Source organism: Cornus florida, unplaced genomic scaffold (assembly GCF_030987335.1).
Source record: "Cornus florida cultivar Cherokee Brave unplaced genomic scaffold, ASM3098733v1 CherokeeBrave_3.0.0_Hap2_Chr06, whole genome shotgun sequence".
NCBI lineage: Eukaryota > Viridiplantae > Streptophyta > Magnoliopsida > Cornales > Cornaceae > Cornus > Cornus florida.
Window position 1 is genome coordinate 86,099,220 of NW_026775576.1, and position 144,179 is coordinate 86,243,398.

The window sequence follows — 144,179 nt, forward strand, 5'->3', positions numbered from 1 at the left end:
AACTCAAGAGTTATGACTGGTGCAATAGAAATAAAATGAGATAAATTAATACTACCTCAAGGTAAATTTTGTTAATATTAACTAAAAAAATTTAAAATTTTTATTGATATGAAGCCAATATTAATTATTATTGTTCTTGATAGGGAAATATTATTTTGTTGACGTGGGATACCCAATTACACATTGAAGGTTGGACTTATCACGCCTTATAGAGGTATGCCCTACCATTTAAAATAATGGTCCTCACGCCGACCGGAAAATCCTCGAGAGTTATTCAACCTTCGACATGCATCACTACAGAATGTTATTGAGAGAACTTTTGGTGTGTTGAAAAAATAATTTCTTATCGTATGAAGCAGTACTGAACCAATATATGATGTTAAAACTCAAGTTGATATTATTTTAGTATGTTGCATCACACACAACTATTTAATGGGCATGGATCTTAATGAACGACTTATTAATGAAGTAGACCGGGAGCTATTAAATGAAACTCAAAATGAAGATGGTGGTCTAATTGAGAGAAGTGAAGATCATAGTTTGGAGAAATACTTGAGAAATTCAATAGTTTCCCGTATGTGGCATGACTATTTAGCTAATCAAGTGTGATATTTCATATGTTTATTTGCTTGAAATAACTTAGCGTCTTTTATGTTAGAGTGCTTGTTTGATTTGGAGATGTAGAATGCTAATAACTTGTTATAAACTCTTACCTTGCATGCATTTTTTGTTTATCTTCAATTGAATCTTTATCTTTTTTGTCTCTTGTTTGTATTATACTTTGTTATTATGTAGACATAAGAATGAGTAAAGAATCAAGTATAAGTGGTGGGTCGAAGAATGATAGATTGGATTAGATTAATGCACAAATGGATGATATATTCGTGGCTACATTACACAATCAATATCTCAATGGGCATATGCTTGATGGGACATTCACGACAAAAGCTTATCGTGAAATTGTTGAAGAATTGAAAGAAATACTAGGCATTGATATCAACAAAGATAGAGTGAAGAATCGATTGAAAACAACCAAGAGTCGTTTTAACAAGTGTTTTGACTTGTTCAAAACTGGTTTGAGTGGGTTTGCTTGGAGTCAAGAAACAAAAACGCGGAGCACTAAACCTGAAGTTTGGGCTGATTTAATTGCAATTGGTTTTCTAATTGAGATTATTATTATTATTATTATTTTACTCTTAAGAAATACATTATTTATTTTATTTTATTTTTTTCATTTTGAAATAATGATAATGCTTTTTTATTTTATTTTTTAATGTTTCGGCAACAGGCAAAACCAGCAGCTGAGAAATGGAAGACTATTCTGATTTCCAATTATGATAAGTTGCTGGATTTATTTGCCAAGGATAGGGCAAAGGGGTTTAATGCCCTATCTGCTAAGAAGAGAAATGGAAAATGGACAGCAAATGATAGGGAGATGAATAATGAATTGACATCAAGTGTCAGTGAGAGGAGCAATGAATGGGTGCCAACTCGTAATGAGGATCCTGTGGATAACATTTATGGTATTGATCACTTATGTCACGGAATGAAGCAAGTTTGGATAATACGGGTTTTTTGGATACTGAGTTTGAAAATATGAATATGATTTATCCTGCAACACCTTCAAGTGTATCTTCCCATTACACTTCTTATTCAAAAGGAAAAAGAAAAAGGAATTATTCGACTATTGATCAAAATAATGAAATGATTGAAATGGTGAGAGGTGTTGTTGTAGCTCTTAAAGAGGGAAATGGTCTTCATAAAACATTCAATAATCTTTACGAGAAGTGAAATCAATAGAGAAAATATGAAGAAGAAATCTTTAAGGAGTTGGTAGCAATCGGAATAGAAGAGCATGCAATTGTTAAGGCTTTCATTTTTTTTTTATTAAGCACGACCATCCTGATAGAATGACATAATTTTTTGATTGTCCATTCAATCATCGCAAACAATTATTGGAGGAATTGATATCCGATGATTATGGGCGTTGACTATAACCGTTGAAAACTTTAACTTGGCAATATTCTTGGATAATTGGTCGAACTTTTTTATTATTTCTAAGTTTGGTTATGTTATATTTCTCTTTCGCTGTAAAGCTTTTGGGATATTAACTTTGAGACCATATGTTTGTTTTATTTTAATGAGACATTACAATGTGTTATCTTTTATGGAATGCTTGTTATCTTATGTATTTAATTTTTTAATTTTAATTTTATTTATTTTAATTTTTTATTTTTTTATGGTTGATTGGAAATATCACATACAAGTCATGTTCTTAGTGAGGTAACATAGTAATTCCTGGCTTTCATATTATTATTATTATTTTCCCAGCTTTCATACAGGGGCAACCTTTTGACAATATATTATATGTTTTATTTTATGATATTGTCAAAAGGCTGCCCCTTATGGAAGGAATTCCTGGCCGAACCCACTTCGTTTAGCCACTAACTTACAAAGCAATTTTATGTAAGTCTTAGCTATGGAACCAGTTGAAAGTAGTGTACCTAGGGTTTGAAAATTATAGCAGGCTTATGTGATAATCCAATGGCATCATTTTTCTGGTCTTATCACTCATGGGAAGTAGGAGTGCACACTGTTCGGTTTGGATCGGATTGGGAGTTTTTTGGGACCAAACCATTTAAAATAGTTCCACTATTTTTGAAACCAGACCAAATTATAATGTCCATGGAACCAAATCAAACAAAATCGCGACAAATCGGTTTGGTTCGGTTCGGTTTGTCGGTTTAAGTTGATTTCCTTTTTATTTTATTTTTTTAAACAAAATCTCTTATTTTTCCCTATATATAATATATCAGGGAACCGATAGTGACCGGATGACAATCACATATGCATTGTCAATAATATTAGGCACATGTGGAAGAAACAAACAGTGACTAGATGACCACAAGGAAAAAAATTCAGCATTCCCTGTTTACCATTTACGAGATATTGGGAAAAGAAAAAAAAAAATTTAACTCAAAATTTCAAAAAACAAGAGAGATTAAGTATACAGAATAACTAATGTTTGAAGTCCCCAGCTATCATAATTATTTATTGCCATGGCTAAAAGTATATAGACTTAGTTCACTAATCACTATAAAGTTGAAAAGAATATATATAATATAAGTTATATAATGGTTTGGTCCGAGCTGGTCTGGTCCAGCAAGACTCCAAATCAGGACCGAAATGGATTGAAAAATTACGGTTTCATAATTTTGGGCTCAGGACAGGACCAAACCGTTATACAACTAGCCCAAACCATCCAATTCAGTCCGGTCCAATCCGATTTTTCGGTTTACCAGATTTTTTGAACACCCCTAATGGGAAGGGGTCTAAGTTTAAGTTTTTGTTTTTTTTGAGGGCCTATCACAGGGTTGTTCCCTTTCTAATCTAAAGTGAAGGAACTCTTCTTTTTGCCTGCCATTTTTACTTTTCTATTCCTAGGCATTTCACCTACATCTATTTCCCACCCTTGGTGCCTTCGAAGACATTCCTGTGTGGGGCGGCAAATATGGATCCTACTGCTAATCGACGACTGGTTCTATAAATGTCATCTGTAATTATAAGGAGTAGTAACATGACTAATGTCTCATGAACGGGCGGAGCTTGCCCAAAGGATTGATTATCTTAAAATAATAGATTCGAACTCTAGTTTAGGGCTGGAATTGGATTGGAAACATCCTACGAGGTATGGTTTTGTCCTTTTCTCTCATTCGTTATCTTTCTTTAAGCAAAGAAGACCCTTCTTGCATCTCTTTACACTTGGCCAAATGATCAACTCGATTTAGGTTCTTAGAGAAGTCAGCAAGAAGGTGGCAAGGTGCTTTGGGGCCTAAGTTTTTATTTTTTATTTTTTTTTATTTTAGAGGCCTAAATGTTGAGGCCCTTTAAATGTTGAGGCCCTAGGCGACTGCCTTGGGCCATAGCAGGGCCGGCCCTGCGTTGGTGATTTTTAACTTTAAAAATTGGAAAGATCAAAGTCTAGAAAGTTCAAGGGTAAAGTACAGTCACACCCCCTTGAAGTTTGGCAAAAGGACAGACATATGAAAATTACTCATTTTTTGGACAATGACACCCCCTCTTCTGAAATTCCATTCAAACAAGGCCTTAAGTCATATGAAAAGACAAAATTACCCCTCAATATTAATTTCAATTATATTACAAAATATAAAACATTGCAAAATGACCCAATAGCCCCTTATTAATTTTTTTTGTCTTATCTTCTTCCTATCACACGGTTCACACCATTTATGCATTTCTCTCTTTATCTGCTAATATATATATATATATATATATATATATATATATATATATATATACACACACACACACACACACAGGCATATGGCAACACTACCGCCAAGACCGGTGGGAACGCAGGGGTCGTCGACCGTCGCTGTCGCCACACCTCAGCCTCCCCCACTGCCACTACACCTACCCACACTGCTCTCCTGGAGTGGTGCCACTGCATCCCCCAACGACAAATACGATGAGTCGAGCTGGTCATCCAATCCTTTAAAGCACGGTTTGTATTCGTATAAAGGGGCTATGAATGGGTTGTAAATGAGACAGAAAGGGGGTGAGTACATATATATATATATATATCAATCTTTACAAAATGTGGGTTGGATTCGAATGATGCAGGCTTTCTGGGTCGACGGAATCGAAAGATGAAGGCCGCGGATCCATTCACCATCGCCGCCTGTATATACATATGTTGGCCTAAGGATTTTATCTAAAGGTCAATCTTATGTGTTGATGATTACAAATCATTAATGATGTTTAAGTACTAATATTTTCATTGAGTGATGTATAGTTGATCAATATTCAATCATCAATGATGAGTTAGAAGATCCATTCCAAGCATTCCAAACACTCAAGCAATGGATTCAATAAAGTCTCAAAGTTGCAAGAAATCAAAGAAAAACTCAGACTTCAAAGATCACACAAAGCATTTCAAAAAAAAAAAAAAAAAAAGCAACTCAAATGAAGGAATAAGGCAAGGATACCTCAAAGCCTAAACGATCATGTCAAAGCTTGAAGAAATGGGTAGATATGATGGTAAGTGTTTAGGATTAAATGTCAAAGTATTTATGAATCCATTTGAAGTTTATCTCTATAGGACCATGCATATTATACATCATTTATATGCTCATACATCATTAGCAATAGACTATGAACTTCAATTCATATATATTTAACATATGAAGTCTTTGCTAAGAATGAGTTAGTTCAAGCTTGCATAAGCTTTGAAAGAACTCACAACTTAAGCTATAAATGCTAAGACTATGCACATTAATCATAATATTCTCTAAAAAGAAAAGGAAAATGCATTGAACTTAATATTTCATCTTTAAAGCATTTGTTACTATAAATTGGTAAATGACTCTAGGATACAATGTACTTGAAATTTATCATCTTCATATGTCCTTAGACTCTTAGAAACAGGTCTTTAACTAAATTGAACATTTCATCAAAGTCCTAGGTGTTAGAAAGATAGATATATCAAAAGAAGCATCAGCCCACAAAAATTTCAGACCAGCCTGTACTAAAACTGCTATAACTATATTCGTAGTTGGAGTTTTTAAGTAAGGCCAGGTGCATTAGAAAGTTGACTTCGAGCCTTTGAGTTTAGACTCAAATTTCACCTAAAAATGATTTGAATTGAATGAGAGATGACCATCACAAGATGCATGTTTCTGGTTTGCGAAATTTATGACTAGGTTGCACTAAAACAGCTATAACCATTTCTATGGTTGGAATTTTTGAGTAAGGCTGGTGGCATTAGAAAGCTGACTTCAAGGCAATAAATTTATATTCAAATTTCACCTCATTTGGAGTTAAATGGACTAAGGAATGTCCATTTAAAGTCATGTTTTTTTTCTGTCAAAACCAAAATTAGGAACAACCTCCATGAAGAAAGAGCCGCCTGTATAAGAAATAGAGCCAGCTCTCTCAAGGCAAATGGAGCAGGCTCCATGAAAGATAGAGAAGGCTCTATAAAAGACAGAGAATGCTCCATAAAAGATAGAGAAGGCTCTATGAAAGACAGAGAATGCTACATGAAAGATAGAGAAGGCTCTATGAAAGACAGAGAAGGCTCCATAAAAGATAGAGAAGGCTCTATGAAAGACAGAGAAGGCTCCATGAAAGACAGAGCATGCTCTCAACATTCCAGGAGGATTTTTTAACGAAAAATCAATTATTCCAACCAAAGAGTAGGCTCCCAAAATAGGGAGCAGGCTCTCAGAGACAGGGAGTCGGCTCAATGCAATGGAGAGCCGACTCTCAAGGCTAGGGAGTCGCCTCTTCTTGTTTTACAAGAGCCGGCTCCTTCTAGGGTTTTAAACTGTAACAGAAACTTTTTCATTTATTGATCCCCAACCACTTCTAACAGCTATATTGAGCTACGAACTTCTATATATATACAGAGGGTTTGTCTACTGAAAAAGACACCATTTTAAGAGACATTGCATTACAAAGAGAGCTTTTGTTTTCATCTTCTCTTATTTTCTCTTATTTCATTCTTATTATATTTTGAGAGATTTAATTAAGCACTCAAAAGGATTTTGCTCTTGCTTTAATCTCCATAGAGTTTTTGCTCTATTATACACTTGAGAGATTATAAGAGCTTACATTATTCACTTGTATAATCTCCTCTCATTCATTTCATTCTTAGAGTTTGAGCTTCATTTATATTCATCAATACTCTAGTTGTGAGCTAAAAATTGTACTACTATCTTTGAGAGATTCATTGTACACTTCATTTCTATTACAAGTTGTTGTAAAGGGTTGGTGTGTGATACCCCTCGGATCCGAGACACGGGTTGATCAGGCTCAGGCCCAAACCCGAGAGAAATATCAAACAATTAATACGTAATGAACACAGATGACAAAATGAATTTAAGAAATAAAGTTTAAACTGAAAGAAACTAAAATAAAATCCTCAAATAATAAAGATTAAAATCCAACTCCAAAACCTCCAAGGGTACAACTCGGAAATTCATCTCTAGTGGACCCCTAATAATAATCCAAATAGTAATAAAAATAACTGATAAGACATCCAGAAGTAAGCTATGAAGAGAAGTCCTACATCGTCGGTAGAGTGAATAGAAACCTCTGCTCAGCACGAACACGTCTAAGTCTGGAACTGTCGTATACCTGAAAAATAGAAATGGGTCAGGCCCACGCGCAAGTTCTATACTACTACAACCCAAACAGAGGCCCGATACGCATGTACATCCTAACCAATCCAACAATAACTAAATAGTCCACAGATATATATATATATATATATAGGGTAATTTACACGGACCTCCCTATGGTTTACCATAATTACAGGCGGCACCTTTCCTGTTCCGAAAATTACTCGGACCTCCCCTACTTTTTAAAATATCCTACACGGATTTCCCTTCCATTACGGTCAACGCCAGTCAACGACTGAAAACGATGACGTCAGCTACTATTTTTTTTAAATGTCGCAAATACCCTTGGGTATATTATATATATATATATATATATATATATATATATATATGATATTATATATATGATATTTTGATGTACACATACACACACACACACACACACATATAAGACCCATTTTGTAACCGTTGTGCTATAGAACGGGTCTCTTAGGGCTGAAGAGAAGAAGAAGAAGACGAAGCTGCTGCCGTTGTGAGAAGTTGCTGCTCTACAAAGGTTGTGTTGTGCAAATCAAGTGTTGGGAGCTTTGGAGAGGAAGAAGAAGAAGAAGATTGTTTTGGAATTTGAAGAAAAACGATGAAGAATAAGATTGTTCTTCTGTCTGCAACTTAGAGCTCCATTTGGGTAAGTTATGTTCATCTAGAAATTAAAGGCTGAATTCTTAGCTTCGATTTGTTATCTTCGAAACAAATATCTGAATTTTCAATTTGGTTATTCAAAAATCCGAAAATTTAATTTTTTTGGGTTATGATTTGTTTTTCAAAAATTTGGAGAATAGCGAAGGTCTTGTGGGTTACGAGTTGTTCTTCAAATATCTGGATTTTCGTTTCTTTTTGGAAACATGTCTACTATTTCAAAGGGAAAAGCTTCAAGCTTGGGTGATTTAAGGTACAGGGATCTGTATTGCAAATGTAAATCAAACACAAAATGTGTAATTAAGGTAACATGTTCTAATGATTATAACAATAAAGGAAAGTTGTATTATGTTTATACAACTAGAAGTTGTGGTGTTTGGGAATGGTGCAATCCAACAACTTGCATTACAGAGGATGTGATGGACTCTGCTACAACATGTAACGAAGAAGATGTATTTCCTGAGATTATGACAAATGTTGCTGAGATAAGTTATGAGATTGGTAAGTTAAGGTCTGAAATTTGTGAGATAAGGTCTGAAATTGGTGTACTAAGGTCTGAGATTGGTGAGACAATGTGTGAAATTGGTAAGATAAGGTCTCAATTTGCAATGTTTGAAAAACCCCTTGGATTCACGAAGCTGCTTATCAATGCAAGTTTATTTCTTGCATTTTTCTCAGTTGTATTCATTTTTTTGTCAGTTGTATATTGAATGTGGTATGCCTTCAGTAATTATGTTTTGTAATGAATGATGTTCAGTTCTTAATGGAGTTCTTAATGAATGATGGAGTTCTTTTGTAATGAATGAAGCTGCTATATGTTTTGCATTGACAAACTGCATTGACAAAAAATTCAGACCTATATGACAAACAACCTATAAATATGAACAATTTATACAAACAACCAATTGTCCACAAAACATACCATATAAACAACTGAGTTACCCATAAACATACCATATCATTTACCAATAATATTCAGAGTTGTCCAAAAGCTATACCAAAAGTCAATTGTCCAAAAGCTATACCATATATCTGTCTATTCTTTTTGCACAACTGAGTTACCCACAAAGTAGTTAAACAATAAAAGTTTCATAAATTGTCCACAAAAAAAATATAGTTAACTGTATTATGGCTGCATCTTCAACTGCTTCTTCTCTATCTTCAAGTGTCCCTTCCAGATTGGTTGCTTCTTCCAGTACCTCTTCGAACTGCAAATTTGACTGTATTGGGTCTTCTTGGTTGATTTGATGTTGCAAAGCCTTGTCCAGGTTGGTTGGTGCTTGCAATGCCTTTTCCTGCTTGATTTGACCTTGAGCTTGCATACCCTCTTCCAGCTTGGTTGGTGTTTTTTGATTGATTTGAGATTGTACACCCTCTTCCAACTTGGTTGGTGCTTGCAGTGGCTTTTCTACCTACATTCCTCATTAAGCTTTGACACCCAAATTGAGTAGCTGATGTAGGCCTCATCATATGTGATTACAATTAAAATAAACTTAGTCCATTTAAGAAAAATAGAAAAAAAGTTAAACCTCTTTTTTTCAAAAAAAAAAAAAAAAAAAGTTATACCTCTTCTGTTAAACTGGTAAAACTTGAACTTCCACTTCCAACTTGACTGTTTCTTGGTGTACTTGTATGTCCCTGTAAGTTCTTATATAGTGTCAAATAATGTCACAAGTTAAAGGGCATTAACTCTTTAATTAATATTAAAAAATTTATAAGTGATTTACCTAGTTGGGTTGACCTACTTTGCATGTTCTCTTGTTGTGCCCAATTTCTTCACACTGTGAGCATTGTAGGGATTTGCTCTTTTTAGCATCACTAGTTGCAGCTGCAAGCTCATCTGCATCTCTAGTCCTGACTTTTTTTGGTCTGCCAGGCTTTTTCCTTGGAACTGGAGGGTCCACATGGTTACAATGCACAGGAGTCCACATTATCTGATTAGGTACTGGGTGAATCATACTAGAATGAGTTCTCATGTATGTTTCATTATAAAAACATGGATCACATACTGTTCAATATATGTTCTTTTGTGTGTTATGGCTGCAGTTGCATGTTTGCATGGGAGGCCAGAAATCTGCCATCTTCTACAATCACATGACCTTGATCTAAGCTTCACAATATGCTTTCCTTCCTCATTTATGACTTCATACTCATCTTGCCCTGCTGGGGTAACATTACATGATCTAGACTCATCAATCAACTTATTCAATTTTTTCCTAATGTTTGGGGTCACCAATCCTACCCAAGTACTTGCCTTTTCAGCCCTCATTAGGAGTCTGCTCATCAATTTGTTCCTAATACCATCAAGTAGCCCTAGAATATGTTTAGACCTAACCTTCCCAACCCAATTGTTGAATGACTCACTAAAATTATTAGTGACATGGTCACTCTTCACCTGGTCAGAAAATGCATGCATTGACCACTTGCACACATTTATTCTTAAGACCCAATTATAAGCCTCTATTGACACCTCCCTCATTTGCCTTATTGCCTCATTAAATGTGTAATCATTATAGGCTCTAGCTACCTTCCAGAAAAAAGATTGCAAAAGCAATCCTGGATACTTCTTTTTGAAGTTGTTATATAGATGTCTGCAACATAGCCTATGGGTTACATGTGGAAAAACAATCCTCATTATTTATTCAAGACCCTAAGCACAAGTAAAGCATAAATTAGATATATAAATTTCATGTAATTTATTAGATATAGAAATTACATGTAATAAATGAAGTTTTTACCTTTTGCTGATCTGACGTGAAGCATATATGTCTATCTTGACCAAGTTCAACAAATGTTTGCAACTCTTGAAGGAAGAATTTCCAGCTTTCTTTTCCTTCATTCTCCACCACAGCCACAACCAGTGGAAAAAGGTCATTATTCCCATCAAGGGCTATAGCAGACAAAAGCACACCACCATAAGGGGTCTTTAGGTGACAACCATCCAATCCAATGAACCCCCTGCAACCATTCTTGAATCCATATAACATAGCTTCTAAAGACATAAAAATTCTTTTAAATGTCATACTAGGCAAGTCCCTCTTAAGCTTCATGATACTACCAGGATTAGATTTGAAAATTTCATTAGCATACTTAGGAAGCAAAGTGTATGCTTCCCCATGGTTTCCCTCTAACTCATCCATAACTTTCCTTTTAGCTCTGTATAGTTGCATGGGTTTTGCATCAACTTTGAATTGGCTCATCACTGTTGCATGCAATGCATCAAGTGGAACCCCTGGATTGTCTTTTATACTCTGCCCAAGCTTTTTAGCAATCCATGTGGATGTTGCATCCCTCACAGTGCCACTCCTCACACAATTGTGTGGACCTCTAATTGTCTTGACTTAATAAGTTACTCTATCTACTAAACGGGAAGCATGTACCCTCCATGGACACCCCTCAACTGCACATCTTACAGTGGCTTTTTGCTTCTCATTTTTTACTCTTTTTATATTACATCCCTCTTGGACACAAAAATCAACCAAAATATCCCTAAAATGGTTCACATTGACAAATTGATGACCTTTTTCTAACTTAATCTTTCCATCCACACCTCTCTTAAATGGAATTCCTTTTAAACAGCTTGTATAGCACCTACCCCTTGTTGTTTCAGTTTTCTGTTGTTCAACATTTATCTCACACTCTTCTTCTTCCATATACATGTCATTATCAGATTCAGTACCAGGTTCATCTCCTGATTCATAGTCTGACGTACCATCCTCACTATGGTTCTTTTCTTCTCCACATTCTTATTCATATCATCATTGTGAACTGGATTCTTACCCTTCCCACTATTTTCCCATTCCTCATCTTCAGAACTAAACCGAAATACATCATTATCATTTTCCAAATCATACTCATCCTCAGGCTGTCCTCCATTGTTCTCATTTACATTGGTCTCATTGTCTCTGACATTAGTGTTATTATTGTCATTGACATTACTGTCATTGTTGTCATTCACATTACTGTCATCATTGTCATTCACATTATTGTCATCATTGTCATTCACATTACTGTCATCAAATGTCCTATCATCAAACTCAAACTCCCTATCATCAAACTCCATGCTCTCAATTGAGGCAAATTTAGGACTTACATCAGTTACAACCTTCTCAATATACAAGTCTATCAATCTCTTACCAGCATTTACTTTAAACATCTCTAGCATATCTTTATCACTATCCACATTCATTCTAGCAGAAGACCCAATAACAACACAAGACAAAAACAGAGACAAAGGGACAGTAGTTGGAATATGAGATAAAGCTACTGCTGTTACATCTTTAACAAAATCAATGATGCTATAAAAATCCGGATCCACACCAGTTATAAAAAGTTAGGTTCCACTTATAGTGAACAACAATATCATGAATTGATTCCATCGCTGTAACAATTAAAATTATAACAAAAAAATAAATTATAAACACAAATTAACTAAATTTAACACAATCAATACAATGGAACAACTACTCCCAAATTACACATAATTTCAATTATAAAAGCCCTATTTGCCTATATAAAGTTAACAATAAATAGAAAATAAAACCCTAAACAAATATATATAGAGTAATCAAAAACATATACCCTGAACTAAATACATAATTATTCAAAAATACACACACCCAAAAAACAGAGTATAAATTTTAACATAACCTAAACTAAATAGAGAGTAATAAAAAACAGAAACCCTCAATATCGATTACAAAATTCTTTTCACATACCTCAGACCACTTCAGATTCACATATGCGCAAACCCTAACTCGTTCTTTGCAAATACGAACTTGGATTTGTTGCCAAATATGGAAAGCGAACTCCTATGTTGATGTGATCTTTGGTTAATCCTTCACATGTAACAACCCTTACCCTTTGTTCTTTCGTTCTCTCTCTCTCTTTCAGAGTGTTCACAATACACGGAACCACTTTGGTAAGGCAGATGAAAAGACCTGCGTTGGGAAACAGACACAATTAATGCAAGTTTTCCCTCCAAATGAATCAATAGTCGTGTAACTAAGAAGCTAATGTCATGAGAGGGTAGTTTCGTCATTTTAGATGGTAAGGAGAGGGTATTTCAGTAATTTCGACAGCTCTGTTAGTCGACTTAACGGTCCGTCACAGATAAGGGAGGTCCGTATAGGATATTTTAAAAAGTAGGGGAGGTCCGAGTAATTTTCGAAACAGGAAGGGTGCCGCCTATAATTATGGCAAACCATAGGGGAGGTCTTTGTAAATTACCCATATATATATAATCACGCTAAATGACTCTCACTGGCCTACAGGGCGGTTTCAACCTAAGTAGAGGCAACATGCTAAAACACACACGAAGTGGGCATGTGTACCTAACCTAAACAGGGTACACCTCCAACCATCGTAGCCAGCTATGCATCCCATTGCATATATGTTCCCTAACCAACGACTCTGAGACTTAGGCTCATATCGTGGCACCATAAAAATATATTTAAAATCCGTTCCAAACCAAAAGTGTCACTCAACTATATAGTGATCTGACACAAAATATATGTACGACTTAACTTTTGTAGTTAATCCATCCCTAAATCCATAATAGGTAGGACTTAATGTTTCTGAGCTAATCCCTCTAGTATAACACTATCCCATATCGATGCATACAAACCATCCATCAAGTGTTGATAATACAAATGATGAGATAAAAATCAATATCAACCAATCCATAACAAGTATAACACAATCCATCCAATTGTTAATAATACAGATGATATTATAAATATTAAAATCCACACATCCATAATAAGTACAACAAGAATGTATAAATAGCATGCTTGTCATATATGAACAATACATGATTCTCTAACAGTTTAAGAACACAAATAATAAGTGTCATCCATCATTTAATCCCCTATCAACATACTAATACCAATAACAGAATTAACATGCTCGTTTAAATCATTCCATATCATCCGGTAAGTTGATAGTACATAATAACTTGTAAACATCAACTAATTCCCTGTTAAGCATAACTGACATTATATTTTAAACTGAGATGCTTAATCCTATACCATTGTCATGTGATTTAAACATAAAATTCATAATTCAATTGCTAATTTAAAAATAAGCAATTTGAATTATTCGCCTCACAGTAAACCTAAAACTTTCCTAAGAGTTTCAGACTGTGTCCCTATTTCAGCTTCTTATGGTATTTTATGAATTTTCCATTCCTTCTGAAAATTTATCAATGGTTTATTCATTACAAAACACCCCTAGAATCATTCCTAAAACATTCTGGAACTTCAAAATTCCAAATACAGTAGCCTAAGTTCGCAATAAATCACATAAAAAAAATAAAAAACTGGAATTCCTTGGAGGAGCCGGCTCCACACAAAGTGGAGCCGCCTCCACCTATGGTGGAGCTGCCTCCACTGATTCCTAGAGCCGGCTCTACTCAAGGTGGAGCCTGCTCTGCGTTTTGGTGCACCTGTTCCTCCTCTCTGCGTCGTCTCCTTCCACTCCGGCAGTATTAGACTGCTTTGTTCCACTAAACCAACCTCTCTACCGGTTAAAACTAAGTCCCAAGATGTTTTAAAGTTATTTAAATTCATTACTTGTCGAACAAAAACAATTAGAACAAAAACAAACAAAAACAGTTCAAAACGAAAGGGAAACATATATAAGAACAATTATTGTTATGAAACAATTTATTTGTGCAACCAAATTAATTTAATTTTAATTCTTCCTGGAACTGAATTAGGGATGCAAAGAACACAGGCCAAAGAGATTGAGTTAGATATAAAACTTGCCTGTGAGATTCGGTTCAAAAATCTCAACGTCCTTCCTCTGAGTGTTTCCAGAAATCCTTCAGTTTTGTCCAAGACTTCTCTATACGTTTCTTGCTTCCAGTATGCCGTGAATAGGGTTTTAAAACCCTAGGCAGATGCTCATTACATATATTTATAGGGTTTAACAAAACCCTAATCCATGTCTAATTCGGCCCATAAACAAACCTAGGATATACAATGTCGGCTGCCTATGAAAACTATAAACCCCGTGAAAATATACTCACGTTGCAAACTAACTAAAACCAATTAAATGTAATTTAACTAATCCAATTCAATTTAATTTTAACTTAAAGCAATTAAATCCATAAGTAAGACAATTAAATAAAACAAATCAATTAAATAAATTAACTCAATTAAATGCAAGTAACTTAAACAAGTAATCATACGCAACAATTAAATCCATAACTAATCCAATTAAATATAATTTAACTTAAAACAATTAAAATAAGTAAATCAAACCAAAGAAATAAATAAAAGCAATTTTTAAACAATAATTTAAATACCATGACTATCCTTTTAAAATTAGGGGTATTACATGATGTGACCCAAAAGGAAGCCTAGGAGAAGGGTGTTCTTCTAGCAAGAAAGAGAAGTAAGGTCTTGCTTTAATTGAAGGTTTGCTCTCCACCATTAAGGAGAAGCTCTGAGGAATTTGGGAAGTTTCAAGAGGGATCTTGAGTCGAGGAATAGGAGTTTCCGAACCTCGCAAAAATTGCCGTATTATTGTTTGCAATTTCTCTTCCCTTATCTTTTTTACCATTGTGGTAAATTGATTACTTTCATATCTTGATTTCATATGTTGATTATTGCATAATTGGTTATATTGTTGATTAGAAATTGTATTTCTATAATTTGCGAAAATTGGTCATTGACTTTATTCACTCCCCTCTAGAGTCGATTATTGGGTAACAACATATATATGTGTGTGTATGTGTGTGTATATATATATATATGCATTTGTATATACATATAATGCTTAGATATTTGGCTATGGATAGCATTCAGATTGGAATACTTCTGTATATATATTTATATTTACGTTATTATTTTGATTCATACCTCTCACAACAATTAAAAGTCACATATATGTACACAATTGGGTGATTAGTTGTTTTCAAATTTATATCCACACTTGATTTTTGATTTTCGATCCTAATCAATATATTAGATTCGACCACCAGAATTTGTTTAAATTTTTTTTTTTCTCTTTTTTAAAAGTTACATGTCAACTTAAGTGATATAGGGATGAGTTTTATCCAAGTTTGTTATTTGAAAATTGGAATATGAATTTTATTAATTCAAATATTTTGAAGATTGAACACATTTATATATCACGTAAATATATATGTATGTACATATATATATATATATATATATATATATATATATCATATTCTGTTGGTGTTGGGGTAGAGGAAGAAAGAACATAGAGGAGAGTAGGTGAGAACAGTGACTTCAATCCGATGATGTTCCATGGCAGCATGCATCGTCATCACCACGATGACGACAATGTTCAAGCACCACCACATGAGAATGATGATGAGGCGGAGGCAGCGACGGCGGCAGCTAAGGTTCTTTACATAGGGCGTCTGGCGGGGATTATGTAGTGTGCGTACATATATATATGTATACCTACATACAGAGAGAAAGGGTTTAGGTTTGAGTTTGATCCAAGGGTATTTAAGGCAATTAAAATATCAATTTTATATCAATGGGTAATAAAGTTAATTTACCATTGTCAGGGTCTCTTTGTCCATTTTTCAAACTTGAAGGGGTGTCATTGTCAAAAAAATGAATAACTTTCACCCGTGTATTCTTTTACCAAATTTCAGGGGGTGTGACTGTACTTTACCTAAAGTTCAAATATATATATGTATATATTTTTAACCTAATTTGCCAAAAATAAAAACAAATTGTACCAAAGCTCTCATGGACTTGAACGCAGCGGATAAAACATAAATCCCTTCAAAACCTCCTAAGTACGACGAATCGATGCTTAGGTTCGCACAGCTGTTGCCTCTTCCCGCCATTTTTCCCAAAAGCCTAGAGAGAGAAAGAAGAAAGAGAGGGAGAGGGAGAGGGAGAGGGAGAGGGAGAGAGAGAGAGAGGGGAAAGAGTCAGTATCTTTTCTTCTACATACCAATTTGGTCACCGATAACACTTCCTCTCTCTGATCGGTCTCTGCTTGTCTGTTCTAGAAAAACCCTAGAACACCGTACGCGATGGCAGATTCTAGGGTTTTCACCGGCTCAGCCGGTGTCCCGAACCGACTTCAAGCCGGCATCATCTCCAAGATCCGGTTAGAGAACTTCATGTGCCATAGTAACTTGCAGATGGAGTTCGGCGACTGGGTCAATTTCATCACAGGACAGAATGGAAGTAAGTCTCCCCTTCTCTCTCTACACACATATACACGTGTGTGTGTAAAATCGTTGTTTTGATTTGAAGCTCTTTGATTTTGATGTTTATAGGTGGCAAAAGTGCTATACTCACTGCACTGTGTATCGCATTTGGTTGTCGAGCTAAAGGCACGCAAAGGGCTTCGACATTGAAAGATTTTATAAAGACTGGTTGCAGGTTCGTGGGAGTTGGTTTTTATTTTTTTGATTTGGCTTTTTATGTTTAAAATATTTAAGATTTTTTTCCCGGAATTTATCTTTTTCATATAATTGTTACAATTGTGATCAGAATCAGTTCATGCCGATCACTGTGCATTGGTTGGACTGTTAGTAAAAATTTTATCTCGTTACTCCCTCATGTAACAAACGTGGTAGAGAACATGAGAAAAAAATTGATATATATATATGTGTGTGTGTGTGTGTGTGTATATATTTGTATGTATGTATGTATGTACTCTTGTACTTTTTGAGTCAGAATATATGTATATATATATATATATATATATGTATGTATGTATGTATGTATGTATATGTATGTGTATATATATATATATATATATGTATGTATGTATGTATGTACTCTAGTACTTTTTGAGTCAGAATAGACATATTGGCTTCAATGGGCATCTTGTAACTTTCATCAAATCCCATCAAATTGAATGGGCATCTTGTGGACTTTTATACCATTTTCCCTCCCTTAATGAGTGCAATTTCTTTTGTAAAGAAGGAATGGAAAAAATGGTGATTTCCATCTGTTGTGATTCAGTAGTATTGTTCCCATCATATTATAATAATGGGGCCATTGCATTATACTGTTTCACTTTATACCCTGTTTTGATTTTCAACCTTCTTTCTGTCAATAACTTTCTCTTACTTCCAGCTACTACTCCTCCAAGGTTGGGCGAGTGGGTGTTTCATTTATTTGCTTGAGTTTTTAACATCTATTGTACATAGCGTGATTAATTTAGATGTCACGATTTATCTGATTTTAATTTCATTTTACATGTTTATTTGCAGTTCTGCTGCTGTATACGTGGAAATAAAAAATCAAGGAGAAGACGCGTTTAAGCCGGATATATATGGCGATGTCATAGTTATAGAACGCAGGATTTCTGAATCAACGAGTTCCACTGCTTTAAAGAATCACCAAGGTTTTTACGTGTAGTCCTTCTGTTCCATCTAAATTATTGGTTGTCAAAGCATTTATCTTGTAAAGGGGGAAATTTGTGATATTTGTTCAGAGTTTGGTTTTTTGGCTTTTTAAATAGTCCATGTTTTCATTCTTTTGCTATATTATTACATGGCTTGTAAGTTGTATCTGTTATTGGATGGAAAGGATGATTTTGGTTGGCGCTGAAGTTTGACGTTTCATTATGATTTGAATTAAGATGCTTGCTTACAAGTTTAGAGGAATCATACAGTCAACATTATTAGATGTGCTTTCATTGTCCTATTTGTAAAAATATCATTTTCTCTAGGAACGTGTTGAGTTACAAGTCTAGATGAAACATAAAATCCTAGACAAGCATCTACTTTTCTACATTGCCATTGTGATTATATTCTTGTCCTATATGAAAAATATTATTGCATGCTTAGTTTGTGGTGCCATTAGAACAATATTAATCTTTCTCAAAGGAGAAAAAGTAGAAAGGAGAAAAGGTTGGACCGTTGGAGACTTTGAGAGTTGGCCACTTTTTGATGCACTTTTGTTGCAAACTTTTTGTATTGGGGAGTGTTTCAGATGTATTAGCCAAGTTTCCGAAATATTGAAATTTATTTTTGAATTATAGACACTTCCATGAAGCGTTAAAGATGCATGTCAAGGAATGTCTGTGAAGTGTGGTGTTCAACATGTGTCTAGAAAGGTAGGAGAAAGTAAGAGACGGCGACCAAAAATAGCATGGGATGAGGTTTTTATAAATGATTTTAGAAAGTTGAATATCGTAGGTGAATTTTCATGTAATAGAAAAGCTTTGAGGGAGAGAATTCATGTGGCCGACCCCATTCATATGGGAGTAAGGCACGGATGATGATGATCTATTGGTTTTGAGCCTATGACGGTTTCAACACAAAGCAAGGAGTAATCGAGATTATTCAGATTGGATGACTAGATCAGAGATCAAAGTACCTGGGAGAGCAGATCCTGAGGAGTGGATCTATTGATAGAGTGGACTAAAGTCTTCGAGTCGAGTGGAGGATTTGGCAATCGGTCTGTGTCAAGATGTAACTAGGGATTTTTAGGATTTGGAAGACTGTTAACCTAGGTGTATAATCTTTTCTCATATAGTGGATTTGATCTGATTGGACTTGGTCATGTGGTTTTTTCCCTTGGGGTTTTCACTTAAAAAATCTTTGTGCTCATTGTGCTTTTACTTTTACTGCTTTTATTAAACACATTGTTTATTTATGTTGTTGATTGCATGGTGGATTGAATGGATTGCTAAGCAGATTGTTCTTCTAATTTTTGAATAGTTGTTAATTCAGTTAGGCCCTGTTTGGTATTTGCTTTGCTTCATGTGTTTTTCTTGCAGGCCTGCTACAGTAGTAATTTTTTAGCTCAAAACATGTTTGGTTCGGCCTGCTTTGTTATTAACAATGTCAAAACATTTCTAGTTTTTGGACTAAAAGTTGAAACACCATTTTTGTGTTTTATCATGTTTTGGGTACTATTGGCCCAAATAATTACTGTAGCGGAGGAAGTAAAATGACCCAACTTAAACCAGACTTGCAACATGTATATAAACCACGCTTAAAACATTTCGGTCATTTTATAGGGTTTCTAGAGAGCTTGAGCGGAGGCGATTTTGTGGCGACTCAGAACTAATTTGGGCAAAGGCCAGAGGGTGATCAGATTTGGCGCCGGTAGAGTCCCCTCCCTTAATCCTCATCTTCCCAATAAAATTTATCATTTTCCCAGTTCCCAAACAAACCCAGAACTAATTTTCCTTCTTTTTTTTTTTGGTCTGATTTTACCCTTTCGTTTTTGACGGCCCAATCACAGTACTTCTGATATCTCCGTCAAATTCTTGCCAGAAACCCTTGGATTCCGGCAATCAAACATCCCTGCCCTTGAACCCGGTTTTCAATGGCCCTTGATGAGCCTTTCTGTTCTATGCTTCTAGAAGTCATCTTTCAGAAATTTTGGTCTTCTAGGCATTTTTCTCAAATGAGGCTTTACAGTTCTTCGATTAGTTTTGAATATATGTGCTTAACCTAAAAAAAAGAAAGAAAAAAGAGCACGAATATATTTGATTTGTGATGACATCTAGTTCCCCGAAAAAATCTTATAGGTATATAAGAGAATATAAATTTTGTTTTCTATGAGGAGTTTTTGTACTGTATGTGGAAATTCTTTTTGGAAATTTTTAAGAGTGGATCAGGTGGGTAATGGACGTTGTTGGAAATTAGCAACTTCCATTGATTGGTACTCATAAATTTTCCAATTAAATCTATTGAGTTTATCTGTTATGAAGTTTTTTTATTTTATTTTTTTATTTTTTTGAATGATTATCTGACATCTGTTATGAAGTGTGTTCAATATGATGACTATTTATGTAGAAATAAATTTATAAATATACTTAAAATTTATAAAAACAAATTAAAAACAATGATAACCAAAAATGTAATTTGTTTTTTGGCAACTGGACCAAACATGTTTTGTTTTTTCATTTATCTGTTTTCGACATTTTCACAACAAAGCATCGTTTCCAAACGTGCTTCCGATTTTTTTCCAAAACACTCCTACAGCAAAAACACCGTTTCTGTTTTAACCAAAAACAAAACACCTAAAACAAAGCGCATGCCAAACGGGACCTTAAAATTCAAAAAATAGTTAACTAGCTTTCAGGATCTATCCTCCCTCTGGGTCTAGATCACGGGCCTTGTGCAACTTAATATCAAAGCCTAGGGTTCCAGTGCTTCAACCCTCAACCTATAATGTAAATCTACAATAGTTGAGAATTCTCTTATTTCTCCTACATTTGTTCCACGCTATGATCACCATTTTATCATACATGTCCTCTCTGATGCCGTCTTAAAGAAACTTGATGGATGTGATTTGCTGGGGTAGAGATAGGATTGGTGCCTTGGAGAGTTTAGCAGCTGAAAAATCATGTTTAATTTAGTTATTTGTTGGCACTGTGATCCCACAGTTCCAAGATTATAAGGGATTTATAAGGCAGTTATTACTATTCAAATTGTTCCATTCATATAGGTTTTCTTAATCAACTCTGCCTTCATTGTAAAGAATTCAGTATATCAGTTGTTCCTCATTGAAGATAATTCTGATAAAATTGGTGCTAGTAATTTTTCCCTGTCAGTGTCTTTGTAGGAAAATATTCAGTTTTGTACCTTTTCAACGTGTTGTTCACTTTATACTCTGCAGCCAGGTTAAAGTTCGCAACTGTTTCTCTTGTCAACTTTGCCTAAATAAAAGAAAAGAACTTTGCCTGTAGACCCAATAGTTGAATCAAACTTCAAGTTTGGACGTGGGGGATTATGATAGCGTTGATGCAGCAATGCTTTGTAGTTGCTCTCTAGAAATTCTTGCCTTTTATGTGCAATGGAATACACATTATTTGGCTGCAAAATATGATCATTTTTGATCTATGAGATCCTTTATCGTTCCTTGTTTTGAACTTTGTAATGCTTCATGATTTACATTTCGCATTACTTCATAATTGATGTCAGAAGTTTGTGGTATTTACTAGAGCTTTTCTTTATCCGAGTTATTTGACAGGAAGACGAATATCTAGTAGAAAGGAGGATCTCCGCGAGCTTGTAGAACATTTCAATGTAAGTGTTATACCTGATACTCCCAGACTGTATGCCATCTTTTACATTGTGTCCTTTTGTTTTTATACAAAGATGCATCGATTGCTGGCCTATAGCAAGTTATGTCTTGTTGGTGTTCATGTCATGTTTTTGGCAGTCAGACATGATGCTTGCTGGGATTCTGTTTGAATGTTTGTAAAACAATAATTATTGTTGTTATAATTATTATTTTTGTGGATGAGTGGTGTGGTTGGGTGTTCCCTGCTCTTGAAAGGTGTTAGTTAAAGGGCACTGCTGCTGCTGAATCAAGTGAAAAAGGCATTTCTCAAGTTTTGTCTTGCAAGCCTGGATATTGGGGTACAATGCAGGTGCCAGGTATAACTGGACCTTGGCAGTTGACACCAGCATTGGCTGATGCCTAAATATGCATTATTGGATGTCATCACATAAATAATAGCTTAGAGGGTGAAGCACAATAGTATTGCTTTTAAGTGGCATGGTAATATTTGTTTAGCCTTCGCATTGCCTATATGCATTGAAAGGGATGGGGCGGAGAAATACTTTTTGAGATTGTGTGATTTAAACATGCAATCAATTTATATGAAAAAAAATTATAACTTGACCATGAATCTTGCGATACATTCTCTTGGGGAATGCTTGGTAATTGGTAGCCATAAACTATGCCTTATGTTATGGTCATTCTGCTCCATAAGGGCTGTTACGTTACCTTTAGCGGCCAGCTCTGTGACCATTGCACGCCAATCAAATTTATCTGCAGGTTTAATGAGTTGTAAACTTGTAATGGACCATCAAAGGCTGTTATAATGCTAATAGGCTTGTGATTTTAGAATATAGGTTCAAAACATTTTGGTGCTTTCTTATTCAAGAAAGAAATGTGAAGCAATATGTCCAAATTGGCATCTTATCCACACAAGAAAGTCAGATTCTTGGACCTTCAGACAAGGTACTACAGGTAGTACTAAAGAGTAATTTGACCTGAATTGAAGGTACTTCATGTATAATAGGATAAACCAAAAAACTGAAGTGGGCTAGGTGGTGAAAATAGACATGACGGCATATGATATAATGGCCAACCAAAGTAATTGGGATTTAGGGTTTGGCTGAATTAAGTTGGATTGGGTTAAAAAGCTCTGTTTATCAAGATTCACATAATCAACCCAGAAGAAATTTGAAATGGCAATGGAACACAAAACTTGTCCGGGAAAGTTTGTATTGCTTTATGCATGTTAAGCAAATGTTACTTATCAAAAAAAAAAAAAAAAAAAATGCATGTTAAGCAAATGTTTTTCGCTCTCTATAAAAGGTCTGAGTAGAGGATAGGAAAGATCTGCTACAATTTTTCGTCCTTTATGGCCTTTCAAGAGTCATTTTGAGTAATATTTTAAAGAAGTCATTTAAAATTTAAAATTTCCTATTTTTTATGCACCTTCATTGAATCTTCAGATTGTGGGACCCAACAGAAGTATGGTTATAAATATCAGGAAATTGAAGCTTCGGATGTAGGTGTAGCTGTGTTATGACCGAGCTGCTATAGTTGATGGTCTTGACTGACATTTAAGAGGGCACCCATATTGCTATATATGCCTGTAGGACTGGTATTTGACGAAGCTTTACTTAACTGTGTTTTAGACTCAGCTGCCATTAATATTACGGGTGGCTTGATTGAATATAGAAATAGTTTATGTTTATTCCATAAAAGCTGGATTATGGTTGACTTGGGTTTTGATGTGATTTATAGTCAAATTAATCTAAACATTCAGACAGAATCTCAATCCAATTTGGCTGAAAGCTTGTGCTTTAACGAATGAGATGTTGTGGTAGTTGTTACAAGCGGTAACTTTTTCCACATCGGATCTGGATGGGAAAATGAATGGGTGGGAATGCGGCACTACCCAATAGCTTAAGCTTTTGGGTAAATGGGCAAGCGCCCACTCGTTACAGTAGTCCTCTAGCTTGAACCTCTCCGCATTCAATCCCTGGCCACCCCCATTTGAAATGTCTCTCTCATCTATTTCGGTTGCTACTTATATAGATTGGGTCAACCCGACCTGACTAATATATATTAATATGTATAATGTACATAATACATACATAGTTCGTAATTTTTCTCTATGCATGTATTATGTATAATAAGCATATGGTATGTATTCTATGTGACTAATTGATGCAAACTATAGCAGAATTCTGGAACCAAGAAGAAAAAAAAGAAAAGCAAACCCAATGAAAAGAAAAAGGAATAGTTGAGTGTTCCTGAAGTGCTTTAGTAATTTGAAAATTTGAAAATTCATGACAAAAAAGTTTACACTTTTATGAGACATGAGTCCCTAGTGAAAACAATACAGTGAAAATTATTTTAACCAAGTCATGCAAGTAATTTTCAGCATCTATATGGTGATATTTCAATTTAGGTGGTGAATGTATTTTCTCTAATACAGTGGCTGTTGGATTCTACTCATTTTATTTTAATTTGGATGCATTGCGCCCTGCTCCCAAAGTTTGACCCTAAACTGCATGTCAGCAATTGGAGAAATAAGGAGAAACGAGTATAAAGGAAACTCAAGGAAAGGGCTGTAATAATTATTGCTCTAGTTTCCTTTCTTTTTGAGTTCTTTTTCACCTTTTCTCCCTTCTAATAAAAATGAAGAGCAAAGAGGATTTTTAGTTGAAGATTGTAGGCGGTAGAGAAAATATGGTTGTTTGTTTTTCTGTCTTAGAATTCCTCTATATTGTTCCCCTCTTTTTCTACCATATGTGCGTGCATAAATTGTATGGTTATTTCCTTCTGTTTGTTTGTTCTTTCTGAGAATGAAAAGATGTTGATCTGCTTGAACCTATTAGAGATGCCAAGGATGGGCGACCCTTGACCCCCCTTCTAATTATTTTCAATCCTAAGTTTTTTTTTTCCCCCCCCTGTTTAGAAATAGTGGTTTTCTTGTTATTATTAAATTATCACAACGTTCTTAAGGGTTTTTAATTGTTGTGCTTTACATTGTGCAGATTGATGTTGAGAATCCCTGTGTAATTATGAGTCAAGACAAAAGCAGAGAGTTTTTACATTCAGGGAATAGCAAAGATAAATTCAAGGTGAGAAGTTGAAATCAAGAATAATTTTGTCTAGATCATATTTGTCAATACATGTGGATTTCTATCTTCTTTGTCCATTGCAATCAAGTATGTTGATTAAAGGTTAACATGCACGAGCTTAGGGAAAGTTATCTCTAAGTCTAATACTTCCTTGGCTTGTCTGTCTAATGTTTCTCATGTTTCTGCGTGCTTGTTTGGATTGCCATACTAACACCATTTGACTCAGTTCTTTTTCAAGGCAACTCTTCTTTATCAAGTGGATGAGCTATTAAATGGTATTGGTAAACAACTGGACGAGGCAAATGAATTGGTTTCTGAACTGGAATCTTCAATAGCGCCAATATTGAATGAACTTAATGAATTGCAAGGAAAGATAAAAAACATGGAGCATGTAGAAGAAATATCTCTACAGGTGCAGCTGTTAAAAAAAAAACTTGCATGGTCATGGGTATATGATGTTGACAGGCAAATCCAGGAGCAAAATGCAAAGAATACAAAGCTGAAAGATCGAATACCTGCTTGCCAAGCCCGAATAGATCAGCAAGTTGTAAGTAACAGGCTCTTATTCATGTCAAGTCAAATTTATTAAATTCAATGTAAATATAAATTATTTTGCGGATTGAGATATACTACATTTCTCTTGTTTATTGTTTCTCCGTCTACGCATACTCATGGGAGTGCTTTAAGGATTTTATTGAAATATTAGTCATGGGACATTTTTCGTGGAATGGTTTTAACTTGGTGATTGGATAGTCTGCAGAGAGAATATTTAATTTTAAATCACTCAAAGCGCCTACAGGCCTGACTTGCTGTTTATGTTTCTATGCTAATTTGCACCTGCCCATCATTATTATATGATGTAACATGAGTGGTAACAGATGGAAAATTTGGACTCAGAACTGTGAATTTGCCTGGTTTAATTAGTTTTTGGACAATAGCTCCAGTTCTATTTTAGGTTTTTCGAGTCTAATCAGTTTGAACCTTTGGTAATTGCATTTCGAACTATATACATTTTTAATGATTTTCCTTTCTTAGCAGTCAATTTGGCATAAATGGTTCGTTGTGGCATTAGATGGGCTGGGTTTGGTTGATGTTTTGTACTTGATAATAAATAGATGAGCGTTTTGTTGCTTGGCACGGTAAAAGTTTGGGGTACCAATCATGGGATGGTGACTTTGAATGTTAGCAATACCTTTTTGTGCAAAAGTAATGTCCAAGTCAGTTCTATGTGCAGATAACTCCACTGAGTAATGGCCTTTTTTACTTGATAATAAACAGGTTGAAATTGGGATGGGTCTTGATGGTGATCCAAACTTGTCCTGACATAATCCTGATAATTACCCAGATTTCAATTAATGATTTTACCTGCAAAATGCAGAAATTGGTGTTTAGTATTTGAAGGTTTTCAATACCACTTCTTTCCAGTCGGAACTAGTGAAGTGCTATACAATGAATTGTTTTTTACAGATCTCTCTAGCCTACTTGAATAGATGAAGCCTTCAAACTTCCATATCACTTCTGACTCTGTCTGATATACATTTCTTATTGATGTACTCCTCAGTATATTATCAAGTGTCAGATTTGTTTATCATTTTTAGCTGACTGGTCCAAGTCAAAGCATGTATGATTGATATCAGTAGTGGATTGATGATTTCATTTTAATCTTACATGCATGGAAAATTTGCTGCAATTTCAAATAAATAAAGTTTTGCTGCATTAGACTCCTTATCCAGAGCATGTCCTATTGAATATGGTGACATTAATAGGATAAGCAATTATTATTTTTTAGCCATCTCTACTTCATTTATCTTGGGTATTTCCTTTTTCTTGACAGTGGCCTACTGGGGGACAAACTTGTTGTGGAAATTGTTGTGTTCTTTTTTCTTTCTTTTTCCCTTCTTCTTTATTTATTTTTTAAAGCTTTCTAATGGGTGGGATAAGATATTTGCAGTTTCTGCCCTTTTTGTTTTCAACTTTTTCTGTAATGTTTTGATTGGTAATGTGGGTTAATCACTTTAAAGTTTGTTTTTCAATTGTGTTGTTTTGCGGTGATGTACCTGTTTGTAGGTCCATTTCTTTCTTTCCATTTTGCTTCCGATTACTTGTACTCTAATTAGATGATGCAGCCTATTTTATTACATTATATGACATGTTTTTTATTACTTGAAAGGGTAAAGTGGAGGAGTTGAGGGATCACTTGGCCAAGAAGAAAGCTCAAATTGAGTGTATGATGGAAAGGACAACAGAAGTGAGGAGAATGAAGGATGAATTGCAGCAGAGTCTCTCCTTGGTATGATTGAAATTCCACATATTTTTAAATCGAAAAAAAGCCAGATGAAATTGTACTATTTCAATATATAGTTTTGGCTGAGTCAGTGAGTCCCATTGCTGACTCCTTTTTGTCGTTTCCTTTTACTTCTTGTTCAGTTTTATTTACACTTCACTTCCTATTTCTACTAGTATGCATATGCACATGCAAGAAGGTCAGCCATACCCGAAATTACTAAGACATTGATACCCAGTGATCCACTTTCTGCTATGCACATTTACGCTGTGTTTGGAATGGGGGGATTTCACCGAAATTTTTTGTAGCGTAGACAAATCCGGGGAAAAATGGGAGGATTTGAGGGGATTTGGTAACTGACTGTTACATGTCTTTAACTTACCAAAATTATCCCTTATCTCTCTATCTTTTTACCTTTCTCCTCTCATCCTCATCTTTACATGGCTCTCCTCTCTATTGTCTCTCTATAGTGAACTTATTAGTCTTTCAGTGAATCGCTACACAGTGTACTTTTTGTAGTATACTAGGTTTGGTCTAAATTTGCAAATTGATGGAAATATACCTTATTATACACACATATTTAGGTATAAAAAATATAAACACATATCTAGAGGGGTAAAATGGAGCAAAAATTATTTTCTTTAAATGAATTTCAGTTTATTCCAAACACAAAATGGAATTACATTTTAAGTCGAATCCAATTCCTTTTCCAATTCTAATTTCAAATCCGAAAAGGATTTGATTGCTAACAAAGCATTAAAGCATGGAGCACTTTTGTTTATAAAAACAAAATTCATCTATCCAGAACATTTTACTTACTCTGTGTGTGAGAGAGAGAGAGAGTTTTCTTAAGGCAGTAATTCCTCTATCGAGGTTGTCCTAAACACAAAAATGAAGAGGGTCAAGGGTTTTAATGCTTGTTAACAACCATCTACTCTAAAAGCTTAAGTTGTTAGTGAGGGTGTAACTTTAATATTTAAATCCTTCAACATGCCCCCTCACGTGTGGCGGCCTTCTTTTTGGTCCAACACGTGTTTTAATTTAAATCAGGGTGACGGTGAGGTTTGAACACAGGGCTTACCCTACTTTGATACCATGTTAACAACCATATATTCTAAAAGCTTAAGCTGTTAAAGAGGGTGCAACGTAAATATTTAAATCCTTCAACAATGCTCTTGAGAGATTATAAAGGCCAGCCTTTGTTTTTTGTTTTCTCTGGTTTATATAGGAATTGGAAGCAAGTAAATACCAAAAGAGTGGCAAAAGACCATTGGGTATAAGACAGGCTACACAGTTTAGCAAGGCTGTCCATAATAATACAACAGGATGGCCGGGGCTATAAGCAAAGTTGAGTAAGGGTACTCTTTTAGAGGAGTTACTGCTCTCTCTTAAGTCCCTCTCTCTTGAAATGGAGCACCTCATGAACCCAAGCTGGTGCCTTCGTTGAGGTTTATACGTACAATGGGAGCTCTTTGAGAAAGGCAATAAATGTCAACCCCACGACCCCAACCTAGCGCCATCAATGAGGCTTATCCATAGGAGAGGAGGTCTTTAGGGAAGATAGTGGCTGTCAACCCCATGACACTGGGTTGGGGCCATCGTCGAGGGAAGATCTCTGTAAAGTAGCAAGTACACCAAGTGGTGTAGTTGGAGGGAGAGTATCGGTCTTGCCTACTTATGTGGTCCTCTAATTCATACTACATTGTTTGATTACTATTACTCTTGTACCTACAAATGGCTTACAACAAGTCTAATGCATTTACACCTTTGATTCCACTATAATAAGTTTTTTAATTCCATAAATAGTTTGTGCACTCTAATAAAGCTATTTTATTTTATTTTATTTATCTATGAGTGGAAAAAGACAACTATGATGTCCCATATCGTCTGGGTAGAGGTTGTGGCATTTTATATGTGTTTATTCCTTTTAACTTTGTGGACACATTTTGAAAAGGATGTGCAAAGTGGACAATATCTACACAGTGGGATGGGTCGTGACAGATTGTATTAGAGCCAATCCTTAGCCGAAAATGGGGGAATATGCACAAACCCATGAGGGTTAGGCCAACGAGGACATTGGGTCCCAAGAGGGGGTGATTGCGACGTCCTATATCGCCCTTGGGGAGAGGTTGGTGGCATTTATGTGTGGATGTCTCGTAACTGTGTAGACACGTTTTGAAAACCGTGAGCACAGAGGGTGTGCAAAGCAAAAATATCTACATAGTGGGCGGGTTGTGACAATTTGGTATCAGAGCTAAGGGAAATCATCTGTATAGGGTGTAGAAATAATAAAATTATGGGTCATTGTGGAATTAGAAGAAGTTGATCAAAGCTCATACTAGTGCTTTATATTTGATTTGAGCATAGAAATATGATTTGAGTGGATGATAAAAAAAAAGGATTGTTTGATCTAGTTATAAATGTGGTTATTGGATGGTTGATCTACAAACTATTAGTGTTTATGGAATACTTGGAGATATTTGAAATTATGTGGACTGAAACTTTTGGAGGATTATTAATTATGATGGTTAATCACCCCCGAACTATGGTAATATTTAAGTTCGGGGCGTGACAATCACTTTTATGGTTAACACTTTTGTCATATTCCACTTAACGTCATATATATAAGCCTATCCTTATCAAACCACATCACCATATTCCTGTTCTGGTTCTGCATATTTATCTGTATAGTGACGTTGATCTTACCTCGAAATATGCAATTTGTTGCATCAGGAAGTACACGAGAATGTGTGAAGTTTACTTCACATCTATTGTAAAGCTTTCTGAGAGCTGTTTTTTTTTTTTGATAGATATGAATTGATTCCGTACATTTAATTCCAAAATTATTTTTACTTCACATTTATGTTATTTGCTCTTTGACAGTTCTTTGATTTTTGTTTATAGCAATATATGTATATATCACTATTTTGGAATGCATAAAATGTCACAACTATGAGTTTGCCTATTATTTATGTAAAGTTCATTTTTTAGGCTACAAAAGAAAAGCTTGAGCTAGAAGAAGAACATGGTCGCAAAACCAATCTCATCCAGAAGCTGGTGAAGCGGGTTAAGTTGCTTGAGCAACAAATTCATGACATTCATGAACAACATATTAAAAATACACAGGTTCTAATTTTTACCTAAACAAAAACAATCTCATTTCCTTGTTTGTATTTCTTGGGTATATCTGGCTGTTGTGATATATTTTTGAACTTAAAAATTTAAAATACACCTGTTTAGTTCCATTCACCATTGTTCTCTATCTGTTATAGTTTTTTTATTTCAACTTTTGCTTTATATGTAATATGCCATCTAGTATGGACAATTACATGGGTACGGTTCGCTGACATCAATACAAGCTTTATTATGGGCAATCTACGGAGGTATTAAAATCTTCGATATGTCATATTTTACATGGCTATGGAAACGAGACATGGACTCGACATGATTTTGACATCCTAATGTAGCGTGTTCTTGAAATTCAATGCGGATAAGTCAAATTTATAAATGAATAGTTAATTATGGTATGACACATACCTAAATGGCAATGGAATTATCAATTTCTCCATTGTAATTCTGCTTGTTTGCATCATTCAATTTAAAATAAAACAATTGAATCTCACTTGTATAAATTATTGTGAGTTTTATTAATAATGGTGAAAGCAAATTTCCTGTCAATTTAATATTCTACTATTTTGCAACACAAAATAGTCAAATTTTAGAATTTGATTTTGGCATATGAACTAAGAGATATTTATATGCATTTAGCAAATAAAAATTTGCAAATGTGCAGCAATAAAAATCTATATTCATATATAATTTGAAATATATTAATCCGTAAATATTTAGAATCGAGGACTAGGTGCATTTAATAACAGTGGTTTACCATATGTCATGAACTCCATTCAATTATTTAATAAAATTAGTTAATACGATCCACAGAATCTGATCATGACATGATATATAGCATATCAATTGACTGCCACTAAAAAAATATGATTGAATGACTAGAAAATAAAGATGTTCTTGAACTTGAAGCTTATTCACACACACCAAAAGGAAAAAGAAAAAAAAGGGCTTTATGTTCACCAGACTAAAGGGGCTTGGACTGGTACTCCTACTTAGCCTTAACGAGCTTGGAATTTTTTTGAAGCGATCTCTATTGAAGTCCTCAAACCTTATAGAACTAGGTTAAGCACAAATCCTTCTGAGATCGATTTTCCTTTTTCAAAGAAGTTTCTTGAAAGCTCCAATATATCTACTTTTGTTGATTTCACCAGCAGTTTATGTATAATTAGTTTTGTCTGCCAAGAACTTCCTGCGGACGCCGGGCTTGTTCGCGAAAAGATTCCTAGTCTCTTGACTTGTTTCTCCATTTTTGCTTCAATGCATCTACAGCTTCAACTGTTTTCTTCAACAGTAATGAAATGCAATAGCCTTGATCATGTCATCTTTTTCTGTCATTTTTTGTTGCACTAAGGTTGAAGAAGTCTCCTATATTGGATAGTTCGACACCTTAACTCTAAGAGTATTCTCTATCTCATAAACACAATGATGAAATGCTAGAGCCTTGATCTTGTAGAGATTTTTTTCATTCGTCTTTGCACCAATGTTTGATAAGTCCTCTAAATTAAAAAAATTGGCACTTCAACTATTTGGTGAAAAAACAAAAATCTATTAAGAAAGTTCTAGACCTAATAAAAACCACATGTAACAATCTCATTTTTACCTAAACAAAAACAATCTCATTTCCTTGTTTGCTATTGCTTTTTCTCTTTATTTTTTTCTACCTTATGTTTATACATTTTTTTGGTTAATACCTAATTGTTACTTCAGTGGATAATAATTAATAAACTAATATGCGTTATCATTTAGGAAAAATTCTTGCTAATTTGGTGCCTGGTGATCCTTGCTAATCTTGGGTTATCACCAACGGTTTGTCACCTCCAGTTACAGCTTACAAGTGCTGCAAACAATAAATTAATGCAGCTCCATTCCTGCAGGGATATTCAAGCCCCAATGAGCTTTCTGTTTGGCTAATATTTGATTGGCATATACTGGGTAGACATTAATGCGCAGAATATTGTTGCACAAACGTTGTGTCTGATAATGCTAATAATGTCACTGCAAAGTAGTTATGCCAGAGAGATGTTTTTATATGTTATTATTCTGGAGTCATGACTCGTAGTTCTGTAATGCACAAAAAACTTTGATCAAAGAGCTAAGATGCTAGCTAATATTTGTGCAACCAGTTCTTCATGTTATATCTTATAGATAATAATGCCCAGTTTATTTATGCAATTTCTTTATCTCTATCATTTCTTTAATTTTGTAAGTCAGTGTTAGATGAATCTGAATAATAGTTATTATTGCAAGCCCCCACCAAAATGCAATTTTATGCCTTATTTTTGGCTGTAGGCTGAAGAATGTGAGATGGAGGAGAAAATGAAGGAACTTCAAAATGAGGTCAATGCAGCTAATTTAATACTTGCAAGGTTATCTACTCAATTGTTTCATCTGTTGGGGTGTTTGTGTATGTATGCATATATGTTTTGTGTGTGTGTATGTGTGTGTGTGTTGTGTGTGGTATCATTGCTTTCAAGCTGGATTTCCTTTGATCCCAGTATAGAGGTTATTTTGCAGATTGAAGGAAGAAGAGAATTATTTATCAGAAGGGCTATCCATGAAAATGGTAGAAATCGAAAAGATTGCTTCTGAGGTATGGAATTGTTTACAAATATTTACATGGTAATGAATGTGCTTTTTGATTCCCGATGCTTCTTAGTGCCCATTTGGCGTTGCTATTGGAGGGGACTAAAAGCGCTTTTAGTTAGAATTTGTTACCCAAAAAAGCTCCTTCTAGTCGGAGAGATTTTGGCTCAGTAAAGCTTTTAGTCAAAGCTAAAAATTAGAGCTTTTTGCAAGTATAGGTAAAAAATTTAGAGAGAGAGTCTATTTAAATGAAAAAAGAGTATTTATGAAAAGTGCTTTGCATACCATGTTACCGAAAACTATTTGGTCTTCCAGTGAACATTTTTTTGACAGCTCTACATAAAAAATTTGCTTATTATAACCAACAGCAACGTCAAACTGCCCTTAGAATCGTTTGTGTTCTGGATGTATTCTTTAGAATCGTGGTTTGATTGTATTTTAATGCATCTTTTCACCTACGTATCGCTACATAGTATTGTGTGTGCATGTGTGCGTGTACAACAATATGTTAAATTTTGAAAATCTAAATTTTCAAAAGTTAGATCATGTTAATTTGGCTTGACAGCCTTTAGTGATTTTATTTTTATTTTTTAAACAAGGTCTTAATTAGGTTATTGATGAATTCATGATATTTGTTTACTTAACATGATTTACAGTTTTTTAAAAGATTTGGAATTAAGTGTTATGTTTTTATTTCAGATTGAAGATAATGAGAAAAAGCATAGGGAAATTCGTTCTCACATACGCGACCTTCGACTACATCAAACCAACAAGGTTTGAATAGTTCTTTTAGCTTTGCAGCTTTAAGAAGCATGTGAACATGATAACACTTTTCTTATGTAGGCAAATAAATGCATAGGTCGTGTTGAAATCATGTATGCCTTTTTGTTGAATAATAGAATCCATTTACATTTGCTAAAATTATATTTCTCTCCTTTTACTAAAACCGTATTTGCTTAGTCAGAATATATATTCTTCCACCACAGGTTACAGCTTTTGGGGGAGCTAGAGTGACTACTCTTTTACAGGAAATTGAGAAGAATCATCAAAGATTCAGAAGGCCACCCATTGGTCCCATTGGTGCCCATGTGGTTAGTGGTGGAGAATAATATATGTGTGTTTGTGTATGGCGTTTGTAGTGTTAGATAGATTGTTGATCGTTGCACAATATTTGCTCTCTTTCTTCTTGATTTAGAATTTTTAGAAAAGAGATTGTTAGTAATGACTATTCAATCTGATTGGGTGCTAATTCAGTTGTAGGATTTTGGTTATTGTAGAAAAGAGATTGCAGAAGGCTTAAGCCTTGAACCTAGTTACCTAGATGTGGTGAACTTTTTTAGGTTAAAATGTTATTTAATATAATTTGTTTAACAAACTTACCCTCCTTCTGTCTATCCCCACCATCTAAATTTCCCTATTTCCCTTTCACATGTCCCCATCTCTCTCTCTCTCTCTCTCTCTCTCTGTCACACACACTTTTTTTTTTGATAAGTAAAATTGTATGAAAGCACTCAAAAGGGGAGCGAAGCCCAAGAGAACTACTCAAAGCCAACTCTCTGTCTCACACACACACAAACACACACACACACACACACAAGACGCACGCATGAATACCTCTCCCTATAAATTTTGAAAGAAATGAAATAAAAAAAATCACAATAAATGTTTAAATTAGGATCATACATATGGTGCTGACCATGGCAGTGCTCTTTTACCATCACATTTTCCTAGATTTTCATTAAAAAAACTTATCCTGTGGTAGCTGAAGCCAAATTTTTTTTTTTTTTTTTGGTTGGTGGGTTCGACTCACTGTTGCATTCATTTTGAAGTTATTCAAAAGTGGCCTGTTTTGGACGTGTTTGTGTTGGAAACTATGAGATGTCTTCAATCATTTATACTTTTTAGATTTAGATAGATAGTTTTTAATAATCTTTTTCACGTTGGAGCTTTTTTATTTCAATAACTTCCTATCCACAATGATGAATATACTTTTTCTTTAGCCATTTCTGTTTTGTGTAGTTGTAATTGGTTAAACCGGACTTGATTATTGAATTAATAGTAACAATTACAATTACAATAATATAATAACAACATTATAATGAATCAAACTGGAGCTAGGATTGTGATGCTCTTATCGCTAGGCTTTATGTTAGCGAAAAGTGAACATTTTTGCCATTTAGGCTCAATTATTCATAACAAAGGAGAGATTGAAGATGACGCTAATCATAGAACCAAGGTAGGATGAGTTAAATGGAGGAGTACATCTAGTATATTGTTTGATAGGCGTATCCCGTTATGATTGAAAGGGAAGTTTTATCAAACAACTATTAGACCAGCTATACTTTATGACGTAGAAGAAATAGTGCTCTGATATCAATTGGCGCTGGACAAGTAGTAACTAATAGTATTTAGATACTAACCAATAGTAACCAGAAAGAAAGAAGGGGACGAGAATGAGAAGATTGAGATGCGGCTAGACGAAGGAGGTGAGAATACAAACGAAGGAGATGAGAAAACAGAGTGAAGGAGATAGGTTACAGAGTCTGAGGGATTAACAGCAGCAAGACAAGGAGGGAGAAGAGATACAGGTAGGGAGTTTGCAAACTCACAAATATAATCCAATAATCCAAAGCTGAAATGTACATTTACAAAGAAGCTTTTATATAGGCAAAACATTAAGCAAACCCTAATATATGAAAATACTAAAATAACCCTAAAAATAGAATATGGCAAAAATAATAAGGAACATAATAATGCAGCCCTAAATTACAAAAATTCTTAATTCTATTTCTCTTTTCCTTTTCTCCAAAAGTAACATTGGAGCACGTGCAACTCATGTGTGCGAATCACACCTATTCCCCATCACTTTATGGCACAAAATGTTGGGCAGCTAAGAAACAACATATGCATATAGTGAGTGTGGTGGAAATACAAATATTGAGATGGATGTGCGGTAAGACTAGAAAGGATGGAATTAGAAAGGATCACATTTGGGAGATGGTTGGAGTAGCGCAAATTGGAGATAAAATTAGAGAAAATCAGTTAATATGGTTTGGATATGTGCAAAGGAGACCTTTAAGTGCGCTAGTTAGGAAACGTTACAGTCCACATTGAGGGTAATACTCGGGGAAGAGGAAGACGAAAGTTAACGTGGGTAGAATTAGTAAGGAAAGATATGATAGCATGTGGATTTATGAGGCTATGGAGTTAAATAGAGCATAATGGAACATAGGATTCATTTAGCCGACCCCAAGTGTTGGGAAAAAGGCTTGGTTGTCGTTGTTTTATGTCCAATTTTTATGATATTTCTACAATTGTTTTCTAACATTTCGTAAAATTGGACTATGTATTGCAGACATTAGTTCATGGTGATATGTGGGCTCCTGCTGTTGAAAATGCCATTGGCAAGTTGCTTAATGCTTTCATTGTGACGGATCACAAAGATTCTCTTCTTTTGAGAGGATGTGCTAGGGCAGCAAACTACGGCCACCTTCAGATTATCATATATGAGTTTGCCAGGCCAAAGTAAGGCGGTGTATATTTTCTTATTTTGATTTGCCCTATCTCTATAATGGCATACTGGTTTTACCATCTGCTGGGTGATTTATATCTCTAAATTGTAACATTATCTGTTGTAGGTTGCAAATTCCCAATCACATGCTTCCTCAGACTAAACACCCAACTACTATTTCTGTTATACATTCTGACAATCCTACTGTAATGAATGTCTTGGTGGATGTGGTAATTTTCACTTTGTTCCTTTATATTATCTCTACTTATTTTCCCTTTGTTGTTAATGTTTATTATGTTTTCAATCATTTAGCTTATTACCACTTAACACAGTTCATTGTCATTTGAATATTACATATACTTTTGTCCACTTTATTTGGCTTGCCATCATCTTAATATAGCTTTGGAGCCAATTTGTGGTTGCTGCACAATGGTGCCTTAACTTCTCTAAGAATTCTCATTTTTGCAGGGTAGTGCTGAGAGACAAGTCCTTGTTAGAAATTACGATGTGGGCAAAACAGTTGCTTTTGACCAAAGGATTCCAAATTTGAAGGAGGTTTACACTTTAGAGGGACACAAAATGTAAGATGGAATGAATTTTATTTTTGTTGTCTTTCTACATAGCTCCTGTTTGTTTTGCTCATTCGATATTGCAGCTTTTAATAATGTGGTGTATATTATGGTCTCTTCTTCTGCTTCTGCTTTCTACATAGCTGCTGTTGCCAAGGTTTCATGGTGAAGTAATGGTTACTATACAAGTGGCATATAGTTGTTATAGCTTGTACATCATGTTACAAGGCTGGAACTTGGAAGCCTTATGATATGTATTTTACTGAGAAAATTAGAAGTTTCAGCAATGAAGTAGTGGGGCATAGTGTGATAGTTTATACGTAGTGTCACAAAGTTGGAAGCTGTATGATGTACTTTTACTGGAAAAATGTTAAAAATTGCTTCAAGGTGAGTTAATCAGCAGCGCATGGTGGGGCATAGTTGTATAGCTTGTACGTAGTATTACAAAGTGGGAAGTGGTATGATATGTAATTTCAATGAAAATAAAAAGCTTCAAGGTGAATTAATTAGCAGTGCAGTGGACCCTTGTAGGTATCTTGTTTTATGCCAACCCATGCTCTATGTCCTGAAAACAGTATTGGAAATAAGAAAAAGAGGAGAAAAGAATATAAACTGTAATGTTTAGTCTTTCGGTTGAAGTCCTAGTATTAGAAAATAACTTCATCTTCCATGTATATTTCTACGAAAGTTTTGTTGTAACCAAGTAGGAAAACAACCATGAAATCGACTATCATGGACAACCGTATAGCAATTTAGAGACCAATAACTTGTAAAAATACAAGTATTTGGAGATTCCAATTGAGGATATACTTGTGAAATAGACGAGAAAAGCATTACTCAAAAACTAAGACAGTTGTGTATGTTCAAATGATCAATGGGTCCAACCTAACAAGCACGGATACAAACACAGGACACGGACATGATATGACACGGATATGCTGACATGTCAAATCCAAAAAAAATAGGACTCGGACACAGTGTGGACACGACTATTGTAAATATTAATTTTCATTTATATATATATATATATATATATATATCTATTGAATGGGACAATCATATAACTTTAATTAATCTATAAATTCTATAATAAAGTTACGTAAGTTACAAGATGACTTTATTCGAATGTGAAAAAGAATATGTTATATAATATATGATATTACTTATCAAAAAAAAAAAAAAAATTATATATGATATTACTGTCTGATTGTCATTATAGTTAAGTTTTTGTTTCTTAGAGATTGAACACTTTGATGTATGTTCATAATATTGTTTTTAGGACTGTCACATGTTTGTTTTATACAAGACAAAGAGCGTAGGATGTAGGATGTGTTGGTCGAGTGTCCGGGATGTGTTGGTCGAGTGTCCGGAATGTGTTGACCAAGTGTTCGAGATGTGTCTGCCCGAATTAATAAAATTTATTTTAAAATAATGACACAGCCATGGAGTGTCTGACATGTGTTTGGGAGTGTCCACGAAGTGTCGGTGTCCGACACGGACATGGCACCTCATAGAAGTGTCCATGCTTCTTAGGGTCCAACTATTTATGGGTTTACATGTTATCTCAAATTCAAATATTAAAAAAAGGAAGCATTCGAATAAATCGACAGTCTCATAATAAAAATTATGGCAGGTGCTAGGGGTAATTGAAAGAGACCTGCAAATCAGTACTTCTTATTCCTAGACTCCTACAAGACATAGAAAACAGTATTAAAGGAAACACGAGAAAAGGGGAAAAAACAGAAGAGAAGAGGGAGAAGAAAGATAACATGGAAAAAAGTGTTGGGAGGAAATATTAGAGTTTGTGGAAAGGACAAAAAAGGAATTTGTTGGAGAGGATTTTTGTGATGAAAATTATTGGGAGAAAATAAGAAAAAAGTTTGAAAAACTGGAGAGGGAGATGCTAGCCAGCTTTAGTTTTGTTTGGATTAGAAGAAGAATAGGACGGGGAAGAGGAAAGGAAAAGTAGAGTGCACAATTAACCTGATTGGCCATCCTTGGATTCCGATGTTTGCATGCACACCTTGCCTTTGCTCATTGAAGACGAGAAAAATTGTAGCTGTAGACTTGTAGTCGCAGATCCCCCTCTTTGCAGGAGAATTAAGATTGTTCAGTATAAAGGGTTTTTAAAAAAAAATCTATAAACTGACCTATTTTATAGAATTTTGAATTTATTTTGGGTCTAATCCCTCTTAAAAAGTGTTATTTTTGCTTTGTTTTGTAACTTTTTCAATATCAAATTCTAACTAACATTTGATGCTTGTTATGAAGGATTAAAATTTTGTTTCAGAATGTTATTTTGTTCAGTCCTGAAATGGAAACATTAATGTTTCAGAAATGCAGTAACAATGGTAAAAAAAATGGAAATGCTTGGAAACATGAATAAAGGACATGAATGCTTGTTACTTATGGTCCTGGCCTACAAATTCGTCTATACAAGAGGTCAATTGGATGGAAAAGAGTATTGAACACACATGTGAAGGTCATCAAATAATGTCAATCAAATTCTTTAGCAAGCATAAAAGTATTCTAAAGCTCATTTGCTTATGTAGTATTGAATTACTTCAAATAAGTATGACATTATGACATATCATGTTTGCTGAACAATATACATTAAGTACTTATATTAAACCAACATGTAAAACAAAAACTTAAATAAAACGATTTGCAAGATTGGCTGTTATAGTTGACAACTAAGTTTTACAATAAATTCTTCTCCTACCGCTTCTTTTCCAGTACTTATACTTCTTCTGGTTTGCTATTTCTTGACAAAAAGTTTGAGACTTACTGCATTCTTGGGTTGAATTCTTTAATCTCCTGTCTAGAAATTTGATATTAATTATTAGTCTTTAGGATCACTGTCATCACAGATTAAATATTGGAGTGTTTTGGTGGACACAATTTTGTGTCTATGGGAACCTAAGAATTTCAGTTTTCCACCTAAATTTCATTTGGTTCATTATGAAACAAATGTTTCCACTATGGGAACAAACAGAAATTTTGATCGGTGATTATGTAGGTAATTGTTAGAGAATATCATTGTAGGTGCTATTTAAGCCCTTGATAGAATGTTGGTAGGAGTGATTCATGGGATTGATTTTAGGAATCCTCCATCGTGATATTTTCATATTTATTACATGTTTGTATTCTTTTTCCTATATATAGAGGCAGTCATTGTAAACAAAATCAAGACAGTATAATGAAAGAGATGTAGCCCTTTGGGCTTTGTGTGCCATGGATGTAGGCCGTAGTGGTTGAGCCACATTATATTCTTGTGTTGTTCATGCTTAATTTCTCTCTTCAATTTTGTATTTTTTAGGAGTAATTATTAGTCATTCATTTGGTTGACTTAAAACTTTATGTACACTTGTAGTCTGAGAAAGCTCGTAGTCCTTGGCTCTCTAACATATTTGGATTCTTTGAAGGGAGTTGCACTAAGAAACTTTTGGGACTTATCATGCCAATCCCATTGTAGCACAATGGTAGAAGTGATAGCATGGCATCCAATATGAACCTGTGGCACTAAGGTTTTCTTTTTCCTTATAGCTTTCAAAAAAAATAAAAAATAAAATAAAGAATTATAATTCTAGGAACTAATCACGTCTGACCGCATTGACATAAAATTAAGAGGATTGCTACGTTATTCCAATTTTCTAGATCAAGTGATGAACTGTGCCATAAAAGTAGATAAAAAAGGCCTTATTAGCTGTAATTTATAGGATTCTGAAAGTTCACACAGTCCTAAGAACTAAATTATAACGTGTTTATTCTTACATAGGTATTTGTGTTTATGTGTATATATATATTTTTATAAGTATGCCTCTTTATGTATATACAATCAACATATCTACTTGAGCTACTAAAAGTTGCCCATAAGATGATGCTCAATTTTTTTTACCCCCTCCAATTGGTAACGCGACATTATCTTAACTATACATGCATTACATGTGCTGAATCTGTTATGTCCAACAATCCAGATGCAAATATATATATATATATATATATATTTTCAATACTTGCTCAAATCACCTGAGCATGATATTGATGAATTGTTAGTATAAATCCACAGAATTACCACTTGGATGTGCATGAAGTTCGCTAGTGAATAAGGATCAGAAGGTTCATAGGGTAGAGACGATGTAACTGAGTTGAAACTAAACAGCAGACCCCAGCTTAAAGGAGCGTAATTGAAGTTCAACCTAATTTCCAAGAAGTAGGATTGAATTACTTAGATGCACTGTCTTTCTCCTTTCCTAATTTAAAATCTAGGTTCCAGCATAGCCATATTTTGTTCAGAGTCCATAACTGCAGGTTTTGTGAATGTGTTACAGTTATGTAGCTTGGCATACATGTGCATGCATTCTCTCAGATATTTTGGATTGGCAAATTGTAGTTCCCATGTCTTGTCAATTTTAAAATCTGTTTTTTCTTGTATATAAATATATTTTTAATACAGTTATCAGCTACGAAGTATTTCTTTATTTTTACATAATATCTTCCTAGGTTTTCCCGCGGTTCAGCCGAAACCATTCTCCCTCCAAATAAGAGGGCTAGAACTGGCCGTCTTTGTGGTTCATATGATGAACAAATTAAGAATCTTGAAAGGGATGCGTTAAATGTAAAAGATCAAGCTCAACAAGGCCAGAGGAAGAAAAGGAATGTGGAGGAGGCACTTTGGGGTATGAAGGATGAACTACAAAACACAAAGGTTATCATTTTCCTCCATTTTCTATTTGTTGTTTATTATGAGTAAATGCTTATTTTTCTTTTAGTTCTTTTTTCATTTTTCTAGTGGAATATCATGAATTTCCCTGTTTTCCCCTTTAGTTATTTGTTGTACATGCATCCCCAAAGAAAGCACATGCTTTTGTTGAGGGTTTTCTAGCTAATTTGGTTCAGTTTGCCAACTGTCTGTGCTTCACTTAAAGGATAAGTCATGCTTATTTGAGTTTTAATAGTCATATACACCAATATTATGAGGAAGGGGACAACATATTAGCATTGATTATTGAGAAGAGCATAGGTGGGATGTTCTTGTTATGATCTTTCTATAGGCAACAATGTTAGAAGTGTCAGTAGTTTTGCCTACACTTTTTCTTTTCGGTAAGACAGTTTTGCCTAGACTCGTCTTACTGGACATATTTGTTTTTATTAAGATACGACTTCTGATTGCAGAAATGTCTTATGCACCATTTTAGTATTTTTCATGAAAGTTTCCCAAGTTTTTCCAGCCTATCTCATTTTTTTCAATGAAATTTAATAATCGAGATTCCAACGTATATTTTGAGATGTGTACAGAAATCATTTTAAGTTCAGTTATTAATTTTTTTTTTTTGAATATCATTGACCTTGTATCTTCATCATCAGTTGTTTTTTTTTTCTTTTCATATTATCTAGAGGAGGCGTGTCAATGCAGAGCGGGATTTGATGTCCAAGAACCTAGCGCTACAAGATTTGAAGAATTCAAATGTCATAGAAGCTAATTCAGCACCTGCATCAACTGTTGATGAGCTTCATCGAGAAATTTATGTTTGTTTCTTATAACCATGTCACTCTCAATTCTAATTTGTCTTTGATCATGCATATGGATTCTAATCATTCATCTTTCTTTTGAGATGATTTCCAGAAAATCCAAGATGAAATACAGGAAAGGGAAATGGTGTTAGAAAAGTTCAGAATGAGAATGAGTGAAACGGAAACCAAAGCCAAAGATCTTAAAATTTCATTCGAGAACCTATGTGGTATGCTAATGTTGTTTTTTATGTCGCATATTTGATTCACGCAACTCTCCATTTATACATGCTTCTTTGTCCATATTGAGAAATATAGAGTCGGCAAAAGGGGAAATTGATGCCTTTGAGGAGGCAGAGCGTGAGCTAATGCTGATTGAAGGAGATATAAATTCTGCAGAAGCGGTACCTTCCACTTCTCCTTTACCCTTAACTAAATTTTGTAGTTTATACCTTATTTTCGTTCTCTAGTTAAGAGTGTTTGGTCTCTGTTTTTGTTGTTATTTGGCATATTCAAGTTTATTAACATCTATAAATACAAACTCTTCTCTCAGGAGAAGATTCATTATGAGGGGGTGATGAATAACAGGGTCCTTCATGATATCGAAGTGGCTGAGGCACAATATCGAGAGCTCGAAGACAACCGTAAGGTGTGTTTTAAACCCTATTATAAAAGTTGAAGTCATTGTGTTTAATCATAGGATCATATTAATGTCATGAATTATAATGTGATTGTTTAGACTCTTCCCCGCACCACAGTTCCATGCTCCTTTGAAAAAGGTAGCACTTGCGTCTTACAAACTATATGTGTTCTATATGTTCAAACCAATAATTCTTGGAAGAAGCTATGACAAAGACAAAAAATTTCCCATTGGAACGTGTCATTGTTTCAAACCTTAATTCCTCTTTCTTCTAGTGGATTAGGTTAATTTATTGAGATAAATTTTGACTGGATTTTACTTAATGCCCTCAAGCCTTAATGAAAATCCTAAGACCTAATCATATCTTGGCAGAATAGCATATCCTTGCATCATGCTTTTGTTGTTTCCTGAAATCATAGTTTGAATTCTCTGTTCATTTTGCACACTGGTGCAGTAGGCGTTCTTCATTTTTAATTTGAAATTGATGTGTCCATATTAAATTTTTTGCCCTGCTTTTGTGGATTTTTCTTTTGCATTATGATTCAGGGCTGCAAATGAACCAAGCCTTGCTTGACTCTATTTGGGCTCGGCCCGTTTGTTTGTGAGGCTCGGGCTCGGCTTGTTTAGTAACAAAAGTTGTTTGGGCTCGATTTGAGCTCTTGAATACGTTTTGGCTTGTTCATGAACTTATACGAGTTTACACAAGCCTACATTCAAGAATGTTCATGAGCTTATGTTCATAAACTTATACAAGCCTCTGTTAATGAATATGTTCATGACCCTACATGAATCCTTTACGAGCCTATATTCACGATCATATACCAACCTGCATGAGCTTATGTTCACGAGCCGAGCCTAATATCGTTTAGGATTGGCTCATTTAGTAAACGAGCCTAGAAATTTAGCTGGAGCTCGGTTCATTTACTTAACAAACGAGTCCGAGCTGAGCCTTAAATGAGCCGAGCCCGAGTTGTTCATGAACAACTTGGTTCATTTGCAGCCCAACTTATGAAGTAGTTGTTCATACTTTTGAAGTAAAACCATGTTATATTAAGTTTACCAGTGGCTGATGTGAAGCATGTGACAAACTTGCAGGAGAGCTACAAAAAGGCTTCTATCATTTGTCCTGAGAGTGAGATTGAAGCTTTAGGAGGTTGTGAAGGGAGCACCCCAGAGCAACTTAGTGCCCAGTTAAGTAGACTAAATCAGAGACTTCAACGAGAAAGCCAGAGGTACAGATGTTATATATTTTCCAATTTATTGCTCTAATAACATTTAAGTGCAGTTTCATAGGAAGTTTTCTTTGCAGATATTCAGAATCTATCGATGATCTCAGAATGTTGTATGAGAAAAAAGAGCGTAAGATTTTGAGAAGACGGCAAACGTACAAAGCTTTTCGTGAAAAATTGGATGTAAGTTTTACATTTCTTTTTTCCATGTTTTAATACTTTCAAGGACTAAGATATGCATATTATTTTGAGTGATTCTTTTCTTAAGGTTTGGGCTTTCTTCTTTCTGATTTTTTTTTTTTGTCATGGTTTCACTTTGCAAATATAATGCTAAATTTCTACTGAATTTTGGAAATAAGTTGTTTCTGAAAATGTTTATTATTTTAATTCTAAGTCCCTGAATTCTATTAGGACAACGACTGATAATAAATTTAGGTGATCGATATTTTCCTTTCGTGAGAGTGGGGGGATGCTTATCCAATAATGTGTAAAGACTGTATTCTTTTTGCCTCGTTTTGATCATTGTCAACAGTAAGACGAGTAGATCAAGTGCATGTGTGGGCATCAGATGAAGGAAAGGAGGAAATCTAGGCATCAATGTGAAAAGCTAATAAATTAATATATGCTTGAGCTTTGCTTATTGTTGTATTTGTCTATCTTGTTTTTTCTTTGAGAAGGATGAAATACTTAAACCCTGGCTTCTATGGAGGTTTAGCCCTTGTGATTAGCCCAAAAATAAAATGTACATCAGAAAAAAATTAACCAAAATGTAATCACGGTCAAGTTTGGATCTGTTCTTTAGGCCATCAATATTGCACTCCCTTCTTGAAGTTGTTACTGCTTTGCTCAATGTACAGAGATATCTATGCCTTTTCGAAACAATTTTCTACTATACGCTCCCTAGTTGATGAAAATGGTAAATCTGTTGTTAGGACAGCGGAAATGCATCAACACAAAGATTCAATGAAATCCAATAAAGCAATCATACACAAAAACAATATATAACGTGGTTCGGACAAAACCATAGAGATACTACAATAGTAGAGTACCAACACCATGTACCACTCCACGAGCCAATTTCCTCTCTACCATTGTCACCGGTGTTTTTCCTACTCTAGTAACCCATAAACTACCTCTACCCATCAACTCCCTCATGAGACACACACTCTCTCTCTCAGTCTCATAAGTCTCAACTCAGAACCTATGTACATATTTATAGAGTGCCAGAACCAATTCCTTGGAGCCCAAGACTTGTCTAATAAGAAATTCCTAACAAAATACAACTCAAATAGACACCTATTTAAACTAGGAATTTTAGACAAAATCCCAACAATCTCCACCTTGGCTCATATTCCATCCAGTCAATCATCACTTCCCACGGCATTGATCAAGACAATTCATTGCAGCTTCAGTCTTGCACACAATCTAGATCACTCTTTGGGGACTTCCACCCATGGACCATTCCTATGACCCAACCTAATTTAGGAACTTTCACCCAAGGAGCCAGTTTCTCCTTACTCTTTGGATTGCATGCCGAGATCCTCCTACAAAACTATGATTGTCCACACTGCACGCCGCTCCAAGGCTCCACCTTAACTACTCGAGCTCCATGCCATGTAACCATAACGATTTTATGACCATTGTAATCAAACAAGCCAATTGATTGATTCGACCTGCAACTGAAACCCATTGCAGCACCTGTTGAGACTACTTGTATTTTCTGGATCTCCCTCACCTTCGTCTCTGATACCAATTTGTTGGGATAGTGGAAATGCATGAACACAAATATCTAATGGAAGCCATAAAAACAATCACACACAAACTCAAAAAATAACGTGGTTCAGCCAATACTGGCGTATATCCACAGATGAGAAGAGATTCAACTATGATTTCCTTAGAGATATTACAATAGTAGAGCACAAACACCATGTCTTTTCATCATGTACCACTCCACTAGTCTGTCTCCTCGCTACCACTGCCACTGGTGTTTTTCCTATTATACTAACCCATAAACCAACTTTACCCATCAACTCCCTCGTGAGACTACATCTCTCTCTCAATCTCACAAATCTCAACCCATAATCTAGGTACATATTTATAGAGTGCTAGAACCTATTCCTTGAAGCCCAAGACTTGTTTAATAAGTCATTCTTAACAAAATACAAATATAAAATCTAAATCTAATTAAACTAGGAATTTGAGACAATTCCCAGCATTTGTCAATATCATGTCAATTGGGGCTAAACTCAATAGCACAAATTCATCTATCTTTTACTGGACAAGACATTTGTTCAATGCTTTACTAGTTCATCTTTAAATTTCATCCTTAATTTTGTATTAAAAAATTTAGCCTAACTCATTAATGCTCTATTAAAATATTAGGATGAAATGCCATGGGTGCAATTCTTAAAGTTGAATTCGTGTACTGAATTTCTTTACATGTGCCTAGGGGGACTGGCTGGGAGTAGAGTGAAGTGCTTTGTAGTCCTTGACGAGCCTAGTCTTATTTGGACTTTTGTGCCTACAATGACTTTGAAGTCAAATATTATTTTCTTTACTGTAGAACCTAGGCTAAAAAATTTCTTATTTGCTAGATATATTTGATATATGAGCTTGATTATTTTTTTCTTTTGATTTTGTTTATTTAGGATTCTAGATATATTAAATTCTTAGTTTATGATCGATTTTCATTCAAATTTCTCTATCACGCATGTTGTTTATAATTTTTCCATTATCCTTGTTTATGCTATGTAATACAAACCATCCTTCCTATATTGCCACTTCTGATGCTTGGTTGTTCTTACAGAGATAAATTTCAAATTTAATTTCAGGCATGTCAAAAAGCCCTGAAGTTGCGTTGCGTCAAGTTCCAAAGGAATGCATCTCTTTTGAAGCGCCAGTTGACTTGGCAGTATGAGCTGTTCTCTTGGCATTACCATGTCACCCTAATTAATCTGATGCTGTTTACTTTTCTTTTCTCTTTTCTCTTTCTTTTTACTCTTTTTCCCCTTTTCAATTGCTTCTTAATCAACTAAATTTACAACTAGATTCAATGGTCACTTGAGAAAGAAGGGGATCAGCGGGCACATTAAAGTCAGTTATGAAGAGAAAACCCTCTCAGTAGAAGTAAGTAACTTGCCTCATAATGGAATAATCTTGTGATTTAGGTTACTTGTCCGGTTATAAGTGCAATGAGAAATTTATTACATATGCCTTATTACCTGTATAGATCAGAGTTAGCCGTTTAATCTTTTTCTTGGTACATTTTTTTTCCCCTCTTTTCCAGATTAAGATGCCCCAAGATGCGTCAAATGACACTGTTCGTGACACTAGAGGGCTTTCAGGTTTTCTTTCGCATTGACATACTTTTTTTTTTTTGATAAGTAAGAATTGCATAAAAAGCGCTCAAAAGGGGAGCGCATCCCAAGAGAACAACACAAGGCCAAAAACAGCCTCTACGCCTTCAAAGAGGCCAAAAAATCAACAATTTCCTCTAAAGATCTATAATCTCTACCTGAGACCCAACAAAAAAGAGTGCATTGACATACTTCATATCATAGGCTTTGCAACTTTTCTATGCATCTGAGACTTCATGGTCTGGTCTCTAGATTTTATTGAGTTTTTATGGTTCACCATGCTCAAGTTATGTCATTTGGTAAAAGTTGACAGATTTGTAGCCCTCTCCCCCCTTTTCTGGTGGCAAAAAGAAACAGAAAGAAAGAATGATTATATATTGCCACTGTAAAATTAATAGGAATAACTTATGAATGTTACCAAGGAAAAAGGAAAAAGAAAAGGAAAATATTTGAACTGTATTTGGGGTTATTTTGTATAAGTATTAATAATTGATACTTACAAGATATGATTGGATCATGTATACTTGATGAAAAATTCAGAGAAGATTTAGCTATTCAAATGTGTATTGACCTTACACAAAGTTTGTAATTGTTGTTTAATCAGGCGGGGAACGTTCTTTCTCGACATTATGCTTTGCACTAGCTCTGCATGAAATGACAGAAGCCCCATTTCGAGCGATGGATGAGTTTGATGTGTTTATGGTAGGTTTTTTGGCTGAAAGTTATCGCTTCCCACTGCTAGGTTGATATCCAGATAACATGATGTCTGGACTATCTTTGATGAAATGTGAAGCAAATGGATCACTTTAATAAAGTCTTGCTTTCTTCTTGATATTCAGGATGCAGTTAGCCGGAAAATCAGCTTAGACACTCTTGTGGATTTTGCATTGGCACAAGGATCCCAATGGATATTTATCACCCCTCACGATATCAGGTTTTGATGTCTATAACTAAAGAATGTTTGCTGTTGCGTTAAACATTAGATTTTAAATTCCTGAAACCTTTGTTTTATTTAAAAGTTATGTAACTACACCTTCGATCTATATTATTGGGGCCAAATTGGTCCTGATTTTAATTGTCCTGGCCAACCTTGTTCAGGCGAAATCTAAAATCCTCTATTTGTGAATGTATTCACAAACTGCTACCATATTTTATGCAGTTTTTTGAATTCCTTGTGCAACTAAAACAAGTTCTTGCTTGGTGGGGGTTGAATGTGAGGGTTGTTTTTATGTTACCTGAGGAATTTAAATTAGCTCCTCCCAATTGAATTTCTCCCTAGTTGAAAGAAAAGATAGGCAGTCATCTTTAAAGTGCTCTCAACCCAATAAAAAGAATAATTTTGTAATAGGCACTGTCCCTGGTAAAAAGATGTTATGAAATCACCTTTCCTATTCTTTCCCTAGACCTTGCTACAATGGAAGATATTCACTTGCCAAGGGCTTCAATCTGGATTAGTTAAGCTTGTTCAGGCTAAATTTAAAATACTCCATTTGTACTTAGAGAATACAAAATGCTGACAGTGACAAAGGTTACCGACTTTTGGTGGACGTGGAGTCAATGAGTTCAGGTGAACAGTTTAACGGGTCCAAGGATACCGAAGTGTTTGCCAACTTTGATAGGCATAGCATTGCAAGCCAAATAGAGCAAAGAACTTACAGTTAAACAACTTGATTCGATATCTGATAATTGATACATTTGCAATACTATAATTACTCCAAGAAATCAAAGTAGGTTAGAAGTCTATTAGATTTACCTTAATTCAGTATCCTGCTCAATAGAATGTCTACTGAGTAGCTCCTCAGTAAATAGTTTTTCCAGAGATGGAGGTTCTCTCTATATCATCAGAATGCTTCGGACTTCTCTTGTGTGAGTAAGAAGAATTTATCTTTTCGCGTGTAAATGAAAATTTTGCCAATGCTCCCTTTTGTCTCCAAGTGGCCCAATGGACAACCAAATGTTGGCTCTTGAGCTAATCTGAGTTGGACACATCTGGGTAGTAGGCTGAACAAACTTGAATGAACCTTCTTTCAAGGATAATTGAAGTAATTTATTTCACTGTAAGCGCATTGGTAATTGAGAATTCAAAGTCTGAGTTTGTAGGTGCCCCATCTAAATATGATCAGATTATAAAATCCTACTTGTTCAATGAGTACAAGGAGTGAGACAGAATGTGGAAGATTGGATTTTTGGGCAATTATTGAAGAAAAATACTCCACATGCTCATAAAAAATAGTCTTGAATAATGTTGGGGGTAGGAAAATGGTGGTTTCCATCTTCACATTTAATAATTTCTATGGAAAAGGTATTGGTCGTGGAAGTAGCCCCTCACACATTCTCTAGTAGTGCTAATGGTACTATAAGGAATGACCACCCTTTCTGGACCAATGACTTTAGCAAAGATGATTTGATGACCGAGATAACTAACCACGGAAGTTCCTCTTGCCTTCAACATGCTACCGATGCATATACCTGTTACATCTGTCTTTATTTTTTTTTCCCTAGTTGGTACTCACATACACTTATCTCTTCTGAGATTTGAACCCTTGACTTCCCTTTGGGAAGTTAGAGGCTGATACCGCTAGGCCACTCGCCTGTTGGTACATCTGTCTTTATTAGAAGGGCAATAGTAGCTAGTTGAGTATGAGGCTTTTTCTTGTCGAGTTTATTGTTCTGTAGCATTCCCTTACAATTTGAAAAGGCTGTTTTCTTAGCATAGCCGCTAGTGTTGAGTGTGGTATTAGTTTTGGATGCCCTCGGGCAAACTTATCGTACAACTCTTTACTTCTCGAGTTCTTGGTGGTTTAAATAATCGTACCTACCAAAAATGCTTTTGAGCTCTCATAAAGTTGATAATTCATGTAGGCAATGCATTTCTATGATAGTGGACAACATTTCAAGTCCATGAGCTTTATTTGCATATGTTGGAAATTGTGTCTCAAATTTAATTTCTATTCTAATTATGTTTTTATTTTAGAGTTGTATTCTATTTGATAATTTCTTGTTTGGCAAGTCTTGGCCACTAAGAATTTGTAATCCTTGTCCAACAAGGAATTGGGTTTGGAACACTCTAAATAGATGCATAGGCTTTGGGTTAAGACTTATGAGATTGAGAGAGATGTAGTCTCATGCGAGAGTTGATGGGTAGAGGTAGTTTATGGGTTGGTAGAGTAGGAAAAATACCGGTGGCACTGATAGCGAGGGGATCAACTCATGGAGTGGTACATGGTGAAAAGGCATGTCCATGGTGTTGATATTCTATTTTTTTTTTTTTTTTTGTAAGTACGGTGTTGATATTCTATTATTGTTGTAATATCTCTACAAATCATAGTGGAATCTCTTCTCATCCATGGATGTGGTCGGTTTTGGCCGAACCATGTATATCTTGTGTTTGTGTGTGATTGCTTTGATGGCTTTCATTCGATCTTTGTGTTCGCATGCTTCCGCTGCCCAACAAATTGGTATCAGAACCAAAGGTGAAGGAGATCCAAAAAACACAAGGAGTCTCAATGAGTGCTACAACGAGTTTCTGTTGTGGGTGGAGTCAATCGATTTGGTTACATGGCATGGAGCTCAAGTAATCAAGGTGGAGCCTTGGAGGTTTGACTGATCGAGCAACGTACAGTGGGAACAATCAGAGTTTTGCAGGAGTATCGTCAAGATTGAAGCTGCAAAATAATTGTCCTGATCAATGCCGTGGAAGCGATGATTGGCAGGATGTAATTTGAGCCAAGTTGGAGATTGTTGGAAATTGTGTGTCAAATTTCTATTCTAATTATGTTTCTATTTTAGAGTTGTATTATGTTTGATAAATTCTTGTTTGGCAAGTCTTAGCCTCTAAGAAATTGTAATCCTTATCCAACAAGAAATTGAGTTTGGAACTCTATAAATAGATACACAGGCTTTGGTTGAGACTTATGAGATTGAGTGAGATGTAGTCTCATGAGAGAGTTGATGGGTAGAGGTAGTCTATGGCTTGGTAGAGTAGGAAAAACACTAGGGGCACTGATAGCTAGGGGATCGACTTGTGGAGTGGTATGTGGTGAAAAAGCATGTACACGGTGTTGATACTCTAGTATTGTTGTAATATCTTTACGAATCATAGTGAAATCTCTTCTAATCTATGGACGTAGGCCGGTTTTGGCTGAGCCATGTATATCTTGTGTTTGTGTGTGATTGCTTTGTTGGCATTGATTCGATCTTTGTGTTTGCGCACTTCCGCTGCTCCAACAACATATATGTCACGTTTTATGAGGAAATATATTAAAATCTGGAGTTGGATGCCATGTGGCTGAACCTGCCAAGCATTGATCATCAATACTTGACCGTTCTTAAACCTGATTTACTGATGGCATAAGAAGTGTATTTCTTTATGTAGTATCTTCTGGTTCAAACATTAGATACAGGCAGTTCTTGTGCCCAGATTGCCCAGTATATGGAGCAATGCAAATTTAATTGCTTTGACAAAATAAAAAGAGTGTGAGTACATTAATGACAGCATTGGGTTTAAGGTTATTATCATCTTATCAGAAAATAGGAAACTAAAATGCTTAATTTGACAAAAAATTGAAACTGGTTTTCATATAAATTAACCTTCTTGTCATGTAGTGGAGTTAATGCATTCAGCTTTGGCTGATATGTTGTCTTGGCGTTGCATTCAGTAAAATCCCTTGTCTTAGTATCTTCTGATTATGTATTTTAATGCAATTGTTGGTATTTGAAGTTGCTAATAAAATGATAAGCTTTCTATTTAATTGGATACTGCTTGTGTCTCAAATTCTATTGTAATTAGGTATCTATTTTAGAATTGTTTTATTATGGTAATTTCTTGTAGAGGGAGTTGGGAGTTGATGGGTAGAGGGAGTTTATGTTAATAGAGTAGGAAAACACCGTCGACATTGATAGCGAGTAGATAGGCTCGTGGAGTGTTACATAGCAAAAATGCATGTATAAGGTGTTTTTACTCTATTGTTGTAATATCTCTACGGATCATAGTGGAATCTCTTCTCATCCATGGACGTAGCCCGAGTTTGGGTGAACTATGTATATCTTGTGTTTGTGTGTGATTGCTTTGTTGGCTTTTATTAGATCTTTGTATTTGTGCGCTTCCGCTGCCCCAACAGATACCATGCAATTGTGGAGAGATGATTTAGGAACTCTAAGATTTGGTATGGTATCAGAATGTTTTGAAACATTGGTTTTGGCATCCATGTATCACAGTAGCAGTGAAAGAACTATTTGATGTGCTGCGTGCTATTACCTATATAAAGTTGGATGGATATCTTGTATTTTTTTTTTTTTTTTAATCAGGGTGTTAAACTGTACTTGTGGCACTAAGTTTGTGGATTCCATTTGTCTACATACGTAGGCTTATATATATTCTCTCTTTTTGTTGTCATAGAAAAGGGGGAATCAGACATAAATTATTATCATCTGTTCCATCATTGTCACGTTGCTAAACCATGCAATTGCTGTTTTTTGATTGAAAATGTTGGTTAACCAAATTATGTGTCTTATTTTGTTTATATGTCTCGTCGCTATTGAGTTAGTAGACCAGCTTTTTTTTCCAGCCCCATGTGTAATCAGGATAGGCGCGTGTCTGGTTCATAAGTGTTCTATCCGATCTGTTTGTTTGCTCTGACATAACTATGTTGGTATATCATCAATCTAGTGTTGTTAAAGGCGCCTAGGCTCCAGGCTCATACAGGCGCAACACTTCCGCCTGTTGTGTGCCCAGGTGCGCCTTTGACAACATTTGTGCTTTTATATGGAATATGAATATGCTTCAATAGTAATATAATTTTGCAAATGTGCGCCTTGCTTCACTGAGGCTTGCGCCTAGGCTCCAAATGACTTTTAGCGCCTTAGTTGGGCCTTTGATAACACTGCATCAAACAGCTGCTTGAAAGTATAGAGGGTTGTCTCTCACTTCGCCTACTATTACCTTAAAATGGACGTCACTTTGGCTCACTGAGCCTTCTACGCTACTGTTGAGTTGGAAATGTGAGTTAATTATTAAGGTTAGACTTGGAGCTCTATCCATGAATCCCAAATCATTTATAAAGAGCAACGATCTTTACTGTTCAAACCACTTCACGTGTCTCCTGTAACCCTTAAATCACCTTATAAATGATGGTATGTTTGTAATATAAGATTTACCCATCTTTTTACCATCATCATGGGCATTTCTCAGGAATACACTCTGCTTTAACATGGAATATCTCAGGACAATGCCCACCAAAGTTGAACCCCTTGTAGATGCATTTCTGATCCTTTTCCTAACATATGGAATTCACATGCCATTTGGCATCATACTTTGGTTTTGGTAGTTAAACAATATGTTACAGCATTATACTTCTATACTTGATTTATATAGATGATACATCTAACTTGTGCTTTTTATTCAGCATGGTCAAACAGGGAGAGAGAATAAAGAAGCAGCAAATGGCGGCTCCTCGCTCATGATCATCACTATTTGCAATTTTTTGCTCTTTTGAAGGACAGGGATGATATGCAGCATATTCTTATGCTAGAAATGTGCTTCCGGCTAAAGATCATATCCTTGTCTTTGCCTTTGTTCTAATTATATGCTTCTCTCAAGTATTATATATACTGTAGGAAGTTCATTCTAGATGTTCACTGTACCTGTCGCCCTTTTAAATTAGTTTCGGCATTGCTGCTATATACATTATCTAACTACCCAGTGAATGGACATTATTTAATTCAGGTTCCAAGTCTATACATTTGATGGCACCATTGCCTTAATGTGATTGTGGTGATTGTCACCTGTTATCTTAATATTTGTGCTTACATTTGCTTGTATTAGAATTTTGAAATCATGTCAAGTTTAGCTAAGGTTGGAAAAAATCAGTCTCAAATTAAGTGAAAAACATTCCGTTAACCCATTTCTTGAAAAATTGGATAAAAAATCAGCTGGCCAGCTCAGAAAGTCAATTTAGATATTCATTATGGTAGTAGGTATGGGAAGGGTTTTTTTTTAAAAAAAAAGTTGTATGACTTTCAGACAGAGACCTTGGATATCGTCGGGTAATGAGACTCGTGAATAAAATCTTCAAGTTAGCTCCTACGGTGCAATTAATGAGTAACGTGAAAACTAGGAGTGTAATATTGAATATACAGCAAATATATATTTAGTGAAAAAATCTATCTGTATTAAAGAAGGATTTTGAGCATCACTTACGTCACAACACTTGCAGATGCAAGACAAAAAGGACGTACGCACACCCTATAGATCTCTTTTAGGGTTCAATGTGAGCTATAAACAAATGTTTTGCAGTACTACATTTGACTCGGAGATCTTCGTGATCACGTTCCATATATTGCACATTGCAGTGAGATACTTAAAAAAAGTAGCCCCCATTTCACGTTGTAACATGTTGATTCATTTAAAATGTTTATAGAAAATGACAATGTCACCTGTTAGTGTTCAATGCAGGGGTTGCCCATGAATCAAGTTCGACTTGTAGGATTATTTTTTATTGGTAGGGTATGGAGGTAGGTGCCCTTTGGGTGATGGTCTCTATTCATACAAGAATTCTCAACAAAGAATAGTAGTGGGCACCCATTAATATTTGGGTATCAGTCACTTGTGGGTTGATAGGCTGTCCTACATAGATAATTTCAACGTTTTGAAAATCCCAACAGTGTCATCTTTATCTTGTTCCAATATGCATTTATTTTGATTAATAATTAAAAAAAAAAAAACAATATATAAGCCGATGAGTTGGATCTAAAACTCAAACTGAAGATCTATTTATTTTTAAATGGATTATATTTATTAGTTAAAACAAATCTAAATGTTATAATAACATTACTCGTAATTAAATTCAAGCTACCAAGCCTGAGAAAGGAGTACGGGGAAATTTTGTAGTTGTGTTACTGTATTCCTCTCCTCATCCTTTGTGGGACTTCCGAGTTGGATAATTGTCCTTTTCAAGCCAATTGTGCTTTATTTATGTTTTGATTTCATGGGCTCAAGTGTGAGATAATAAGCCCTAGATCTTATATGGTTGGATGAGAAACTGTCTTTTGAATTTAGATGTCTGCAGAGAATTAAAGATGGTGGATTAGTGCTTCTGTTTTAGGGATGGATTACATTCCAATTAGCATTGTTTTTAGGCCTTGACAAACTGCTATGTTATGAAGGACCATGTTTCTAGGGTTCATGTCCCCACATCCAAATGCATTTTTTGAATTGAAAAAGGGGTATGCCAACGGCTATTTCTAGTTGGGTCCACCTTATAAAGCTGGATCTGATTGGGTATATGTTGAACAATAATGAATACTAATATGCATTGTAGTTATTGAGAAACATTTTGTTTTGGGGTTTCAGTTTCATACAGAATATCCAAGTACCTTTTTGAAGACTCTATAGCAATTTGCAATATATTTGTGTGTGTATTCCTACCAAAAGTATGTTACATAATAATGCGAATCAAGATTTGGTCTAAATAAGTTTTTGTTACTTTTAATTTTTCACGCGTTTATAACAGATTTAATTTGATATAACAACAAATGATCCTAATTTTACTAAAGCATGTTCATCACCTCAAATGTCGCTTACAACGACGGTACTATAATTTTCGGTGACAAGTGATTTATTAATATCTAAGTGTAAGACAAATAATTTATATCACCGAAAAAGATTATCGAAATTATTTGAAAAAAAGAAGAAAAATAATTCAGATTTTGTGAAACAAAAAATCACAAAACTTTAAAGATTGATTTGACAGTGTAATTTAGATATGTTCCAGCAAGCCTTGGAAAAGCCATGTATGTAGTCCACACAAAGATTATCTTGTTATTCTTGAAAACTACTTATCTATCTAAAGCCATTTTTACAAGTGAATTACTATCCAAACTAGACTTCATTCACCAATTTAACCACAAACAAATCAAAGAATCCAAGGGTAGAACGGTAGTTTTATCAATGACAACACGACTTTAAAGCCAATTCAAATTTTTTGATGGAAACAAAATGTGCCACTACAATAAATGATAGAAAATAGCCTCACTATTGTGTAGACCCCACCGCGTAGAAGTCCGTTTTTCAATTTTGGCTTGGGCTAAGAAGTCCGTTAGTGAGGAAGAAAAGTTAGAGAGAGAATCTAGAGAGAGAAACAACTCGGAGAGAAAATCTAGAGAGAGAGAATTCGAATGAGATAGAAACTGAGGAGGGCGAGAGTCCAGAACCAGAAGTAAGAGAGAGAAAGATGAGAGAGAGGAGGAGGAATTAGTTAGGAGAGAGAATCTAGGAGATAGAGTGGTGATGCAGAGAAAAAGCACCAGCAGAAGAGGAACAAGTGGAAGAAGAAGAAGCAGAGTAGAATCGAAAGTCTTTGGCTTGCAAGCTGTGAGAAGACTACTACACAAACGATGTGTTCACTAGAGAAACAAAACCCACCAAACCCTCCATTGAAGAGAGGTCCAAGCTGGTCAAACCTCTGGTTCAAGAACAAGAAAACTCTCAACCAAGTGGTCTTCGCTATGCACCTCCAGTCCCTCACCAACAACCCACCCAAAAACAATCACACTCCTGAACCCGATAAAACCCTAATCTTTGACACCTCAAAGGTCGCCGATCGAACCTCCCTGTTGTCCGACGAGCTTCTTCTCCGAATCCTCTCGAAACTTCCTGATTCGCAAAGAAACTCGAATTCTCTCGTCTCCAAACGGTGGTTGAATCTTCAGGGTCGTCTTGTTAGGTCACTGAAGCTTCTAGACTGGGACTTCCTCATATCGGGTCGATTGTTCTTGCGATTCCCAAATCTCACGCATGTTGATTTGGTTCATGGATGTGTTAATTCCCCTCGAAATTCAGGTATTCTATTGACTCATAAATCAGTGACTTTTCATATCGATTCCAATACTTGGTCTGGAGGGTTTATACCAGAAAGATACATATCATCTGTTGAGAAAATTGATTTGGGTTTAAAAGCTTTAGCTAATGGGTGTCCCAATCTGCGAAAGCTTATGGTTATTAATGCTAGTGAAGTTGGATTGTTGAGTGTGGCTGAGGAGTGTCCCACATTGCAAGAATTGGAGTTGCATAGGTGTAGTGATCAAGTGTTGCGCGGAATTGCGGCGTGCCAGAACCTTCAGATATTGAAATTGATTGGAAATGTTGATGGGTTTTATTGTTCTTTGGTCTCAGACATTGGTTTGACCATATTGGCACAAGGGTGTCAGAGGTTGGTGAAGCTTGAGCTAAGTGGATGTGAAGGGGGCTATGATGGGATCAAAGCAATTGGACAGTGTTGTCAAATGCTCGAAGAGTTGACTCTTTGTGATCATAGGATGGAGGGTGGGTGGCTGTCAGCTCTTCAGTATTGTGAAAATTTAAAAACATTGAGGTTTCAATCATGCAAGACTATTGATTGTGATCCTGAGCCGGATGAGCATTTGGGTTCTTGCCCGACCCTCCAACGATTACAATTCGAGAGGTGCCAATTAAGGGACAAGAGGAGTGTGAAAGCATTGTTTCTTGCATGTCAAGGGGTGAGGGAGACTGTTTTCCAGAACTGTTGGGGATTGAATGATGACATGTTCAGCATTGCAAGTATTTGCAGGTATTGGGCTCTCTTACTCTGTTTCCTTTACTATAATTTTTTAGCAAAAAGGAAAAAAGTTGTTCACATTTACTTTTGTTGTCTGGTATTGCTTCTTGCTGCTTGTCTTTATGTTGCTAAGTAATAATAATGTGGACGAATTTAGTAATTGTTACAACTGTCAGAGGCAGAGTGGCCCTTTTCAGGGTATTGAGGATTATCATGTGCACAAGTTTGTATGCAGGAAGGAATAAAGTAGCAACTAAATGCAGTATGATATGGAATGGAGAAGATGTCGAAATTGCATAGTTCCCATTTTAGTATTTGGCTGCAGACCTGGTAAATTTTATGTTTTAGTTTTTGTTATCATTCCTTGACGGAAATGGAATGTCAATTTGAATATTCGTGGCGAGGGTTGTGGATTCCAACTTCATTGGCTTACCAGACAATGATCGGGAATGCAAAGCAAAAATGGGCATTTGAGTCCATTCCTTCCTACTAAACATTACTTTAGCCTTTTTTTTTCCTTACAATAACAACCACCAAGACTTTTTCCTAACTATTTGGGATTGGACTTTAGCCCTTTTTCTTAATTTTGTAATTTGTATGAAGGAATGTCTTCCTTGATTGAACTGTAATTATTTCCATTACCAGTAATATTTCATTCTTACTAAGACAAACTTCTGCTATACTACTGATTAGATCAGATGTATGGTTTTATTATATGCTTATGACATCTAAATTCCACCCCTGTAATACTTGTTGTAGCTTTGTATGATTGGTATGATGGATAAATGAAATTGAAGCAATTGTGAAGTGATCCAAAGGTCATTATCCAGTTGGTTCTTGCCAATGCAAGTTTAATGGGAGGGGGTTGTTAAATACGGATTTAAACTGTGGCAGCTTTGGCATTAACTTTTGTTCAAATGGCTGATCATAGAAGCCCTAATGCTCTCTCAAATTATAAGGACTGCATAATTTTGGTGCAACTAATTTTGCACTAACGCACGGAGAGAGAGCATTTGAGAATCAGTCTGTTCTAGAAACCATTAGATCTACATTCTCATTCAATGATTTACTGTAGAGCTATAACAATGTCTAATCACATCTTTGCCTCTTCTTGCTGCCTAACTTTCAAGAACTAACCACTTTCTATTTATCTGTTAAGGAAAAAAATGTACATCATTAAGGTCATGCACAGCAAATTCATGAGAATCAGATTATTACATTGAATCAAGAACACTAAGTACTTAATATTTTGCAGTTTATTTTAACTTTGTTTGATAGGAAACTCACTGGCTTTATCTTCTTTTCAGGAGGGTGAAGTTCCTATCTTTAGAAAGCTGCACATCTCTAACAACTCAAGGTCTAGAGTCTGTAATTCTTTCTTGGAATGAGCTTCAAAGCCTCAAAGTTGTATCATGCAACCACATAAAGGACAGTGAAGTCACTCCTGCACTTTCAAGTCTGTTCTCGGAGCTCAAGGAGTTGAAATGGAGGCCTGATACCAAATTTCGTCTTTTGTCAAGTCTCGCGGGAACTGGCATGGGAAAGAGAGGCAGTAAATTTTTCAAGAAGTCATGAGACTTGCATGAGACAGAAGGCAAGCGGTCACCTTTCATGTGGGATGAAGGCAAGGATAATAGTCATAACATGGGACTGGAAGTCCTACCCGATGCTTACAAACCAATCTTCCACCAAATTATATACACCATAACTCCATTCAGTGGATACAAAGGGTCTTGCTATGATTATCACTCAGCTGATGCAAAAATATTTTGCTATACTGTACCAGCATACTGATCATTCTGTCGTCCGTTTCGGACAGTTGGACATGTATGTTGATGGATCATATGAATATCTTCTTTTCTAGCATTTCGGACAGTTGGACATGTATGTTGATGGATCATATGAATATCTTCTTTTCTAGCATGGAAAAGAAGTCTTTGTAATTTTTTGTAAAAATTTAAGGATTTCCCATTGTGGATGTCTCTGGATTACCTGCATTCAATTTGTTGAGAACAAAATTATCATACTAGTGTGTTATTTATTAGCACCGGTATTCCATTTATACTAAAAAGGTACAAAAAAAAAGACTGCAGTTCATTTCTGTAAATGCTGTTGATATTTAGCATACTAAATGCATGGCAAATGATCAGTCATTGCTTAAGACTTCGAAGCTCCACATTGCTACTAGCGAACTTTTATGTTGCATCAAACACTTTTAATATTGATCCGGACTTTGGGTGGAGTTTGATTTGAAGCAAATTTTATTTTAAAATGCACTAAAATTGTTCATGTCTAAGTTATCTATTGATGGGTATAAATTATGAAATAGTGCATTTCACCAAAAAAAAAAAAATTATAATAATAAATAAATAAATAAAATAAAATGTTTAGTAGTATTTAGTTGAAAATTTACATTAAAAAAATGGTAGACAATTACATCATGAATACAAATTCCTATGAAATAAATTTATTTGCCATACTCAATTTAAGAATAATGTTTGGATATGCTCGGCAAATCGTGCATCAAAAAGAGGAGCGCATCCAATATATTTTAATTTAAGGAGACTTGAGCACGAATACACTTATTTCGGATCAGATTTGAGCTATCCACTAACTAAGGAATTGAGGAGGCGCAAATTCTCTGTTGTATGATATCCATGCTGTCTTCTGCAGTAAGTGTTAAGTGGTCTTGGTTTGGCCACATTTTACTTCAATTAATATACACTAAGATTGTGTTTGGCAATTACATCACCGTTTATAAATAACATTTTACCATCATTTATAACTATCTTCACCCTTAAAATAAGGTTTGCATATAATACAGACTAAGTATAATGTCACATACAAACGTAACTCAATTTACCACCATTTATAAGTATCTTCACTCTCAAAATAAAATAAGGTATACACATAATATAAATTAAGTAATGTCACATACAAACGCAACTTAATTCAACATATCATTTATGTTATAATTTGAAATTAAAGTATTTTAAAAACACTTTAACATGTTAATTTAAATAATTTAAACCAAAATTAAAATCACTTTGATTAACTTTAGACAACAAACAAAACACTTGTTGTTTTTAAAAATAATAAAAAAAATCACATCTTTTAGACTCATGTGATGTTACTTATAAATAGTGGTAAAATGTTATTTATAAATGGTAGTGTAATTGAAAAACAGAGTCAAGATCACGTAATACTGATAGCATGGAAATCGTACGGCCGAGGATTTGTGCCCTGAGGAAATAGCTCTATATTACATATGTACCTTCGTCCGAAAATAAGTGAGAGAGAGGACTGACTCGGCTTCACTCGGGTTTTGTGGGACAGACGAGTTACAGGTACTTGTCCACGCCTAGCGATTACGCTGTCTGCAAAAAAGAAAAGCGCATAGAGAGAGATAGAGAGGATAATGAAGAAGGGGAAGGGATTGGTTACAGAAAACCCTAACATAGGTCTTGAAGAATCAGAGGGGGAAGAGAACAACACAGACTTCCCCAAGGCCTCCGTTAGATTTTCAACACGAAATGCTTCCTCCAAATACGATTTCGTCAAGGTCTTTTTTTCAATCATTTCGCACAAAACTAACCCTAATTCGAACTGGATCATTTATTAATTGATTCTATGTATGTACTTGTTTATTTCCGTCGTTCCAGGTAAAGGTATGGTTGGGTGACAATGCCGATCACTACTACGTTCTCTCCAGATTTTTACTCAGCAGAATGTTGACAGTTACTAAGGTCCGAAACGCCTCTCTGATTCAGTCACTTCCTATTTAATTTTCTTATGTTTGATAAATGAAATCAGTTTGGGATTAGGCAATCAAATTACATGTCTGTTCGGGTTACATAATATAAATACGTATGTACAACCACAGGCCTTAGCTTGGGTGAAGAAGAAAGTAAGTAAGAAGAAAAATGAAAGAAGAAATGAAAATTTATTGGATATGCATCAAATTTCAACGCTTTGTCACAGTTCATCTTACAGAATAATAATCCAGAATGTGAACAAGAAGTAAAATTCGAGTTGTTAATCAAGCGGATTGCATAACTCTCCTCAAATTTAGATAATGAAGTTTCTCGTGTAATGGAGACAGTTTAATACGTTCGTATCAAAAAACACTGTTGCCTAGTGATTGGTGTAAGCTGGGTAAAGACTTAACTTGTTGCATTATTTGCACAAAGTGGCTGGCTGGCTGCTACTCAAATTTGCATTCTCAATCAAGCATTATTATTTTTAGTTGATTAATAAAGTCTGTAAATCCCACAATTCATTCTGGCAAAGCTGCCTTGGTTATGTTGTACCCCTTACGTGTTCTAGCTTTCGAGGGTTCCTATTAACATATGTGGATGGTCTTTTTGTCAATTATTCCCATTTTGAAGTCCAATATTTCATATTATTCTTCACTTCGTAATCAGAAGGGACTTTGTAGTTACTTATCATGACTTTGTGATTCCAGATTCCTAATCATGTGGCTATTAAAATTGCTCTTGAACTCAAAAAGCTGCTCATAGACAATAGCCTTCTGGACGTGTATGCATCATATCTCATCCTTTCTTTCTTTAATCCTTTCTTTTTGTCTCTTCCTGCATGCTATGCTATGCATTTTTTATTTTATTTTTCTCAATTAATGTGCATTTCTCTATTATTCTGCAGTTCTCAATCTGATTTGGAAGCTAATTTGTTCAAGGTATGCAATACGTACTGCAATCCTCTCTCTCTCTCTCCACCCATTTTATTGTATTACACACATACACACACACACACACACACACATATATCTTATTCAGTTTTACCAACGGGTTAGTGGCCTAGCGGTATCAACCCCTTACCTCCCAAAGGGAGGTTAGGGGTTCAAGTCTCAGTAGAGATATGTGTGTGTGAGTACCAACTATGAAAAAAAAAATCTTATTCAGTTTTTATTATTCCAATTCTTCTTTCTATCAATTCCAAGAAATAGAAGGTATTTCTATTGGAATTTGGTTGTCTTTTTAATAAATCTAATATTTAGGTTAATGTGTAAATTAAAAGCTAAGCAATCTTACGTTGTATATGACACAAAAATGATAATTCCAATGTCCCAATCAAACAACATTTCTGCTTAGTGTCTAGCTCAGGTGGGATTCCTGCTCTTCCTTGTCATTTTGTCTGATTAGTATAATTTATGAGTTCTAGGAAAAAGTTGTGTTAGCGAAAATTTTACATAATGCAAGTAATTATATATTTTATGGGAAAAAGGCAAAAATTAAGGCATTTATAAATATAACGAAGCAAGGGGGGGTGCTTAGGCAAGTCCTATATTTCTCAAGGTTCATCAAAGCCTTCACCATGGTTGAGCGAAGACTTTCTAGGTACCTAATAATTCAAGTACTTTCTCATTAACATAATTTTGAAAGGTGTAAGTTCTGGTAGGTATATGGATTTTTTGGGGGGTATGAATGGGGGAAGGGATAACCTGTCATTTGTGTAGTCCATAACGTTGGAGTGGAAAAAGAAGAAAAGGATCACGTCAACATTAAAGCTGACAGAACATTGTTTCATTTATTTTACACACTGCCAAATTCTTCTTACATCCAGAAATATGTTATAAAGCTTTCTATCTCTCTTCACTGTTAAGTGTTTTGATATCATACGGGTAATTGCTGGCTAATACTGCCATTGGAACAGGCAGTGATACTTTCTAATAGTGCATCAACTTTAGCTGATCAGTAATAAACTGTTGAAAAAGAGATTCTTAATTGTTAGAATTTTTGTTAGGCATGTTACGAATTCGCGGTTTTAGTTGGGGGTGTCAGGAGTAACTGATGACATTTACAAATAATTGGACCAAATCTGTGATTAATTTTTTATTTATATACTTTTTGCCTGATTAAGAAAATGTTTTGACCCCAAATTTCCGCATATTAATGTTTTTAGAGTAGTTAGCGTGCATTATGCAACTACAGGCATGTTGCACGAGCTTTTTTTTTTTTTGGCCAAAGTAGTGTACAACTACAAAAGCAACTGATACAACTGCTCACAGTAGCAGTTGATTTGGCAAATAGGCAGCCTTTTTTTTCTTTCCAAAATTAATATGATCTGCATGCACATACACACGTCATTTTTTTTAAATGACCACATACCCTGGACTTCAACATTGCGTCTCCTCCTTATGGGGTGGGGATATACCACTAAAGGTAGATGGCTCACGGTTTTTGAATTATAATGACTTTTATGACTATATATGCAGCTCACGGTTTGGTTCCGGATCACTTTTTTTGGCTTGCGGGTTGTGGACCTTAGTTAGTACTCTCTTGTAGCCCGTTGTATAAGGGCATTTAGGGTTTGGAGTGGGACATTGAGAGACATTGAAAATTGCAGAAAAGATAGTGAGAGCAAGAGCTAGTGATGTAGGACATATTTTAGTAGTTTTTTTAATTAGGTTTATTTATTTATTTTTATTTTATATTTTTAGAGAGTTTTTAGTTTTAGATAATTTTCTTATATTTTTAGTTTTCTTATATTAGATTTCCTTGTATTTTTAGTTTACTTAAGCAATTAGTTTCGTTTAGCTATTAGTTTCCTTTACAGTTTTGGGGTTTTATTTATTATAAATATGATGTACTGCGAGAGCAGAAGGAATCAATCAATTTTATCAATAATATATCAAAATTTCCCGTGAATTTTCTTTTTGTTTGTGGATTCAAACTACCTATCTTGTGGATTCAAGATAACTCCCGTTCTTGTGAATGCTTTAATCGCTTCCGCTTACGTTAGTTGGTATCAAAGACTTGATTTACCCTGGACTGATAACGATTGCTCGTTTTGGTAGCAACCACTTTGTCGACGATGATCGCAGAGTAAAGGCCCCTTGGGCAGCCATGCATACTTAAGATTGGGTTGTAACAACTGGTTTTGGGATTGGTGGCAACTAGGTTCGTGGTTCAGTTCGAGTTTGCGCTGATGATGTGTTTCGTAGCCAACCGAATTTGGGTTATGTTCCTGTCTATCCACATCCTGTTGCGGGAGGCGTCAGCGTGTAGAAATTCATTCGGAAAGGTTGGGATGTCTTCTCTTCCCATATCAGATTCAAGGTTCGTGATGGTAGGTGTGTCCGCTTTTGGGAGGATTTATGGTGTGGAGATTAGTTGTTTTCTTGCTCCTTTCCTAGACTTTATAGTATAGCCGAAGATAGACACGCTTGTGTAGCTGACTGTTATTGGCTTGATAGTAGTGGGATTACGCGGGACGTGCGTTTTAGGTGTTCTTTTCAGGATTAGGAGATGGATGAGGTATGTGCCTTTCTGGATATGTTGTATCAGCAGGAGGAAGTTAGCAGAGATAGTGATGACATTTTGTGAGTTCCTTCCTCCCATGGAAGATTTGGTGTTCGGTCCATGTTCCTATGTCTTTCCAACTTCGTTGGTCTTGCTTTCCCATGGAAGACTATATGGCACTTTAAGGCTCCACTTAGAGTAGCATTCTTTGTTTGGACTGCCGTCTGGGGTAAGATCTTGATGTTGGACAACTTGAGAAAGAGCGGCAACATTATCGTTAATTGGTGGTCTATGCAAACGAGACGGTGAGTCTGTGGATCACATTCTTATGCACTGTCCTATGGCGTACGATTATTGGAACCTCATCTTCGGCATATTTGCGTACATTTTGTAGTGCCTCAGTCTTCCAAAGGACTGATTAACGCGTGGAGAGGATGCCCAGTGAGAAGCCACGCTCGCAATTATTGGAGGATTGTTCTACATTGTGTTTGGTGGTGCATATGGAAAGAGAGGAATAGTAGAATTTTCGAAGGAAAGGAATCGCCTTTGGCGACCTTGAAACTTTATATTCTTCACTCTATTTTTTTGTTATGTGAAAGGAAGTACTTGCTCCTCTACTGACGACTTAGTTGATCTTTTGGACTCTATAGGTCCTTAGGTTTAGCTTTCGTTTTTTGTATTAGGAACGCGTTCCCCCTTTTGAACGCTTTTCTAATCGATTATTACTTATAAAAAAAAAAAAAAATAGTCAATGGTACAAAATTTTGTTCATAATCATATATGATGAACCGAAGTGAAACTCGAGGACTAGTTTTCTTGAAGTTGAAGGTACTGATGTAGGACATATTTTAGTAATTTTTTTAATTAGGTTTATTTATTTATTTTTATTTTATATTTTGAAGAGAGTTTTTAGTTTTAGGTAATTTTCTTATATTTTTAGTTTTCTTAGATTTCCTTGTATTTTTAGTTTACTTAAGGAATTAGTTTCTTTTAGCTATTAGTGTCCTTTACAGTTTTAGGGTTTTATTTATTATAAATACGATGTATTGCGAGAGCAGAAGGAATCAATCAGTTTTATCAATAATATATCAAAATTCCCGGTGATTTTTCTTTTTGTTTGTGGATTCAAATTATCTATCTTGTGGATTCAAGATAACCCCCGTTCCTTGTGAACTCTTTTATCGCTTCCGCTACGTCAGCTAGGGCTTGGGGGCTGAAACTTGTAATGATTTTCGCATAGTGAATTCTCTCACCGGATCTTTACCGTGGATGTAGGTTTTGCCAAACCACGTAGATCTTTGTGTTCTTTGTGTGGCGTGTTTATTTTCTATCGTGCTTCGTGATTGTTTCTTGGGTTCTCTCTGTTTATCGTAACACTACCTGTTTGCATTCCTTATCGTATTCCTAATATGTTGTTTGTGAAGAATACTGTATTGCATGTTGCTTTGGTGGTGGGGTAACAATGAGGACTATTTGTGGATGAGATTGTGATAGATAATTTGGATAATTATGCGGATAAGTTATGGGATAGATCTCTGAAAAATGGAAGAAAGTGGAATTTCCACGTCTTCATACACATTTTTATACTGTAGTTCTTGCTATTTTATACGAATGCAATAGAATGATAACCCTGTTAGAGCACTTTCTAGATTTTATAGAGAGCAGATGTAATTGAATGGGACCTTATCATGGGACTCTTATGTGCAGCTTATGGAGCGGCGGGGTTATGGTGAAGAGTATATAAACCGTTATAAGATGATGACAAGGTCAGTAAGTTTTTTTAGTAGTTGTCTCCTATGCCCGTGATGTCCACTTTGTAAACTGACAATGAAAACTAGCTATTTGAAACTGCTTAATGCCTTATTTTTTTTTTTGTATGAAAATCAATGTTCACTTTGTTGACTGGTACCTATACTCTAAGAAGCACGGACACGGATACGGGACACGGATACGACACGACACGGACACAGCGACACGGCAAATCCAAAAAAATTAGGACACGGACACGGCAAATAGTATATATATATATATATCAGCATTAATAATTAAAAAAAAAAACACTGATATGTTTAGGTTGGAATATATATATATATCACTGATATGTTAGTATATATATATATCAGCATCTTTAGGACACGGACACGGCGAATTGTGGCATCTTTAGGTTAGTATATATATATATATCACCATCTTTAGGGTAGTACAAAACAAAAAATAGAACATATCAGCATTAAAAATTTAAAAAAAAAAAAAAAAAAATTAACATATCAGCATTAAAAATAAAAAAAAAAAAAAAAAAATCCAGAAAAGTGTGTCCGAGCCGTGTCTGAGCCGTGTCCGAGCTGTCCGAGCCGTGTCCGAGCTGTCTGAGCCGTGTCTGTGCTGTGTCCAAGCCGTGTCCGAGCCGTGTTCGAAAATAAAAAAAAATAAAAAAATTCCAGACACGTTTTTTGGCGTGTCCGACACGTGTCGGGGCGTGTCCGACTCGTGTCCGTGTCCGACACGTGTCGGACTCGGATTCTTCGCCCATTTTGGAGTGTCCGTGCTTCTTAGCCTATACTTTTCCTTCTCTTGGTTTCGTGTTCTTTTTTATTGTTTGCAGCCTGCTGTTGTGCTCCACCTACTTGTTTTCTTCTTGCTGAAAAATGAAAATTGGTACACGCAACTAAATGATCTTTATTTCTCTTGTTAGCTGCTTATGTACTGCTTATTTTATTTCCATAAACCAATCCTATGATTTACATTTACTGGATTACTAAGGAATGGCAAGTATGAGCTGGTTATGCTCCAAGTGGAAGTTATGTAAGACATGATTATAAGTGACTCTGTGCCCAATCTGTAAGAGGGTTCTGGTTATTCCATATAGGCTTGTCGTGCTGGTGTCATCACACATTAGTGGTAGTCATAACTATGGTTTACAGTGTTTGTGGAGATTGTGACTATCTGCTTTACTATCTCTGTCTTAGCCTTGCTGAGATGGTATTTTTTCCTGGGACTGTGGGACAAGATTTGTATTGCCATACAATAGCATGAAACTGGATTGTGCCAGCTAACTGAAACAAATAAAGAATTTTTGGTTTTTCCAGAAAAGAAAAAGATAAATATTAAATGGACTAGCATTGGTCAAGTATATATGTTTATCGTTGTTTTATAATTTTGTCCAAATGTTGTGTATTTAACAAAAAATAATTAGATTGAAAAAATTATTGAGTTTTAATAATTTAGCATTAATCTTATATATGTTTTGGTACTCCTAGTTTGGAAACGTGGTTGAATTTGTAGTTTTCCTTGGTTAAGTTCTAGTAAGATAGTTTATGATGCGTTTTATACTTTTTATTTATTCTTTGCCACAATTTGTTACCCACCAGGTCTAACCTTAAATTAGTTAATGGATTTGTTGTCTTTCAAACTATTATGCTACAAATCTAACCATGAAGAATCATGCTGGATTTATCAGGAACATTTTTATTTTTCCTAATGCCTGGAAGATGGTTAAACCAACATTAATTCTCATATTCTTTCAAAAAAAGAGGAACATTTACTAATTAAATATAGTAAAAAGAAAAAAAAAATGCTGCATTGTATTATAATGTTGCTTCTCTTCATCACCTTCTTTTTAGATTTCATCATCAAAGAGTACCATTGGTTATTCTTGTATGTGGTACTGCCTCTGTTGGGAAGTCTACCATTGCTACCCAACTTGCGCAAAGGCTAAACTTGCCAAATGTCTTGAAGGTATCTTTCATATTCTCTCCCCCCCCCCCCCCCCCCCCCAACACTCACACACACTCCCACGCACATACACCCAGCCACACTCATGCATGCTTTACGTATGTTCTAAGTTGTGTATTGATGCCTTTACATTGTTTCTTCTGTTACAGACAGATATGGTATACGAATTGTTGCGCACATCAACAGAGTATGTAACACGTTTGGTTCCTTTTGTTCTTGATTATTTGATATGCGGTTCAAACTATAAGAAGGTTATTTTAGACAGATTTTTTAATATATTTTAATAATAATAATTATAATAATTATTATTTATTTTTGGGATAAGTATTTTAGACAGAAAATTAACTGCCCAAATATGAAAAGAACAGGTCCATATTTCTGCAATCCTGCAAGTCTCGAAGTGCTTTTCATGATTTTCTTTTTTGATAGATGATACTTCATATTGGAGCAAACAATAATTAAATTTAAAAAGGTGCAATAGTGTAAGCACAGAGTGCAGAAATTTTCTTCATTGCAGAAAACTCATTTTGCAATTTGCAGAGGATTTGAGCCATATATATCATTGAGGAAATTTACTTTCTTGCCTTTCCTTAGAAAGATGTTAGCCACCACTGCCATTTGCAGTAATGCATAATTGACCAGCTAATTTGCGTTGGCTGAAAAACTATGACCCTAGAAATATACAGTGACAATATAAATGTGGTTTTTTGCAAGTCATTGGCACATTTACCTGACGAAGGGTGACCTACTGACCTGTGTTATACAGTAATCATATGGGGGTAATTGCATTGCATGAATGAGATGTGCATTGTTCAAGCATATCTGTCTGAGAATGTATTTCAAAGCATGATATCTATAAATTAAAAAAAAAAACACTTTCCCATGTTCAATGACTTGCTCATTTTTTGTCTTTTAAGATGATTTCTCATTTTAAGTTTTGATTTGGGTGGGTGACTTTATAGTTTGTCCTTGCATCTTCAGTTGGATTTCATTTTTCTTATGTTACTGGAAAGATTATTCTTTTCTCCAATCTGGTTCACCCTCGTGACAAATTTTACTTGCCTTAAAGTGTGGCTCCTACAGTTAAACTACATATGAGTCCTATATTTTGCACCAGACTGCTTATGCTATTGTTTGTCTCATATTCAGTGCACCATTGACTTCTTCCCCTGTATGGGCACGAGACTTCAGCTCGTCTGAGGAATTAATTACTGAATTTTGTAGAGAATGTAGAATAGTAAGAAAAGGTAATTCATAACTACCAATGGAGAATGAGTATAGTTTTAACTTTTTGGGAGCATTTTTAAGTAACCTAATTTATGTCATTTAACTTGCTTGTCCTTCTAGGTTTGGCTGGTGATTTAAAGAAAGCTATGAAAGATGGAAAACCGATTATTATTGAGGTACAGTTAAGCAGACAAATAGCTGCATTGTAGGTCTTATTTTTCCACATATTTATATTTCCCTTCTTAATTTTCCCTTCTTACTTATTATTTACTTATAACACTTAGTTCTTCTTTTCTGCTCTGTTATTTAATGAAATTGTATAGAATGGCTAATCTTAATATATGTATAGACCACAAATGGTTTTATTTTTAATGTGAGTAGAAATCCATACGCTTGATACATTTGCAGCATTTGGCATACATTGAATCTGATATATAGGAACTTGAATCCATTTGTCATACTGAAGTAAACATGTATACAACTACAAGCACTTTTCACCAAAGACTTAGACAAGTTAGTAAGATATTGTTGAAATATCATCGTGTCTTCTTTATGTGGAATTAAATTATTTAAGATTATCATATTCGTATTCATGTGTACATGTGTGTATAAGAAACAAAGTTCTTACCGTGGACTATGGAGGAGAAGAAAAATCTTGAAGGAGATGTCCCTTCCAAGAATATATAAAGAAGCAAATAGGAGACAATTATGCAAGGTAACAAAATGAATTAAAAATGAAAAGTGAAAGACAATAAAAACACTAAATGCTACAAGTTAGCTAAGGAGTGGAATGCATGGAACAAAAAGAGCATGGAAACTGTATAATTTTTCGGTACATAAAGAGCATGTATGGTACTGATTGTTAGGAACGGAGCCTGAGACTCTGGTAGAGAGTTGCGCAAGGCCCGTGATCTAGACTTAGAGGAGTGCGTGAATATGTCTTGTAGGTTGGATTACTGATCTTTAACAACTTCGTTATTATATAAAGTTTAAATTCAATTCATAGCAGAAAAGTAAGAAGCATTCAATCTATAACATGCAATAAACAGATAAAGCAATAAATCAATAGACACAGATTTTTACGCGGAAAATCCCAAAGTAGAAAAACCACGGGACCTAGTCCAGGCAAAACCAAATTCACTATGAGAAAGAATGTTTAAAACCTAGGTTACAGTTCCCTAAACTCTAGAGATCCCTATATTCCTCCACATAGACTGATGAGGATCTTTTCACCAAAAGTCTCCAGGCTATCCGTCTGCTGGTCAACAGACTTTGCTCCTCACGAATCTGCTTCTCCTTCAGTGATTTAGCCTTAGCCGCTAGTTGTCCCCTTCAATCTCTGATGCTGGATTGAATATTGTGTTGAACTCTCTGATTGTGGTATGCATTGATAAATGTCAATACACAAAAATATTGACGCAACTCTAAAAGGTTTACAATATAACTCTCTGTATGTATTCTAGATGATATGTATTATGCCCAAGCATTATATATATATATATATATATATTGGCAAAATAGAAGTATAGAGAGAATAATTGACACAACTCCAGTAGCCCTCGATCGAAACCTTGATCAACCAAAGTTTTAATTCAATTTGGAAACTGTTTTTTTGCAATGCTCGATTAATTGACACAACTCCAGCAGCCCTTGATCAAAACCTCGATCGATCGAAGTCTACTGCAGTTTAATAATTAAAAAATTCAGAAAGGAAGTTCCCAGAAAATCTTTTATGCACGTTTTCAAAATATTTAGGGAATCAGATAAGATCAAACCAAGTAAACTTAGAGACCCTAATTATAAATTCATCAGACCTAATTTTGGTGAGTGAATAAATGTGTTAAATTACTTTTTACCCTTGTGGAAGAAGATTATGCATATACCTTTGAATGTAGCTCGAATTCCTTCTTCAACCTTGAGTAGGGATAATCAACTAACACTAACTTCTGAAATTTCTAATCTAAACTAGAAATTAAAACAAAAGTTGCCAACATAAGTCCTATTGACCTAATAGGTACACAAAGATCCAAATTTCTCTACTCACTTTATATATTTTATTATTTGTCTACAGAATCAATAACAAATAAGTCTTCAGTATTATCATGAATCTTGGGTGCGTCTGAGTTTAGAGTTATGTCTTATTGATCTGCATTTTTTGTTTGTTTAATGATATGGCAGGGAATACATTTGGATCCTAGCATATACCTAATGGATGATGAGAATAAATTACAAAGTAACAAGCCAGAAAAAAATGGAGAGCCAAATCCTGTGATGTCAGATGATAAAATTGCAACACAAATGGAAAATGCATCTACTGATGTTTGTGGTAATCATAGTGAGAATAGCAACAGCTCTTCTGTGAAGTCAGAGAAAGGGATATCTCCTGACCAGTTGAATAAGGTTTCAGATCATCTGGAAGCCATCAACATTATTCAAAGTGTGTCTGAGAATAAAGGTTAACTTTTACTCTGTAGTCTGCCAACATATCGAATTCTCCATTTAGGCTTTAGGCTCTCTCATAGTATGTTTCTCTCATATGTCAGATTTCTCTTCTTTGACTAGAATTGAGTGAAATGTGCAACTGCGGAGAATTGCAGCCCTTTAACTACTTTTCTGGCCATGCAGATGAATCACTTAAAGATCCAGAGACAAATAGAAATCTTCCTGTCAGGAAAGAGAAGTCTGGTACTGAATCAATTATTGTACCTATAGTTCTAAAGATGGCTGAATTTGATCATAAGGTGCGCTGAATTTCTCTTTCACATGACTGCTTTTTTGTTTTATTGTTGTAATCCATTGAAAAGGTTAAGGTGCTTCCTGATAATGATACTCAATTCAGTGCTTCATTTTGAACAAATTAAGTGATATTCAATTAAGTGAGTTTGATAACACAATTTGGATGCCATTTGAAAGAACAAGTTACACTTAGAACAGGGTAACATTTTAAGTGAGGGAGACTTCAGTAACCAATAAACACTGAACACTTAAAATTCAAACAAATAACAAAGAAGTTCTCATTTTACATTTAACCCTTAGAATTTCAGAACTTAAAATTTAGTTCTTAAGTTTTTGGTACTTGATTTTCAGTTTTATCAATCAACATTTAAGCCTATGTTGCTTCATTTTCATTTTGGCATGTAAAATGAGTTTTTCTTTTTCTATAAGAGAGTTACCATCGGAATACGATATCATGGCAGAAAAGGAGGAGAACTGAATAAGTTGATTTTAGAAAGGAAGAAAATGGGTAACCATCTCTTTTCATTTTGGCGAGTAAAATGAGTATTTCTATTTTTTTTTCAAAGAGTTGATGGTTAGAGACTTGGAGTAGCACAAATTGGAGATAAAATGAGAGAAAATCGGTTAAAATAGTTTGGACATGTGCAAAGAAGACCTTTTGCTGTGCCGGTTAGAAAGGGTGGCATAGTCCCCATTGAGGGTAATAATAGGGGAAGAGGAAGACCAAAGTTAACGTGGGTAGAGTTAGTAAAGAAGGATATGATAGCTCGTGGTTTGACTGAGGCTATAGCATTAGACAGAGCAGAATAGAAACATAGGATTCATGTAGCTGACCCCAAGTAGTTGGGAAAAATGTTTTTTGTTAAGTAAGTGAAATAGTTAATCAGAATGTGTTTTGGCAGAAAATAAGTGGAAAGAAGTTGATTTTAGAAAGGAATAGAATGGATAACCGTCTTTATTTTGGAAATACTATTCCAACTTATGTTATCATTAATTGTTGCATAAGTGATCGGTTAAATCGTGGCATTAGGCACATAGTCAATATAAAATAAACAATAAATATTGTTATGACAGGTGTGCTTAGCAGTGGCCGAGAATATTAGGAATGGGGGAATGAGAGCACTTCACATCTTTTAGAACCTATGCGTTGCATATTAGCTGGTGGTCATGAATGTTTAAAGTGGCTGGATAAATTTTTCTCAATCCCTGTAGAAATAGAGGGAGGGATGGTTAAAATGGATTCGAGTATCATCATGATACCTCTATCTGGGATTTCAGATCTTTTAGAACTTACCCTCTTGGTATTAGCTGGTGGTCTGTGGTCATGAATGTTTTGTAGTGGCTGGATAAATTGTTCTCCATTCCTACCAAGAGAGAGGAATAGTTAGATAGTAGTATTACTGAAATCATCATCATCTTTGCCTTAATCCCCATATGAATGGGGTCGGCCACATGAATTCTCTGTTTCCATTCTTTTCTAGTACCCGTCATTTTAGTATTATCACTGAGATATAATTTTGAAACCAAATCTTAGTATTTTTGTTTTCGTATTTTTTTCTGTTGGTTTCCTCTCTTGATTCTTGAGATCTTGTGATTTTCTTGCTGCAACTAATTGATATTAGCTTCACCTTTTTATCAGATATTGTCCTATTTTCCTAGATTATCTCTTCGCTCTTTTTTATGCTTTCATTTATTTTGTCAATCTTGTCCTCTCATGTGCAGGCATTACTAGAGGAATGGATTTCCACTCATACGTTCAGCGACAAAAATTTAATCCAGGTATTAAAATTTACTTATCATGGTTATCAATAGCTATCAACTTGTGATCGAAATTGTAATTTCTTCTGGTTTTTAATTTCACTAGATTGAATGTGTCATCAATCATGATATTTGCCTTCTGAGTTTTGACATTTATTTGTTTTCCTTTAACGTGTTTACAATGTCTGGATAATGTATTTGAACAGAAAAATAATAATAATAAAAATAATTTTAGTGAAAAAAAATGTTGCGGAAGTTTGGTTCAAGTGTCTTGTGCAGCTCACATCCACAAGACATTTCTGTTCCTAATTTTGAATTTTAAGGTTTCATTTATTTGTAAATTCTTATGCTTGTCAAAACTCAACAAACTCGTGCTGAACTGCCGGGCTCAATCAACCTGCCCAGTTATTGCTGGTATAATTGATTTTTATGATAATTGGTAGAATTGAACCAAACAGATGGCAGATATTGGTCAGATCCTGTTCAATTGGCCCAGTTTTTCTGATTTCAAATCATTGATTAAGTGTAAAGGTCCATGTTCTTGGACATGACTACTTCCCAAAGCCTAGACAGTGAGCAGTTTGATATATCATATGTCCATGTTAGTTTAATACATTTGAGCATGAACATAGTTTTGATTGAACACATAAATTTGTCTGTATTTTAAATATAGAATTCTAGGTTCCATTTGTTCTCATCAGTGGTGGGGCATGCCAATTTCCTAAACTAATCATGTCTTTTATTTATTTATTTTTTTCTTTTCCTTCAAATTATAATGGTTAAACTAACCTTTGTCTTTTAAAAAAAAAAAAAAAAATTCTAAAATGCACATTTCTATTTTCTTTATTCTCTGTCACTGACACACTATCGTTAATTTTTAGAGTGAGTGAACTTAAATGATGTCCATGCACTTAAACAAGATTTTTCTTTCTTGACCTTTCACTTCCAGGATAAAGATAAGCTAATAAGCAACTTAAAAACCATTCAGGATTATCTTTGCTCATTCAAGTCACAGGTATGCTCATCTCTTCATTCACTTTCCCTCCCTTGCGAATTGGTGCAAATATATAATTTAAAGAGCACTGATCCTATCTCATTATTGTTTTCTGGAAGTGCCCATGACCATGAACCTCCACTCTTTGTTGATGCACTGTTAGGTTATATATCGTAAGAATCCTGATCTCTTGCTCAACGAGGAGCAAGAAATTTTATTCACACCTTTTATAGTGACCGTTAGATTATATCTGACGGTCATATTCTAACGGTCATATTGAGGACCACTCATCTCCTTACCAAATATTACAAAACCACTCTCCCTATTATAAATTTCCAAAATTAACACATATTACCAATACCATCATAAAAATAAACGGTAATTATCCAAAAAATATCAACGACAATTTTCAAGCCTTTGTCGTGCAGAGCTTCAAAAAACTTCAACATTCATATGCTCTTCATAAAGGGCTCCATAGTTAGTCATGGTTTGCTTTTTATTATTAGGGAGTATTTTTTTTTATCTCTTTAATACTTGAGGTCAATCAATAAGGCTGCCTCTTTTATAGCATGAATTGGTGTTGTTGAGTCTAATAAGGTCTATTAAGATAAAATATTAAGGAGAATCAAAACATTATTGAAATAAATTAATAGGTTTCCGTTTTAGTTGTTTTCCTTCCCCAAAATTTAAAATTTTGATTGCAAATTGTCATAAAACTGGAAGAGCATATGGATTATTGAAGTTTTATTTTAAAGTTCCATAGGACAAAGGTTTGAAAATAGTTATTTATTTATTTATTTATTTTTGGTAATTACCTTTTATTTTGACGCTGGATGGTATTGGTAATATTAATTTTGGAAATTAAAAATAGGGAGATAGTGGTTTTGTTATATTTGGAAAGGAGACAAGTTGGTTTGGAATGTGACCGTCAGATTTAATCTAACTGTCACTATGAAAGGTGTGGATAAAATCTCTTGCTCCCCGTTGAGCAAGAGATCAGAACTCTATATCATAAATACCATTGTAGTGGGATGTGTTCCCCTTTTGAACGCTTTCTAATGCATTTTTACTTATCAAAAATAAAATCAAATAAAAAAATACCATTGTAGTGAAATGCAGGATATCAATAACAGTTAGATTGCTGGAATTTGGTTAGGATGACAAAAATAATGGTAAGTCTTTTTTCCTATTCCGAAGAACAGGGTTTAACAGTTGTTAACATATCAGCTACGACATTCCCACAGACACTGGATTGGCTACATGGTTATCTTCTTCAGGTATAGTTGTCTTCTAATCAATCTTTGAAATGGTGGATTGTTCTTGCTGTATATGTGCTTCATTATTGCTCCCTCTGGCCCACAATAAGTGTTCAACTTTCCATTTTTAGGCGTCCCAAAATAATTGTCCCAATTGAAAAGTGAATGTACTATTTTTTGTAACATTACCGATTTAACCTTCTTGCATTGAAGATCATCACATCACTGTGGACCCAATGTGGGTAGATTTGGTAATTCATTCACTACTAATACAATTAAAAAACACTAAAAGTCATTATCTTAAGAAGTTAAGTTCCCAAAAAGGGACAATTAAAATGGGACGGAAGGAGTATTTTGTGTCCATTGCAATAATAAATAAAGGCACTGTGGTTGGGAAATGACCATGAGTACAATTGGGCAACTATATTCTGCCTGACGCCTTCTGTAAGTGATATTATTTAACTTTATCCTTGTATAAATGGTGTAATATGCTGTTTCTTGCCAGCTTGTCCTATAGAAAGATTGAAATTTCCCTCCACAATGTTAGTGAACTTAGTGATTTACGGATGACTCTGGTTGTTTTGTGTTCTTGAGTTTTCCCTTTGTGTTTAGACATTGCAGTTTCTTCATCTAAAATCGAGCCTAAATGGCTTTTCATATGAACATTGCTTGTATCAACAGCTTGTCTCTTTGGAAGGTGTCTACACTATATATCCCACAAAATTGAAAAAAAGAGCTCTGTATTTCACTTTTCCATAATCATTATATGGAATGTTCGTGGTCTCAATGACCCGAATAAGAGAAGCGTGGTGAAGGTAGCTTTAAGGAAGTGGGGGGCTCAGGTTGTTTGTTTGCAAGAAACTAAGATGGCATCCATTACTGACGGGGTGGTTAGAAGTTTGTGGGGAGGAAGGTTTGTGGAATGGGAGGCTTTGGATGCTATAGGTTCTTCGGGTGGTATCTTAGTTATGTGGGATAGTAGGTAATTGTCCAGAATGAATGTGTGGAAGGGGAGATTTTCTGTTTCTTGTGAGTTTCAGTTGGAAGAGGATAATTTCAGGTGGCTCTTTTCTGGGGTTTATGGACCGGTCGTTGATATTGACAGGCCCATTTTATGGGAGGAATTAAGCCACGTTCAAGGTCTATGCTTTTTACCTTGGTGTTTGGGCGGGGATTTTAATTTAGTCAGGTTCCCGTCAGAGAGGTCTACTGGGGGAAGAAGGTCACTAGACATGGATCAGTTTTTTGACTTCATTGATGAGCACCTTCTTATTGATTTACCAATGGAAGGTGCAACCTATACTTGGTCTAGTGGTAGAGACCCAGTTACTCTTTCAAGATTGGATAGATTTTTGATCTCTGGGGTGTGGGAAGAAAAATTCCCAGATGTTGTTTAGGCGGCATTAGAAAGGGTTACCTCTGATCATGTTCCTTTAGTGTTGGATTGTGGGGGTTTGTATTCTCGGAAAACGCCATTCCGTTTTGAGAATATGTGGTTGAGAGCGGAGAACTTCCAAGGGACAGTTCGTTCATGGTGGGAGGGAGCGTTTGTTTCAGGTGCTCCCAGCTTCATATTAACTTAGAAACAAAGAGCTCTCAAACTTGCTCTTAAGCAGTGGAATAAGGACGTTTTTGGGAATCTTGAATGGAGGAAGAATAGAATCTTTGCTGATATTTCTGAGATTGATCGGCTAGAGGAGGCGGGTGGGAATATGGAGTCTCTTTGTTCTGGGAGAGTTTCCTGTCAGGCAGCTCTAGCTGAGATTGTTTGTATGGAGGAGATTTCGTGGCGACAAAAATCCCGCGCTCTTTGGTTGAAAGAGGGAGACCGTAATACAAAATTTTTCCACAGACTTGCTAACGCCCACAGAAGGAGTAATCACATAGGACGTATACGGGTGGAAGGTGTGGATTTGTGGAGGGAGGAAGAGGTGCGTAGCGGGATTGTTTCTTTTTATCAGAAACTTTATACAGAACCTTTAGGTTGGCGACCCAAGCTTGATGGTCTTCATTTTGAGGCTATTTCTGAGATGGAGAGAGATGGACTAGAGCTTCCTTTTACTGAAGAAGAAGTCCTAAAGGCATTATCCAGTTGCAATGGGTATAAAGCCCCGGGGCCTGACGGGTTTACTATGCGCTTCTTGTTGGAAAGTTGGGCAGTTGTGAAAAATGAAGTGATGAGCACCTTTCAGGAGTTTCATTCTACAGGTGTATTTGAGAAATCGCTTAATGCATCGTTTATTGCCCTCATCCCTAAGAAAGGAAATGCTTCAGATATTAAGGATTTTCGTCCTATTAGCTTAGTGGGTTGTATTTACAAACTCATAGCTAAGGTGCTTGCTCAAAGAATGCGAGAAGTTATGGATGGGATTATTTCAGATTTCCAGAATGCCTTTGTTGGAGGTAGGCAAATTCTTGATTCCGTTCTTATCGCCGGTGAATGTGTGGATTCAAGGTTGCGTAATGGTGTTCCTGGAGTTCTGTGTAAACTTGATATTGAGAAAGCTTATGATCATGTTAATTGGAATTTCCTTCTCTACTTGCTTCAAAGAAAGGGATTTGGAAGTAGATGGAGGACATGGATTCAGACATGTTTATCGTCTGTTAAGTTCTCAATTCTTGTGAATGGTTCTCCAGCCGGCTTTTTTGGGTGCTCTCGGGGTATAAGACAAGGTGATCCTTTGTCCTCTTTTCTTTTCCTTATTGCTATGGAGGGTTTAAGCAGACTTATGCGCTGGGCAGAGAATCTTGGTCTCATCAAAGGATTTCGGGTGGGAAAAGATATTGCAAATCAGGTGGAGATTTCTCATTTGTTATTTGCAGATGACACTCTGGTTTTTTGTGATGCAGAAGTGTCTCAACTTAGATATTTGAGATGTATTCTGGCTTGCTTTCAGGCAGTTTCCGGGCTAAAGGTTAATGTGGCCAAGAGTGTGCTTGTTCCGGTTGGGAATGTACAGGACATCTCTTCTCTTGCTGCAGTTCTTGGGTGTAGAGTGAGTTCTTTTCCTATTCTTATTTGGGTTTGCCCCTAGGGGTTTCTCCCAGATTAGTGGGGAGTTGGGATTCTGTGATTGATAGGTATGCAAAGAGATTGGCAGGTTGGAAGAAGCAATATTTGTCAAAGGGGGGTAAAGTTACTCTTATCAAGAGCACTTTATCAAGCCTTCCCACTTATTTTCTTTCTATGGTCCAAATCCCATGTTCCGTTGCTGATAGAATTGAACAAATTCAACGGAATTTCCTTTGGGGAGGAAGGGGAGAAGAGTTCAAGTATCACCATGTTCGATGAGAGCAAGTCTGCAAGCCTATAAAACTGGGGGTCTCGGTATTAGACGATTGATTCCTTTTAATCAAGCCCTTTTGGGTAAGTGGTTGTGGCGATACGGGAAGGAAACTCATCACCCTTGGCGTAGATTAGTTTCCTACAGGTATGGGGATGATGTTGGAGGATGGACTACACGTCCGGTTTCTATTGCGGGAGGAGTTGGGGCTTGGAAATCCATTCGGAAAGGATGGGATGCCTTTTTTCCTCATGTTAGATTTAAAGTTCGTGATGGCAGTCGCGTTCGTTTTTGGGAAGATCTTTGGTGTGGACATCAGCCTTTATGTCGTACTTTCGTTAGATTATTCAGTATTGCAGTTGATAGACATGCTGTTATCAGCTTGATAATAGTGGAATTGCGTGGAATGTTCTTTTTCGGCATTCTTTTCAAGATTGGGAGTTAGATGATGTGAGCATTTTCTTGGATCAATTGTATCGGCAGGAAGGAATTGGCAGGGGTTATGACAATTTGATTTGGATTCCCTCTTCTCACGGTCGTTTTGAAGTAAGGTCTTTGTTCTTATGTTTGTCTAATTTTGCACCCTCTGATTTTCCATGGAAGACTATTTGGTGTTCTATGGCTCTTACTAGGGTAGCTTTTTTTGTATGGACTGCCGTTTGGGGTAAGATTCTGACGATCGATAATTTGAGGAAAAGGAGAAATTATTTTGTTAATTGGTGTTGCATATGTAAGCAGAATGGGGAGTCAGTTGATCATCTCCTAATGCATTGTTCTGTAGCGCATGACTGTTGGAATCTTATTCTTGGGCTTTTTGGCATGTATTGGGTAATGCCACGTTCTACTAAAGAGTTGATTCATGCTTGGAGAGGTTGTCGTGTGGGTAGAAGTGTTCGTGATTATTGGAGATCTGCACCGCATTGTATTCGGTGGTGCATTTGGAGGGAGAGAAATAGTAGAATGTTTGACGGAAAGGAGTCGTCTACAGCGACACTGAAACTTTTTATTATTCGTTCTCTCTTCAGTTATGTGAACAGAAGATCCTGTTCCTCTCCTGATGATTTAATTTCTTTTTTGAATTCTTTGGGGCCTTAGTTCCCGGTTTCCTTTATGTCTATGGGACGCGTTCCCCTATTGATTGCCTTTTTTAATTTATTATTACTTATCAAAAAAAAAAAGAAGTAAAATTGTAGCAGAAGTTAGTTAGATTTTTTAAATAAATATTTAACTTACTATGATTTCGAAAAGCCCCATATAGTTTGTGAATTGACTGCAATTGCTTACCGAGAGGAGCTATAAAATTAGTTTGCTGACAGCTGTTTGGCAGTTTTTTTTTTTTTTGGAGGTTGATTGTCATCACTTATGTTTATAGACACTCATACATATATAAGTATGCAAAGTGATATCATTAACAAGAGCCAAAAGGGAGGGCGCACCATATGTTCACCCAGCGTAGACAAAAATAGGGAAAAGCCCTATATACCCTAAGCAAACAAATGAATTGTATTCTTTTCAAAATCCATGAAGAGATATGGAGAGATTCATTCTCCCTGTCACCAGACTAAAAAGAACACCCCAGAAAGTATTTTTCAATCTATTGAGCGATATTTACACTCCTTAAAATGTTTGCCCATTTCATTCCCCCAAAATGGACCACGCCAGACACACAGGGGCAGTAATCCAAGCTTTCTTCTTTATCATGCTGTCTTTACTCTTCAATTTGCATATATTTCTAGAAGTATCCAGGATATGCCAAATAATGGTCCTCATTGAAAGGAAGCAACATGATTTTTGATGAGGTGGATGAGAAAAGGAGTTTAATTGACCTTACTGGAGTATAATAACACTTTTCAGGGGAGGGAGAAAAGTGGGTTGGGTTTCAAAGCTTTTTTTTTTTTTGGTAAGTAGGTTGGGTTTCAAAGCTGTTAGTGCTTAGTTAGTCAATAACATCCAGTGATCTTTCAAATTGGTCAATAAATTGGTTGTAGTTCTTGGGGAGGGAACTTGATTCCTGGGTCTGTATTGAGCTTGGAGAGATCAGATATGATTGCACTAATGCATTTCATTCTCAGTGTGTGTATTGTAGTTTTGGAGGAGAGTGTGATAAGTCATCTGGGGAAGAAAATTACTTTTAACAGATAGTAAATGGTGTTAAAATTTGTAATTTGTAAATGGTTGTGTGATCCACCTTTAGAGAGATTCAACTTTTTCAGTCTTTTTGTCTTTGGGAATGGTTTTCTGTGGTCAATATATTCTATTCTCCCCATTACTATACTTGATATATAGTCCTATGACTAAGAATCTAATTTTAATGCTTGCAAGCATTGAGCTTGTCGTCAAGCAATCTAAAATACCTACTCCACCTATATTTATGTTGTTCCTGTGGTGAGAAAACTCCATTTAGGGCCAGCAAATGGTACTATTCCCAAGTTTATGTTAGTTCAGTAATTTAATTGTTTCCGACCTGTCAGATCGTCGTGAGAGGGATCTATGGGTAATTGGTAAGACAGAATATTGTCAAGTCAGAAAATTGGGCCAGCAAATGGTTCTTTTCTCTGCTCCACAAGGTTGGAGTAGCAAAAAAGACAATGGAACATACAGCTATATGCCCTTTCAATTTGATGTTCGGAGAGGTATAAACATATGCCTACTAGTACGGACCGCCTAATAAGGAGCCATGTCCATGTTGGATAGAGCTCGAACAGCGTAACTTGTCATACACGTCCAAACATTTTTTGGATGTGTTCATAATTTAAAAATAAAATTCTTAATTTTGAATACGAAGTTGATACGTCTTAGACACTTGCCAACTCTTTGTCGACAAACCTTGAGCTTTGACAACAAACCTTGAGCTTTGAGAATGATTTTCTCATGAAAAGAGAAGGTGAGGTTCTCAAGAGAAGTCATATTAAAATTTATATGAAGTTTTGCTAACTTTGGCCGTAATTTAAAACAAAAATAATGTGGTAAACTTTTAGTCAAGGGAATATAAATGCCTACATGGGAGGAGGAGAGGAGTCACTACTATAAGTTGGACATACACATACAAATCTACATATGCACACAAGCGAACACATATATATAATGTCTTTGTCTACACAACATGCATAAAATTATTATGATTAGTCAACAAATTCATGCTAGTAATAGAATATTAGATTTACTTATCATGTACTAATATTTATTATATATAATGTAATTTTGTATATAAAAATCACATTTCTATATTGATCTATTCTCACTGTATTTGTGTCCTTTAGGATTTCCAATGTCCCTTGTTGTGTGGCTCCACGTCCATGCTTTGAAAAAAAATAGCACTTATTAGTAAATCTTTTCCGAATAGTCGTTGCTAGTTAGATCTAGTCATTTGCTCAAGGAAATGTATGTGGGTCTTGAGTTCCAATTTTCACTTTGAGAAAACTTGTAGACCACAAAGTTGCAATGCTGACTTTGATATGATGACTGGGTCCAAGACGCAGTTTTCCTTGTGCAAGTGAGGCCACCTAGATATTTTCCAGTTTCCTTGAAGGGCTATGGGTTTGTGTAGCTTCTTATTAGCCAAGTGGCAAGCACAGTTAAAGGTACCAAACTTGTCTAGCAAAGATGGCAAATACAAGTAGGCACAAGAGGGTTTGAGAAAATGTGGGAGCTCAATTACTTGCAAGATGATACAACTTTTTGTTTGGTGGCTTGCAAATAAGATGCCACCCCTTGTATGGGTGTTGACCTTTAAAATAAATAAAATGGATTTGTACAGTCAACAACATTTTGATGGTTAGAACTTTTCTACGTACAGATATATCCATGCCTGTGTACAGTTCCAAATCTCTCTGAACAGTCTGTGAGTAGTTTTTTGAGTATCTCCCCAGCCACTCCTCTTAATACAATAATCTCAACATTTTTAATCTAGCAGAAGAAAACATTAACCGATCTTGAAGTTGCGTAAGGCTCGACCTAATCATACCTTTTCCTCTTCTTGACAAGAGAATAACCATGGTTTTGCCAAAAACATATCCTGCCAAAATTTTGGAAAACTTTTACATAAAAAAACTGGAATTGCTACTGCAATCGTTTTTGTTATTAATGTCCATTATTAGAAGAAATGCCCATTCATAGAAGAAACTACACTTGAGCTGTCATGAAAGGGGAAAATTTCTGGAAAAATAAAATTATCATTTTTTAACTCAGATGTTACAAGCAACTTACAAACACCATCTGATGTTTCATTGATACTTTACCTAAACATATCCTATCTCATATTCTTGATGTTATTTTCTTTTCTCCTTTTCTCAGCCGGGTTATTCTGTCAGTCCTTTATTTCTTTGCAAATTTTTTTTTTTTCCCGTTTAAATCCGGTAAGCAACTTAGCCTACTATTTTAAACCTCTTCTAATAGTTATTTTATGTATCCAGTGCATTGAGCAAGGTATAACATCTGTTTCGAGCGGAAGTGATAGACAGGCATCTGAAACTTAGTTCACATGCTGGTGTTGGCTTCAGAAGTTAACAGGTTCAAATCAGAATCTTAAATATATTTCATCTTTGTACTGCATGTGCAGAAATTTCTGTACATGTATTTCCTGTTTGTCTATGCTAAACGTCACACGCTGAACTGACGTAAAACACCATTTTGTTTATAAAAGAAGATACACCGAGAAAGATAAATTATACTAACGAGGTCTTATATAAGTGCAAATAGTGTAAAAATAAATGAATTCTTCTACACATTGACAATAGCAATTTAATATTGTTTTTGATTCTTGGAAAAACAAAACCAAATTTAAAAAAAATAAATAAAAAGATAAGGAAAGGGGGAATAGAAGAAACTAAGTAGAAGATGCTGGGAACTGACAGCCATTGTTTGATTCAGCGTTTTAAAGAATAGCCATTTTGTGAAATACAAAGGCTGATTTCTTTCGAGTCATTCTCCAGGACCCAGCTGTAGTGGGACCAGAACTGGGTAATGTTCCTTTTATAATGTTGGGAAGTGTCTTAATGGATTCTAATAGGTATGTTGCTTTCAATTCTCTTTTCCATTCTAATCAAGCTGTTAAGATTCGCGCTGTGTAAAGAATTTTATTTTATTATTAAATTTTTATTAACTAGAACACACTTTTTTTTTTTTTTTCGTTTTTTCCTGAAACAAGAACACGCTTGCACACAGTTTTGGGACTAGAAATCCCTCTACGTTTTCAAAGAGAAGGATGAGGTAAAAGAAAAGTCTAAGTATAACCAACAGGCCAGTGGCCTAGCAGTACCAAGCCCCTACTTCTCAAAGAGAGGTCAGGGGTTCGAGCCTCAATGGAGGCATGTGTGTGTGAGTACCAGTTAGGAAAAAAAAAAAAAAGGCTAAGTATATAACTTAATTTTTCACTCAAATAAAAGTTCATATTGAAATTATACATGATGTGAATATTTACTTTGAGTTGACAGCAGACCATAAGTGGGCCCATCCACTTACTATAATTTATTTTGCATCACAAAATAACAAGAGAAGCAACTTAATCTTTTTCCCATTTCTAGAAATGCAAGCTGTGTGGTTTGACATGGTTCAAAAGGGGTGAATTTTAACTTTCCGCTGCTATTTTACTGGTTTGGTTTTATAACTTTTTCTCTTATGTTATCCTCAGCTCCAAGTAGGCCCCTGTAATTACATAATATTTGGATTGGATGAAGAAATGTACCAGTGGTGTCCTGTGGACAACTGAGCTGCTGGATGCTGGGGTAAGTGCCGGGTATACCTCAGAAGAAGTTCTGCAACAAGGAATTTGGACGGGAGCCTGTTTTTAAGATATAACGACTTCATAGAGAGTATGTAATGTTACTGCTATTGCAAAGGGAGGTTCTACTGTTGCTGCGTGGCTTACTTCCCCTACCCTGTAACAGCTTATCCTGTAATTTTACGGCATTATTAGCTGTCCCATTTGATGGACCAAATAATGGAACTGTGAAATAGGTAGATATGATTGTCTATATATATATATACAGAGTGTCTTTCCTTGTTCTTCCATCCATAACTTCAGACTATGTACTTAAAATGAATCTTTTCCTTTTATACAGAGGTGATATTGCAGTTTAGTGTTAATCTTGCAAAGCGAGTAGAGAACAATGCATTTATATATTTAGAGGGATAATGTTAAAACATTTATTACCATCCTCATCTACCTAATTAGTTGTGATTGAATATTCAAAGTTCAAAACTTGTCGTAGTTAGTTGTCGTCCAATCTCTAGTTAGTTACTTGTCCTTATTTGTTACAAGAAATGCATGAAACACAGACAAATTTAAAAAACAATTTCAATATCCAACCGATTTCAATTCTACAAATTGTATTACCAACTATTAATATTTCAGAATCCTTTTGAATTAATGCTTTATAATGGAGAGATTTAATGCAAGTTTGCTACAGTAGTAGTTTCAGTTTGGGTCATGCTTTGGGAACATAATAAATAACCAAGGACAAACCGTAGTTTAATTAGTAAAACTACTTAAATATCTTATGTCATGGGTAGATGCAAATGAATTTATGCGTATCAAACGAATGTATTAATACTCATTAAATTAAAATGAATCATAATGTCATTACCATTAACCCAATTTTTATTTATTTATTTATTTTATTTATTTATTATTTTTTTTTTTGGGCAAACATCAACCCAGTTTACTATCTTGTTTTTTATGAAAGAAGGCCAGGTTTTTGGATACTTCGGTTCTAGTGCTATCCAAAAACAGCAAAATATTTTTCACAAGATTGCAATGTGTATGACTTTCTTTGATTTTCTTTTCTGGAGACCCTCTTTAATCCCTAAAATAGATATCTATGAGTATCAAAAGGATCAAAGTGGTGTTCATCCAAAGCATTCAAGGTATTGATACTAATTTATTATGTATTCCTTGTTCCAACACAATATTGATATTTATAAGAACATTAGAAAATAGTTCATTTGGAAGAAAAAAAAAATGACACGTATTATAAACATAATCACAAATATAATGAGCCATAACCTATTTACCAAAAAAAAAAAAAATTATTGATCCATAACCTCACCGATCTAAAATCTATATTTAGCCTTCTAAGGACACTTGCGAGATTAGTCCCAAAAAAAAAAAAAAAACACAACCGTAAAGGTACGATCATAAATAGAATCACAAATGATCAATAGACCTCACCGATCTAAAATCCATGCACACCCTTAAACACAAAAGATAAGTGCGACCAGTGAGCATATTCTAGCAACTCTTATCTTGTATTCCCATAACAAGAAACCCATAAAGGATGAGAGCTTTTGAGAGAGTTGAGTGGTTTAGTAACAATCAGCAGTCGCAAGATAGAGATCGACTTTACATAATTGAAGGGGGAAAATTCAGTGAATGAAAAATAGCACCAATACTTCATAAAGGAAAATGATAGATGTCATGAAACCATTTTAATTTTATGATATGGATCTTCGGTGATATGGCTTAATTTTAAAAAGAAAATTCTAGAGGGATGCTTTTGCCCCAGGAGAGCTTAGCAGCCAAGAGGGATGCTTTTGCCCCAGGAGAGCTTAGCAGCCAAAGGAATCAAGTTAGGGCTAGGCCTGTTATCTGGGGACCAGGAAAAATGAGCGAGAAAGCCACGACAAAAAGAAACCAGTGAAGCGAAGTGGATCCTTACACTTTGGACCATTGAAAGGTTTCTCCTCCAGTAACTCGGGCGGCAAGATGTCTAGAGAGAAGTAACAAAGTAGGGAAACAAAGGTACACTTTTTCCCCGTCTCTAGGAACTCTTCCTGAATGCCATCATCTTGGAACTTAGTAGCAAGCTTCGAGGTTGCGGTAAGGGCCCCTCGGAGATCATTGGCTCGTGTTTTGTCCTCTTAAGAAATAGACCAAGTGCTAGGGTCATGACTGCCAAACATATTTAGTCGCATGAGCTGCACGACGTCTTCAAGGGTGGGGGTGAACTCGCCCCACGAGGTAACAAAGGTGTGGGTAGCTTTGCTCCAACAAGAGAATAGGAAGGAATGGCTAACGACGTCCCTTTTAACAGTAAGCTGACGGGTGTTGCATATCGTATTTATAAGTCTCGCGCTCTCCAGAAGTGGGAGGAATGTTCGATCCGCCAAGATTGCATCTGTCCACAAATCCCAACCAACGTCGTGACCGGTCTGACTGATGAAGGTAAGGTTGGAGCAAAGAAAATCTCTGCGCTCAATTTTGAACCTCAAGATCGAGCTAAGAGGAACAGGTGAGCCCTCGACCGAGTATAGCTCCCCCCTTCAAGGAGGAGTAAGGCATCCTGAACTTCGTCGGCATCATGAATTTCCTCCGAATTAGCCTAAAAGGTGTCACTTGGACCAAAGTATGTAGCGACCATCCACTTAGACAAAGGGAGGACAGAGGGATGTCGGTACGAGCAGCATGAGACATAGTTTTGCAAGAAAGGAGAAACCAAGGGAAGCTCGGAGAATTTGAAAGATGGGGAGCTTTGAGTTTCTTGTTTTTCTTCTTTCTCTCACAAATTCTCTCTATCTCAAATCTCTTTTGGGATTTAGTAGAAATGGCATGTGGTGAATATATATGGCAGGAATCAATGAGACCATTGAGGGGTGGACACCCAAAGCGTCGCGGTACGTAACCTGAAGCGTCGCTAGCAATGACGACTAACTACCCATCGTTTAGTGTGAAGGGCAATAAAAGGTTGACACGTCACCCCTGGAAGGAGACGAAGGGGTTTGTTCAATTAAAGCTGTTCAGGGGGGTCGAGTTGCACGAGCACCCCCCTCCCAAGGAAGAGAGCGTGTTTGCTCGAGCCCACCAAGGTGACCTAGAGCAAGGAGGCAAAATGTAGATGACTGCTCTAGGTCAGATGCCACCTGTCATTTTAGTATTATTAATGCAAGGCCACATAGGCCACATTTGCATACTGTAAAGAGCATGTATTGTATGCTAGAGCTTTATCTTTTTGGCCTCACGAGGGAGGCCCTGCTCCAGTCGGATGGGTTTCCTTCTACGCGCCTATAATGTTTAGAGGAGGGGGTCGCTACCCTTCACTCTCCTGCTGTCATGGTAGTACCTCGCTCCAGTTGGATGGGTATCACCATGCACCATCTTTAAAGCCTCCTTATCTGGATCATCTATGATGTTCATCCCGAGCTTCCCCTACATAGGAGCTCGAGAACTTCAAACTTAATTGTTCACCTCGAGCTCCCCCTGCATAGGATCTCGAGTGCTTCAACCTTAACTGGTTATAGCTTAAAGGAAGTGTGGAAACTCGGGACCACAGAAAGAAAGTCCCAAACAATCTCCCTATTTCCTCCTACTTCGCGGGAATCTGAGCATCAGTGGTTAGATGGCTGAGTTCCAAGGATCTGTCTCACCTCGAGGTCTACACAAGGGGGAGGGAATGTTTAATACCCAATAGCTGAGCTCGAGTAATAGAGGCCACATAATACATTAAATATATGTTGATTGACTGATAAGACTCGCATTTAGCACAGACCATCATCGCTACCTCGAAGAACGTAGCGGCGTGCCTCGGGCCGCCGGCTAGATGTCCCATATGTCAGAGGTCAAGTAGAGTGACCATTGGATAAAGAGGGAGCTAGCCCTCGTAACCAAGGGTTATTACTTGGTAGAGTGACCATTTGATAGAGAAGGAGTTACCATCGTAACCAGGAGTCCTTACCTAGTAGAGTGACCATTAGATAAAGAGGGAGCTACCCTCGTAACTAGGGGTCCTTACTTAGGAAAAGTAACCATTGGATATGGAGGGAATATGTTCTCATAACCGAGGGTCCTTACCCAAATGAAAGCAATATAAATAGAGCTAAACTCTCATCATTTAGAAAAAGGTTGGAATACAGATAAACCACCACAACTATTGCCATAAAGAATGGTCTTCTAGGGCTTGAGCTACCATAGGGTGTTAAACAAATTTGTCTTCTCTCTCTCAATCTCCTCTACAAAGAATTCTTTGTGCTAGCTTGGAGCTCCATTCAACCTCTAATCTTAGCATCCTCGACAGATGTGGAATGATCTCCTCATATCATCAAGAACCACTATCAAAACTCTCTTTCATCTCTTTGTTTTAATCCTCTCATCTCTTCATTTCCTATCCTTGGTTTCTCAGACTCGACTAGCCGAATTCGCCGGCGTCAACTGCAATTTCGAGGGGTAATACTTCGCGTTCATGTTTGACGGCACCGTGGCTCAATGTTGTCTGAAGGCATTATGGCTCGACGTCATCTAGAGCTCGAGTTCGTAGTAGACGAATTCGATGGTGTTGTCGACAGAAAGGATGTACTGGGAAGTTATTCGATATGCTTTTGAGCGTGTCACCGTGGCTGTGGACGATGGGTTATCCTTGTCCGAATGTCACTTATTGTTTCGCAATGAGACATTCACCAATTTAGGAAGAAAACTTAAGGTCGGCAGCACGACACCGATGAATTGATTGTCCCGGATCTGCAAATCGAAGAGATTCGTAAACAGGCCTGGGATCAGACCCGTGAACCCATTTTGTTGTAACCATACCTAAGAGAGTTGGGTCATCGTTGACAACACGTCGATCGTACCCGACAATCCCATCAACTGATTGTTTAGCCAGAGAACTTGTTCACACAACCCAGTTGCCGGAATCACGACTGATTCACAACACACTCATAATCCTCATCGCCGAAATCATGAACCAGCAAATCAAGATAGGATTTGAGCGAACTAGTCATTGTCCACTAACACATCTTCGCTGGTGTTATTGTCTCCAAATTTTCAATGGAAACATCGGATTTGCATTTATTTAAAACTAGCCCTCATGATGGATGCTCTACGTCAGATGCCACATGTCATTTTAGTATTATTTATGCAAGGTCACATTTGCATACTGCAAAGAACCTGTACCGTACACCAGAGCTCTATCTTTTTGGCCTCACGAGGGAGGCCTCGCTCCAATCGGATGGACTTCCTTCTATGCGCCTACACTCTTTAGAGGAAGGGGTCGCTACCCTTCACTCTCCTACTGTTATAGAAGTACCCCGTTCCAGTTGGATGGGTATTGCCATGCACTATCTTTGAGGCCTCCTTATCTAGATCATCTATGATGTTCATCATGAGTTTCCCCTACATAGGAGCTCGAGAACTTCAAACTTAATCGTTCACCCCGAGCTCCCCCTGCATAGGATCTCGAGTGCTTCAAACTTAACTGATCATAGCTTAAAGGAAGTGTGGAAACTCAGGACCAAAGAAGGCGAGTCCCAAGCAATTTCCCTATCTCCTCCTACTTCGCGGGAATCTGAGCATCAGTGGTTAGGTAGCTGAGTTCCAAGGATCCGCCTCACCTCGAGGTCTACATAAGGGGAAAGGAATGTTTAAATATATGTTGATTGACTAATAAGACCCGCATTTAGCACAGACCATCATCGCTGCCTCAAAGAAGGAAGCGACATGCGTCGAGTCGCCGGTTAGATGTCCCATATGTCAGAGATCAGGAAGAGTGACCATTGGATAAAGAGGGAGCTAACCCTCATAACCAAGGGTCCTTACCTGGCAGAGTGACCATTTGATAGAGAATGAGCTACCCTTGTAACCAGAGGTTCTTACCTAGGTAGAGTGGCCATTGGATAAAGAGGGAGCTACCTTCATAACCAACGGTCCTTACTTAGAAAAAGTAACCATTGGATAAGGAGGGAATAGGCTCTCATGACCGAGGGTCCTTACCCAAATGAAAGTAGTATAAATAGGGCTAAACTCTCATCATTTAGAAAATGGAGGAATAAAAATACACCACCATAACCATAGCCATAAAGAATGGTCTTTTAGGGATCGAGCTAACATAGGGTGTTAAACAAATTTGCCTTCTCTCTCTCAATCTCCTCTGCAGAGAATCCCTTGTGCTAGCTTAGAGCTCCACTCAACCTCTGATCTCAGCATCTCCGACAGATGTGGAATAATCTCCTCACATCATCATGAACCACTATCAACACTACTTATCTTTTAGACAAATTTGGAGGGGTGTCTATATATATATATATATATATATATATATATATATATAAATTTATTTATTTGAATAGTAACACTTCATTGTGACCAATACCAACATCATGTTTCTCCAAAAACCCAAAAGGGCATGCTTGGTTTGTGTTTGTGAAAATATTTCTCAAGAATTCAGATAACAAAAAACTAGTTTCAGAGAACTATAACAGACAGTTCTCTGAAAACAAGTTTTTTTATAACTGAGTTTTCATAAAACAATTCTTAGAAAACTGAACCAAGCAGAATTTTTTATATAGTTTTCTGTTTTTAGTTTTCTGAGAACTGTTTTCAGAGTTACAAACTAAGTAGGCCCCAAATTTCTCAAAGTTTTCCACCTCACCGATCGACTCAAGGCGTGGGATTGTATGATGGTGACCACATATCTGTACAATTTGAACTTCTTGGAGATCCCTCTCTTTATGTGACCATGATGGATAATGAGAATGGTTTGCGACTTGCGTGTATGTAATATGGCTTCGAAAAACATTTCCCTCAACCCAAACATACAAATTAAGAAAGCGGGGGCAATAATTGATGCTTTTGACATGGTCATGTAAGTGAAAACGACATTCATCCTTGTGTGCTGTTGTGATAACTAAATTTGGTTTTACGTTGCGTTGCAATTTGTTTTCAATTCGACGACCCTATTTAGTATTCTCGTGTAGCCCAATATGTAAAAACGTTTAGGAATTGGCGTGGGAGATAGAGAGACATAGAAAATCGCATAAAATAGATTGAGAGCGAGAGATAGAGTTTGGGGACTGAAACTAGTAATTTCCGGATTTTTGCATTGTAAATTCTTTTATGAAATCTTCACCGTAGATGTAGGCTTCGCCAAATCACGCTAAATCTTTATATTCTTTATGTATGACGTGTTTATTTTTTATTGTGTTATTAATTATTTCTTGAGTTTGCTGCATTTATTGAAACAATCTGATTAATGCTCATGCATTGCCGAAGAAATGCACTTACCAAAAAATAAAAAGAAAAATGACATTCACCATCACTATTACTTCTTTTTATGCGTAGATTATACATGGTAGATTCACATCGAAATGAAGACCGAAGTTTGTGAATTCAAGTTCATTAATTACATGATTAGAAATTAATATAACACTAAATCAATCAAAAGATGGGTAGATTTTTGTTAACAGTCATAGCTTTTATTATTATTATTATTTAAAAAAAGAAAAAGAAAAAGAAGTTAAAAGCAAACACACATAATCATACCACAATATGCTCCTAATGGTGCTAAAACTCTCAAACCTCCCCAATGTCAACTATTTACATTTTATTTTTATTTTATTTTTTGACAAAGAAAGCAATATAAAATTTTGCGATTTTGTTGCGCTTCAATTTTAATAGTAAATTCAATTATAATCTACATATAATGATTAGTTTTTATATAGTTATTCATATCTACATGTGATTATTTATATGCCTTTTTATGTTTTTTTTTTTTTTTTTTTTGCAAAAAATAAATACATACAATTTAAGGTAAAAAAAAAAAGATTACATAATATTTTGATAAGTCCAACATGAGTATAAAGAAATGGACTGTACAGAGTCCCAAATTGGGACAGCCCACCAAAAAAAAAAAATGCAATTTTAGGTAAAAATATAACATAATATTTTCATAAGTCCAGCATGAGTATAAAGAAACGGACTGTAAAGAGTCCCAAATTGGGACAGCCCACAAAAAAAAAAAAAAAAAAAAATGCAATTTTAGGTAAAAATATAACATAATATTTTCATAAGTCCAACATGAGTATAAAGAAATGGACTGGACAGAGCTCCAAATTGCGACAGCCCATTTAAGCCCAAAAATCACATCTGCAAGGTCCAAAAAGAAACAAAAAAAAAAGGACAAATATATATATATATATATATATATATATATATAGTTTTTGGTAACAAGGACAATTAAGTTGGCCAGAAAAGAAGTCCATCAATGGAGAAACAAATGAATCCCAAGGTCAAATGGGCCTGAAAGGACCCAATAATTGGTTTTTGGACCATGGGTAATGTTTAGAGATAAGATTTAAACCCTAAAACACACTACCAACATAAAATCTGCCGACAGTGTTTTTTGACAGGTGAACCACTTCCTATTGGATTGCTCTGCCTTTCTTGTGGCCTCCGTTTAGGGCATCGTAGAAGGCATCATCGATGATGGAGATCAGTAGACCGACAATACAGGACCAATAGATCACCAAGTTAAGCCCCTGTTTGTCGGGGAAAAACTGGTTAACAGAAAGGCCCATTGGTATTTTCCATTCTACATTAAAAAGTTTTAAGGCCGAATGAGTGAGTATAAGTTTGGCCCAACTCACATAATTTCGTTCAGGAAGCCCAAAATTGATACTTCACAAGCCCATTAAATAAGGTTTCATCTCAGCCATTAGATGTTAAAGCATCTCAACCGTTGGTTTTCTAAACATAATACAACCCTAGAAGGATAGAACTAGAAGCCTACAGCGGCGTGTCCGTTCCAGTTCCAGTTCCAGAGCCCTCCGCAACTCCGTGTCTATCTGAAGGTGCAACAGTTACAAGATCTGTATAAATGAATTCGTATGATGATGATAGATGACAATATTAGATATGGAACATAGGTTTTTGTTTGCATTTGCAGGGCTTCATTACATTATTACATCAAAAATTATAACGCAAATGCAAGCACAGTAGACAACACATAATTATATTAATGAATGAAACATTACGTAATATTATATCATTAGTGACAATGATTCTGCTCTTGGTGACCCCTTAATAATTGCAAATGTCAAGTTGCAAAGTGGGGGCAACGTAGAAGAAAAACGCAAAAGCAAGGGGAAATAGTCTTCAGGACCTTTTCCATTTTTTTCCGGTAGAAGATAAAAGTGAGGGCATCGTAGAAGAAAAAGGCAAAAGCAAGGGAAAACAAAAGGAGTCCGAGTCTTCCGGGGAAAATCGAAAACGCTGATGCTGCTGTTGGTAGTTAAATTAGTGTAAAATCAACATTGGGATTAACAGTAATAAAGCAAATGCCCATAATCTTGGTAGTTGAGTCTTGCTTTTATGCAAAATATAAACAGAAAGGCATTATAATTCTCAAGCCATGCGATTTTATTGCTAAGTCGCAACATCAAGAATACACGTAGCATCCATTGAAATACAGATGTTTATTTCAAAGAACGGTTACAAAGCAGACATCAACAATGATTACTGATTACACTGTAGACCCGAACCCACTTCGTCTCCATTCCTACTTGAGGCCCTTCACACAGTAATATAGGAATGGAGAACTCAGTACACCATTCACCACATATACTCTATAATAATAAATAAACCAGAAACGCAAAAGTGATAACTGCAACCATAAATGTGATCACAGCCACCCAAGAAAAGCATGCCAGTTGAATTTCTTTTTTGAGTTTATTGGCATGAAAATACCCATATAAATAAATAAATAAATAATGCTTGACTTGATAGTGGATCCGCACTACATTTAAGACCTATCCATGCACTGTAACATAAAGGGGCAAGTTCAAAGAAACCACATTGCCCCCCACATATGCACGCATATGCTCATGCACAAGCAAGCAAACAATTGTCTCTATGCGTGCGTGCGTGTGTGAGAGAGAGAGAGAGCAACTATCGTTACTTTGGACTATCCGAACACATACTTCGTGAAATGGTTCATGCATGTTTGTTGCCAGGGGCAACAAGATCACGTTGGCAAGGATGAAAATATCCCTTTTCGAGGGTCCCTTTACCATTCTGTACAAATGGGCAACTCATCCTTACCATGGCAAGTCTTTGGAAACAACTCTGATGAGAAGAAAAAGGAAGGCGTTAATTGACCCCTAAACTAACCAGATCTTACACATCCATCATATAGCTTTATCAATTGATGCTTTTCAAAAATTGCAAATTCTAACAAAAAAACGTTGCTCATTATGCTAATGTAAATCCACATTAAGACCTATACAGTGAGCTACAATCTCTGAAAAATTCAGTGGATGTTATCCGGAATACCACCAGATATCATAGATTCCTCTACAGGTCTGGGGCCACCACAGGATCTTGAGACCGAATCAAAAAGTTTTTCAATCTCTGGCGCACACCTTGTGAAGGAACGACCCCAGAAGTTATATTTTGGATTCTGCAAAAAATAAAAGCAAAACATTTTGTAGAAAAAAACCATAAGCCTGGGTAGAACAACAATTTTGAAATTTATAAGGCTTTGGGGTGAGTAAGGTGTTTCAAGTTACCTTTATGAGTTCAATGAAAGTGATTAGAAGTCCCCATGGATGAGGCCTATTAACAATCAGGCGTTCCAACAACACTCTAGTAATTTGCTCTTGGATAATTTCCTGTGCAACAACTTACGAAAACTGTGAGCATATTGCATGTGAAAAATGAAGCAAACAAAAGTGTGTGATTACTGCAGTTCAGTGTCAAGTTTCCAGGAATATTAATGCTAAACAGGCTGTTTTATGCAATTAAAGTTCTCTATGATAAAGAACCTTCAACTATATAATTATGCCCATTCTCACTTTTAAAAACAACCCCAGATGGATCTAAACAGCACTCCCTGTCTACTTACAGCATTAAAAAATAATATTCATTTACGCATGAGAGAGAGAGAGAGAGAGAGAGAGAGAGAGAGCTCACCTGGTTAGCTTCAACAAACAAGTAGAGAAGAACAAAGGAAAAGAAATGTGTGTGGTTGTTAGGGTAACGGAGCTGATTAGCAATTGCATTGAGGAAAAGGTAGCGCCCTTCAGTATCAAGGTCGGCAATCAGTGTCTGGAAGATATCCATAGCAGCACCCATCAAGTATTCCAAGGAAGTATTGTGTGCCATTTGTTGTGCAAGAGGAGACGGAGTTTTGGTCTGTTGTTGAATAGTCTGCAATACAATCCCAAAAAGAGTGAATTTTTTTAGTAAGAGATTACTGGTTTTGTTAGGTAAAAAAAAGGGATTAATTTGCAATCAATTGGAAGGTTTTCCTCTCTTTCTCTCTCTCCCCCCTCTTCTATATGCTTGTGCCATTTTTAGTTGTTACAGCTAAACTGATGCATGATATAAACTATACTCAGGAAGTTTAATTTTTCTCAACTCTGGACAACTAAATATTTGTTTATATTATAAATCGAACTCCATAACCAAAGAGAAGTGATAGGAAGGCATCAATACCATGTTTAGATCTACTTTTCTGCAGACTAGTGTAACCTCATTGATATGTTCTAAGACTATTAACTGCCAAAATCAAACCATTCACAATATGAGTCGCATGATTCGATACAGTATCACCCATTGAATTTGAATAGGTGGAATGAATCGAAAGTGTCTAAGAATCGATGGAATGCATGAAACACATTTCAATTTCATTACCAGGTCAACAACAATCTGATGATCCCGACTGCTGAAATACCATTTTTTATTTGTTTTTGTTTTATATTTTCTAAAACGGATATTATTGAAGGCCTTTTAACCTTTTAGAAGAAAATTCCAACTGATATACATTCAGCAGTTTCATGCTATTTCTTGCATCTCTTACTTTTTATACATAAAGCTCCATGACAACGAATAATAAATAAATAAAAACAAATAGCGAGTTTTTGTTTGATGGACTAAAGTGCTCAATAACCAAACTTGTATGCTTTTTCACGTTACGCTTAGTAAATTAAGTTCTCATAATATTTGGTGTAACGAACAGGCCTACTATTAAAAAAGTAAACTTTGATTGAAGCCCAGATCATCTAATCTCTTGCCTCCCTCCCTCTCAAGTTCATTAGCCAGCACTCATTTGCCGCATTAGGTATACCACTTCATATTCCCTAGTTCCCTAGAATTTGGTAATTGAAGCTAACGGACTATTTTCAATATGTTTTTGTTAACTACAAATATGGTATCTGACACATTCCAGCAATATTGGTGGAATGTTGATTCATGATAGTGAACATGATACTTCAGCAAAGGGAGTGATGTACAATCTACAAGGTAAAAGAACAGTATTACCTGTGTTCCTACATAAAGAACAAGTGAGTTTATCAAGGGTATGTTGTACCGGGTCCCAGCCTGTGCTGCCTCATTTTGTGTTAGCAGCAATTTTTGCTTCATTTCTGACAAGAACACTTTCTGATGCCTTGTCTGCAGAAACATCACGTTCCATATCAAACAACAACAAAAAGAAAGGTTAAACAAACCACCGAAGGGAAACACCAGCAAAATAGAAATAAAAAACACAGAATGCAGAGGAAGAAGCTTAAACAGCACAAGGTGAAACTCCAGAGCACCTTGATATACTCATCTACATCGGACTTCAACTGTTTGGCTTTCAATGCAGCATCAACCTCTGAGAAAATACGCGGTGATTGGTTGATTTCTGCCAGCAAATCAATCTACAAGGGGAATTGAACAATGAAGTACGGATTAATCCTCGTCCTAATGTTGATGACTGGGGAAAAACAAGTATGACAAGCCAGACACCTTTAAGTTAGGAGTAGAAGGATCAGGAAGCCTCATATTGCGTGGAAATGCACTCAGGATGATGTTTCGCATCTGAATGCAGCTGGAGGGTATAACATCACAGAAGCTGAAATGATAATCGCAAAGGAACTCGGGAAAATCGTGAAGCAGCACAAGCAGCACCCTCAGAGTGCCTTTATAGAGGAAATATATCTATACAAAATAAATAAATAAATAAAACATCAGAAAATAACAAATTCCTGCATCAAAATATTGTAAAAATTATCATAAAATATGAAGCAGCAAACCGGTTCTCGCAGTTCAGCATTCCTCAGATAAGGCTCCATGAATTTGAACAGGTCGACCAGCAAGCGTTGAACATGAGGCCAGCCTTTCGGAGGGTTAACAGTGAGCAATTTAGGCATAAAGCTCCTGTGACTCACCAGTTCAAGCCACACAAAGCTGCAAATCATTTGAACAATTTATCACCAACCAAAGGAAAAAAAAACCTATATAATTATTTGTTGGAAAATAAAAAGAAAATCTCTGTTTATAAAAAAATCCCAGACATCCTCAATAGTGAAAGTCAAAAATAGATGTTACTTGTGACAATTTTTTTTCCCAGCATCACCATAAGTTCTTCAGGATCCATACCACCCATGAAAGAATCATGGAATTGGAGGATTTAATAAATATCAAAAGGAACAAGAGACATGCTGGGATATCAATACTACAGGATTCGGCACAATATTGAAATTTCCACATAACTCCAACATATTAATCCAACAGGACACTTCAAGCATTTTCAACTTAATTTATAGAGAGATGGTTCAAAAGGGTATTGAGACAATATTCACCTTAATAAGATTTTCAAACCAACAAAAAAGTTTCCTTCCGATAAGATTTTCTTCATAATTATAGTAACACACAAACTGATGAAAATCATGAAACTATGACACATTTTATAAGTGCATTAAATACAGTATCAAGCTGTTCAGGATTCCAGGAAGCCCATAAATAGGAATCCAGTTCTAACTCTAGTGAAGGTAGCAGATGCTAATTCATCATTCCAATAGTAAGCAGAGGCTTAAAAAATTTCTGAAACCAAATGTACTTCAGCTAGGATTTCAAGTGAATGCAATTTATTTCTCCTGGTCAGGCCAACAGTGCTCAAAAGGCATGTCCAGACAGCTCAATTATGTGGATATCTGATTGGACCCAACAAGTTCAAATACTTGCAGGACTCTTATCCAGGTGATGTCGTTAAAAGTTGTTAATTATCTAATAGCAAGGTCTGCATTTAATCCTTCATATGGGGAATCGTGATTTTCTAGAAAATCCCACCCAAATAATTAAATCAGTGATTTTTTCAAAACTAAGGAACTTCTTGAAGCTCATTTTTTCCAAGTGTGGCACTCCTTAAATATCCATAGCATGCACATAAGATTTCACGTATATACAGACAAAATCCAATCCGGGAATATAACATTGATCTGCCACATATAATGTACTATGAAGACTTGAAAGGGAAAACAACATAAAATAAAGTATGAAAACACAGGTGCCCACACAAGCACACATAGGACAGCTCGCATGCTGACCTGAATGCAGGAACTTTAAGAGGCTGCAATAAATGGAAAACATTGGCAAAAGCAACCAAAACCTGAAAACAACCTCAGTTTAGTTCATGCAGAGAATCAATGAAGATTGATGAAATAAATAAATAGAGAGAGAGAGAGATGCCGATGCCTGATACCTGAAAGTTAGCACCCTCTAAGATGGGATCTGGGTCAAGAAGGTCATAAAGCCAATTGACAAACAACCTGAAATATGGCCTTGGATTAAAAGATGCCCTCTTTTCTTCAGCATCTCTTTGAATGACTCTGACAACTACTGATAATATCTGCCAAATTAAAAAAAAGAGACACCATTTAACCAATGTTTCAAGACAAGCATGAAAGAACCAAGACCAAAATAGCTACCAATACCTTGGGCAAAAGTTGGAGTTTAGTCGGCCCATGCTCCGCCACACAGTACTGACAACCAAAAGAACCGCAAAGTTACAAGATAATAGGAAAATAAATGTACAGAGATAATAAATTCATGACAATTATTTACCAAAAAAATAATACAGAATAATTGCAATCATAATCATGATATCTATAATAAAAACAGAAAAATTTTATTACCTTCAGAATCAAAACAACAAGCTTTGCATACACATCAATAGCAAGAAATGACAGGTTCTGAGATGTTTGATGTGACTGCAATGACAATGACCTAACACCTATACCTTCAGTAGAGACACAATGTGTAACTGAAAGTTCCTGAAACCAATGGCAATGATAATAGTGGTGATGATGACGATGCTGCTAATGATGATGGACAAACATAAATTTTCAACTCCCCAAGAGAACAGCTTCCAACAAGGAAGAGATATTACCGTGAGAAGGCGGAAAAAACGATCTGACATATCATCCCCATTAAGATACCCGCTTTGCTGCAACTGTGAAATAAAGTGAGTACAAGATACATCATTTGTACCAGGAAGTTCGGATATCTGGTACCATTCCGCAAATAGGACAGAAACCTACAACATGGTCAAAGAACTACATAAGCATTAAACGGAAGTAAGTAATATTGAAATAGAATATATACCAGTATCTCCAAATATTTGTTGGATATTCCATCCTATACTTGAGGTGAAAGCTGCAAGATGGAACACCCCAATCTCCTCCTCTCCTTTCAAATCTATTGGGGAATAAAACTTGAAGAAAAAACAAATATATTTTGATCCCAAATCCCATAAAATAGTTATGTAAAAAATGTGGATGTCCCAAGTGTTATAACTAAATTTTCTCATTTTTTAGAGCTCGGATGATCAGGTAAAAAATGCATACCCCTAAGACAGGAAGCAGATAGATGGAGAAATAGATGACAGTCAATCCTATAAGGAGAAACATTATCAGAAACAACGAGTGTAAGCTTCCGCATTAATTAAAGATCCCCAAAACTAACTTCCAACTACATGCACATGCAGGTGGCAATTTTGTTTCAGTTTTACTTTTATTCTCTGTTTCTTATTTCTATTTTGAAGCCAGAAATCATAACAAGTATTCAACAAAATAGTATTCACGAAAACCTGATCACGGAAACTGGTAGGATCTGCTCCCCCCGACTCGGCATTGAGATAGTCGTCCCTGCTTGCAATAGCATGGTCAGAACCCTGATTCACCAGAAAAATAATTCAAGTTTTAAATTTCAAGAATAACAAAGGTAAAATAACTAAAATTTTATATTGCTGAAAAAATCTATTCAAAGCAGCTGCAAGGAAGCAAATATTGCAACTATCTCAAGCAACCTTCTTTTCCCTGGATTGCTTGACCGTATCATCCTTGCCAGCAGCAAATCCAGCAAGAACTGCAGCATTAGCAGCAGGATTTCTTGCAATCTCAATCAACTGCTGTAAAGACTCAGGAGACCCAGGTCTACTTGCAAGCTGAAATTTGGGAAAAAGCATCAATTATGTAACACCAAACATCAGAACAAAACCCATAGATAAACTACGTAATGAACGATTCCATACCTTTGCCAAGGCGTCAACCAAATTGGGAAGTTCTGACACACTTACTCTTAATTCCTGAACCAATAAAGTCTGGAGAAGAGAGATTGCAAACTCGGTAGCAGCTTCTGCACATTATAAGAAACTAGTCAGCCATGTTATATGCTTCAGAGATGAGCAAGAAACCAATGATGCTCGTAGTACATACTATTCCTCCCAGCATCAATAAGCTTTGCCATGTGCATGTTGTATTCCGTAAGGTTCAGCAAGTCCTTGCGAATAAGGCCAAGAATTATATCTGTGTTAAACTTCCTCTCCTCATCTGAATAAATCACCTGAGTTAGGAAATTGCAAACGTTAACTATTGAATGAACGAGCTCATCACAGCAAGATGACAATAAAATGGAAATCTAAAATATTTTAAATGCGAACAAATCCAATCTACCTGCCTTCCACCAATAAGCATGACAAATATCCGCAGGGGAGGGGGGTGGAGAGAAAGGTGTTTAGGACTGCAGATGAACCTAGGCTTGTCTCATTAACTCACTCATGCAAGCTTGTTCAATTAGTAAAAAAATCCTAAGCTCGTTTCATAAAAAAGCCAGATCCGCAGACTTAAACTCAGCTAACCAGGTTCGTGAATGAGCTTAACTTGTAAGGTAATTTAAATTTATACTATAATCTTCAACAGAGTTATGTATATCAACCCTAGAGGTGGCAATAATTGCGTTGGCACGGATTGACCCGCTAACTAATCGTGTCGTGTTTGTGTTTGACCCCACCAACCCGATTTTGACACGATTAACCCGATTAAATATTCTTGTCATGCCGTGTTGACACGGATAAGACCCATTTAGACCCGTTTACACATTAACACATTTAGACCCATTTAACAATTATATGTTAAATTAGAATGCAGTAGTATAAAAAAGATTTATATTAAAACACGTATCGGTAGTTTTGTAAATTCATTAAAAACAAAGGTGCCCTAAACCTAAGAAAAGTTCCTTTCATTCTTGTGAGCCTCAGACAATACAGAACCAAGAGAAGTTCCAAGAGGCGAGCCAAGCAAACTAGTCTCTCAGTTGATCGTCTTCTACAACTTCAAGCTAGCAAACTCACTTACTTGATCAAAGATTGTGATAGAACGTGCAGATCTCTACCTCTACATCACTCTCTCCTTTGTATTTATTTATTGTAACAAAATCTTGTAATTCCATTAAAGCCTTGTAACCAAAGTCCAGCGATTGGAGGTTGCCAGACCTCCATAGCCAAGAGCTGCAAGCTCTCTGTTTGTGAAATCAGCAATCTGATTCTCTCTCTCTCTCTCTCTCTCTCTCTCTCTCATTGATTTCAGATGGGGGTAATTCTTCTTTACTTGAATCTAACACTCTCAAGTCCCTTTTGACTCCTTATACTGGAATCTTGTCTTGTTGTTTATTTATATATGTGGGTATAATTTGTAGACTTTATCAAGCTGTTATTACGTTGTTTTTTGGTTCTTCTGGTTTATTTTGTTATGAGATTGTATGTGTGAAGGACTTGTAATTTCTGTTTTTGTAGATTGCTGGGAACATTTAACTACTTATTGTCGATTTTATTATGTTTATTTTTTTGTATTGTTTCATCTGTAATTTTATTTTTCCAGCCATCACCATTGGAGGATTGTTCCTCTTTCTGGCATTCATATTTTAATTCATAATCTTTAGAAAAATTAAAAGCAGGTCATAAATGGGTGACAGGTCAAAAATGGGTGACCCAAATAAGGAATCTCATGTCATCGTGTCGTTTCGTGTAGTATTAAATTTTGACCCATTTATTAAATGTGTTATTCATGTCATGTCAAGTTACACAGTTCATAATAGTGTCGTGTACGGGACCTTTGGGTCAAGGGTTTTTGACACGAATAATAATCGTGTCGTGTTCGTGTCGACCCATTTAATAGAGTACTCATGTCTCGACACGACACATCGACACAAATTGCCACCCCTAATCAACCCATATCTTATTAGGATTTCAATGAAACCACCTTCTTGAATGATATGAAAGACACATATCTCGTAAGTCTTACCATATGGTTGATAACTTGTAAAGCATTGATTGTGTGCAAGAAATCCGACAGCTAAAGTTAAACAGAACAAAAGGCACATGGAAACATAGAAGCTAGCTGGTGCCCTGCCATTTCTCACTCGTCTCTCCATCTTATCTCTCTGAATGTATCTCTCCTCTCTCATTTACAGATTCAACATCTATATTATTTCTCATCACTGACTCACTTTTTCTTGCAGTTACCATGGATAACAAGACCCACAAGCACCAATTTGGCAGCAACTCCACATCAACAGCCGCTGCCATGGCCATATCACAGGCAGCAACATGGGTTGAGAGATCAGATGTCAGCGAAGATCGAGGATGGTCAGTGATGATTTCTTTCGTGTGTGTTCTTGTCAATATGAATACAACTGTGTAAATATATGGATCTATTCATGTGTGCGTGTGTGTGTGTGTGTATATATCAGTGTATAACTATATATACACACAAACAAGCTTTAAAGAGCCCGAGCTTCCTGACATAAGCCGAGCTTGGAGAAGACTGAATTCAGCATGCCGAGCTCAAATGATCTACAATAAGCTCAATATCTGATACCAGGTAAGGAAGAATGCCAAACCAAAAATGTTTTCACTTTTTATTACAAAGGATTTGATCGTTTTTTAAGTAGAACACAGAATTTTAGGACCTTTTGTCATTTCAAGACATATGAAAAATACATATATTCCGGAGAAGCAATGGCATAGCCCCGATTATTTAGCAATTAGGTAAATTTGAGGCCACTGGAAGGCTCAAGCTACTCTTTGCATATCAACAAAGAGTGAGAGCCAGAGCAGATACTAAGCCAATAAGAGACCAATTTCAATGTCTCTCTCTCACATACACACACACACACATCGTGATTTAAATTGTAGCTCCAATGTAATGGTTACAGGCCTAAGCACATGAGTCACAGGCCACGATCACGAGGGAGTCTACAATCACATCCTAAGCAGCTCCAACATCCACATCACATTCATGCCAGTGGCTGTGGCCTGAACCACAATGTCACAGCTTCTACAGTCCATTATTGCCCATGACAAGTTACAATCAGTTTTGACATTTTTTTTAAAATAAAAATAAATAAATAAGGAAAGGAAAAGAAAGCTCCCTTTTTGAGCACAATTTTACCATTATTTTGCCATTCTCAATTTCCAATTTTCTAAAAATAAATTTTCACATAAAGAAATAAAAAAATTCAAGACCATAGCTCAAATTTTGAATCAAAATTTACGACATCCAAAAGTCTTAGTTTCACTCAATTTTGGCCCAAATTTTCAGCTTGATAAAGGTTAGACTGTTCATTCTAATCAAAATATACTTTCACATTGAAAACCAAGAGTTATGAGCTCTATATTTGCATCTCATTTCATCCCAAAACTTGGACAGACATTCTTACTTATCCTGTGTTTTGGTGCATTCCGGTTCACATGAGGAGGAAGAGGTAGGATTAATGTTGGTTGAATAAGGATGTAGGGAGGTGGCCACAATGCCCCGCTCTCACCTGGATTGGTATCAGTGAAGTAGGAGCAGTGTTGTTAAAGGCGCGCCTAGGCGTGCACCTAGGCTCAAGGCGCAGGTCTAGCGCCTGTTGTCATCCCAGGCTCACTAATGTTTACTAGGCGCGCGCCTCGGTTACGCCTCTTCCTATCCTATTTGTCTAGGTGCGCCTAGGCGTGCCTCGCTGTTTTTTGTTTTTGTTTTTTTTTTTTTTAAATATGATTGTTCTATCTCTTAAGCCAAAAATGGTACTTTTGGCAACTTAATAAACAAATAAGAAAGCCTAAGCATATCAGACAAGGATCTTTTGTTCAAAAGAATAAACAAATAAGAAAGTCCAAGATTGAACATAGAAAGAGTGAGACTGTGAGAGCAATGACGAAGCCCTAGTGGCAGAGACGAATGACAAAGCCATGTCAGTTCTTTCTTCTTTTTCTTCTCTCTCTTCTCCTCTCTTCTCATCTTTGTTTACTTCTTTCTCTCCGTCTAGTTCTCTTCTCTCTGTCTTTTATTTTTTTTGCGCTCTATTTTTTTCCCCTGTTTCTTCTTTAACACTTTCTCTCTTTTCTCATCTACTTCTCTGTCTTCATCTACTTCTTTTGTCTCTCCCTCTTCTTTTTTTTTTTTTGGCTCTATTTTCTTTTCTTTTCTTGTTAACAATTTTAATAGATTTATTTCTTTTTGTACTCTGTTTTGCCTTTCAAGAAAACAAATTTGTGCTATGTTTTATGGTTCTTGAATGCTTATATAGTTGATGGATTTACTTTTTATATTTGATATTAATTTTTAGAATATTGATATGACTTTTGAGATATGAATACTATTATGGTAGTTTAAAATTTCAATTGTGCGCCTCACTTCACTCAGGCGCGCGCCTCGCCATGCGCCTCGCGCCTAGGCTTCAATGGACCTCTAGCGCCTTGGTGCGCCTTGAGCCTTTAATAACACTAAGTAGGAGGAACATTTCTCAGACGTTACTCAAGCTTGCCTTCCGAGATCAGCTTTGGACTAGGCGTTGCTTATGCTGGATTATGAGGCATTTCGGTGAGGGAAATGTTCATTTGTTTTGATAGCATTTGGTAGAAAGAGGTGGCTTTGTTGAATTGATTATAGATTGGTAGATTGGGGGCAGGTACTTGACAGAAAATTAAAGCTTCTGAACAGGGACTTGATCAGGTGGAATAGGAGTGTCAGGCAAGCTAGATTTATAGAACACCATAGCATTCCTGGACGTAAAGGTGCTCAATGGAAAACAGAGCAAATGGAAGATTTAGAAGGGAGGAAAAGAATTAAGCTGGTGCTTCTTCTCCTACTGAGGGCTTTGAGGCTCTGGGAACTATATGGCTGCAACTCGGGCGTGCCCAACCCGAAATAACCCGAGCCCAACCCGAAAATTTTGTGGGCTTGGGCAATGTTTTTCTAGTTTTAGTTTGGGCCTGGGCTATATATTTTGAGCCCGAATTCAATTCGGTTTGAGCTTGGGTTGATATGGATTAAGCGCAAAGCCCAACCCGAGAGCGGAAATATTATATATATTTATAACTAGACTTAAATCACAAATGCGGTAGTCAAGTTGGTAATGTGTTTGGGATTTATGTTTAAGGTTTCATGTTCAACTCATGGGAGCAGCATCAATTGTTCTATTTTTTACACACAAATTCTTCTGAGGCGGGCTCATGGTGCGGGCTTGGGCTCTGCTAGTTATGTATGGGATGGGCTTGGGCTGAAGATTTTCTATATGGGCTGAGCCCGAGATGAGTGACCAACCCGCCTAGCCCGCCTGAGTTGCAGCCCAACTGGGAAGGGGACACAACCACCAAATTCTTTCGCAGCACAGTTACATCAGACAAGGAATTATATCAACATTATAGTGATTGATGGGGAGGAGATAATCAACTATGGAGATATCCTGTGTTACCTAGACTCTCCGGTTCAGGCAAGGGTGTCCGTGTCGACACGACACGACGTTGACACGGACACGGGATACGGGTCGGACACTTTGTTTTTGAATCGGACACGGCTGATTAGCTGGCGATGAAGCTCTCTGGTAGTCTCCGATTTGAAAATAGGATGAAGCTCTCTAGTCTTCAATTTCAAAATAGGGTTAAGAAAGGTTGAAGGAGGAGTTGTGAAAAGAAGAGACATTTTTTTGTTTATCGTGCCTTGACTTTTTATTCTTATAAATATTTAGCTCATAGTTTGCTTGAACAAGCCACGTGAAACAACGTGAAAAGCTTTGGCCAGACCGCTGCTGCAAGTGGTCCCCATTACCTACTTTACCAAAAAGAAAAGGACAAAAAAAGAAAGACAACTGGTGCATTTGGTTCCTCAAATAAAAAGAAAAGATAGCTGGTGCATGGTGGTCAGCCTTTTTGGCTATTAATGAAGCCCAATACCAACTTTACCAAAAAAAAATACGTTGGGCTAGGCTTTTACCAAAATAGGCTGGATCATCATTATAAAAATAAAAACCTCATTATAATATTATATGTGAATTACATCACTGACCACACACAAATACGTTGGCTGGGCTTTTATTTGTGGTGGTTGGTTTTTAGTCAACAGTCAAATTTAGTTGTCCTGCCTTTGTGCCAATGCAATGTTCTCTCTCTGACGTTGGGCCTTGGCTTTCAGCCCAAGCTAAATCCAATTGTAATTACTTCATACTTCCATATTTATATGAAGTGTTCCATATGTATATGAAGTGTCCAAGTACCCGTGTCTAAGTTTTGGACACTTTTATTCCGTGTCCCCGTGTCCTATAATTTGATACATAGATGATCCGACCTCTAGACACGTACCCATGTCCGACACCCGTACCCGAGTCCGGGTAACATAGGAGATATCAAGTGGGGAATTGCACAACTTGTATGAGTTTGTATATGAAGCAAACATTGATGAGACCATGGTTGAATGGTGTGCAGTTTGGCTTTACCACATGAGATGACAAGGAATGGCCATGCTATGAACAGGAAATTGAAGCTCTGAAGAATTGCAATGGGTATAATGTGCCTGAACTGGATGGGTTCATTACCACCTTTCTTACATCACTGTTTTTTGGTGGTTTAGAAGAAGGAAGTGATGGCATTTGTGCATAATTACTTCGTGCATTGGTAGATGGAGAAGAGCTAAACAATTATTATATTCCCTTGGTCCCTAAAAAGGGGTGAAGTTGGCATTTGTGTCTAAACAATTATCTTGGTAGGGAGTTTCCAAGTCATAAGTTACAGAAAATGTATTACACTAGGTAGTCTAGGTGTATATAGTTGTAATGACAATCAATTTCAAAATATATCAATAAAACTCATCAGGGACAAAAGATCAAGTCCAAACAGCATACCCAGCTTGTGAGCTCCTTAACAACTAGCTTGCAAACATCGCGAATTGCAGCTAGGATTGCAAGATGAGCACTAACATGTAAACTGTTTGATGCGTTCTCATATAGACTCCTAAAAACCTGTTACAAAAATGTATAGTAAAATCAGGCAAGAGAAGAGACTACATAATATATTCAAAAATGAACAACAAAACCTTCTGGGCCACAGCCAGTGCTGCCTCATCCCGGCTTATGCATTTTAGGACGATTTCAGGAATTTGAGCAATGACTCCCTGTACATACAGATGTTCATCCAAGTCAAATACCAGTCTTCAAGTTTCACTTGCAACTAAATTTTTATAAAGCCTCTATATGAAAGTTTTTTTTTTTAATTTAAGAGAAAAAAAAAAAAAAAAACAAAAAAAAAAACAAAATCCAAAAAGATGTTAAGTTCTGTATGGAAGTCTTGGCTAGGCAGGCATCTATATTTCACAAATATAATTTAAATCTAAACTAATAGGTATGACAAAAGAAATAATACCTGAATTTCTGTCTCCCCGGTGTCTTTGGTTATCAACATCCCCAACTGACCAAGAGTACCAAATGATTATTTAAACTTTAATACAATAAATCATTTAAAGGAGGCAAAAGAAGGAAGAGAAAATGAAATCCAATAAGTAAGACTACAAAAAGAAGATTAATGCTATGTTTGGGAGCACCGATTTGGAATTGGAGAAAATTTAGTTCAAAGTTTTAACAAAATTTCCTCCAATTCCAAATTCAAGCTGCGTGCTCCCAAATGCAGCATAAATGCTTTAAAACGTTACACACAACTTCAAGTGCTGGTGTTAATCCATATCAAACTGCAAGACAGATTTTATGGAATAGTGTGGATACTTTGGGTCTGCAACTTCAGGACCTGGTGCGGGGGCCTTCTGATAGTGGCCTGATTATTAGTAGGTTTTGTGAGTGGTTTTGTCTTCCCTTTTGTTTTGGTTTCTTTGTGGTGTTTCCCTTTGATGGTTATTTTGGTTTGATGTTCTTGTTAGCAAGCTTCAGGAAATGGGCTTTTAGTAAGCCTTTGCTGGTTTTGTTTGAGAACGTTTTTGGTTCTCCTGCTGTTGTGTTTCTGTTTGTTTGTTAATAAAATTTGGCTTAGGGAAGGAAAAAAAAAAAAAAAAGAAGTTACGCATCAATGTCAAAACTGGGTACAAAAGTATATGCAAGGGTAGAAAAGGAAGCATGTCTTGAAACACAAATAAAGAATAAAGAACAAAGGGCAAGAAACAAGCACAATCCTAGATTTTTCTCATTATCTAAACAAATCGTTTCAATCTGTCTAAAAGGGAACATTAGCCATGTACTGCAATACTTTGATGCATATTATAGATACAAGAAGCAAGATAAATGAGCACTTTGTTTACCTCCAGTGCAATAATTTGGAACTTCTCCAAAGCATCTCCTGTGGTCAACAAGGGTTCGGAGATGTCACTTCCCAGGTGCTCTGTGGTAGAGCTAGCAGGCAATGGCAGGGTTGTAGCTCCCAATTCCTTACAGCAAATAATGTATGTATGTCAGTACAAACAAATCAGCGTAACCAGACACCACCAATTTCAGCACACAGGCATGTCAATGTATGTAAACTCAAATATACTAAAATAGAAAAATAAAACTGTATCTGACTATTACAGTATTAGAGGCCTCTACCGAACGCAGTTCAGGTATAGCTGCTGCTGAAGAAAATGAAACGACATTGTTAATATTGGAACCATGTGGAATAACACTATCAATTGCTCCCATGCGAGTTGATGAACCACTGTAACAAGAATCAGAAATCAATAAGAAATTGAAGGTCTAAAAAACTTAAACAAGAAAACTAAAACAAAATAGTACAAGGATAAAAAGAACCACCTTAAAAGCTGGTCAGAACTAGGGTCCATCTCCTCAGAAATAAAATCTACGGGCTGAGCAACTGCACCTGAGCCTGTAGCCCCAGGCCCAGATGAGTAGAGGCCTGGGTTAAGCTGTACTGTAGTTGAAACAAAAGCATGAGACACACCAGAACCAACAGAACCACTAGATGAAGCCGGCAGACCAGAAGGCACCGCATTTGTGTTCCCAGATTGATTTTGCCAGGGAAATCGAACAAAATCCTAAGCAACAAATACACAATTAGGCAAATGTTCAAAATCATCCTACAATCTTAATCAGAACCAAGAACTTCTTATGTATAAGGTCAGAAATGGTACCTCATAAACTCGTTGTTGAGAGTGGGACAGGTGACCAGGTCTGGGGCGGAGGGCTTCCGGTATTACACCCATATGACCTTGTGTATACATAATTGCATCATAATATGATGGACCAACACCCTCTCTATGCTTCCTTCTTAAAGAGAGTTGTTGAGCTATTTCATTATCAATCGTTTTTAACGCCTGGAATAGCATAAGAATGCACCATGCACATCAAAATAAAATCTCTGTACTAATTAAGTAAAAAATAATTTATCTTCACATGTGGGACCAATCTTGAAAATAAAAAATACCTTTTTTAGCACAACTATTTATATATAAGCAAGACATAAGCATAAGCACATAATTTTCTGGTTAATATCAGCATTCACTATCTATAACATGTAAAAATGTGCAGCACAATGTTTCTAAATTAATTGATTAGACTTTCGGATCATCTGCATTTGCCAGTCTTAATAACCAATGTTCTTTAAACAAAGTCTGAGCTAGAGATGCTATACAATCAATAATATATCAGGCTATCAGCGTCAAGCATTTTCTTTGTACAAAAATCATAATAACTCCTACAGGGTCAACCTATATATGACCATCAATGAAATCTCACATATCCGATTTAAATTTTTCATCAAGTACGTACAACCATTTTCTAGAACCTCCCCAAGTTACGTGCATCAAGAGCAGAAAAACATGGCAGAGTTGAGAACTTACAAAACAAAACAGCGAAATCCTCCAACTACATTATAAATTAATATGTTAAAATATTAAACTTCACATGTCAGAGAGAAAGGCGTGAAGTGCCTCTTGAACAACCCAAAAGAACAAAATAAAATGAGTCAAGAAAATGTAAAAAAGCATTTTTAAAAATTACACAGAGAGAGGGAGAGAGATTCAAACCATGCTATGAATAGCATGTCTAACATAACCAGGTCTTCCACACCTCAGTCTTCCTACATGAGATGATCTGAGGGTGTCATTTAGCATTCTTTGCCACAGTAGCATATCCCCCAAAAGATTAAAAAAATTCACTGATAACAAATGAAAATAATTACTCTTCCCCACAAACCCCTAATCATAACCCCTAAAACAGCAATAACACTACCCCGAGGAGGTTGGCCCAAGTGGGTAAGTCACTTGACCCCGGTGCCTCATGAAGCATCAGGTCTAAGGTTCGACTCCTCTTGGGTGCAAACAATTCCTTGGGGGTGGGTGTGTGAGTATCAACTAGGGGGAAGAAAAAAAAAACAGCCATCACACTTATCATGTACAAAAATAAACCATAAATGCATAATAACTCAGAACAAGAATGTGTGAAAAGGAGAAGTAAATGAAAACCATAATTAAACACCTCAGAGTAGCTGGATCAACTAGCAAGCTCAAATCCTGGTATGAAAAAGACAGGAAGTAACCAACTCCGCGTCAAACTCTTCAAACTCCTAAAGTATGCTTCTGTAATCCCATTGGTGAATGCCAAAAAGGAAATGGTACCAATTGGATTTTATAAATACAGTTTCATTTGAAAACCTTTAACAATAGAAGAGCAATATCTATCTATCTATCTATATATATTCGTGACTTTGATTTAATTGTAAGAATTGAAGATAATTTTTTTTTTTTTTTTTTTTATTAGTGTAAGAATTGAAGATAATATGCTTGTTTAGATAGAAAAAAATAATATTTTTTGATGGGAGAAAGGCAAAATATAAATATAAAAGTGCATTGGGGGTGGAAGGGGTGTCTTCTAGCATCATTTGAAGCAATGAACTCTTCCCGAATGTAATTAATTAAAACCAGAAATAGACTAAAAATGTATAAATCGAAACCACATTCAGATCCAGATAGCAGTTACAACTCATGAATAAAACTACACCACCAGATTGGACATGCAATCTAGATAACTCAACAAGATGGTAATTCATGCCATCAAACAAAAACATATTGAATTTTTCATCCCCATCTAGTCAACTAAGAGAAACAAAAGTTTTGATTTTAGGCTTTCTTTTACTGACAATTATAAAATATCAATTAAAGAAAGATATAACCAAAATACACGTCAAGTATTGGGGGGGGGGGGGGGGGGGGGGGGGGGGGAGATTGGAACTCGAGAAAACAAAAGCCAAACATCTCTAAGGTGATATTCATCTTTTGCTTAAAAACTCAAGAAAAATTTTGACATCTATCAGCAATCTCACCCCCATGCTCTATCCCGGGCCGCCCAAGGAGAAGGAATGCAAGGAAATAAGGAGCTCAAAATCATATGTTTCAAGCTACATCCCATCAATTCTACACTTAAACAACCTCCTATTCCTCTTCCTCCAAATCACCAAAACAAAGGCCTAGAGGAGTCATATTCCACGGAGCAGGCACTCATAACCCAGCACCTTCCAGACCAACATTAGTGTCCCTCAATTCCAGAAACACCACTGAACCCCAAAAAGAAAGAAGAGAGAAACTACATGCATCCACTTCCAAAGGTTAATGCAAAATTATGGTCAACAGCCTCTCTCTAACAAACGCAATACTTATAACGTCAGATGTGGTTTTCCATTGCAATTTTAGAAGATCTCACGTAATCTCTCTCCTAAACCCTCTTTTAATAAAGAAAGTTATATTGTTATAATAAATGTGGCTATACAAAGAGGACAGACTCATAGGATATTTTGAAGAGAGAGAATGAAAAGGATTCATAATATCAAAACAAAACATGTATATAATTGAAATTGGATGTTAAGATGGACACATGACAAGGAGGATAAAATCATAAATGAACACATTTAAGAAGCTAAAAGTAGCATCAACTAGGACAAAAAATAAAGAACAATGCTTACAGTACTTTTATGCATAAAGATCAATAAATGCACCACAGATGAAATGTATGGCCTCAACTGAAGATTTCTCTCTTTTTTATATTAACGAACCTAAATATGCGTAGAGGTAGTAAGACAATACTTTATAGTGTTTTGTCTACTTAAAGCAACACCCTAAACAAATTAATGTAAAAACAGAAATCCAAGCAAACAGCTTTTGAACTGAATAGAGATTATACTAAAAGATAATCAACATCAGATCCAAAGAAAAATAAGTTGATATTTCTAATCTAAAAATTTTATAGAAAAGAAGTCTCTTATTAGGAATATCATGCTATTAAATGCAATTAAATGAAAAAGTCAATGGGAAGAAATGAACCAACGAATCAAGGGGGAATGAAAAAGCTTTGATCCAAAGGAAACGCAATGTGTCATGAGAAATAAACAAAAATCTAATTATAGTTCAAACTTACGTACAATCAGACTTAAAATTTTCTTTAAAATGAGGGCAGGAAATAGATAAGGTAAATTAAATCATTTGTATTCATGAAACTTAACTAAACTCAACAAAGCCTTCACAATTCACCCCAACAACAGATTATCCACTAGATAAATCCTTTTCCCACAATTCAGTTCTATCTGTGGAATATCTTTCTTTTAATTTAAAGGTCAATCATTGTTATTTCTCATAGCAAAGTACACACTATTTGATCTTTCCTATTGTTTGCGACAAATTTTGTACGAACAATAGAGTTGTAAAGAAAATAGAAGAGATAAGAGGAAAAATAGTCTCCGGAAAGAAACAAAGGATGACAACATATAAACAGAAATCAAAAAGTGGCATGTTGGGCCCTCTTGGAAGTCTACAACAAAATTGCACACTATTTGCCAAGACGAGTTTCTTCATAGCCCAACCTATCTAACACATTTAGTTTTAGTCCCATCCTCCATTAATGCAATGCTAAGTTCTCACAAAAGCACTTATTCCTGCTCAATGTATTCTCTTCAATTGCCATTTGTCCATCGGATCATCAGTATTTGAATGCGCTTGTTTAATAAAACATCATCTGATATAAAGCATGTAACTTACCATCGTTCCATAACATTCACTTTATAGTTCGTTAGAAATAATATGACATCTACTCATCCTCCTACTCTAATAATGGGCAAATCCTCTTCATTCTAACCCCCATGTGGATGATCAATCCAAGATCATAGGAAAAGTTACACTGCGGTACTTTTCAAGACATAGACTGCCCAAACTATCCATCCTTTATCTTCCTAACTTGGTCTTGCATATCCTAACACTTCAGACTCCAAAACTTATCGCCTGAAGTTTTTTCATAAAATTTACTCTAGCAGTCTTGATAACCAAAGCTGTCATCTCTTTAACATTTTCAATGGGATTTCAAAAAAAAAAAAAAAAAAAAAGAAACCAAAATTTCATTAACAAGTAACACGAAAAAGATAGGGGCTTAATATCGAGCCTCAATGTAAGCTTACTCCCTGGTAATTCACATCATTAAGATATATAAAGAGTGTATATCATTTAGAGGTTTATACGATTCAATGATATTAGAAGTATAAAAACAGCAATAGTATTATACTAGTTTGTACATGTAAAGACAGAAGAAGAAATATTACATACGGACTGAAGCAATGAAACATACCTTGTCTGTTGCAGCATGCTCAATCACGGCACAACCTAGGTCAAGGTTATCATTCAGAACAATAGCAACAGCTTGTTCTTGAAGTTCACTGGTGATATTGAAGCCCTGCAATGAGTTCCTAAGTTGATTCGATATGGAGACGCGAAGCGGTTCCTGGCAGTAATAATAGAAAAGGAGGTGGTCCAAAGTAGAGGGGGAAGATGTATTAGCTAGTTTAAAGCAACTTATTTCAAGAGTTAAAAAGAAACACCTACAACTGAAAATTAATTAAAATAAATGACCAAAAGCTGTAGCCTAGTGGTACTTCCTCACCTTCCAAAGTAGAAGGTCGAGAATTCAAGTCCCCGTAGGGGCATGTGGGTGTGTGAGTGTGTTTCTTGCCAAGATAAAAAGAAAAATAATTAAACAAATGACAAAAATTAGGAAGGCAGATAAAAGAACCTTGCATGTCACATGGGCCAGACTTCCTGCCAGACTTGCTATCATCAAGTGTGCAGCACTATATATGCGGGACTCATCAGACTCCATGGCATAGTCCTATGATGTATGTCACATGAAATGATAAAATTTACAGATTTGTGGTGAAAAATATTGACCGCTATGAATAAATAAATATGGAATTACTAACCTTTAAAACAAGTTCTTTTGTTGTCTGAATTGCAATTGTAACACTGCGCTGAACAATAGGAGACATTACCTCTTTTACAGCCCTCTCCATGGCAAGGGGAACAATTCTGTTGTAACAATAGGGTCAAGATTGATTGTGTAAATATTGGTAGTTTAACTTAGACAAATAAAGAGAACAACAACAAAAATTGCAAACCTCTGAAAGAACTGCAAACCCAGCGCACTAAGTTTTTGGTTGAAAACTATATGACTTCCAATATCGTGGATTGGTGAGGAGAGCTGCCACCAGAAGTAGTTTTTTAGCGGAACATAGTAGATATCAAATTAATCCGACAAAGTAAGTATGAAGGCATCCACACCTGACCAACAGAATATGGTGACTGTGATGGAACAACTTGTGAAAGCCCTTGCCCAGAAGGAAGCCGTTCAGGTAGACTTAAAGTTGCCATCTTTTCATCGTCATCCATTAAAGAGCCGGACGCAAGTTGAAGATTACCAGCATACTGAAGCCACAAGTTGATTCAACACTCCAAAATAGAAAACATTGATTATAAACAAAGATGGAAAAACGGACCATTACAAACCTGAGACAATATGTTCATATGGCCACCAGGATGAGAAGAATTGACGATTTCAGGCTGTAATTCAACTTGATTCAATGTAGAAATGATTCCCGAGTTAAAATCAGTGACCATTTGCAGCTGGGATGCCCCAACATCTTTGTTAGAAAAATCTGGGTTTCCTTCTACTTCTCGAACTCGATCTTTGAGCAGAGAAGTTGGTTTTACTTCCTTCATATCCACACCAAGGTTCTTAAAAAGGACCTAAACGCACAAAATGAAGGCACATAGATGAGATACAGAAACCTACTTTTATTCTACCAAATCTAGAAAAAACTAAATTAAAAGTTTATGTACCTCAATGTCAAACTTAAGATTCATTTTCAGATTTGGTAATGCATAAATCTCAGCAAGTAAACCAAGAATTGCCATGGTCCAAGGATTAGGAGGCCGATAGGCAAGACTACTTTGGCATGGTTCCAAAATCTGTAGCAAGAATCGGATGTTTAGATATCATAAAAAATGCTGAGACCCAAGAGATCGAATTACTAAAAGAATTGTACCTTTGAGGTAAATGGAATCACTGCAATCATCAGTCCCTTTTCATATGCCTGACCCAACATACAAATCAAGAAACATGAGAAGAGCAATGTGATATTCCAACTCTCGCACTCCATTTGATTTTTTATAAAAGAAATTGCACAGGTAACCCTCAAACGTGGAGTGTAAGAGTGCTTTTTGGGATAATTGTGAACGGTAAGTATACGCTAAAATGACAATTGCTTCATTTTCTTTTTCCAAAAAAGCAAGTAGAACACTATAGTGGTTGGAGAACAAAGATCATCTCCTCTAAGAAAATCATTGAAACAAAAAATATAACCACCATTAACAGGTCAAAATCATAACTAAAAGGGCATCTTTTTTTTTTTATAAATAAAAGAATATTATAAAAAGACGCTTAAAAATTGAATAAGCAAAAAATAAAACAGTAAAACTAGAATAGAACAAGTTTACCTCCATTATCAATGATTTGGGATCTATTTCTCGGGCCCTGAGCACTTGATTTTTTCCTATTGTCAACTTCCCAAGCCAGCTACCCAGATTTTTCAGCAAGGAACGCTCTTCTGAACTTGATTTTATTAACTCTGATCTTAAGAGAACCTAAAACGATGATATCATTATAATCACTCTCTTTTTTTCTATTTTGACAAGTAAGATTGAATGTATAAAGAGATATCATTATAATCATTCTCACTCATGACAATTCCACTAGGGATGAAAAAGTTGTAACATAATAGTAATGATAATACTAATAATAATAAAATAAAATAAACCTTGCAATTCTCATAAGCAGCTTTGACAATCTCCTTATTCAATGTTTTCGAATTGGCTTTGTCCAAGAACTTCAAGTACAAGTCATGGAAGTTAGGCTCGATGCTTGCTCTGAACAGAAGTTAGTTTTGGAAACCAAAAAACAAAAAAGCAAATCATCAATTAGTTAAAATGAAAGTGAACAAGTTTAACATGAACTAAATTTACTAGAATTTGATCTATAAGTCAAATAAAATTTCTGATCAAGTATCCAACCTTTTCATCACCATGTATTGCGCAAACCAAGGATAATACTGTTCACTTATAATCTCAATGAATTCCTTTGCTTTGGCTTCAATGTTTGATGACGAAATATTATTTATCATAAATAGTATCTTGTCCTGAATATCTGATGCAGGAGCCTAAATCCACAACATAAACAGGAAACATTAGAGACATGACACAAATAAAAGGCATCTAGCACGGCAAATAAAAGGGGGAAAAAAACATGCCACAGTTATCAAAAAACAAGGTCACCTCATTCTAACATTCAAAACTTATTGAACAAAGGGAAAAAGAGTCTCTCCTCTAAGAGGGGAACATGGACACAGAAATATGATACAAATAAATGACAACAATCAAAAAAGAAGAAGAATCAATAATTCCCTATTTGTGAGGCAAAGACTGAGGACCACCTATGTATGTGGTAAACACTCCCTCTTCAGAGATATTTCTCGAGTGGCACCAGAACATTTATGTTCATATGAAAATATTATTCACTGACTTTAACAATTTGGTTAAAGGGGATGTGCTGGGAACAGTGTTAGGGATGCTTGAATTTTCTAGAAGTACTTAGAATTGGCAGTTGCATGAAAATAATAATAATAAATAAATAAAAATTTGATATTTCCCTAGATTCCGGTAGCTAAAGAGTTTTAAGGATTTTCTAGGGGGCACATTATACAGCCAGTACTTGGAGCAAGGTTCTCTTTCTATCTTCCATGTGGGATTCCATTAAGAAAAAGCTTAGGCCTTTAGGGGAATGCCTTCGAGTATCATCAGGGATTTGATGGCCGTAACTTGCTCCCATACTTGAACAGTTGTTCCCAGAGTTGCTGTAATCTTCAACCTGTGGGAAGATTTAAATTCAATTTTGATGGTACTTAGATAATTTTAAAGAAGCTACAAGAAGCAATATTCAGGGAGCATAGCATTACTTCTTTCCTTGAGACTAGCAGGCACCCGCTTTGCTACAAAAGCAAAACTTTTTGTCCTCCTGGATGGCCTCAGGGAGTGTCTGTAGGCCTTCATCATTGATTGATTTAGACTCTGAATCATAACAAATTAGTAGATAAATATAGAAAAGGAGAGAGATGACCCTTAGGTTGTGATGGGTGAGATCTCTGTCCTTGGGCTATAAGCAGTATTGGGCTCAATAAATCATAGAACTTGGATCCATTTACATCCCTAGAGTCAGATTAGATGGATTTCTAGATCCACGTTTTAAGGTGCTTCATGGCAAACAATGAAACAAACCATTTTGCCAACAGCTAGGGGGCACTTTTGCTCACTGCCAAGAGCTTCTGTTAGGTTCATTGAGTCAGAACTGACCATATTGATTGTGAGCTTCTGTGGTGTACTTTTTTGATAAGTAAGCTTCTGTGGTGTTCTTTAGAGAGTGTGGAGGTACTAAATAACGAGCTCCTGTGGTGTTCTTTTCGCAGTCAAGTCATAAGGCTTGGGATTGTAGGGTTTGAGTGGATCCTCTTGGTTGTAATATTTTTTTGCCTTCTTACGCTGGAAGAACCCTCATCCTTCCATACTTAACTCTCTATTTTCCTATACCATAGTAAGAATTAACAAGACTCATAGCAAAAAATTAAAATAGTAATATAAAATTACTAAAATTCCCCTGCACAAAAAACTGATGTTGGACATAATTCTAAAGCACAACTAATGACATGCAATTACCATGGACTTCTTTTTCTCTAGTTAATCCTACATCAAAAAAGAATAATTCAGGTAATTAAGTCAAAATATGTCTTCTCAGGCTTCTAGGTCCTATGTTTAAAATGAAGTTGCAAAGAAAAAGGGAGGGGAAAAAAGTCGTTAAAACAAGAAATCTAATGGAACCCCTTCAAACTAAGGTTACATTGTCACCAAATAGAAATTCCCAAATTTCAAAGATCTACAACTCCAGTATTGCAAGTGAATCAACCAAAATTTTCCTTTTTTCTTTTCCCCACCTGGGTATAATATTTTCCATTGATACATGCAGAGTGACACAATAATCATCTGTGCATCTCTTGTTTTCAGCTTTAATATGTTAAAGTTCAAATTTGCTTATGTGTGAATAAACTATTACCCTGAATTGACTATCATCTAGTTTCTCTTAATTAATATTAAACAAAAACATATTTATGAAGCCATTATGATGTCATTGTCCACCGGCTGACCTGCATTGACTCACCAAGCGGCAACCCAATCACTTCTCTGGATTAAATCATTTAGAATTTTAAACATTGCTTCTCAAATTACCATAAAAAGAAGTCCTTTTACTGCACAAACAAGTGTTTCTCCAACTAGATAGAGCATCCCCTCTAAGGAGCTTCAGGCTGACATATTTGACAGATCAAGTTTGAATAACGTAATGATGGAGTTATGCAGTAAACATAAGTAATACGAGTTTAGAAATAAACAATAAGATACCTCTATGGAAGTATCCCTTCTCTCTGCTGCGGCAACAAGTGTTTCAATGTTCAAAGCAGAACCAAACCCTGTAGTATATGAATGTTGTCTAGGCACACCTACAGAGATAGCATGTTTAGAAAAAATCAGGCACTGAAAAGAGAAGAGGTTAATATTCCAGAATGACAGGCACTGAAAAAGTAAACTAACTTACTAGTTGATGTAGCTGCCCTGGAAGAATGGAGAAAACCAGCAGAAGAAGATATGGTTGCTGGAACACCGGTTGAACTCTGTGATGATACTGGTTGTGGGGACAGAGAGACACTCGACTACAGCAGATGGAAGGCAAAGAAGTTTTAGGATGAATGAAATAAAGAATATAGAAACCAAAGGAGCGAATAAATTGAATATGATGAATAATTATCTTCTGATTATTAGATACATCACTTGAGGAAACGTTTAAAGAATTCCCAGAAAAATGTAAAAGTGGTTTAGAATAACTAACTGAAGTTGCAGATGCTTTATGCCTGTCACCAAGAAAACCTTGATGTTTCTGTTGCATCTGGAGTGGAGAAGAAAGTTGCAGCGCAGGTTGTGCGGTCCTAGATCCAAATAACTGCCACAGGGGATCAGGCACTTAAAACAATCAGCAGACAAATCTGATTTATTAGGAAGCACTTTAATTGATTAACTAAATCAACTCAAACATAAGAGAAAAAATAAAAAGGCAATATCTTTGAATCAAATACTCTGTGCAATTCCAAATATTCACATGAAAACCTAAACCCAAAGAAAGGGGAATCAATAACAAATTGTACCAGATAGCATAGTCAATGAAATAATGTAATTTAAACCGGTGTTTCAAAGATCATAAAATATTGTAAATACTTAAAAGTATCCTATCACTAAGTGCAATCTTTTAAGAAAAATCACACACCCTGACCTGCATGTGCACATATGTTAGTGGCTGCTGACTGCCCGTTGCTATTATTACTAAATTTAGTACATTCATAAATAAAAACTAATACTTAGTTAAGAGTGAGAGCATATGGAGAAGTGCATGCAGCAAGTCTATCAGACAGAAAATCAGGGTTTATGAAGCATTCCCAGCTTCCAATGCAACTCCATCACAAGCAGTGTATTCATAAGAACTGTAACCGCCAAACCAATGGACTACAAGTAATACTAACAAAAGGAAACAAAAAGAAAGAAAGAAAGAAAGAAAGAAAGAAGGGTTAACGTTTAATGCACAGTACACCCAAGTCTGAGTTCTTGACCTTGGAATTACATAATTAATTTCACCAAGGGGACAGTAAGGCATACAGAAAATTTGTCAACCAATTGGATGTATATAAAAGAACTAAATCCATGCATGGATCATCGTGATACAAGAAGATTAGTCAACTAAGTGATGTTTAAGCAGACTTAAATCCATGGCATGGATAAAAAAATAAAAAAATAAAAAGAAGTCATTTAGTACCTCCACACTCTCTAAGGTAGCAGAAGCAGAACTACTATGGGGATCCGAACCTCCATTTGATTCCAAGCGACCTGATGATATTCTAGTAAGTGTATGCTCAATAAATGCAACAAGGCCAGGATGAGCACCACGCAGATGAGAAATTTGCAGAATATGATTGCAATACTGTGGCCACTCTGCCAGGCGATCTAGGAACTGCTCCAAAGCCAATGTCCCAAAAGCAAATATCTAACGTGGAGACCATTATCAGTAAAAGATAAGAAAAAATAACAAAAGATGAAAGCCAAATATGAGAAGTGTGACTAACTTTTGAGTCTGTAGGTTTACGCAGGGCATCCAACACACTGCGTATAGCAATACCAAGTGTAATATGAGTTACAAGCTGATGCTTTATAAGGGAACCTGAAAAATAATTAAGAATTACTGGATAATACACATTAAAAATAATAATAAAGCTAATACAATGAAGAGGGATCAAGATTGCCAACCAATAGGGATTATTTTATTTATAATTAAATAAGTTTAACAAGGATTTTTAACTTTGTGACCCACATTTTTAGATATTTGCTCACCACCCAAAGTTTTCTATACAAGCTGATGCCTGATTTTAGTTTCTCCCAATTCATTATTTGAAATCAAACCAACTAAAATGACCTGACTTCCTAAGGCTGCAAATGAAACCAATCGGGTCATAAATAGCTAGGCAATGTTCAGACTCGCTTTTTTAAAAAAGCAACCAAGCAGTTGAGCAGAAGCCTTATTTTATTGAGGTTCACTTGAACAGTGGCAGAACTCAAATGTGCCCAACCTCGATTCGGCTCGTGTCTCCATGTGTGTGTGTGTGTACAAACCAGACCCAAAAAGGGGACCATGGCATTACATATAAATATGAGAAATGGCATAGACCTTTCTCTTACAATTTATCAATATGATGCCTAATATAAGTATTATGCAACCATGTTTTGATAAGGCTGCCTTTTGTTCATCGTATCATTGATTGTGTCATTAGAAGTACAAACTACAAAGGTGTTCCTTTTCTGAACACGTGTGTAGAGGACAAATAGCTTCCCTGTTTCTTATGTAAAAGCCAGCTTAACGACCCAAGCTTGAGTTGTTCGGTTTAATTCTGTGGCAAGCTACAGTATCTCAGCTTTAATCCAAGCGGATCTTGAACACATTCATATTTGCAGCCCTACTTTCTTTTTTTTCCTTTTTTTCTGCACACACTTGCATTTACATTAGATAAACTGAATTGGTAAAATAAAGATGAAGTTAATTTTTCCAAAGGCGAAGTATAAATTGCACTGCAAGTAAAACAATTGTCCAGTGCACTATAAGCAAAACTGAATCTTACAATTTCCATGAGGAACTTCATTGAAAATTATGAAGCAACGTTTCTCACTCACTTGATCTTCGTACTATTAGTCTATTAATCATTTAGCTTACCTATTTTTCTGTTCATGAATCCAATAATAATTAGGAATCATGGCCTGAAGGCTCCAATAGTCCACTCTATAATATTGGAAAATCATGCCCCGTTTGGTAGGAGAGGGAGAAAAATGGAAAAAAGAGATATGGTAGTCATACCCATAGGTAAAAAGAAGGGGCCTCTCCTCCAGTTTGGTAGAGCAAGAAAAAAAAAAAAAAAAAAAAAAAAAAAAAAAGAAAAAAAAAGAAAGAAAGAAAAAGAATATATGAATATTACCAAAAGGCCAGTGGCCTAGCGGTACCAAGCCCCTACTTCTCAAAGAGAGGTCAGGGGTTCGAGCCTCCGTGGAGGCATGTTTGGGTACTCACACACACATGCCTCCACGGAGGCTCGAATATATGAATATTAGGTGAAGGATAAAAACAGTTAAAAAGTAGAGGCAGAACCCTATCCAAACTAATTTCCTCGCACTTTCGGGAGGAAATAATATGGTGTCCGTCTTCTTTTTCCTTCCTCTTTCCCTCCTACCAAACCATAGGAAATCTATCCCACCCTCCCCTTGTACGTCCTCCTTTCATTTCCCCTCTCTTCCCTTGTAACACTTTACTCATAAAGCCACTCTTATAACTGTTAAATATTCTATGGACTCCATAATTTAAATAAAGTAGCAGTCACCACATCTCATTCACTAGGTAGATCTCAATCCCAAATTGCATAGACTGAGCACATTCAGCTGTCACAACAGGCTGTGTCAGAGAAAAAAAGAGAGTAGATAATTCTCAGAAACTGCGTAATGAACCATACCGATAAGAATTGCTGCGATTTTAAGCTGCTTGTCTGGATACCTAGGGAAGAACCGGTACTCCTCAAATAGATTTTGTATCATGCAATCAAAGATCAATTGTTCCCTGTAAATTTATAAGCAACAATAGAAGCACCATTACTCAAGTCAAAGATCAAACAATAAGAATACATGTAATTGATTAACTGCAGAAGTAACATAATGAACTCAACAGCATCCCTTTACTTGCAAATTGAATTTAATTAGATAAATTTCTGATGCTGCTACATTACACGGGGTTTAGACAAAGACCTAAATTGAGTAGAGAATGACAAATTTTATTACAGAGAAAGAAAGTGCAAAACAAAACTAAGAAAAGGAAAAATAAAATACGTTGCTTTGTAACTTCATTCAAAACAATGGGCAGTCACCAGAACTTGAGAACTTGTATAGATGCAAATTCTAAAGATTATGTAAGAATGAAATTCTCCAGAGAGAAAAACAGAAACGATGAATGGGAACCAGTCACTCTTAATTTCACTGATCAGTAATAAATGCAGATACTACAGCTATCAATGGCACAGCTTGAGAAATCTTCTGAAGCAATCCACACAGCAAAAGAAAAGACAGAAAAGAAAGAATCTGAAATTTTACAACAATTAAGATGCAACAGACAACAAAAAAAAAATAATTTTAAAAAGTCTTATTCTGTTCGGTATTTCTTTATTAAGGGGTCAGGTGGTGTTAAGAAACAAATATTCAACAAATGGAAACAGCTGCCATGTGACTAGATAAGCACTAAAAAACCTAAAACTATTAGAATATTAATTTTCTATGCACTAATTATGATGAGGTGTTATATAACTGAGTTGAAAATCAACCTTGCTTCAGAAGATTCTTTGAATCGAGCAAGCATTTGAATAATCTCATCGTTATTAAGCTGACCAGAAAATATTTGATGAAAGTAAGTGTTAGCTTTGGTCTCTATATCATCTTCATAACCATTGGCTGTTAATGAATTGCAAGCCCCAACATTCTGCAGTCTCGGACCAACATGCATGGAATCCTTCTGCAACAATTTCAATTCCGCAGAGAGCTGTTCTGAGGTAATCTCTGTGGTATTAGCTTCAAGGGCCTGAAAATTCTCTGTATGTTACAAGCCACAAAGTTTGAAGAACTATTGGCATATAAATAGCTCATAATACAGCTCAGCTAAAGAAATAGAACCTTCAAAAAGGTTAAACTTATTTCAGCGTGTAAGTTTGGAACAGCAGTAGAATGTTGAAAAGAATTGGTAGAGAAATCTCCTGGTGCAGCAAAGACTATCTCCTTTAAATACTTGAGGCATGCCTGGAAAGTGACAATAATATTATAATGAATACTACCAGAGTGTCCCCAAGTGATTTATTGAATTTAAGTTGCAGAATCGTGCAGCATTGTATCATTGTCATGGTTATCATGAGCAAATGGTCAAAAAAGACTAAGAAAACCAACCTCGAAAAAGACATCTTTGTAAGTTCTTAGATTATCATTCAGCCATTTCTCAAGATTTATCTGTTCTTGCTGGGTAGCAAGGGCAGCCAATCGAATGCTAAAATAAAATGGAATCTGCTCCAACAAAGATGACAGAATCTGCGATATGGCAAAAGAATGACCACAGAAGTTAGAAAGACAAGAACTAGAGAACAGTGACTACAAGAAGGAAATTTTGAAACTGTACTTGATATCAAATAGAAAGAACAAAAAACACAAGAAAGAAAAGATAACAGAAGAATCACAACCATACTTCGTCAGCATATAGATAGAGAATCAATTGAAACTTTTCCTAGAAATCTATATAAAACCCACCTACCGAAATAAATAATATATATATCTGTATTTTTTTTTTTTTTGATAAGTGTGTGTATATTATATATATATATATATATATATCTGTAGAAATCCTCCATTCATCACTTTATTCGTGCAATTCACAACTAGAATGAGAGCTTAATGAATGACAGCAAACGACACAATTAAAGACTAAGATATGACACAATTAAAGACTAAGATACAAGAATTTGTACTTGTAACATCAGTGCAACTTTCTAAAACAATTTTGCCTTTCTTCCTGCAGACTGCACTCAAAACAATATTGTCATGCATTACCACCTGCTTATTCATGGTGTTAGACATCAAGTTTCACATTCCAGATTGACAATGATTTTCCTTTTTCCACAACCCCCATGGAGGCTAGGTCAAAGGTTGTCAACTGACCTTGTTAGAGGATACAAACGTTAAATTTACACCATCTCTAACAGTTTAAGATTTTAAAGTAGATGGTGATTAACATAGTATGAAGACAAAAGGTCTTGATTTCAAGCTTATCTATAAATTAAAATTGAAAAGTGTGTTGAACCAAAAGAAGATCACATGTGAAGGGGCGTTATTAAAGATACACCATCTCTAACAGCTTCAGCTTTTAGAGTAAATGGTGATTAATAAACCCCAAAGATCATACGGTGATGCTTTTGCATTAAAGGCTGACCTACATTAGAATCTCATGCATATGTATTTAAAGGAGCTTCCTAGAGCAAAATAAAGGTTAGACAGAGGCTTTCAAGGGAAAAAAAATAAACACTTTCGGCTCAGTTTGCAGTCAATCCCGTAACCTTATGCACTGACACATATGTCAAAACATATAATAAGCGTACACACACAACTCAACTAAACCTTGTCCTACAAAAATGAGTTCTGCCAAATGAACCAACTTTGCCATTCAGCTCTAGCTAGAGCCATAATTTCACTTATATATCCAATGCGACCTTCAATTTACTTGCTACCACATACCACATCCTTTATGCCTGCCTTCCTGCAACATCTTCAATCTAAGCTGTCGCTTTTTAACACTCGTAGAAATTGTAGTGTTCATTACATGTGACCAAGCCATCTAGCTCTCTCTCATCTTGTGCCTCCTCCCACTTCTCACAAATGTATTCATCTCTAACTCTTTCCCGTTGTCAGTTGCCTCACTCCTACGATTTTTCTCAGAGTTTGCTTCCAGCCACGCTCAATTTTAGAGATATTTCCTCCGAGATACCCATTTGTAACAAGTATGATACATTTTTTGGTAAGTAAGACACATCACCCTCCTTTTTGGGAAAATAGATAAGCTAATCTTTTTGCAGACAATCTGTTGCACAAGCTTCAGGTACATTACTCTTGTCATTTTTTCTCATTAACATAATTTATGAGTTTTAGGAAAAAGTTACACTAGCAAAAATTTTACATAATGTAAGTAATTATATATTGTATGGGAAAAGGCAAAAATTAAGGTCATTTAGAAATATAACGAAGCAAGTGAGGTGATTAGGCAAGTCCAATATTTCTCAAGGTTCATCAAAGCCTTCACCGAGGTTGAGCAAAGACTTTCTAGGTACCCAATAATTTATCTACCACGGTTAATCAGAGATTCAGAAATACGTGGACTCCTAGAGTAACATCTCATGAAATATGAATCACAAGTATCAAAACTTTATTGTTCAACATATGCAATAAATGTAGATCATCAAGAACAAAATATACTGATAATTTGACTATGTTAGACTCGTCCAATTACTTCAATAATTGCAACCAGTATAATATGGATAAAGTTATAAACCCCAAAAAAAATTTATAAAGTTTTATTCTTGTCTAGTTTTCAGATGCTTGCATTGGCACAGGCCGCATGGCTGCATGTTGCCCTTTAACAACAGGGGTGTTGGTTTTCTGTTTTTGTCAAATATACACAAAACAGGAAAACCGACCATCGTAATAGACCCTGTAAATATGTCGTATACTTAATCTTCCAAATGCAAGAGGCAACCATAAAACTCAATAACACAAACAATAAAACTATTTTATCTCATTGTGTTACAATGACCCATCAGTCATAGATCAGACTGAATACTGAACGCATAATTCAGAAAGTCCAGAACAATCGGAGCTGTAAAATTTAGATAGAAAGCAGCAAAGATCAATACTCAGAGAAGAAAATACAATTATAGAGCTATGATATTAGTCATGCAGATCATCATACCAAAAAAAAAGAGAGTAAATCTCAGATATTAATACAAACAAAGTTTAAACAGCTACTGAACCAACAAGAATAACGGAAAGCTATTGTGCGAAAGAGGATCAATACTGCGACAAAGTTTTTACCTTCAGCTCTTGGCAAATGTCCAAAATTGTAGCCATGTTGCCTTCATCAATTTTAACCATATCAACAATTCCTCGCAATACAAGCTTAGGATTAGAATGCCAAAGCTGATGAATCAAAACACTTCCCGTACCAGCTATCATTGGAAAAACAGTGGAAGACACTTCAACTTGGAGGAGATTATAGGCAGTCTGAAATGATGAGACGCACAATTTTATCATATGCCATAAAAGACCACACAAAAAGTATAAGAAATAAAGTAGAGTAGAAGATACATTAATCTGTGCAATCCCAAGCAACAATACTTCAGAACAGTTCTTAATAGGAAACTCAAGAATCTGTCTCACAGATCCAGCGTGGCCCCTTTCAGCTAGCAGGCATAACACCTCCAGAAGGTCAAGAGATAACCATGCATGATTAGCATGTGCATCTGGAATCTCATGACCATGCAGTGTATCAGCATATGCCTACAGAAAAACAAATATTTACACTATTTAGACAGCAAGGATAGAAAACAAGTACAGAAAATAACAATATAGACATGGATATGCAACTAAAAAGTATTTAAACTATTTAGATGAAAAGTACAAAGGACAGAAAAATTTAAAAACAAATAGATACGAATAAGCAGCTCCCTGTACCAATCTCCTAGCAGAATGTGCAAATGTAAATATTTCCGGTGGAGCTGATACAGCATATCTAAGAAAAGACAACTGGCCATCAACATTCTTCCAGACAGACCTGCATATGGCATGCAACGGAAAAGGATCCTGCACATTTCATTTGTACTGATTGAGGATTCACATCAGAGAAAGTAAAGAATGTTAAAATTTGCATAGTGATGCTTTAGTGAGGTACCTGACATGCACGAGCATAAAGGGACATGAAAAAGGAAAATGCCTGCTCATTGGGAAAGTAAAGGCCCTCGTGGTCCAGATTCTCCATAACAAGTATCCAGTCAGTTTCTGGAGCCTAATCTCCAAAACACAATTATCTTGTTAAAAAAACTAATACTGATATGTCAAATTATTGATGTGAAAAGGAAACAAACAATCTAATATAAAATTCCAAATCAAACTTACAAGTTGCTTAATTGAATCTACAAGGATATCAACATTCCAAGAGCTCGGGCATGATGTCTCAGATGTGGCACTGTTACCAATAGCTGCGCAAAATGTTGAGTAACAATTTTGATTGTCTTCAAGACCAGTGTGGGTGCGGGCTATTGTGCCAAGTATTCTAGAAATTGTGGCTTCAGTAAGAGGCAAGAAAAGAGAGAACAACTCCTTGCAAAGTGAAGCGTCAATTGTGCATCCATAACCCAATTCCCTCATAATATCATCCATGCTTGTTTTGTTTTCCATCTCCGCTAGAATTGCATCAAATTCATTTTCACTGCTACTATAGAAGATATCCATATTTCTACAACAAAACAAAGAGTTAATAAATAAAAAATGAAGACAATTAAGATGGCTACTAACACATTAAACTATGAAATATAGCAAGCACAAAATCAGTTTTATGGTTCATCAGAAAAGAACAAGGGGGGAAAAGGTTGAGAACCTGGGCTCTCGTAAACTATCTGAAAGCAAAGGAGCCAATATAAATGGAGTCCCTTCCTTCGGCTCCATCAAAGATAGCATTGGCATAAATGTGTCAACATGCCTAGAAAAGCCTTCTGAACGGTACAAAAACATAATAATATTTTGAATTTGCTCAGCAGAATCTATTAAGACAGAATTTCTCGAAAGCTCCTCAATGAGGCCCATGCAGAAATTTTGACCTGAGAAACAACAAAGAATCACCAATATAAAGGAACTAAGAAATTCCGAGTGAGAAAGGATACCTCCAAAGACTTATAACCATATAACGTACCGCTCGTTCTAATGTCAAGATTCTCTGAATCTGCCAAAGCAAGACCAAGGCCAATTTTCTCAGACACCGTCAAGTGTAATGCATCACAGAAATCTCCAAGAAATGGTTCAGTGATCTTCATCGTTCGTAATGCTTCACAAAATACAGTACTAAAATTTGGCCTTTCGAATAAATATCTAAAGATTCCAGCTACTAACTCAGGCTTCATTCGCATGTTGCGCATGTCCCCCTCGTAAAAATTAATATGATCCAAGCAGGTCTGGAGCAGTAATATACTACCCTCGCATCCATATTCAACAAACTGCACCAAATAATTAGCAAATGATGAGTCGAGTAGACCATTAAGTAATTCGCTTCACCATTATCAACCACACCATAGAAATATTATAATTAATTCGCAAAAATTTGGGGATGACCAAAAGAAAATCAAAGTACACGAGTAAGAGAGTAACTAATTCATATTCAACAAACTGCACTGATAATAATGATAACAGATGAGTGAATTCTGTAGGAATGCATCAAATAGACCACAAAACAATACAATTTACAAAAATAAACCACACTGGTCGAAAAACTAGAACTGGTTCATTGCATCATTCCGGGGACAATAAACAAATAATAAATTACACTAGGAAGACGGTATCAAACTATTGGTTTCGGTAACCTCATAAAAAGCCTCATATCTAAACATCAAACATATAAGACCTTAATTCCACAGCATCCTGCTCAATAAATAATTAATTAAAATCGAAATTGTGCTTCTTTGATTTTTCCAGCTATCATTAATTGGTCACTGAATGGGTCCAAAGTCTTGGTTTCAAGTTCACAAGTGTAGTAGCCAGGAACTTTTACAGTAATGGCTTGCAATGCATGCTTCCAGCTCATAATCTTGGCCATCCAAACCTGTAATATAAAGCCCAGATGAATGCAATAGGTAGCCAATTCTTGTTTTGCTTGTAATTGAGCTATGCCTCCATACCCAAGAGCGAGATAAATTCAAAATTAGTTATTCGCAAATTCAATATTTCTTCGTCTTGTAACAGCCGTTGACAAAGTTGTGCAGAAAAGAAGAGGGAAGTCCTTTGTGGATGTTTTAATGGTATAATTATTAAATCATGCAATACCCTTCCACTCTCTCTCTATTCCTTTTTATTGCTGCAATTAACGTGATGAAAAGACCGTTTCTTTCCCCAACTACACTCCTTTAGCCCCTCCTACTACTTCCCCCTCAATTCACTTTTCTATACTTCATATCAAACAGAGCATAAAAGCACATTGTTTATTATTATTCAATAAAAGCATTTCTAACTTCCTACGAGGCTTCAGACTTTAAATTTCTTTTAACATCATTCAACCAAGACGAAATAATTTGTAACAACCCTCACCCCTATCCAGACACAATATTGTCCGCTTTTGACTCCCCCGGATCAGAGACTTCCCAGGAGGTCACCCATCCGTACTACTCCAAAGGAAGCACGCTTAACTTTGGAGTTCTGATGGGTCCACGGTCATCACGTCTTTAAAACGCGCTATCTCATAGAAGGGTGTTGAACCTTACATATAGCACTTCACCTTCCCTAGGCGATGTGGGATCATCACCCCCTGTAGCCTGCCAGTGTGTTAACTCGTCTAGTGTCTCACACCCACCTACAGAGGTCGTCACAATCACCCCCGTGGGGGCCCAACATCCTCGTTGGCTGCACTTCCGGCTGGGTTCCGGCTCTGATACCATTTGTAACAACCCTCAACCTGTCCAAACATAATATTGTCTGCTTTTAATTCCCCCGGATCAGAAACTTCCTAGGAGGTCACCCATCATGGTACTAATCCAGAGGAAACACGCTTAACTTTGGAGTTATGATGGGTTCATGGCCATCACAGCATTAAAACACATTGTACAATAGAAGGGTGTTGAACCTTACATATAGCACTTCACCTTCCCCAGGCGATATGGGATCATGACACCATGTAGCCTGCCAGTGTGGTAGCTCGCTCAGTGTCTCACACCCACCCACAGAGGTCGTCACACAATTCATATAACTACACAAATTTTAGAACCAACAAATCGTATGTGTTGAAAGATTTAAATATTTAAGTTACACCTTCTCTAACAGCTTAAACTTTTAGAGTAAATGGCATTTAAAATGGTATCAAAGCCAAACGTCTCGAGTTCAAACCTCAATATCACCCTAATTGAAAATTGAAAAATGTGTGTTGGACCAAAAGAAGGCCACAAGTGATGGGGCGTGTTGAAGGATTGAAATATTTAAAGTTACACCCTCTCTAACAGCTTTTGTTTTTAGAGTAGATGGTAGTTAACATAATACACATAATGTTTAATGGAATACGATAGTTTTATGTAAAACCCTTTTATTTTGCAATTAAATGGTGTTCTCGAAAGAAATGTGAACTCATAGATTAACAGACAAAACCAACATTAAACGATCCTGTAGTAGAGTAATATGAGAAAATGACTGGATGACACCCATTGAAGATACAAGGAAAAAATATATATAATTTAATACCTTTTTACCATACGCTCTAACCTGACATAATTTAAGAAGAAGAGATTGCAGGCAAGGCAACATCAAATCATGATATTCTAATCAACTTGGCGTTAATCCACATATAGTTTCAAGTAAAACTTTTATGTCCAAAATTGGTGAAGCTTGGACCAGACAAATTGATAAGTAGGCTGGCAAGCATGTCCTGCCTATTGGAGATTCGACATTGTACTTGACTCATTGGGAGATCTTGAATAAAATAATCATTATTTTCTCAATCGAGCTCTATTCAGGTTTTGGAATCCTTGGGAAGAAGATACATCAGTAAATTCTACTGAAACATGAGGAAACCCATTAACTATGATTACTATCCTCTCCAGTACTATTAACTTCTACACATCACAGAAAAAAAAGTGTATCTGACATTTTTAGAAGTTCCTTGAACAATGAGATAAAAGCAGAGGTGAGATCTTCAATTCTTTCAGATATTGCCAATAAGTAAAGCACTTATCATGCCAACATGGAGATCCAAGGTGGATATAAAATAATAGGTTGAGACATCTTCAATTCTAATTTTATAGATTGTCAAATGAAAAATCAATCATAGTTTTTAGATCAAATTAGGTTTTAGTATGAAGATAAAAAAATGATGGTACAAAGTTATATTATCTGAGGGACATGAGATATATTCTAGCAATGTTCGTCGCATATTTAAACTCTAAGGTGTGTCTGTAATATTGAATCGACGTTCTTACACAGTTACACTTACATTCTGCATACTAAAGACTTAATCTTAGCAATTGCAACACTAATAAATAGTGTCCATCAGCCACTACTACCCATAATTCAGATTAAAGAAGAAAGTTAGCATGACACTTATGTGCTATTTATACTTACACAAATATACAAACCTATAGTTATATTTTTAACACAAAAAAAAAAAATTACTTAAAAAGGAAATAAAATCCTAATAACAACCTAGTATGTTTAAAACCTTGCAAGGATGGCAGGGTATCAGCATTAATATCTTGTGGTCTCAAGTTTGAGTCTTGGTTTCAACGATATTTGTGATTTGCAGGTGATTGTAGATATTAGGAATTTACGTAGTAGCCAAGAGTTCAAAGGGTACTTCAAGCAAGGTTATTCAAATGACGGATAATTCTAATTAAGTTTCTACAAAAATGTTAACCATGTACTCCTTTAGAATAGATAAGCAGCCACATTAATATCTACACTTTCCTCTCCAGATAAGTGAATACAACCATTCATTTGTACATGCATGCATGTGCTTTTTAAGAACCCTAGCTTGAAGAAAAAGGGGGAAAAATAAATAAATAAATAAAAAGATAAAAAGCAACAAAAACTGAATTTCCTTGCAGTCCTTAAAAACGATTACTCAATTCAACACAACAGAAATTGCCTCTATCAGTTTAGTAGTATTTAATCACGATTAAAATTTCCAACTCAAAACTCCTGAATTATCTCTGGGTTCAAGCTCAAATCAACGTACAGACAAAGACTGATCATGTTAGAACTGCTAGTGATATATTTAAGTGTGTGTGTGAAAGAGAGAAAACCATAGAGAGAGAGAAAAAATTGAGAGTGTTAACCTGGCAGAGCTCCCGAAAGACAGAATCGGAGTTGGAATCATTGAGGCTCTGGAGCAAGAACCTAATCTGATCGGAGATGAGTGAAGAGAAAGGTATCATTGTGTTGGTGGGATGTGAATTCGATTGATTGGTGAATTGGAGGGTTAGGGTTTTCAAAGTTCCAGAGACGAAGGTGTGTGAAAGAGACTGACCGGCGAAAGACTACTGGGACGAGAGATCGGGAAAAGAGGCAGTAATTGTTGTTTCCATAAGAGTTCTTGGGCAAGGGGATTTTCGTGTACAACGCAAACAGTTATTTTCTTGGCAAGTGTCGTATCTGTCCACTCATATGTTGCCATGTCATTGTTTCTTGCATGATGGTCCCCCTTGTTAAAACCACCGACCATCTGACGTGGATGGTCCTGATTCGTTTTACCCTTTTTATGAATTAAATCGAATAACCACATAGAAATCAATAAAATAAAGAGTACTGCTTTTAATCTGACAAATAAACACCCACTACTTGTCTTAAGTTTAAGTAATTACCTACATGTCAAATATAACATGACTTATTTTAAAATATAAGATAATTAACTATATAAAAAATTATAGTTCAATTTTTTAAATTTCATCTTAAGTATATATATTTGTTAATAATTAAAGTTTCAATCACAATTGTATATGCACATATACAGTCACATTGCATGTATCTGAGATTGCATCTCCCACAGATAGGCATTTTGTTCATTATTATAATGATCAAAATTAATAATAATCTATGCAACTCCATAAATAAATAAAAGAAAAATTATAAAGCATTGAAAAATTGAAAAATATTGCAATTTTTGTTTTAAAGTTGTACCAATCAAATTATATATATATATATATTCCAAATTATATTATATTTGAGTATCATGAAAGTTGCTGTGAAAACACAAAAAAAAAAAAAAAAAAAAATGATTCAGTTGTGGAAAACTGAAAAGCTAAGGAAATAAGTTATGAAAATTGAGAAGATAAATAAAGAGTAGTAATGATGTTTATTTAAGTTGAAATTTTATAACAATATATCATATTTTTATCTCTATCAATTTTAAGTCTGGTATTAAAATTGTGGACGTTGAGTGTGATTGTCAATAAGTGGTTAACCTTACTCCTAAAGATCTTTCATGTTCAATCATATTATTTAAGATATTCAGTGTTTAATTCATTAAAATTTGGGGTTTAAGTTGGTTTGGTGTCCACGTTTATGCAACAAAGCGGCACATGAGATGGGTAAATGGGCTCTTGATCAAAGGATAGGTGATTTGCAGTGGCAAGTGTGGCCTCCACAGCTGTTAAATGTATTTCAAAATGATCTTTTATCCTATTATTTATAATATTTTATTACGTTAAAAAAAAAATTTAAAATTATCAATAATATAATTTCTCTAAAATAAATAATGATGAACAGATTTTTTAGTTTTTTGCCATGGCAAAGGAGATGAATAGATATGGATAAAGATATAATTAGTGAATTTTTTATTTTTATTTTTATTTTTTATGGATTTAGGTGGTGAAATTTTATTTTAAGTTTTATCTTTTTTTTAACCCTTTATTTTTATTTTTATTTTTTATGGATTTAGGTGGTGAAATTTTATTTTAAGTTTTATCTTTTTTTTAACCCACAAAAAATTACTAACACATTTAGAAAATAAAATCAACACTACGTTCCATCCACATCATCAAATAAATTAAAAGCCATTCCATTCCTCAACTTAAAACACAAGCGGTCAACTGAAATCTTTTATTATTGACTACATATCAAACTGCATGAGTTTTTTTTTTTCTTCTTCTTCTTCATGAGTTATTATTGACTACATATCAAACTGCATGAATTTTTTTTTTTTTTTTTTGAGTGCATGTATCGACTCCACAATATTCAAGTCATGGGTGCAATTCATAAACGACCTTCCCTTTTGGTCCGGTTGTGGGCGAGGAGGGTCAAAGATTTATCTCAGATCTATACCAACACTCTATCCCTTGGGCTGTAATGCATTGGATTGATATATGTCTAAAAAATCTGTTGAATTTTAAGCAAGTAATTCTCAATACTAATTAAATTCAAATTAAATGAGTTTCTTTAGACCGAGGTAGAATAAAATAAAAAAATAATAAACGAAATAAAAAATAGTAATAAGTAATTCGAAAATCGATTCCATTCAACTAATATCATAACGGCATTAAATATAAAAAATCATATTTTCTAATCACATAAATTAAGTGTGTCTCATTGACAAAAGACTTTAGTCAGCAATGTTCTAAATATTAATGGGATTATAATTCAACAATTGAATTTTGATATAGAGTTTAAATAAGGGGAAAAGATGCAAAATACTAAAAATTTGAGATTATATTTTAAGTTACCATTGTCAAACACACCAACTGTGTCTTCTCCTACAAGGTACAAATTATAAAACAAATGAAATTAAAAAAAAAAAAACATTTCTTATTTTCTACCATTTATACTCCAACTCCTCCTCCTACTCCATCTGCAATGCCCCTAAAAGGTTCAGGCCCTTGACTAGGGAACAGCACGTTATCGTAAAGAATGCCGGCAACCGCCCCGCCGATCAATGGTCCGATCCAATACACTGCCTGATTCTTGAAGCTCCCACTCACAGCAGCAGACCCGAAAGAGTATGCCGGGTTCATTGACCCACCAGTAAAGGGCCCCGAAGCCAACACATTGGCTCCGGCTATCAATCCAATTGCTAGGGGCCCAATGGCTCCCAATGGACCACGCCTCGGGTCCCCGGCTGCATAGACGGTGTACACCAAAGCGAATGTCATTACCCCTTCTAAAACAGACGCTCCAAACCCGGTCATTTCATGTGCAATTGCATGGGTCGGAAAATGCTGCAATACCAGAAAAATATGGTTAAACTCAATGTGTGACCACACAACATATTAAATGGACCATTTAAAAGTTCACTTCTAGTACCTGTCCAACCGTGAACACTTTTAGGAATAGGCAAGCCATAACAGAACCAAGCATCTGTGAAATACAGTAAAAGATGGTCATTGGAATGCTTATGTGCCCTCCCACCGCCATTCCGAACGTGACGGCCGGATTAACATGGCCACCGGAAATATTGCCAGCAATGTACACCGCCACCGACAATGCAAAGGCGGTCGCAACTGCAATTGCCACCAGACTAGACGGATCTGATGCAGCATCCGGCGTCATTTTCCCTGTTATCACAGCCAAATTACACAAAAACTGTCATCTCACGCCCTTTTTTTAATTAAAAGGGGTTACCTTCCAATAAACAAAAACAGATCACATATATTAATGTTGATCAGAATATTTCAAAATTAGACTACTTTTAACACATTTTTAAACAACCAATTCAAATAAATGACAGGGTATATAAATAACTCTCTGCATATATCTTTAACTGCCATAAAAAAAGATCATATAAGCATGATATATTAAATTAAACCCATAATTTAAATAAGTAAATTGTTCTATATATATATACACATATGACACTGTTTTTGCATATTTTTGTAAAATGTAATGACATTGGTTAAAAATAATGCATGTGAATGAATGTCATTAAAAACAAATGAGTGCCAAGAACTCACGAGAAGACATGGAGGACCCGGCGGCGGCGAAAACGAAAAGGAAAGTGGAGATGAACTCGGCAAGATACGATCTGAGAGCATTTGGAGTGACAGAGTGCTCCAAGCGAGATGTGAGTGACGCCATTGTCAAAGAATGAGAAGAATAGGAGATGAGTTTCAATTTATCAGACAGTTTATTCATATTATATATATATGCCAAGTCCCATGTGCATTCTAAGGAATGAAGAGAGGAATCATTAATATATAGTGAAGAGTTGTGACTTGTGAACCGATGCAAACGTTTCAGGAAAAGAAGAGTACGATTTCAAAATTTAACCGCCGGTACACGTTGTTTGGGCCTGGGTTATATATTCCTCATGCAGTTATGTTGTCTGAATTTACCGGCGGTACCACTGGTCCCTTATTGTACGGTTGTATACCATGCTATATTTCCGAGCTGTTTCGCATTTCAAAGTTGGGCCTAGTCTCAATCAAGAAAGAGATTCAACCCAATACATGCAAGTTAATGACATTCATGCTATGGAACCAGGGAGGAATTATTCCTAGGCTAACCTGACCTATAGCCTATGTCCAATTAAAATAAATAAATAATACTACTGTTTATATAAGTTCAGCGCATAGATAATCAATTCGTAGTACTATTCTTTCTCTTTTTATTAGTCCAACTTTCGGCCAGTCTCAATCAAGAAAGAGATTCAACCCAAATACATGCTAATTAATGACATTCATGCTATGGAACTAAGGAGGAACTATTACTGGGCTAACCTGGGCTATAGCCCAGGTCCAATTAAAAATAAATAAAAAATAAAAATAGTATTACTATTCATATAAGTCCCGTGCATATGTATGTAATCAATTTATAGTATTATTCTTCCTCTTTCTATTAGCCAAATTGTTCATATGTTTATATGCTGCTTCTATCCTTCTTCTTCGAACTAGGTTTATCTTTGATTTTTTTCCCCTTAAGCAAGAGCATAAATTATGTTAATTAGAAATCACAATTCAAAAAACTTACAATTACTAGAAAGTGAGGAAATATCAAACTTTTCATTCAAATTATGACATAAACCCATATTCCCTAGAACATGGGCAGTTTTATTTCAAAATCTAAGCACTTTTATCAATTAATAGTTAAATGGATGTTAAGGATTCAATTGGATAATTTTTTATTTTTTATTTTTTTTTGGAAAATGAATTCTAATGGGTACTTTGATGGTGGATAACAAATATGTTTTTATATCTGATTTTAAGTTGAGATCTAAATTTGGTAAATTAGGTTTTTAGGTTCTCTCGGATCGGATCTTTAGTAAAAATTATCAATTTCATGATATAATTACTTGGACATGGAAGTAAGACCATATTAAACATAGTATACCCTTACCATATCTCACTTCTATGAAAAAAAAATATAATATTTCATAACTTTTATCATGTTAATCTTCAAATTTTCTTATCTTTAGCCCTTTCTACTTTGCAAACTTGGCTCCGCCTTGTATGGAACAATAGCTTTTCATTCATTGGGATAGCCCTTTGTGGTATTGATGTTATAAAAATCGATTTTTTTTCCCATAGATATAGAGTGCAACGAGGACTCAGGTCAACTTTAAAAATAAAAAATAAAAAAATCTAGGTGTTTATCTCAATTACTAATTCCTAAGATCGATTATGTAGTCGATAATTATACTACTATCATTTTCTTATAAAAAAAAAAAACATATTTTTATAGTATAAAATAATTGTACAATACTTACAAAATTGGTCTTCAAGTTCAAAAGATAATTGTTGGGAGTTAAAACTCGTTAAAGCCTGTCGTTTTGGAGTACTAATTTAATTTATGTGAAGCCGAAAATGATCAATGGTAAACCACAAGTTATTTTTGGATCGAAAATGATTCGAGTTGAGAATATAGAGAGGTTGGGCACGGCAGGGTCCATGTTTGACGGTGGTTGTAGAAAAGAGTGAGAAAGAGTGACCTACTGTTGAATTTAAAATTAAATGGGTATAATTGTTTCTAATTTGCTAACTTGGTAAAAAAATATATATATATACCATAATCCTAGAGTAGGTATCATTTAATATGATACCGGGAAACCCAATGTTTAGATTGGACGAGTTTGTGTAGGATTCGTTTGACAATCACAGTTGCTTTGTGTTTTTGTTTTGATTCGAAGCAGAAGTAATGTTTTTACTTTTAGAGTGTGTTCAACACTATTTAGAAGCTTGTTTAGTAACGTAAATTTGTTACAAGATTTTTAGAAGCAAAAATATGAAAGCATATTTGATAAAAAGTGTTACAAGTTTGAAAATTTGGATTATTAGTTAAAATTATTATTTTAGATTTTTTAATTTTAATTTTTATTTTTTATGAACAGTACTTTGTTACAGTGCGAAGGCAGACAAAAACATCATTTTGATGCTTTCGATTTTGGCCTTCAATTTATAAATGCTTCGGTACTATTCAAAAGCACACTAAATATTATTAAACATGTTTCGTTCTTTTACTTCGCTTTATTACGCTAACAAAAATAAAAAAACACGAAACAAAAACACTAATCAAAGAGGCCCCTAATAACTAAAGGGTACGTTTAGTAACGTTTTCGTTTTCTGTTTTTGCAGTCTTAAGAAAACAGGAACATGATTTTGTTTTCTTGAGTGAAAATAGAAAACAAAAATGATATTTATTAACACTTGTTGTTGCCACAAATTTAAAAACATAATACAATAATTATGTTTATCAATACAACATACTCGTTACAAAATGTACATAATATTTTTAAAATTTTTTATTTCTATTTTATTTTTTTCATGGCAAGAATTTTAGGAGTTAATAGTGATTAGAGGGGAGGGAAGATGACTTGAACGTGAACTCTGGGACACAGGAAGCAACCCAATCACTTAGGCACGACACTTGCTTCCATTAATATCAAAAAACCATAAATCTAGAAAATCTAATTTAAAATTATAAATCTTAAAAATACCCAATACATCATAAGTACAAAATTAGATATACCAAGACAAAAACATTCGCACCAATTATATATATAAATACATGTATATGCATGATGTATACATTTATTATGTGATATATAATATATTTAGCATATGATAATTTATTATGAATAAAAAATATTAAATAATATATCTTATATGTAATAAAATATATATTGTGTTATAATATTGTAAATTAATTATAATTTAATATTTACATATAATATAATATAGATATGATATGTAATAATATAAAATATCTATTGCTTAATAATTTAATAAAATTATATTCTATATCAAAAATTATTTTGTCACAAAAAATCATTTACATTATTATTTAATATATTATATATTAAAATATATTTTTATCAAATAAAAAATAATATACAATTTTTAATTTATTCTATATTGAAAATATATATTTTTATTAACATTTAATATGCAACTTAGTATATAACACAAATAATATAAATTTTATTTGAAATGAAAAGTGCCTGTGCACTAATATTAGTGAGAACATTTCTCTGCTACAGTACCGAAAACATAAAAAATATCATTTTGATGTTTTCTCTTTTTTTCACAAAAATTGAAAACGTTTTCTATTATAGAAAAATAAAAATATTTTATTATTGAACGTGATTTTTGTTTTCGTTTTGACTTTTTAGAAATTGACAACAAAAAATAAAAAAATGTTTCTCATTATTAAACGCAATTAAAGTACTTAACCGCTACTCGCTGTTAATAAATAACTTCTTGTGCCAGATGAGGTGATTTCACGCGCGCCAAGCACTTGCCTGGAACCCTTTTTTCTCACGAGAGTAGGCTGGACCGACTATTCCTCACCACTACTATCACCGACCCAAACCCTGAACTGGCAAACTTCGACATCACCGGAATGGGCAACAACAGTGAAGTGACACCGACAGTGAATCGCTGCGAAATTGTCACTTAAAGGTACTTTTTGCGCACTTCACTGTCTAATTTTTTTACTTTTTAAAATTTTGATCTGAAGATGGGTTTGGATCTGTTGGTGCTTTTACATGTCCTATTAGTTCAGTTCAGTTCAGTTACATACGTATGTATATAGTGAAAGAAACTATCAAGTCCAAAGAGATCGGATTACATCCAGCCATGAAATCAGTTTGATTAATGCCTGCAAAACAAATTTGGAAATCCTAATGATGTTCACGCCTATACAAGTCTTGATGCGTGAACTTGATGGAGACAACACATACTGTACTTATTAGACATGGGACCTCTGTAGGATTCTGTAAAAAATAAAATCGAGAAGCAAGTAATCCATCATACAAGCCCTCTTTTCTATTTTGATTCAAAATGACAGTTATTATAAAACCACCGTAACTTCCCAAAAACCACGTAGTCGTAACTTCCCAGTAACGTTGTGGTAGTGTAAGTGGTTTGAATAGTGTGAGAATATAGGCCACACTATGTTTAATGAATAAACGTGTCTAACATTCTCCTACTTGGCCAATATTAACACATTCATTACCCATATGGGTTTGAGAACTAAAAAAAAAATTTATCTATAGAATTTCAGTGGATAAAATCATGGCGGAAATTACACTATACAAATGAGTACTACCTTCCATGTATCATTACATCACTGTCTTTCTTTAGATAAACATCTTTATGTGGTTGTACTTTATAAATAATTATTTCAAAAACTATTCAAGGAAGTCAACTTTATTGTCCCAATGGACTATCTGTATGAATAAGCTCCCATAAGCCCATTCTAAGGTCCTATTTTATTATCCAAAAGGATAATTTGTCATTTATAAACTTTATATATACTTCCTTAAAAAAAACTAAGAATCATCAGAACATAAGTGCAATTGCAAACTTTAAAGCGCCTCAGTAAATCAAACACAAGACATATCAATAAGCCCCATATGTCCTACATGTTCCTTATACAATTTGGGTGGCAAACCCTTTATCATAGGATCTGCAACCATTAACCTTGTTCCTATGTAATCTATTAATACTTGATGATTCTGAACTTTTTCTTTAACAACAAGGAACTTTATGTCAATCCACCTATTTGAACTCCCATTTGTATTGTTGTTACAGAAACGAACTGCAGCGGAATTATCACAATAGATTCTCAATGGCTTAGAGATGGAATCCACAATTTTAAGACCTGTGATAAAATTCCGTAACCATAAGGCATGTCCTGTAGCCTCATGACATGCTATGTATTCCGCCTCCATAGTAGAGGAAATGATTGATTTCTGTTTTAAGCTTTTCCATGAGATAGCTCCTCCTGCAAAGAGGAATACATATCCCGATGTTGACTTTCTAGATTCA

The 144,179-nt window shown here is 35.7% G+C and overlaps 5 protein-coding genes across 9 annotated transcripts; 3 read left to right on the forward strand and 2 right to left on the reverse strand.

The window, feature by feature from the left end:
- The first annotated feature begins 16,643 nt into the window (after positions 1–16,643).
- Positions 16,644–54,561, forward strand: LOC132312551 (structural maintenance of chromosomes protein 6B). The gene is made up of 28 exons (XM_059810949.1): positions 16,644–17,026; positions 17,119–17,224; positions 18,064–18,197; positions 21,785–21,840; positions 24,838–24,924; positions 25,151–25,471; positions 27,095–27,214; positions 30,200–30,334; positions 32,627–32,703; positions 32,852–32,927; positions 33,620–33,694; positions 33,907–34,011; positions 36,276–36,445; positions 36,559–36,661; positions 36,900–37,012; positions 41,504–41,708; positions 42,398–42,529; positions 42,627–42,741; positions 42,830–42,915; positions 43,065–43,160; positions 44,247–44,383; positions 44,461–44,563; positions 47,212–47,291; positions 47,428–47,506; positions 47,667–47,724; positions 48,341–48,438; positions 48,576–48,670; positions 54,141–54,561. The coding sequence occupies exons 1-28, from the start codon at positions 16,870–16,872 to the stop codon at positions 54,196–54,198; spliced, it is 3,177 nt and encodes a 1,058-aa protein (XP_059666932.1). The 5' UTR covers positions 16,644–16,869; the 3' UTR covers positions 54,199–54,561.
- Positions 54,562–56,784: 2,223 nt separating this feature from the next.
- On the forward strand, positions 56,785–60,301 carry LOC132312552 (F-box protein At5g51370-like). 2 transcript variants are annotated; one of them, XM_059810951.1, is made up of 2 exons: positions 56,785–58,322; positions 58,546–59,695. In XM_059810951.1, the coding sequence occupies exons 1-2, from the start codon at positions 57,130–57,132 to the stop codon at positions 58,553–58,555; spliced, it is 1,203 nt and encodes a 400-aa protein (XP_059666934.1). In that variant the 5' UTR covers positions 56,785–57,129; the 3' UTR covers positions 58,556–59,695. The 2 variants fall into 2 exon arrangements, with proteins under 2 accessions (XP_059666934.1, XP_059666933.1); XM_059810950.1 differs by having other exon boundaries at positions 56,790–58,322; positions 59,618–60,301.
- A 1,293-nt stretch (positions 60,302–61,594) lies between these two features.
- On the forward strand, positions 61,595–86,636 carry LOC132312553 (uncharacterized). 3 transcript variants are annotated; one of them, XM_059810954.1, is made up of 16 exons: positions 61,596–61,872; positions 61,973–62,056; positions 62,776–62,849; positions 62,973–63,006; positions 67,280–67,338; positions 69,193–69,307; positions 69,454–69,491; positions 70,454–70,551; positions 70,652–70,707; positions 72,710–72,986; positions 73,157–73,272; positions 74,990–75,046; positions 75,975–76,040; positions 77,222–77,296; positions 84,972–85,068; positions 86,189–86,636. In XM_059810954.1, the coding sequence occupies exons 1-15, from the start codon at positions 61,729–61,731 to the stop codon at positions 85,032–85,034; spliced, it is 1,356 nt and encodes a 451-aa protein (XP_059666937.1). In that variant the 5' UTR covers positions 61,596–61,728; the 3' UTR covers positions 85,035–85,068; positions 86,189–86,636. The 3 variants fall into 3 exon arrangements, with proteins under 3 accessions (XP_059666935.1, XP_059666938.1, XP_059666937.1); XM_059810952.1 differs by lacking the exon at positions 84,972–85,068 and having other exon boundaries at positions 61,595–61,872; XM_059810955.1 differs by lacking the exons at positions 69,193–69,307; positions 69,454–69,491; positions 84,972–85,068 and having other exon boundaries at positions 61,595–61,872.
- A 9,315-nt stretch (positions 86,637–95,951) lies between these two features.
- LOC132312554 (uncharacterized) lies at positions 95,952–135,522 on the reverse strand. 2 transcript variants are annotated; one of them, XM_059810957.1, is made up of 51 exons: positions 135,261–135,522; positions 131,147–131,447; positions 130,835–131,054; positions 130,354–130,693; positions 130,130–130,243; positions 129,913–130,041; positions 129,547–129,738; positions 129,274–129,462; positions 126,589–126,726; positions 126,322–126,444; positions 125,976–126,229; positions 125,118–125,221; positions 123,192–123,286; positions 122,885–123,112; positions 121,910–122,020; positions 121,619–121,733; positions 121,426–121,523; positions 118,993–119,138; positions 118,740–118,848; positions 118,420–118,566; positions 117,969–118,016; positions 117,763–117,891; positions 117,430–117,669; positions 117,205–117,348; positions 117,042–117,124; positions 116,847–116,952; positions 116,660–116,755; positions 116,219–116,371; positions 111,745–111,927; positions 111,407–111,648; positions 111,203–111,311; positions 110,920–111,045; positions 110,037–110,081; positions 109,711–109,788; positions 109,520–109,636; positions 102,799–102,925; positions 102,615–102,718; positions 102,390–102,527; positions 102,171–102,254; positions 101,472–101,618; positions 101,218–101,355; positions 101,017–101,064; positions 100,785–100,931; positions 100,630–100,691; positions 99,337–99,490; positions 99,050–99,241; positions 98,857–98,961; positions 98,579–98,710; positions 97,229–97,465; positions 96,826–96,927; positions 95,952–96,716 (listed from the first exon to the last, which is right to left on the reverse strand). In XM_059810957.1, exons 1-51 carry the CDS (start codon positions 135,357–135,359, stop codon positions 96,567–96,569), a joined length of 7,218 nt encoding a protein of 2,405 aa, XP_059666940.1. In that variant the 5' UTR covers positions 135,360–135,522; the 3' UTR covers positions 95,952–96,566. The 2 variants fall into 2 exon arrangements, with proteins under 2 accessions (XP_059666940.1, XP_059666939.1); XM_059810956.1 differs by having other exon boundaries at positions 111,185–111,311.
- A 1,618-nt stretch (positions 135,523–137,140) lies between these two features.
- Positions 137,141–138,990, reverse strand: LOC132314986 (probable aquaporin TIP5-1). The gene is made up of 3 exons (XM_059813746.1): positions 138,867–138,990; positions 138,220–138,470; positions 137,141–138,134 (listed from the first exon to the last, which is right to left on the reverse strand). Exons 1-3 carry the CDS (start codon positions 138,988–138,990, stop codon positions 137,739–137,741), a joined length of 771 nt encoding a protein of 256 aa, XP_059669729.1. The 3' UTR covers positions 137,141–137,738.
- Positions 138,991–144,179: the final 5,189 nt, after the last annotated feature.

Excerpts from the sequence above, each read along its gene's own strand:
- LOC132312551 (XM_059810949.1), top strand. The coding sequence starts at position 16,870 with ATGGCAGATTCTAGGGTTTTCACCGGCTCAGCCGGTGTCCCGAACCGA. Across the intron at positions 36,662-36,899 it reads TGAATGTCTTGGTGGATGTG|GGTAGTGCTGAGAGACAAGT; the intron begins GTAATTTTCACT and ends TCATTTTTGCAG. Across the intron at positions 42,916-43,064 it reads ATATAAATTCTGCAGAAGCG|GAGAAGATTCATTATGAGGG; the intron begins GTACCTTCCACT and ends CTCTTCTCTCAG.
- LOC132312552 (XM_059810950.1), top strand. The coding sequence starts at position 57,130 with ATGTGTTCACTAGAGAAACAAAACCCACCAAACCCTCCATTGAAGAGA. Across the intron at positions 58,323-59,617 it reads AGCATTGCAAGTATTTGCAG|GAGGGTGAAGTTCCTATCTT; the intron begins GTATTGGGCTCT and ends TCTTCTTTTCAG.
- LOC132312553 (XM_059810952.1), top strand. The coding sequence starts at position 61,729 with ATGAAGAAGGGGAAGGGATTGGTTACAGAAAACCCTAACATAGGTCTT. Across the intron at positions 62,057-62,775 it reads GAATGTTGACAGTTACTAAG|ATTCCTAATCATGTGGCTAT; the intron begins GTCCGAAACGCC and ends TTGTGATTCCAG. Across the intron at positions 73,273-74,989 it reads TGGCTGAATTTGATCATAAG|GCATTACTAGAGGAATGGAT; the intron begins GTGCGCTGAATT and ends TCTCATGTGCAG.
- LOC132312554 (XM_059810956.1), bottom strand. The coding sequence starts at position 135,359 with ATGATACCTTTCTCTTCACTCATCTCCGATCAGATTAGGTTCTTGCTC. Across the intron at positions 118,017-118,419 it reads CCAAATCATTGATAATGGAG|GCATATGAAAAGGGACTGAT; the intron begins GTAAACTTGTTC and ends ATGTTGGGTCAG. Across the intron at positions 102,528-102,614 it reads TGGTTGACGCCTTGGCAAAG|CTTGCAAGTAGACCTGGGTC; the intron begins GTATGGAATCGT and ends CCCAAATTTCAG.
- LOC132314986 (XM_059813746.1), bottom strand. The coding sequence starts at position 138,990 with ATGGCGTCACTCACATCTCGCTTGGAGCACTCTGTCACTCCAAATGCT. Across the intron at positions 138,471-138,866 it reads CGGGTCCTCCATGTCTTCTC|GGAAAATGACGCCGGATGCT; the intron begins GTGAGTTCTTGG and ends CTGTGATAACAG. Across the intron at positions 138,135-138,219 it reads AAGTGTTCACGGTTGGACAG|CATTTTCCGACCCATGCAAT; the intron begins GTACTAGAAGTG and ends CTGGTATTGCAG.